This window comes from Lepisosteus platostomus, chromosome 6, assembly GCF_059453375.1.
Source record: "Lepisosteus platostomus isolate fLepPlt1 chromosome 6, fLepPlt1.hap1, whole genome shotgun sequence".
NCBI lineage: Eukaryota > Metazoa > Chordata > Actinopteri > Semionotiformes > Lepisosteidae > Lepisosteus > Lepisosteus platostomus.
Genome location: NC_142616.1, coordinates 64,112,320 through 64,217,719, shown reverse-complemented (window position 1 = coordinate 64,217,719; position 105,400 = coordinate 64,112,320). Strand labels below are relative to the sequence as shown.

At 36.7% G+C, this 105,400-nt stretch overlaps 2 protein-coding genes across 3 annotated transcripts; one reads left to right on the top strand and one right to left on the bottom strand.

The window, feature by feature from the left end:
- Positions 1 to 32,252: 32,252 nt before the first annotated feature.
- hdac11 (histone deacetylase 11) lies at positions 32,253 to 62,760 on the bottom strand. The gene is made up of 12 exons (XM_088636892.1): positions 62,555 to 62,760; positions 59,935 to 59,994; positions 59,525 to 59,673; positions 58,797 to 58,897; positions 57,052 to 57,078; positions 56,486 to 56,602; positions 52,231 to 52,273; positions 48,022 to 48,098; positions 47,667 to 47,729; positions 40,966 to 41,062; positions 37,302 to 37,480; positions 32,253 to 36,027 (listed from the first exon to the last, which is right to left on the bottom strand). The coding sequence occupies exons 2-12, from the start codon at positions 59,967 to 59,969 to the stop codon at positions 35,800 to 35,802; spliced, it is 1,116 nt and encodes a 371-aa protein (XP_088493018.1). The 5' UTR covers positions 59,970 to 59,994; positions 62,555 to 62,760; the 3' UTR covers positions 32,253 to 35,799.
- A 1,967-nt stretch (positions 62,761 to 64,727) lies between these two features.
- nup210 (nucleoporin 210) lies at positions 64,728 to 104,695 on the top strand. Of its 2 annotated transcripts, XM_088636889.1 has the most exons (40): positions 64,728 to 65,664; positions 68,327 to 68,463; positions 69,164 to 69,295; positions 70,167 to 70,263; positions 71,163 to 71,313; positions 72,203 to 72,335; positions 72,784 to 72,942; positions 73,354 to 73,422; positions 74,071 to 74,177; positions 75,039 to 75,179; positions 75,552 to 75,689; positions 76,704 to 76,859; positions 79,132 to 79,330; positions 79,793 to 79,938; positions 80,639 to 80,857; positions 81,285 to 81,458; positions 82,947 to 83,139; positions 83,364 to 83,470; positions 84,000 to 84,104; positions 84,197 to 84,298; positions 84,901 to 85,029; positions 86,023 to 86,150; positions 86,383 to 86,518; positions 86,689 to 86,751; positions 87,304 to 87,483; positions 87,642 to 87,722; positions 87,990 to 88,121; positions 89,667 to 89,825; positions 90,960 to 91,051; positions 91,143 to 91,317; positions 91,537 to 91,712; positions 93,312 to 93,532; positions 94,199 to 94,335; positions 99,011 to 99,131; positions 99,825 to 99,971; positions 100,565 to 100,815; positions 101,809 to 102,025; positions 102,362 to 102,484; positions 102,583 to 102,654; positions 103,180 to 104,695. In XM_088636889.1, the coding sequence occupies exons 1-40, from the start codon at positions 65,498 to 65,500 to the stop codon at positions 103,281 to 103,283; spliced, it is 5,676 nt and encodes a 1,891-aa protein (XP_088493015.1). In that variant the 5' UTR covers positions 64,728 to 65,497; the 3' UTR covers positions 103,284 to 104,695. The 2 variants fall into 2 exon arrangements, with proteins under 2 accessions (XP_088493015.1, XP_088493016.1); XM_088636890.1 differs by lacking the exons at positions 64,728 to 65,664; positions 68,327 to 68,463; positions 69,164 to 69,295; positions 70,167 to 70,263 and having other exon boundaries at positions 71,181 to 71,313; positions 72,304 to 72,335.
- Positions 104,696 to 105,400: the final 705 nt, after the last annotated feature.

Below are 105,400 nucleotides of genomic sequence, written 5' to 3'. Positions count from 1 at the left end.
CTCGGCGTATTTGCCCTTTTAAAGATATGCCAGGTCCATCATGCCCTGCTGATGCATTCCAGGCATCCACAATAATTGGGAAGTAACAGGCTTTTGACAAAGAAAACTGCTGCCAAATACAAAAACACACTGACCTGGAAGCTCAGATTGATTATTTCTCTTGCCATCCCATACCTTAACTTCACAGCACTTTGGATGTGGTATCTAAGTATCTGTGATTTAAGGCAGACATCTCCTGGCAAGAAAAGAGAGAGCATCATTTCTATTACAGAGGTTAGTGCTTTAGAGTAAGATTTGCCATGACCTAAGTTCCAGAAGTTTGGCACCAGAAAAGCGAGGAAACAGCTTTCCTAGCAAAGAACTGAATTGGGTAAGGCTGAATCATCTGCTTGCGCCTTTCCTTTAGCATCGGTGCTGCTATCCAACTGTTATGTTTGTGCTCATCTGCATTTTACATATCTGTTCAGTGATGGAAATATCTACATTCTACCAAGAGGTTGTATGCTAAGTATTCTAGCGCTATGATTGCCCAGAAATTGAATATTATTTGAAGTTGGATTGTTCTTATTCTAAAAGGAGTGGTATCCTTGCACTCTGCTAAAAGAAATTACACTTTTTTGTTATAGGAAGTTGGATATAAGCTATTTCCTCCTTTAGATTTATACAATAAAGAAGCATCTTTAAAAAAAGGTCAATTTCTGCATGTATAAAGAACTCTGAACTCTCTCACTCTTTTCAGTGCGAGGTATATTCAGATTTATGTGGTCCATTATATTACACAATGGGATGGATCCATCTGGCTCTATGCAATAGAGTGTATCTTTGATAGTATCCTTAGTTAGGGCATGGAGGTGTATTCTGTAGAGTGGTACAGTGGTGCAGTAGTTAGAAGTGCTAACTTGTAGAATTGGAGACCTGGGTTTCATTCTTGGGGAGCTGTCTGGGTGAATTTTTTTGTATTTTCTCCATCGGTGCCCTTGAGTTTCCTCTGGGTGCTTTGGTTTCCTCCCACAGTCCAAAACCATGCTGGTTGGTTAAGTGGCTCCTGGGGAAATCGGCCCTGGTGTGGTTGTGTGCATGTTTGTGTCTGTGTGTGCCCTGAGATGGACTGGCATCCTGTCAGGGTGCCTTCTTCCTTGAGCCTGTGGATTGCTGGGATAGGTTCTGGCTCTCCCACAACCCTGTGTTGGATAAAGAGGTTAGAAAATGGATGGGTGATTTATGATGTGAAATGCCATCCATCTGAGCCTAAGCCTTTAAGCCTCACCCAGCCTTTTCCTTTTGAGGTTCCTAAGACATTCTGATTTAGAAATCGGCAAATTACAATTTCACTATTGCCTGAAGTGACAACTGGTAGAGTTTGAAGGAAATTCTCTGATAATGACAATCATGATTGTATAACTAATGAAAGATAACGGTGTTTAAGGAGAGGCGAAAATATCAAAGGGAAGAAAATAAATGCATTTAAACTCCCCTGTTTTGTTTGTATGATCTTATTTACTTCCATGAAACTGATTTTGTGGCATACACGTTCCTTTCTATTAGATGCTGAGCTTTGAAGAAAATGAATCACATCAGCATGACATTCTGAGTAATACATACAGTGAATGCTTTGAGATTTATTTTTTAGAGTCTAACCAATTGAAACCTACTGCCGTATTTTAGATCTGAATTTTACAGACCATCTCCAGACTTTGATTTGAACCCATTTCAAAGCTGGTTGACTATAGGCTTCTATAAACCCTTTTAAGTTGTCCATACTGATCAAAAGATACATTTTGACAGCCAATAATTCACTTTTAGTGTCTATCCATTACATTAGACCAACACATAAAGGAACTAGAGTAAATAGAACTATAAACAGTAACATTTAGATGTGCACTAAAACTGTCCAAACATACTGTAGGCGAAGGTTTAAATCTACAAATAAAAAATTCACATTAGTAACACATTCCCATACAACTTTAATTTGAAACAGCCTATACATTCTTATGTATGAGTAAAATACATTTGCATAGACTGGTAATTCTTTACTAGTCAACAGAGGTGGCTAAAGAAATTTGATTTCTCAGCACTTGCACAGATATATTAGAAGACATGCTAGTGCAATAGCTATTAGTACTACTAAGATTAATAATAACATATTACTACATATCATTGGTCAGGTTCTTTCTGTGTTAAAATCAAATAAAAATAAGTCTGAAAATGTGTAAGTACAATGACCAAAAATACAGTGTCGTGGGTTACACTCGCTCAATGGTACTGTGATCACTAGTGGATGTTATGACAGACACAGACAAGAGCACCCACAGAGACAGAGTACCGTTGCCGTTTTGTATGTGTCCTGTTTCTGGCTGAATGTTCTACCTCGCTATGGGGGAGGGGTTTCAAATGAAAATTTGGATCTACGTGTTGGTCTTAACAGCAGCATGAAATCAATAACACATTTATTTCTTTCAAAAGAACATGGAATTATGGTATGTCATGCTGTGTGATATACTGTGCAGAGATGATATAAGCCAATTTACCATGAAGATCTACAGGGTAAGCATTTTAGTAATTAGTCTATAAGTTATCATCCATTTTTTAAGCCAATGATTTCCAAATCCATGCAAACATACTGTATTTTGCTTCATTACAAACCCAAAACCTATCTTGCAATATAACATATATACAGTATATATAACATACAAATAGATCTTACAATGACTAGATTTATGTTGTCATACACTTTGGAGACAAATACCATGTAAATATTCTAATAGTATCAAAAACTGATATACATTCAGTATTAAAATTAACTTTATTCTTGATGCACTACTCTTAAGAAATTTTCTGCTCTACCTCACGCTAAGCAAAAGAAAAAACCCACACAGGTATAGTATACTGTATATCATATCGTATCCTTTAAAGCACTGTTTGATTAGATTTGTTCAGCAAATATGAACATAAATATAAACAGCTTCCTTTAGTTTGCTATATTTTGCTTTTTATTCTAGATCTTTAATAGGTTAAATATGCATGACGAAAACATTTGCTGAATAGTTAATATATAATGCAGTTAGTCCATATACTATATTATATTATCTGCTGTAAAAAAGTATGTCTCTTATATACTTATAATTACATTGTATAAAAGATAGTGTTCCAATTTTTGGATAGCAGTACTCAAAAGATTTTTTACAGGGTACTTTATAATTTTCTGTAATCTACCATATAATGAGATATTTGATCTGAATGTTTCTCATGATATACTGCATTCAGGTTAGTCTTACTGTATAAGGTAATGAGTAAACATGAAAAACTCTCTACCTTGTATAATAAACTATTTACATTTCTTATTGTATTTTGTCTGAAGATTAAATAATAATAATAATAATAATAATAATTAATAATTGCTTACACTTAAATAGCGCTTTTCTGGACACTCCACTCAAAGCGCTTTACAGGTAATGGGGACTCGCCTCCACCACCACCAATGTGTAGCATCCACCTTATAATGAGAAATCCTTTCACTAATGACTTATACTGTATAAGAGTATTAAAATATTATGTCTGTTGTTCCATACTACTGTATATCTATTACTTGCTGCAGCCAACAGAAACTAGAATGTTGCACTCTGAGAAATGCACAACTTGAGAACTGAATAAAGATAATAAATATTTGATTAATATATACTTGTCCACCATGCATTAAAGGTCCTCATTACATTTTGCAAATGTATCCAAGTTGTATTTATCCAATACAGAACTACATAAGAATGCCTCCAGTTCACAAAGCAAACCAGCTTAATAAACATACTTCATAACCTAACCGTCAGACATTATGAACACAACCAAGGCGAAAGTAGTGGAACCAGCTTCTTAAGACCACCAGCTTCTTAAACTGCTGATGTACAGTATAGACATACACCAGTGAATGGCAACTCCAACTCTTAAGGCTGCTAATTTGTCTGGATTTCATTTCAGTTTTTAATCTGAATTATTTAATTGAAATATCTGAATTAATAAGCTTGAAAAAGCTGATCAGATTTGCCTGCTCATTGAGGTTTTTATTTCATGACATGCTGCAGGTTTCACAACAGGAGGTTAGCACCAGTTGGATGAGCAGTATATCCCTCCCTGCAAGTGTTTAGGTGCTGAGAGAGCCCTCACTGCCTAGTCTCCACCCCGTCCTCGGCATTGCTCTGCTCTGCCAGTTGTCTAGACTCAAGCTTTTGTGATTGAGCCACTGAGGTGCCCCTTCTTCAGCTGCCAGTTTAAATATACGTATAAAACCTGCAGGCATCCGGTCCTTAAGGACTGGGATTGACTCTCCCTTATGCATACATTCCTCAGTAATGAAAACAATATTACATTTCTGTGCATGATTCAGAATGTAACACAAGTAACTATTTGTAAGAATGCAGGAATATCCAAGAATTGGAAACATGTTTCATGTTTTTAAAGCAAAAGGTACTTTGAAACGTTTTCATAATCCAAGATACAGTTATTAGCTAAAGACTGAAGCTAAACGCATGAAGACGTTCACTGTGAACAAATAACCTGATAATGATTGACGGCCATGTGGAGCTGTCAATTTAGGAAGTAAACCTGCATCTAAAAGAAGATGATTCTCATTGCAAAAATAATCTAAAATGCAATTTGCATTCATCTGATACATGCGAGCTACGGATTATGTCTGCAAGGAAACAGTAAATTTGCATATTAAATTAAAACACGGAAAGGCTACTAGAGGAATTTATTAAAATAAGCAACATGATATAATACTGAGATTTACTTTAAATAGCATATTTCAATGTTTGATGTAGTTTAAAACTTAATATTTAAAAAAAAAATGTATTTTATCTACTCCCCATTTTCAGAGAGAAAGAATTGCCAGGAACCCTCATATTTAAAACCCATAGTATCTACCTCAAGAATGTAAATAATCAGTTCACATAATTCACTATGTACGCCTCTACCTGCTTTTAGTATTTGCATAAAACTGATTCTCTGTGGTATTTAATATTGACATCACTCTTGATATAAAAATTTAAACAGATCAAACTTTTTTGCATGGCAAATATGACCCCTAACTCTTCAAAATGACAGAAGTTTTAATTAAGGCTTTATTCCAAAAGAAACATACTGATTTTCTTTGTGAATATTACATTGGGATATAAATAATGATACTGCCATTTTTTTTATTTCAGTGCTTTTATTCACAGATTTGTTATAAATCTTAATCACTGAATCTTTTATTCTAAGGCCATCTATCAGTGCATCTGTGTTTTTCTGTATCTGATCAAAAATTATTACTGAGATATTTTTTTATCTCGGTCTATGACAGCTGTCTTTTGCCTTTCAAAGATTTTTCAACATTTTATTACTTTAAAGAGTTAAATAACAGAAGTTAACAGAATTAATAATCCTGTTCTATAAGAAGCCTTACCAATTGTGTTAGGAGAGTGGACAAAAAACATTGCCTTCATTCATCCTTTAAATAGGTGTGCTAGTCTGTGAGATAACCTAATCACTAGACATGGTGGCCCCCTGGGACAGGAAGTGGGTGTAGTGCACCAGGAGAAAGAATGACAAATACTGTTGTTTAGAGGATGTGGAGACTCAACCCTTTTGTGGAATGTTCCACTTTATCTTAAATATTATTTTACGAAGCCGAATCTGTTAACAATGGGAAATGTGCTAAAGGCGTTAAAAATAAAAAATAAAGAAAATGAATAAGAACAAATCAGATATCTGTACCATTAGGGTACCAGGACACAAAATATGTTGTAATATGGTCATTGTTCAGTACATCTCTGAAAATATATGATTAACCACTGAAAATCTTGTATGTACCTTTCACCGAAGTGCATCTGTATGAGTAACAAGAAAATGTATCACTTTCCTGGCAAATAGACTGAAATAACACAGTGTGCCAGTGTGCCAAATAACATTAAAAGATCTTATTTCAGGCGACTTTTGCAAAGGGAATCCAATTTTATGAGATTTTTCAAGGAACAGCAATGTTCGGTTTACATAATGTTTCTTGAGACAGTAAAATGGGAGAGATCAGTGATGTAGAGTTGCTTTAGTAAATTGTCCTCGTTTAAGAAAGGCTAAATTAATATAAAACAAAAACCACCAGCTGGGCTTGTCATTGAAGTGATACGGAGCATATCACATCCCTGCTTTACAACAGATATAGATCTGTCAAATATTAAACCCCTGTTGTGAATTGTAAATTGAAGAATTTAGGTTTCCAGTCATTTTAATTTGTGTGGTGTTCATTATGTTAATTTTTGCCCTTTTTCTCAAACTCTGAGCAAGCTTTCTTTATTAAGCAGAGTTCTGGTGTCCTTTGTAATAGCAATTTAATTCTTTATATTTTAATGTTAATGCAGTACAGTGAACTGTAGATGATTGAGGTTTTCTGGTACAGCTATTGGAGAATACTGGTGAAATATTATATAAATAAATATTATATAATACAAAGGGAAATAAAGGAATATCATCCAATATTTATTTTAACGTAGCGTGCAAATTAACAGGCGTAACATAATTATCTTCATTAGTTATATATTTTATTGGCTGAATAATAAAAAAATAGATTAATAGTAGGAGTAGTAGTAGTAGTACAATATAGAACACTACTAGCCTAAATAAAATATAATTATAACCACTGGGTTCTTATATTCAAAACACTTAAGAGCTGAAACCCACTTTGTTTCCAATGAGAAAGCACCAAAGCATTTTGTGCGCAGTGCCCATTGTTGTGCAAAACACTAATGAAGCCCCTGATTGGTGATTTCTTTCCTTTAGGCATTAACATTTCTCCTACAGATTGTATGAGATAAAGAATTAATTGAACTTGATGACATCACTTTTTAGAAACTTGTCAGCACTGACTACTGTTCTGCATCCTCTGTTGTTGCTATTACCCTCTGTAAACAGCATATATGATTTGACATTTAATGCATTACATGTATTTTTTCTGTTTTAGATCAGTGTCCATGTTATTACTCCCTTCTGTCTATTGTTCTGTTGAAAGTTTTTATACAAAACACCTCCCAATTAAAAAAGCCTAATCATTGGGGGAATTGAAATATTAACAAAAGACCTGCAGCAGGGAACCAAGAATTCAGAAAATAAGTTTAATTTAGAGTTTAGAACACAATGACATATTTCAATTTACTGAATGGCGCATAAAGTATTTCTTTCAAAAACATGACATGAAGTGTATTTCATTACAGTAGGAGTAGTATTTTATTGTTATCTGCTAAATGAGACTTTCTCAGAATATCTGCACTCCGTGTAAATGTGTGCTTCAATGACAAAACTTCCTACATGAAATAGGATTATTTATAAACTTATCTGATAAAGAATGTTGAAACTTAAGTACAAAAGAATGGATGTAACTGTTAGTTGCAATAGTTGTAACTTATTTCCTTAAAAGGAGCTGTCCCCTATAATTCTGCTTTACAACACGTTAAATTCACTAGGAATAACACCACCCATGAATAAAGTTTTCCTGAAATGATTACGGAGTGTTTCGTGAAAAATTTGACTGAACCCGCCTGGCTGAAGGCTTTCCGCCTGGCCAGAGGACGAGGAGGCTGGGACCCCCATCCAGAGCGAGGAGTGACCAAGGGGCAGCTGCAGAGGTGGAGATGGGGTGGAGGCGGGATGCAAAAGACATACTGTACAGTATGTGAGGGAGAGAATGCGATCACCTACGGTATTCATAGTGTTTTAGGAGAGGAAATGAGTCAGGCTTGATTGCTAATTACTGACAGCTGCATCGGATTGAACTTGGTTGTTGTCATCCCTCTAGAACTTCTGTTACAAAAATTTCCATTTCAGTTCATATTTCAATTCCCAAACTTATTATGCATTTGTTACAGACTCCATTTAAGGGGTGCCGTGCTTGCTACTTAGGTAATTAACTGCAAAAAGGGATTTACAAAACTTTAGGTTATGATGTGCACATCAACCAATGGAACTCGTATCCATGGTAAGAACAAATCCTTCAGGCTGATTCAATATAAGTGCAGAATACTGACTCTAAAACGAGAATTAGCATCATTTTAAATTGAAACCACACACTTCCAGAAAAAGCTACCTGCTGGAGTTCTTGTTACTGTTGCAATCTCTAATGACAGCTGACATCACCTTTAGCTCCTGCTGTATATCTTAGAGCAGCCTTGCCTGACAAGAGTGCTGATTTGGAGGACTACCCAAGTATCCTGATGCACTGGATAAACTGAGTGTTACAATGAGACAATACAATATTTCATTAAGTAAAGAAGCTGAGGGCTGGGGTTCTCCATCTAATAATACAGTATGTAATACCTCTGAAGTGTTAGATATGAAACCAAATGGCCTGAGTGTCCACAATTTTGTGGTAAATTTATTAATCATCCTTTCGTTAAAGCCAGTCAATTTCTCACTAATTGTAACAGTGAAGGTAAGAGAAATGTCTGAAAGGGCAAAATATATCTGCGAGACGTCTCATTTGTTTGAGGTTTTGTTCAGTTTCCTTTCACCCCATCTTTAAGATTCTTCACCACAATAAGATTTTGAGAGATCCAAACAAGTAAAGTGTTGGAATTTAAATTAAACTGAGATGTAAGGACAGGTTTTGTTTATTCCGCTCTCAAACAAACCAAAGGGTTGCTGCATTGGAGGAAGCAGTGGGGTTGATGGAAGGGAGTTTGAGAGAAGAAGATTGGGAAAGAAAGGCAGGAGCCCCATGTTTATACAGTACGCTATTGAGTTAGTGATTGGCAGGAGCTTTAGGCTCGTCTTTCCCCTGAACTTTCATTAGGAACTCCATTTACTTTGGGCAATGTATTTTGTAACTTAGTGCAGACAGAGGCACACGGATCTGTGTGTGCCAATAGAAATACAGACGACTTAAGCACGATCAGAAACCTTGTTGATGATCTTATGTTAAAAAAAAATGCTTATATTCTGAATTTCTAGTGTGACAGAGGTGGAGAGGGAGTGAGGAGCCAAGTTCTGACATTGAAACAACTGAAAGGGCAGCAGGATATGCTTTTCATTTCCTGTCATATCTTTGGGAAGTTGGCTAAATCCTACTTGACAGGTGTCAGATAATTCCTTCCGACGGGCAGTTTTAGGCATCAGAACAGACTGGCTAATTACACATCGGGTCTGTCAGCTGTGGGAGTGAACAGAAGCGGAGAGTTTTGCTCAAGCTGTGATGAAGGTCTTTCTTAGTTAAAAATAATTAAAAATAAAGTTTTAATTAAAATAAGTTGTTCCCAAAGCAAAATCAAGTGTTGGAAAGCAGGTTTCCAAATTTGGTAAATAATTGTTCAGTAAAAGTTCAAGCTTACTTTTCAGATGATAAACTTTAGTTCTATATTATTAATATACAGTAGACATATGCTCCGATATAGTGTACAGTAGTTGTCAACATACAGTACTATACAAATCAACATACTGTAGTTCAACCATATAGGTCAATAGCTTTAGAAATAACACACTAGCAAACAAGGAGAAAATAAAAATCTACAGTTTGTTTTCATAAATTGCTGTTTTCTCCATAGAGGAAAATCCAGTATGTAAAAAATATAATTATGTCTTTCCACTAGGGACTGAGAGTATGTAAATGTTTTCAAACTTAATAAAAACATAATACTCGCCTAAGAAATGTTATAGTTACCGTGGGCCCAAGAAAAAATAGTTTGCAAATGAGCTTGGCCTTTAAAATGCCCTGTTATTATCCATTCTGCTTTTGAAATTGTCTCCACATCTAATTATTGTACACAACTGAGTGCTCCTTAATTTTTCTATACTCTGTGCTCCTCTTTCACAACACTCCACATTATCTAATAAGAGCTCATTCTTTCCATCAGCAATACTAATAGTGATAAAAAACCTAAATGTTAATGAATTCAAATATTAATTAATATAAATACTAATTGATTAAAATAATAGGTGTAATGTGAAAATCATGGACCCATACAGATTGCCAGACCTCCTATAACACAAGTTATTGTTTTTTGAGAATCAGATATTCGTTACTGAATAAGGTGCCCCAGCATACGAACAGATCATGAACTGTCATCTCCACAACCAGAGAACCTCTGAAAACTTCTTTTTAGCAGTGCTATCCATACTGTAAGCCAGCTGACCGTGCCTGTAGGAGAAACCCGCAAGTGCCTGCAGACCTCCAGTTTCTTGCACTCGTAAAGGAACTTACCTGTCTTTAGATAAAAGAAACCAAGCTGACGTGTGCAGACATGCATACCTGCTTCAGAGAGTGTGTGGCTAAAGCGCACGCATGGATCTGACCTCTCATTTTGTACTGTAGCTACTCACGCGGACGTCCATGATCTTCTATCAGTCAGTGCCGACCTTTCCTTTTCAACCTCCTCAGTCTCTGAACAGTAATCATTGTTCCTTTAATTCAACTAATTCGGCCCAGCCCCTCCCCCCTCCACTGAAAATTTTATATTATCATTTTAAAATATTTAAGATGGAGTACAGGGTGAAAGTGTGACAATGGGAAAATGAGATAATAACACAAATAAGTGATTTATTTATAAATCCCTGCAAGAATGGGATTTATAAATCAAAGGCTGTGTCCCATCTCTCTATTTCCTTCTTCTGTTAAGACATTTCTGATTTCTCAGTCATGCATGTCAAAATTGTTACTTTGGGCATTATTAATTTGTCATGAAAAGAGTCAATGTTGCCTAATTATCTGTCTAATGGCTTTAACAATTATCTTTAACAATCCCAAAACTAGTAAACACTTAAACGCTGGACAGTTGGAACTGTTGATAACAATGTGTTTTGAGAGACTTCATTCTGAATTCACAATATATGCATGACCTCAATGGTATTATTCCGTGCACTGAATGTCATATCTCACAGCTACATAAATCAGTTGTCATCCAAATAATTAAGTTATCAAAATAATTTTAACCTTAAAAAGATGGTAAACGCATAAAGCTTTTAGAAAATCGAAGAACAGAGGCAGTTTGAAGCCTCTTCAAGGAATTGAGGAATATTTACTATTACATTACATGATTAAGGAATATAAAAGATTCATGTAGATAAAATGTATAATCATACCATAGCTCTAATTAAAATGATAGCCCATGTTCATTCAGCTCTGGGGTAGTGACACCTGTAATGGCTGTTTGGAAGACATTAAACATATTTGAAACCAAGTCCTTCCACAATAAAAGAAGAAGCATTCAAGTCCTTTAGTTTTAATTGTCTCATTATTTAAATCACATTTTCCGCTGCAACCTCTTTATAACTGGTAAAACATCAGTCTTTGGCCACTGTCAATACAATCTTCCTCACTGCTGACAGGCTTTTAAGATTAATTATTTTTAGAAGCACTCATCTGCAGCACAGATTGAAGACAAAGGTAAGAAGAGGAACCCAGACATTTGGCTATAACAGCAGTCAGTGGGAGATAAAAGTCCTTCTTAGTGTTTTTCTTGCAATTCATTATTGCACATGCAGGCTGAAAGCTACAGAGAGAAAAATAAATAGGACAAAGAGAGTGAAAGTGAGGTCATTTCATTGGTTGTATTATTTTAATTTCCTCAGGTTCCCAGTCACTTTAGCAACAAACAATAATTTTCTTCCAACAACATTTTAAAATCGGTATTGTTTCTACAATATATCAACTTGCCTACAATCTGTTAATGGGCTCTTGATTTAATGAATAATTCATGTGCAACCTAAAGGCTCTTAGCCTGGATCTTTTTTTTTTCAAAACAGAAAAAAACATTACAATTTATGCATAGGCTTTAATTAGTCTGCCACATCTTTCACTGTGGTACACTTCTGGATTGAAGTGAACTGCACTTGCGACACAATGACATTTCCCTAAATTACATCTGAGAAGTGCAAGTTATTTAACATTAATAAAAAAGTACCTCTCAGTAAGTTCCATAGTCCTGCAGAGGATGTGACATGGATTATATTAAGGCTATTATTCAAAGACAAGTAAAAACCCAAAGTAATTACTATAAGACCAGGAGGCTTGGTACATGCAAAGAGTGAACACTGAGTAGCAATTTTGCTGAGATAAAGGGAATTAACATTGAATTCCTCACTGGAGATACTGCGTCAACACAAATCAGGATACTTGCATCTTCTAAAGGCTTTCAGTCTCTGAAGTCAGTGTTTTCAAAGGCTTGCCTTTGAAGCTGGTGTCCATCAATCCAGAGGAACCCCAGCTGTCAATGTGGCTTTCTCACAAATAAACAGAGGTACACAAGACTGTGTGACGCTGACAGCTTATGAAGGTTCCCTGCCAGAGCCGATCTCAGACACATACCTCACTGTTTATGTAGTGCATGGCATCACTTCAAAAGGGAAACTCAAGCCAAGCTACCAAGTGATCCATATCTACAGGTCCCAGTGTACACTGTGTTCTTATATTATAGCTACAAATTACATAATCCCTCACCTGTGCATTGAAACAAAGAATAAGGGTCAGTCTTAAAAAAAACTCAAAGGTGAAAAGGGCTGACCTTCACTGGTTTGTGGGAATTTGTTTTGACTATAAAACCTATAACCTACTGTACAGTATATATGTCCTATATGTTACTATAAAACCTGTACAGTATTTGCGTGTTAAAATCGGAATCATCTTTAAAATGAACAGACCTGTATGAAGTGTCCTGTATACCCTGATAGAGACATTGCTCATAATAACCTGACCTTATAGAAGACCTTCCACTGTTTCATTCAGTAGTTCAAGATGATGGCTTGTTGTCTTGCCAGAAGACAGAGCAATTGTTGTATATCATGTATTCCACTTGGGATAAAGTTAATTAATTGTAAGGCAAATTGTCTTTTCTGGATCCATCTCCTTATGTATTTGGACAGAGAAATGTGCAATTTCTGACATGTCAATTTCTGCGCCAAGACTACTCTTCACTCAAGGGGAACTAAATTCTGGCAAAGAATTCCCTTTTATTTACCTCATGTATCTTTTTCTCATGCCTTCAGCTGCTTCCCATCTCCATGTTTATTCCCAGTACAGCATGCCTTCTTTTCAGCACACCCAGTCATCACGTATGTCTGTAATACATTCATTTCAAGACCTATACTGATTCAAGTATCTTTGTTGAAAATGTTAGCATGCCGTGCTATTATTACAACAGTCTCTCAGACAGTGAGGGAGACGTCTAATTCTGTCATTTCCAATGAATGGTCCTTTCCCTTCAGAAACGATTCAAACTTGAACGTCGGGGGGAGAAGCCTTCCCAGTCCTATGAGCACATTAATTTCCCATAAAGTGGAAAGAAGCAAAAACATTGTTCGGTTTGTATTGGCAAATATGTTCGAATGTCTAGCAAAACAAGCTTTGTCTCCCATTATTTGAGCATACGAAAATCAGACTAACGTGGTTAACAGACTCGGAAAACATAAGAGCTGCTTTTTCAACCTTGCCATTCTCTACAGCTAGTACAAGTGCCCATGTGGCAGAACTATTCTATTAAGCACTATCTCGTGCAGATAGGCAGCTAACTTTGACAGTGACACAGAACAGGTTGGCAACACAGAAGCAATCTTTAAACCAGCCCATACTGTATATTCTACTGTATGTGTGCTTGTACTGTATCTTCACCCTCCTTTAATTTTCCAGGAGCTTGTTGATGGGCCAACAAAACTTGGACCTAGGATTTATTATGTCTTGGCAGGGTTGGGGAACCAAATTGCTAAGCCCACTTCTATTTCTGTGTTTCTAGCCATTAATCCTGAACAATCTATTTCTAATTAAGTAATTGAGTACCATGTAAAGAAGCACATATAATAAAAAATATAATTGGAACCATATGGTAATGTCATTGATATACAGTATAACCAGAAAAAAGGGTTTAAGGTCCAATTTGTGCCAATTTTGGAAATACAGAGTTATGTAGACAAATAAGCATATTTGGATGGCACTGCGGTTTATTTTATTATTTTTGCTGCAGTTCAACCATATTTGTTTGTCGTTATCATTATGAATTGTAAACCTAATGACTTAAATTTCTGTCATTTCTAATGTGTTTGATTTCATGATAATGTTACAACAGTACGACATGCATCACGTGTGTGTGGGAAATGTGTTAAAGTGATTGTACTATGGACTGCCTGATTTTGAAATAACTACACTGGGCAGGTGCCCTTCACAGTATTGGACAACAAGTAAAAAATGCAGTGAATCCATCTCTACACGTTTATGTCACATAACGTAATTGAGTGGTGGCACAGTGGTGTGACTTTTGGGTCCTAGGTTCAAACTGAGGCCGCATTGCCATCCACTTGGAGTTTTGATGTCCCCCCCCCCTTGTACAGTATGAGTGGATTTTGTTTAGATACTCTGCATTTTTTCCAAGGATAGGCAGACCAGTCTCTAAATTGTCCTAACATGTATGCCCTGTGATGGACCAGCTTCCTAACTAAGGGCACAGTCTTGTGTGTGCTGGGCTGGGCTGTGGGGCTCCATGGCCCTCTTCCACATGATGGTGGCTGTGGATAATGAAAGAACACTTGAACTGAATTTAATAAAGTAAAAATAATAAAATACACAGTCAATATAATATCCATACTGTAAACAACAGAAGGCCTGGAGGCGTAATGTTTTACTCCTTGCTTTGTACCAGTTATGTGTAGTATCATTTCATGTTTTAACTTAGCAGTTTTCATCTAGGGGCCATTTCAATTCAAAACCAGGTGACTGGGGAATTTGCCACTCATGGTAATATGAGTTAAGTCTACTTCTTTTCATTACCTTTGTCATAAAAGGAAACAAAACGTTTATTAAAACTTTGGTTCACATGCAAATAGCCCTGTGCCTTTCTGTTGTAAATGGCAGCTTGTGAGAAAACAAAACCTCTGCAGATTGTATATATTATCTAGATTGCACAGTGTCCCGGTAAAGTTCCCCAGTCTCTTTCAGACACTTCACAGTCCTGTCATTAACTCTGACAAATGCAGGTAATGAGCAAAAGAATGAGACTCAATTGAGCGTGTACTTCGTTTCACACTCACTGTAGCACTGCCATTTCAATAACTCGCAACTGGCGAAAAGAAGGGAGCTAAGCCCTGAACTCCCAAGAAGGGACTTGTAAAATCGAGTCTGCGGATATTAGCCAGATCCAAACCTGTACTCGGCAATAACTCGAGTTATGATTCCATTCCTCATTCTTTTAAACAACCAGGCAGGGCTTTTCAAGGGTGATCGTGCAGTCATGTGATACAGTAGAAGCTATTCACATGCTAAGCTTCTTGACGTGGCTGACTGCTCTGAAAAACTCACTTAAAAAATGAGTCCCCTATGAAGCTTTTCCCACTCTGAGTCTGCAGTGTTAAAGACTCAACTAACACTACCAGGATCATTTGACATCTCCTGCTGTATCTCTTGCTCGCTCCTGTATCTCTCCTTCTTCTCACACAACTGACCAGACAACAGTGTGGGGAAGTGAGGATAAGCAAAAGGTGTCGACTTACAAAATGCAAGTCAACACACATCCACCTGTGGCTTTTCTCCCAGATCTTGATAAAAGATTTTTTGTGTGAAAGTAACCTCCCTAATCTGTCACGATCGTCATCCCTCCTCTTAAGGGTGCTCTGACCCCTTCGGATTTTAGTTTATTACGTGCACCTTCCCCCCGTTTTTACCTGTTATTATTTCAGCCTGGTTCTCCCGCTATTCCTGGCTCAGCATTGGGAGATGGACGCCCAGAAGCCCACCTACCAGCGGGTTCAGGAGAGACCAGACGGCACAGGCTTCACTCCGGCGTCCTGACCGTCGTGAGTTTTTAACTCCTTGTTCCTGTTCTAGATCCCGTTCCAGATTTTAACTTTGTCTGTCTTGGATGGTACTCTTGACACCTAGACCCTGGACTGCCCCTTGGACATGTTGACCTACACCACAGCCCCCACAACACCGGATCACCGTCGTCACACCCCCCCCCCTGTCTGTCATCCTGTCCTGATCCTCATTGTGTTTTCCCTGTTGTCCTTCTCCACTTACTTCCGGATTATATCGTCTGCAAAGGGTGCTAAACTACGCTTCATGGGAGCCTGGACCAGCTTCCGGTACATATTCCCTACATAAAACAATAATTTAAGATTAATTCTCCTGACCGATGATGTGTTGGTAATTCTCTGATATGGCTGTAAACCTATAATGAGTCTTTTATTAAAAAACAGGTAAAACATTAGAATATCGGTTGCAAAGTCCCGATGAATTCTATGCCGAACAGCACAGGAAAAATATTTAAACATGTCCAGCAGAAACCAGGATGAATTCTGGCCAATTGATCTACTGTGGTCTTTTAACGGCCTCTGCCTTTTCCTTAATCTCTAAAGGTGCCAAATGCATAACAGTTACAGGTCGAAATGCTTAATCAGTAAAAAAAGTTCATCTAATAATCTTAGACGACTTCTGCAAGTCAGTAGTTTGGTTGTTCAAATGAAGAAGTCACAGACTGCAAGGTAGATTTCTGCATCCTTTTAGAAACTTTAAGTCCTTCACCTTATCCAGCAGCTGTTTTAATTCAGGAAATCCGACATCCTGTCACAGTCATATCCTTCATTGCACATTAAATTCTTAACTTTAAGCTTACATTGGATTATCAGACAATTCATAAAACTCTTGGATGCCTCAGCTGACTGTTTGGATTGTCTAAAACAAATAGTCATTATTTCAGTGCTTATCTTTTGCACGGTTTTGTGTTGTCTTCTCTGTTCCTAATTATGGTTTAAATGTGATGCATCTTGCTCCCAGCCCATCTGTGTGTTTTTCCACTCTCTCTCCCACTGTTTCTCTTGAGAGTTTACAGTGGTTAAATATGCATACTCTTCATTTTGATAAAGACTACAGGTGCATTTACATCCAATCAGCTAATCAGTACAGTGACATTCTCTGCATGCTTACACAAATACCCATCTGTACTGAAATGTTAATGTGCCAATGATCTTAAGATAAAGTGCTTTACTTTGGACATGTTAATTACCTGTGTGAGACCATTGATTTTATTGTAAACAACATGTAATCCTAAGAAGACAAAAGAAACAACCCTAAGGTATTTCTTTCAAGTAACATTTGCTTTGACAATAAGCCCATGTTCAACATGTGTTTGTAGTTAACCGCACAAAACAAGAACCTAAAATTTGCATTTTTATGTTATTGTCTGAGCTTATTTAATCAAAAAAACAACATGGTCCACATAAACTTTTCATGTGCAACGTAGAGAACATAAATGTTTTTGTACTAAAGTGTTACACTGTCCTCGTGTAAAAACGTTCTCCTGTCTTTTGCCTACAATTTATTTTGTTTTGAGTACAACTATGCTTTATTTTTAAATTATCTCCAGTTGCACAAAATAAAAGGCATTCTTTTTGTAAAATGGTGGAAACTATAGTTGTATGCAAATAATAATAATAATAATAATAATAATAATAATAATAATAATAATACATTGTATATCATATGTACAGTATCTATGCTAACACAGATACTTGATTATTTCTCCTCTTAAAATCTAAATTTTATCTTGTATTTGCAAATGTAAGATGTCAACATGCAGGAAAAAGACATGAGTCCAGCTAAAAATGTTTTACAGTGGACAAGTGGGGCTTTCATACCAAGAACTGTAGTTTTCCCAAGAATCCTTGCCAGAAGTCTCCCCTTCTTCTATTTATTCCACATAATTGCAATAATAGACCGAACTATGAAATAGTATCAAATAGTTTTTTTTTCCCCAAGAAATAATTGCTTTTGGAGAAAAGAAAAGATGAAGTAATGCTAAGAATGTCACTGCCAAAGCACTCGGGGTACTTATTAGCATTGTAAATGTACCTTCTCATCTCTCTCCAATTTGCCTTATGCTTTTTTTCATTGTTCTTTTAAAGACTTATTATATTTATTCCCCTTGCAGAAATGTTTCTGACGTAACACTATTTAACAAAACAGGGGGAAAGATTTATATATTGTTGTTTCATCTCCTTCCAAAATAATTTCTTTCAATCCTTGTGTCAAATTGTGTTATTCCCATTGTGAGCAGAAAACAAATTGTCCAGGGCACTATGACAAAATCACCTGCAAGCCAATAAACTATTTTAAGTTTATTGGGTGATTTGTATCAAATAATAACACTGTAAAATTTAAAACATGAAATGATAATGTGCCATTTTTATATAGATTTTTAAAGATATTTTGAAATAAATGTACTTTGTTTTTAACCTTTGCCAGTTGTTATTAAATGAGTTAAGTAAAGTTACTCACAAAATCATTTTATACTAGACATTCTTGCAGTGCACATTTCAGGAAGATTACAATAATCTTTCATGTAGCAGTTTACATGCTTTAAAAAATTAAAATTTACAAACATTACACAAAGAGACTATGCTATGTTATGTAAAAAAATCATCTAAAAGCAATTGATTCTTGGTCATTTATGCGTAAATGACGTGTACATTAAGGAACGTGGATGTAACGTAGTCGAATAGCATAAAGCGAAATGTAGAAGTATTTTTACTTCACGAATATCAAGGGCAGTCGAAAATTGTGTGAAAGTAGAATCGTTTAATGAGTTTGTGGAAACTCGGCTTGACCCTCTCGGCTGAGGGCTATCCTCCCGGCAGGCCAGTACACCCACTATCGGTGAAAAGGCGATCAGCGGGTAGCTGCAAAGGTATAAATTGGATGTAGGAGGGATGCAGAACGAGTAAGGAGGATGAAAGATTGATGTGTGGTATATACAGTATGGTAATCTGAAGGCTGCAAAAATGAAACGTTGCGTCTCTTGTCTTTTCCGTTCAGCATGGAATAAACCTTTACCTGTTCCTTTGCAGCCTACGGATGCTGATGCAGCTCCGTACTTGAACTTTTTCAGCCTATTTGCGACCCGTTTTGGCCTCTGCTAAATCTTGATTTCCTCGTCAGTCCTCCTCCTCCTCCTCCCTGGGATACTTGCCCCATTCTCTCAACAACATTCCGTCTCTTTCTGAGAAAATAAATCAAGATTGGTTGTGGGTTACGGCAGCTGAGTTTAATTAGTCTGGCTGCCCTCATTCCTCCCGAAAGTTTTGGTAATTGTATCGTCATATGCATCCAGGTAAACGCCACTGTATGATTTGAATGGAGAATATTGAGTTTCTCCACACATTTTCTCCACAGGTAAAGGACCATCTGTCGTGCAAGCTAGTTCAGCTCCTTCACTGCAAAAAAAAAAAAATTAAATGTGTGAAACTCCTTCAGAATGACGTATCTTGAATCAATAAATTCCTCCAGTTATGCTTTTCAAATTCGACGAAAAAAGAAAACAAGTGCTATTTTTATTGGGGGAAATTCTGTAAAAATGAATCTCACACAATTACTCAAACACATCCTGACGCAGGATTCCTGTACCATATGGGTGGACATTTGTGAAATGAGGAATCGAATAAAATGTGCTTCAATGCGTGGTGGAGTGCTCGTAAATGTCAGATATTTGTTTAATCAGCTGTATCCATTATTCCTGTGAATCAGCACAATTGTGTTCTTATACTGTATGCCAAGAACATACCACAAGCTGACACTAAACAAAATGTGTGGAATTTATAAACTGCTGTTTATAAAGTTCTGTACATGAGGCTACTAATTGCTTCAACAGTAGTTTCTTATGAAGCAGTGGATTACATTAGCCACTTTTTCATATTTTTTTCTAGTAATTCAAAGAGTGAGAAGGCAGTTCTCTTAAAGCATGTGGAAGCAATCATGTAAGATAATACTAAATTTGCTTTTAATTAAGAATGCTTGTTGCTGCCATATAGAAATGCTGTATAGTGTATCTTCACCACTATCTAAAAATTCCTAAATATTTACTGTACACTTTATAAATCGGATATAACTAAATTCTAAAGCCTTATATGCTATTTTGTTTAGAAGGAAATCGTTATTATACAGGCTCCAGATCTTCTACTGGGAAGGGATGATTTGGGGTTTTTCCTTTCTTATTGCTGCTAATCCTTCAGTACCTCTAGTACTGAAGAAAAAAATTGAGTAGAAAAAAGTACTCAATTGGTAACATTTAAATCTTGAATCTATTTGTTACATATATATATAATTCTGTCTCCTAAGGCTGTAAATAAAAATGTCTCCATTTACAGGATTGTCTGTCTTGACCTCCTTGGTTTCAAATGGAACTTATAAATATTTCATACATGGAATATATTAATTCTATATTAACATAAGTGACATAAACGTGATAATATCTAACCTCTGCTGTAGATGTTAGTAACAACATCTCAATCCTGACCATAACCTGAACCCCTAACCCTAACCTTGGGTTACTTACTATGGGTAGTTTGTTCCATCTATAGTATGTTCTAGATATTTTAATAGTAGATTTATTTTCCATGAATAAAGTGCAATTTTGTAACAGCTAAAACAAAATATGACCAAATATACTGGATCTGCTAGGCAATTTAGTCTTAATGTACATTATAATGCAAGTAAAACAAAATAAATTATTTCATTCTGTCAGGATATTTGAAAACACATCTTGTGGACTGCTGGCTCTGCCATATTGACAACAGATGGTTACTGCTAACATGATGCATATTTATTTTAAAACTTTGACAAACTCAAAACAAAATTTTAATTTCTATGCACAGACTAGACCTTGGAAGACTCGTCAAATCCAATTCAAATTCTGAAATTTATGCACATCCAGACGGGGACTTATAACTGACATTTCTTCCCCACTTTTACCAAATTCCCAACTAACCAGCAAACACAATAAGATTTTAACTTCCTTTGCAAAGTTTCATCACTGAGAGCAGAGAAAACAGCTTGTTGTTTTTGCACCTGATATTTTTTCATTCCTCATTGACATTCCACACTCTTTTAGTAAAGGTGCTTTGGAAAATCCCAGAAGTGACTTCCCTAAGCTTCTTTCCATGCTACTGTACCTTGAATTAGATTACACTGAATGGGCACAGCAAGCGGGTCTTTGTATTACAAACAAAATAAAAGCCAAGTTTAAATCAAACGAATATTCCTTTTTTAACATCTTGTGAGCTATATCTGACGATGAGGTTTATGTTTAATACTACCTTGCTGTAATGGGATTTTCTATGTAAAGCTGTGCTAGAATTTTGAAAAGCTGAAAAAATCACATTTTAGCTTATGTGGCATTGTAGCTGGCTAGCTCTGAACCCATAAATATTGAAGATGTTAAAGTTGTGTGTGCAATATTTTACTTTTACTTAATATTTAGAGGAATTTTTTTCTTATATAACAGTATTCCTATAGCCTGCAATGACCTAGATTAATAATACTGTACCTTCAGAGCAGCTTTTCTGAAACAACCTAATGCAAAGTCAATTGGTGAACTGCCCTCACACCTTGGAAGTGTATTTAACACAGTAAAATCAACCAACTGAAGCACTCTGTTAGTGACGTTTTGGACAAAGGTCTCAAAATATTCAATTTTGCTTCTTAATATGGTAATCTTAGTATGGTTAATTAAGGATGAAATGGCTTCTTTTGGCACTTTGCTCTTGAAAGCTTAGCTAATGTACCAAATGTATCTAATTAAATGCTTGCTGGCATACTTTGACTAGCTTTTAATCAGTGTACTCTGTGAACACATTAGAAAAATATTAGCATTTTCTTAAGGCACACGTAGTTATGAATTTACATTAGGAGTTCTATCTACTTTCAATTTTCAATCTTAAATGAAAATAAGAATTTTCTCATGTTCCAAAAATGGCAGACTTCCCTCATTTGTCAATTTTAACACATGAAATAAACATGGCCGTGCAAGAAGCACATTGCTTTTTGAAGAAGACAATGACAATACTGTACATATGGAAAATAGACAAACAGCTGTACACCCTAGATGTAGGGTAGCTATTCTACGACCATGTTGGTTTGGAACTGTAAATCATTGTAAGCTAATTGCAACAGCTGGAACTGCAGTGCAGCATAACGGCAGATATTTTATTTCTCTTTTATATTGGAGTTGTCTTCTCGTACTTAAATAGCCATGTACAGAACATAAACGATCAAGTCAAGTATGTACTGTCAGTTTAGCACCAACTCTAAAATCTTTCTTCCACGGATTATCTACGTTTTCTTAAATTACAACATGCTGCACTCTGTGGAGGGAATCACCAAATTTCACAGTAAAGATAATGGCTGATTTTGTCCTTCAAAAGGGGGGCTTCAGATAAATGGCTTGTGCACTAACAATTACCTTCTGCATCTGTCTTTCCAGTCACACTACAGCCAAAACAGTACGCATGCGGTAACTTCCTTCAGGACCTTGTGAAAATCTGTACCACATGCTGTACAGTTAAAGAGTTCATGAAATTCCGGGATTAATTCTCATGATTAACAAGATTCATTATTTTTAAATCTATACTATTTCTTTCAGTTTTTCATGTGTTATATCACTGCCTGTGTCATATGGTACAGTACATAACCTGCAAAATTTCAAGTCTTCATTGGTAGGCTTGTTCCAAAACCATAGTACATGCTCAGTGGTGGGGGATGTACCATACGTGCGGTCACTATCATAATAAATGGTTTTAAAAAGAAGAATTGTTACAATGGCAATTTAGACACCCAAGGTACAGTACACACAGATTATTAACACCCGGGGAACTGAGAGCAGTCAACGGCAGGCATTCTTGAAAAGAAAAGTCTGATTTTCAACTCCTACATGTCTCTTGCTTATGTTCAGGCCACCACTCAAGTGCATTACAACAGTGCTTTCTTTTGTTCTCTTAGACATCAATGCCTGTCTGGCTCCAAGGGGAGCTGTTACAAGGTTAAGCTATTGTCCACCACATCTCAGTATTCCTTTCCATTTCCTTTGCAAAATGTGTCTGGCAAGATTTCTCTGAAATTGTGTATTCCCCACCGTTATCTCTATTTCTTCATTATAAATGAAAGCTCTCATATACTGTATATAAAATTCGGTAAGCTATTGAAAATTCAATTTGCTAAAAACAGTCCCCTGATTGTTTTTCCACCATGTTGTTTCAGCAAAGTGATTGTGGAACTGCAAACATTAAGCTTTGCATATGGGTCTAGAGAACCTAATGGTTTAAAATATAGCTGCTGTACTATGTCTACAATCTCCAAGCCCCAGCACTAAAAGTATTTCCTTTTTTCACATCCCAAAAGAAAGTGTAAAAGTACCATGGAAACGTGGTTCACATAGCATGGGAAATAATAAAAGTCATTTGTAATTTGTAAGGTCCATAAAAGGTAAAAAAGAAAATAATTCTACACAGGACGTAATTATTGTTTTATAATCATAGCTAATGCATTTTGATAACTAGGTGCTTTGTTAAGTTCAACATTGTATCTTTTATCAGTCTAACTTACAAACTTGGACTGCACACTGCAGTACCAAGCCAATGGTAATAATCGGGACTTAAGAATGTTTGGATATCACTGTTGAAATCTGTCATACCACTCCTAGAGGGATTAAAGACAGTTGTTGCCCACTTTACTGATTCAAAGCGAGCCATTTCTGTGCCAAACAGTTCAATGAGCAGAATGCAGCAGACAAACTGTCTGCATTGCATTGTTCTCCGATTTGGAGCATGAAAAGGTGAGACTTTCAATCATAAATTGATCGAATATCTGGCAGAATCAAAGGTAAATTCATCTCAGCAGAAAGGTGTTTTCAAAAGCCTGTCAAGCAGAGTTTAATGCAGGGTCCTGCTGATGTTTCTAATACGAGAAAAGTGCCGTTTCAAAAGATCCATGGAACTAAATCTTTGATCTTTGCAGAAAATAAGTCGTGTGTGTATATCGGCAACCTTTCCTTAAAGTGTACTGAGCACTTTATCCTTGCCTTGTCATCTATCACTTATAGGACAGTTCCATTATGTTAAGGCCTCACTGACTGAAATACAGGGAGACCACATGGCAGCAACAATGCAGTTATAACAAATGACAACAGTGAAAGAGAATTAAAAGGCTCTACTTCCTATATACATCTACCGATGCTCTCCTTAGTCAACAGTTGTATTGACTATTGCTGTTGATCAGGAATTGATGGCATCAAGTGGAAACCAGCTTTCATCAGGCATTTTGATCCTTTTCCGTTATCCCCTCCTGCCGGTGGGTCAGCAGTGATAGCCAGTCACTGCTCATCTCCTCCCAGCCGCAGTTTGACTCCTGTTCCAGAGCCATCATGAGGCTGTCTCCTCTGCCTCTCCCAGCCTTCGAACGGCAGTCTTCCTGTCCCTCCCAGTCAGCCCAACAGCTGTCAGCTCTCTCCACACTGATTGTACGGAGAATATTCTGCATCCAACCCTCCACCGAGAACAAGCACATCTGCCACTCTTTGCCTCTGCAGTCTTGTCCCAGATCTTCATATTTGGCCCTTTTCCTCTCAAAGGTCTCCTCACACCCTTCCTCTCATGGCACCGTCAGCTCAATGAGGATGATCTTTCTCACTCCTGGGACCACATCACTACATCTGGCCTTAGGGATGTTTGTACAACCTTTAGGAAGCTTCAGCCTTCTTCCAACGTCCACTCTCATGTCCCACGATGGAGCTTTATGCAAGACGGAATCTTTGACTTTCCTTGACTTTGTCCACATCTCGCCCTATTGATAAATGAATGCAACTGCACTCATAGATTTCCCATGAGCTTGCTGTTTCTTTCATCTCATCCTATTGCAACCTATTTATTAGTAGGTACCATACATTACAGTTACTGGGAATAATTACTTGCCATTTATAATTTGCTACTTGACAGATATTATCAATACAGGAACTACTGTATAACAGACCATTACTACTGTTGTTTCTAACACTAGAAAAGATGGAGTGCTTTTTCAAAAGACTTGGACCCTGAAGTACAAATATGCTTAAACTTATGTTTAAAAACAAATACACAAAGTTAATCTATATTTGACACTGGGACCCATTTTAAAATAGCTAAGTGCTTCTTATACATTTTGTTGTATATCCTATCCTCATCAGCACAAACACTTGTCATGCTTGCTCTGTTCATCTTAACAGATGGGAGGGACAAAAAATGTAGACTGGAAAATGTTCGCAGCTGTCTGAGGTGCTGTGTTGTTGTTACAATTAACCTGCTAACCTCTAGTTCCTGTATGGTTGCACTCAAGATAATTACTATGCTGTTTCTTTTTCTCTGAAGGAGGAGGGTTACAGATATTCTGTAATATAAACTGCCTGGGCAATAGTAATGCTAGAAGAAATTCCATGACATCTGACACATAAGGTTTAAAATAAGCACAATAAAACTATGACACAGCTATACATGTAAACTTGCTTTAATGTTACGGTGATTTGGATTAGTAAATGCCCAGTAAAGAAGTAAAGTTTACTTTTAGTGAAAGATAGCCTCACTTTTTAAGTGCACACATTAAACAGGCAATGGTAATCTGCCACACTTGTAATATATCTGGAACATGGCCTGATTTAGGCTGTGTAATGATGTGATCTCATAGTCTGACTAATGGTTAAGTACCTCCAAGAACTGCCCTGGCTTTTAGAAAATATATTAACCTTTCATTAATCAGAGAAAGCATATATTTTCTCTCTCCAATGCTAGAATCCCCAGCAGGATTGTACAGCGCCATGCCTGAGGAACAAGGTGACCAAACAATGATGAGAGTCAAAGGGTTATGCTGTCTAAAATGTACTTGTGTGGGCAGTGTTGTTTTTGGATATTTTTATAAAAAACATTGTCTTAGAGATTCAGTGGTGTACACTAAATGGGATCTTTTAGTTTGCTTTCATGGCTCTAAAAACATAATATTTATTTGGGCTTTACTTACACATTTCTAACAGTGACCGTATGTCTATATTTTAGATTTCAACAATTTTGAATGTCCTAACTTGCTATCAAGTGATTACAACAATGTGACATTGCCAAGATTGCAAGCTAAAAGTAGCACTGTTCCAAAAATGAAAAATTGACATCATCTGCAGGGCTGCATATAAAACTAAATTTAAGATGTTTAGCAGGACAAAGTTGTGGTTGCACAAACTTGAATTAGGCTTTACTCATATACTAACCTTTGTGGCTCTGACATTCCATCCCATCCACAGAGAAATAATGAACTAGATAGTAGTTAAATGCTAGATTGGTCTCTTTAGATGAAAATCAAGGTAAACCCCTTAAATCAGCATGTTCATGTGGACTTACAGTACATACCTTCTACAGTAGGTGGAAATTCCACATCATACCATGTCTAAATGTTTTTTTTCTCCAGCTACTCTGAGTTCCCCCAAAAATCTTGAATTTTAGATCTGAATGGCCACACAAATAAAATAGCTTGAAATGCTGTATCTGTGGCAAACATGATAGATTAAGCTACCTGTGTATCACTATGCCAAAAACAATTCTCATTCAATTGACTGAATGGTTGACAAATAGCCATCACTTCCAAATCATACATGGTTTATGTATACTGTACGTGTGTATTTATGCAGTCAATAACTAGCTATTTTGTGTGATCTTCTGATAACATTGTTTAGCTATATAAAATGAAAAAAGCCTGATTTCAAGCATTAGTCCTCTAAATAAAGGTAGTTTTTCTTATCTTTGCCACATTTCGTTAAGCTGAACCTACAGTAATGTGTATTTCAATAGAGCAATAGAACTCCTAAAACCAGTATGTTAAAATGATAGGAATTGCCTGGGTATTGCAAACACATGTAACCACTGTGTTGTTACAATTCCCAGGTGCAAGTAGTAAGAAACAAATAAGCATTTGTTTCTATTGTATGTTTTAGCCATTCCAGCAAACATGCAGCTGTAGCAATTTCCATTAATGTTGTTTTGTCTTATCTTATCTAGTGTTGTCCTCCATCACATTAAATGTTCTCTTTCCTACTGACATCCAGAGGAAGACAAATGTCTGTCAAATTGAAGATTTCTGCTCCAGTTATTTCACATTGCTTAGTCATCATAATCACGTGTCGTTGGTCATTCGAGAATGTTGGGAAGGTATCAAATTTACATTTACATAGAAGTATTTAGTGTCAATCTAAGGTTTTGTGCATTGCACAGAGGTGACAATAAGACTGGCTGTGCAATTGCTCTTCCAAGACTCCTATTGCACTAATGGGAAAATCTCTCAAGTGTTCCTCTTTTGTCAGGTGCAGACCAGCAGGTGACACACATAATTTCCTTCACGTTAGGAACCTCCTCCTGTGATCCAGCCAAAGTTGCAGGATAGTGAAATGATAAGGGTGGTCCAACAAGCATCATACCAAGTGTTACTGAATTCCTGTAGTTATGTGATTTATTCTCCTGTTTCTAAAGAACGCTTTCTCAATATTTAAGTATGGCAAGAATGCAATCCTAATGCAAGACATTTCAGGTCTTGTCACTTGACTCAGGAGTGTGCAGATTCTAATTTTTCAAGTTATTATTAGAGCTAGACGAGGGGATTAATTCAAGACTATAAAAATAGGATGTGTTCAGATTACAAAAGTGATTTATTTTAATCAGTTTTCTCAGAATAAAAGAGTTCCCTATCCAAAGCTGAGCTTGTGCACAGTGTGCAATAATTAGCATGTGTAGCCTGAATCTGTTAGCAAAAAGTATTTTCAGTGACTGCTGTTTGGAAATTGGATTAGGTCAGAATAGATTTGCGACAATATACTGTTTAAATGAAAAACAGATTTTTTTCCTTTTTTGGGGGAGCTGTAAACAGCATTTTTCTTAGCCTCAAAACCTTGATCGTGATAAATTAATATGAGAGTAATTTACAACCATGCTAAGAGCATAAGAACTTACAATATCATGGTATCTAGTATCCTGTTACAAGAACTATTGTAATCACTAAAATATTTACATAATCCTCATGTATTTACTCAAACCATTTAATAAAAATACAACTTTAAAAATGTGTGCAAATCATCAGCTGTTATTTTTAAAGTTGTTAATACTCCAAAATATTTGAAATGTCTACTTTCTGAGAATTAAACTCCCTGAAAAATAGTATTTATTCTTGTCATTGGTATTTCCAATGCCCCTTGTAATTAAATGTTTTGATTTGTCACCACAGATCTGTACACTACTTCCTGGTTAAAGAGTATAAACTTCAAGAATTCACGGCTTAAAACAGCAATAACTACAGCATCTATGAAACCTGCTTGCCTTTGAGACAAGGCAGCACAATTGTAATTCATATATCTCTATGCAACATGAAAATCAGGAAGACAGGAGCATGGCTTAGCTCTAAAACACTGATTGAAGTTGTTCCTGTAATCCTTAATTAAATAAAACTTATAAGAGTGAAAAAACACATATGTTTGTAAGACTTCAAAGCATGTTTTTCATGTCCTCTAAATTAATTTTAATTCTGAATTACAGGCTATACTCTTTGACACGTACATTTGCTCTATCCCTGGGCAACAAAGGTGCCAATTACCACCGACAGTCATTGTATTTTTAAAATTGTATTTTCTTTTATCAAGTTCCAAGTCATTTGTATTATAAAAGGATTCCCTTGGAATTTAACATCAGTGGAAAGTGATAATTATTACATTCATTTGTCAATGAGATCTAGTCTAATATGGTACTAATTAATTCACAGCAATTTTCTACACTATAGAAGCATTTACACATGGATTGTTTTTCATATGATTTATGTTTAGAGCCATCCCAGATGTATAATTCAAAGATTCAGAAAGTTACATAGAAAACAGAATAGAGAAGGCTAAATTTGCATTGTAAGTAAAAGAAAATCAAGGCACCATAAAGATTCAATATAAGTTCTGGAATGGACTGTCCAGCAATATAAAGAATAAAATTAATGAAAAATAATTTTAAAAATGCATTTTTACAAATTCATTCTGAATAGATTCACAATATATTTAATAAACTGTATATACAAATACATTAAGAAAATTTCATAGTGAGAACCAAAAAAGACACTCAATAAGAATGATCATATGTGTACAGATTTTGGATAATGATTGATAATGAAGAATTGGTCTTGTATTACTGACAGTTACTCAAGTAACGCTGAAAGTTGATTGGGCACTGGTGATGAGGTGATTTAACCTGTTTAATGTCAAGAAAGAAAAATGCAGAAATGAGCCAATATATCCTACTTATTAAGGAAACACCTTCGTACCATTGTTATATTGGAAGTCAGCATTATCTTGGTTTTGTCGATATGAAAAAGTTTAGGCGACAGTTTTGGAGGTCAGAATCTTGATACCACACCATGATCAATGAGCAGGTCCAGGTGTGCTGGTCTGGGCAGGAGTGTCTAGTGGCTACAGAATTTCACTCATAGTTATTGATAGCAACCTGATCGCATGGCACTCCGTATATCAAGTCCTCAGACCTGACTTGAATGCCTTTCTTTGGGCTCATCCTGACATGACACTGCATGACGCACAGTCCTAATGGTATAACAGTAGCTCTCTCAAGAGAGTTATATCAAGGATGCCTCATAAGACTTTAGCTCCACTGAACATTTATAGGATGAGCTGGATTGACACAAGGCTGGGAGATACATGAACAGCCACATGCTTGTCCAGGCTTTTAAAGAGAAACAGCACAGAATTCCACAAGGCAGCATCATAGACTGGAAAAATTCAAGATTACAATTTACTGCGTCCAACAAGAGATCTGGGCGATTGCATATTCATCAGCATAAGTCATTAATAATAAATAACTATTCTTCTTCTTCTTCTTCTTCTTCTTCTTCTTCTTCTTATTATTATTCATTTCACTTACATAGCGCTTTTCTGGACACTCCACTCAAAGTGCTTTACAGATAATAGGGACTCCCCTCCACCACCAATGTGCAGCCCCACCTGGATGATGCAAAAGCAGCCATGGTGGGCCAGAATGCTCACCACACATCAGCTATCAGTGGGGAGAACAGAGTGAATTCAATTCATAGATGGAGATCCTGATTGGTAAAGACCAATGGAAAATTTGTCAAGGATGCTGGGGTTATACCCCTACTCTTTTTGAGAAATGCCCTGGGATTTTTAATGACCACAGACCTCAATTTTAACATCTCATCCAGGTGCTGACCACACTCATACCTGCTTTGCTTCAGTGGGTTGCCAGTTGTGAGTTGCAGGGTGATATGGCTGCTGGCAAAACAACCGAATAGCCCGTATGGGGAATGAACCCGCAACCTTGGGGTTATTAGTACCCCACTCTAACCAACTGAGCTAACCGGTTAACTGAGCTAATATCAATGCTATGTCCGTTTAACATAGTACAAGTGTGCCTGCAAGAAGTTATCTTCCTTATAGCTATGTGAATTTTGTGCAGTTGTTAGTGATATGTTTCTTTTGATGCTGAGTATACATATATAATAGTTCAAGTAGGTGGCTGCGTCAGCATCTGTAGGCTGCAAAGGAACAGGTAATGGGTTTATTCCATGCTGAAAAGAAATGGAATGGAATATCAACATGGAATAAACCAGTTACCTGTTCCTTTACATATTTAATATACATATACATATTTAAATGTATTGCATTAAGGATTTTGAGGAAAACATTTCATATTAGATTTAACATTAAACAAATTTAAGCTGAGATATAGAATACAGACTAGAACTAGTGGAGGTCCTGAAATCACTGGGAGAAATTAAGAGAATGAATTGAATCTTAGTGGGTCAACAGGCATGAAATGGAGTCACCTTCACAAATTATTAATCATGCCTCAGGTTGTATAGAAAACTCACTTTCCCACAAATTAAAACATATGAATAAAATATTTCAGGTTTGAAAACATTTTTAAAGAAGCGTTCTTTTATTATTATTTTCTTATGTGATTATGTTAGAAGTGATTTAAGAAACTCACTGCAGAAATTGCTCTGGAATCCCGATGATCATCTCTGTGGTACAGTACATGGCTTGATGGGTTTTAGCATCAAGACTATACTTTGCAAAGACAATTCCAGCTGACCCCAACTGCTATTTACATTGTTACCTGGCTAATAATTTCTTTTTAAAAGGTTCCCTAGATCCCTTCTTCTGAAACACCTGAGGCAGAAAAAAAGCAATTACTGCTCTTGCAATTACGTTAAAAGCCTTTCTTACTGCTCTACATCCTTTGCTTTACACTCCAAATGTCTAAATTTGTGGTGCCTCAGAGTCTTTGATCCCAGCGAGATTAGACGCAGTTCACCAGCTACGTGAGAAAACACATAAGTAGGGAATGGTGAATCGGACCTTCTTCTTGCTAGTGACATGCAGACAAATTAGATAGGACTTATTCTGAAGGCAGAATAAATCTCAACAGCTGTGTGAAAGCACAGCCTACTCACACAGCTGAACAAATCGTTCATTGTGTATAGGGACTGCATTTTGAACAGCTTTTTGTGAACGCTAATTTGAACGGAAACATACAACACAACAAAAATATCTCCTCCACTCTACAAAATCTGTGGTACCCCCTCAATATTTCAAGCCTAAAAACCACCATTTCTGAGATCACACCAGAATGGTAGAAAAGTACAGTATAAGTGGACAGACAAATTGTTACTGTAAATACTGTAGTATGACTGGACAAAACGGCACTAGTTAAGTCCAATAATGTCAGGAAAGGGAATGCTAACAAAAAGCCATATTTCTTTGTAGAATCAGTTAGTTCTTAAATATATAATCATTAGACTATAAGAATGCATATTTATTTTGTTTTTCTGTTGTATTTTGTGTATATTTCTTTAAAAAAGAAAAAAATGTATTAAATCTCTGCAACAGTTGATATTCTTTGTACCTAAACAAGCTTGTTTTAACAGAGTTCTAACTCAGAAGGGTTGTGAAGTGCAAAGCAGAGCCCAACATGCATTTCTATGAAAGCAAGCCTGCATAACATATTCAGCTCCTTCCACTGCCGTTTGAAGTGAAACGAGAACGCTAAAAATCCAGCAGCAGGGTGGAAGTATAAAACCACTTAGGATTGTTTCTGTGCAAGAGAGAATGGCTGTTTTGCAAGATGTCAGGTGCACAGATGTCTGCTTGTATTAGTGTAATAACGAAGAATCGCAAATGCCTAATGATGCAGCTAAGTCAATGGTTCATGACTGCCACAAATAGACCTCTAGTGTTGTCTAGGCCACACTCAAAGTCAGGTGATGACCACTCACTGCTCTGGGCTTGGAATCCATTATAGAGCTCTCTGCCACCCCTGAAATCTGCAGTTTCTAAAACATACACAGCATTTCTCTGTAGTGCACGACATGATACAAGTAGTTCACACATGACACAGCCGGGTATTTAAGATGAGACACAATGGACTGGTTTTAAAACATTATATATTTTAATATATTAATGTAATATATTACATGTCAACCACAGAAAATGAACAACTAAGGAAACTGTCGCAAAGGTTACAAAAAGTATATTGGTTTGGCACCTCTGTTATATAATATTGATCTCAATATAAACAATATTAATTACTTTTAAAGAAATTCACATCAGTTACATACAAGTATAAAAGCTTCAAACCCCCAAATCTCAGAACCACAGTTAATTTCTCAGAAGTCCCAAACTAGGACTGCAATTAACATTTGCTGATCCTGCAATCTTTATTCAAATGGAACATTTGTACATCAGAGATAATACTAATTAACACTATCATTGTTACAAAGGGCTACTTTATTTAAAAAATGAATAATTAAATCATCATTATTGAGCCATGGTATCAACTGAAAACTTTTTTAGGATTTTAATCTCTAATTATCTCAGATACAAATATGCAGTCCAAAAATTGTATCTTTGGACAGATTATGATACTGAGTCCAATTGGGTATACAACACTATCAAGGATCAAATTAACTGGAAGACTGAATTAACTACAGTATTTTTCATTTTTTCCTTTTCTAATATTTGTTTGATTTAACTTCACATTTCACCTCCACTCTCTACGTTTCTTTTCCAAAACAAATCATTTGCAATACTTTATAAAGTACCAACATCCCAGGGTACCTGAAACTTATGTTTGAAATGCAGCATGTTTCTGTACAGGATACTAAGATGTTCTAGTGAGGAAAACTTTTTAATCTAGTAAACTACTACAAAACTCTATTTTAGAAAGCAACTATTTCAAGGAAGAGATGTTTCAAGGGGTGTCTGCTCATTTCTAAAGTTCCACAAGACAAAAATCCATTTTGAGTTTTTCTGACATATTTTCATCAGGAAGATAAAATGAGTGTTTCTGTAAGTAAATAAGATTAAGAAACAGAACTCAAATGCAATTCAACAGAGGTGTACTCATTCTCATTGGAACACAAATTTGAAAATTAAAATAAATAAAATTGGTTAAAAAGCATTATATAACTGTAAAGCTTTCATTTATAAGATAAACTACTGTACTGCAAGTTTCAAATTTACTCTATTACATTAGATGTGCATGGTTTAAAAGATACCAAGAAATTAAATGTTATTCCACTTGGCTGATATCGTCTGCTTCTATAATGAAGGCAGACATATCATTAAAATAACCCGTCATGCCCTAAAAGGTAATAATGAAGCAACAGTGGGTTTACAGAGATCACATTTACAGCCATTCAATGAAAAACCCACAAATGAGGGTCAGATTTAACAACTGAGCAGCACAGTTACAAGATCTATTCAGTATATAGACCAAATTATACTCATTTTTATGACAGTAAACTGATGGCGCAGAGGACCAAATTGATAAAATCTTTTTAGGCATCTTTTTGCAAGTCAGTAAGTAATTGGTATCGTTCCAAGAAGCTACTAAGCTTTTTTTAAGCAACTGCATTTGTGAAACAATATTGATTGTCACTTATAGTATATTTGCTCTTAAATTGATAATAGCCATTATGAACATCCTGGCTCAATCTAAAGGTTAGTTCACAAAAATGCATGTTAATAGCCTTTTAATGTACGTTTCATTTTCTTTAAAGTAATCGAGGACTTTCATTTTTACTACAAAAGGGGCTATTAAATGTAAACAGAATGAGAACGCCACTCTATATGAATAACGGTTCAGGAAAAAAATAAAGAAAAATAATTCATATAAAATCTATACAAGTTCTAGTTTTGAAAGGTACAATTTGGGGTTTTGTGTTGGAATAGTGTTCATTTAAAAAAATAAGGTAAATAAATAAGCTTCACTAGCAAAGATAGTGTTCAATACAATACTTAACCATAACATTAATTTAACAAATTGTCTTCGGTGGGAATTCAGGTTACTTTGTTCAATGCAAACTTGCTACACAAATGAGTAGCCCAGTTCACTAGGGCACAGAATATAAGACGTTGTTCCTTACAATATTTGAATTGTTGAAATACATGTCCTTTTGATAAAAGTAGACTGAAAAATGTACACCATCTTTTTTGTACCATTACAAGAAACCAGACTAAATTCACCTTTCTACAGGTGCCTTTCAAGACATGTGTAGCATATCATGGTCTTTTATCACATCATGTAAAAAGGCATATTACAAATTATATCTTTCAGAAATTGCATGTTATGAAAAACTGTTAAATATGCTCACTCTAACTGAATTTGAGGAATATTCTATGAGTGAAAGACTTAAGTTTCCAAGTCTCCTGTGGCTTTATACAGTACTTCATTGTAGTGTATTTAAAATGAGATTTTGTACCATTGCACAACATGATCTACAAGATTAATCAAGTTAATGCGGCAGCATTTTATATTATTTTCACTCATTTCCCCTTGATGATCTCCCTTCTCATGTGAGTTTTCTTGCTCTTTTTAATGTTGTCTAGTTTATTATTTCTTACTTTAAGACTTCGAAAAACATAAGACCGTGGGCAATGTCATCTAATTTATGATGTTAATATGTAATATGTGAGAGTATACACATATGGTTTTCTGCATATTGCATTAGTCACGCTAAAAAAAAAAAAAATCAAGAAGATCAAGATCAAGAATTGATTTCTTAAAATGGGAAAAATGGACTTGTTTCTAAAATACTACTCATTTGGAATCACACAATGTTAAAGGAAAAATGAATCTGCTATTACCTCAAAACTGAAAGATCACTTAACAGGTCACATAACAGTTTTCTGTAGTTTTCTTCCCAACTGGTTTGAAAATGCTAGTGATGATGTTATCATGGTTTCTCTGAGGAGGTCAGAAACATTCGTTAAACGGGGGTTGGTTAGACTGACCGACTGCACTATTATTCTCTGACATGAGTAAAACACAATGTCTGCAGTTTAGGGTGCAGTTAACAGTTATACAGTACATAAAAGTACACGTTTGTACTGTTGTATGTCCAATAAACCTATACTGCAGATATACTGTATATGAAACAAATTAAAAACATTTTTGCTGTTTGCTATACAGTCTTTATGCATTAAATGAGTGATATCACTATCTTTTCTTCCCAGTGTCTTCACACACCTATTGAAATCAAATGTAGATGTGGTAACCCATATATTTTTTTTTTTTAATGCTCAGAGCAAGCAGTTTCTTCAATCACATTTCAGGTCATCATTCACATTCAAAGTCACAACAAAGAGCACGGAGGTCAAAAGGCAGTACAAAATCCACGCCATAATTATTGTACAACTACTCATGTGAGCAGAAGTATCTAGTACCATTGAACAATACAAATAGTAAATCATTTTTGGAGAAAAAAAAAGCTCAGTCAAGAAGCTGTACAATTCTCTCCAGAACTACTATGAGTGAAATTAAAAGTGTGGATTTGACATGGAAAACTTTAAGAGGATATGCCACAATATAAATAGAAGATTTTGAACTCAGTCTAAAGTTAAGTAGCCAACATATACGTCAAGGGAAATTCAAAAGGAAAGCAGAAGGGTAGGAGCGTCAGATGCTAGAGAGCTAAGTGCCAGCAGAAACAGATTTGCTCATCATCAGGGGAACGTGTGAAGGCCCTGCTTCACGTGCAGCACAGTCGCAGTCCACCAGACCTTGATTATTCAAGTTAATTATGGAATCGGCTATTATCCGTGCTGTCCTCTTCTGATATCCCCCGGAGGTCACCATGAGGATCGGTATCTGCCTTCCACGCGCCGCCTTGAATATGATTTCATCCCTCTTAATAATGCCCTGGGTAATCGAAAAGGCAGTGGTTGGTCTTTTTTGCTTCCTCTCATTTTATCATTATTGAAAAGACACGGTTTTCAATGCATGCAATACTGGTGTGGTAATGTACATTTATGTCTGATCCTTATCCACAGAAACTAGCTGCCAACTTCTTTAAGTTAAGTGACCCGTAGGAAAAGGATGGGACTACAGGATGCAGTGTGGTTTCCACATCTGTCACTACAAAACGTTGCCTTTTACTTAAGAACACTACACTACGGAGTATGCGCATGCACAAAATCAAGGTTTCACTTGTAGTTTCCACCTTTAGGATATAATTAACACATAAGTGGCAACAAGGTGAGCTAAAATAAAGTGCAAGAACAATAAACCGTATCGTTTTTGTCCAACAGAAATAGTGTATGAAATATTGTTATATTGGTGTTAAGTGGCCAAAAAATATCTGCATTACAATAGTGCAAGTTATAGTACAGTAAAATAGAGTTACGAGTTAATGGTTTGGATAAGGGTAACATCTTGTACAGGAACAAGGAATGAAGTGACTTTAAAAACAGAGATTATGCAAACTATTAATGTTACTTCTTAAAGTGACAATGATTGCAAGGGCTTTGCTATGGCAAACAGTACAGTGAACAGATTGTCCAGGTTCAACAAGTGCAGGAGCAGGATGATGGAATACCATTGTACTGGGCTGTTGTGCTACTGGAAAAGGCAATGGGCTGGAGAAGTTTCTATTCTGACAATTGAGAATAGGATAAGAGGCTGACAGCAGAGTGATGCTGATTAATCCTGGCTAGCCTCTCAAGACAGGATGATCTAATAGGAGAGCATGTGGAATAATCAATTGCTTCATTCTCAGTATGAACTATAGCAGCTATTGCAAGCAAGCTGGATTTGCAAGTTTCAAATGGTCTCGTACTCTAGGGGCTTGTAGCACGTGTAACACAAAGTCAAATTGAAATTAAATACAGGAAAATAGTGGTAAAGATTCATTTAATCTTCATGAGAATATGTTTTTCTAAAAAAGCCTTACAGCAAATCAAGCCTCTTCCACTCTCCTGGCTATCTAGCTACTGTATATTTCTAATTATAAAACCATGTCAATTCCCAAGTTCGATTTCAAAACTTTATCACACTGATGTAATATAGAATACATAATTCCCTCTAGCAATAAGTTAATGCATGTTCAGCAATATTGATTGCAGCCCTCTAAGGGTCTATACCTCATTGCCAGCAGGCGAAGTGGTCAATAATGACAAGATTGAGTGTCTACACACCTGAGGCGAAATAGCAAGACCCCCCAGTGGATCTCCATCCAGGATATCAGTGCCTGCGTTGTAGACGACGATGTCAGGTCTCATTTCGTTCAGCGCTCCCTCCACATGAAGCTCAACCTTTTGCAGATATTCTGGGTCCTCGGTGCCCCAGTCAAGCTCAACCTTTCTCTTTATTGCTCCTGAAGTGAAATGGCATCGGCAGTTAAATCATAATTAAATCAAAACAGCCAGGCGTGCTGGGATTGGTCAAGAAGGCTTACTGAAGCTTAGAATACCCTACATACAGCCCCACTCGTTGAGACACCAGGGAAAAACAAGATTTTACAGTTCTCATGTATCACAATTATTGTTTCTTAGTAGTGTATCAGTGACATCCTGTTACAGAGCACCCTAAACCTCTAACAATATTAAAACACTACAGAGCAGACTGTTTTAATATACCAAATTAAACTTGTCAGATAGTTGTTACCCATAGACGTTTAGCAATAGTTTTTATACACTTATTTTTTCACACAACTCTGAACACAGGACCTATTTTTTTGCAATGGACCAACTAGAGCGTTCTGCTGTATCATTGAGAATCGCAGGGAAGGGCTACAGTATATGAACATCTTACAATAATTACATTTCCATATCTATCAGTGAATAAAACAATTCCTGCTCTCGTTCAGTTGACAGATGAAACCTGTAACTCTGAAGAAGTTCTGTCCACTGCATTCCCATCAGTTCACAGAAAGAAAATGACAAATTGTAATCCTTCTATAAATGTATTTGACGAATGAGTGATAGTCCTATTGCTTTTAAAAGTGGTTTACATTGTTAAATATATGCCCAATTATAGCAGCAGAATTTTAAGAAAAAATAATAGTGACATCTAGAGGTAGAAATGAGAAGATACAAATTTGGAAATCTTTATTAAACAAATGACTACACTTTCACAGACAACTTTATTGAATTATGTTTGCAGGAATATAGGTGAACCGTCAGGAACACAAATTGTACAGCAATCCTTTATAAATTATTTGATCTCTGAGCTATACTGATTCTTGTTAGTTCAGTTCCCCCCCCTCACCGGCTGAGAAATCCATACTTTTCTCTAATGTGACACAGTGCACAACACTGCCACCTGTAGGAATGTAAACGCATTACAGTTCACTTCTGAGACGACACCCTTGCGTTTCCAACTTTTCCAAATGGTGTCAGCATTTTCACAGCAGACAAAAAGCTCGTGGCATTTTGTTTTTACTAAGCCTTTAATTATGTGAAATTAAAACTGCATAGACTGATTTAGTGAATATGCATATCAGTTTACATGCATTCTTACTCTGATGAAGCACTGTAATTAAAAGTGAATGACTTTACAATCCTTACAGGTGTCCCAAAGATATAGAGCAGAACCATGCTGATGGTATGCCTGCCAGAAATGTATTATGAATGTATTTATGAAAATGCTGAACCATTTCATCAACCGATGTTTTCCATTTATATATTAAAAAAACACTGTTGTCTCGACATTTTAACTTTAAAGTAACAAAAGTCGTGTCTGTACTGCAGTGCTTGCTACTTGAGCTGCAGCAATGAAGCAATGAGATTGGTTTTACACCTGTAATGACTATCCATTTGCTTATCTATTATCACTATCCGAGCCTGCACCTGACCCATCTCAAGCTGGAACCAGGCTGATGCAGAGTTCTAACTGAATAAATACTACTGCACTGCTGTGAACTAACTGAAACTGTCCCAAACCAGTGCCCTTGCTTAAATAATACATTGCACACCCTTAACGACTAAGCCTTGAAAACACATTTGTGGAAAGAAATCAAAAGCATCGCCTGTGTAAAACTTCAGGATAGGAAACATTCTTAAATGGGTCTGGATTTAGATACTTGCGCCTCTCTGCTCTTTTGAAAATGATGCCCCAGACCACATGAAAGATATTCAAGGTCTGATGGCTAAAGAATGAAAGGCAATCTAATGAGGTGAGTCCAGGCAGCACAGGATGCACAGTATACCAACTGTATGTCATGTAAACTATTGCACAGCAATCACGGCATAATATTTAGAAATAGTACCTGTAGAAAAGAGGGAGAGTGACTCGGCCACAAGAGAAAGACAAAAAAAAAAGATTCTGACAGTGTTCTGTATCTCCTGTGAAAACAAGGGACTTTCTCAATGTTTGTCGTATACACTACAGTAGTGGAAATACTTCAGAAATTTTGGAGACATATTCGAGCTGTTGGAGAATCCATCTGCTTGGTAAACAGTTGTTGGAAGGCAGCCCATACAACAGGATAGAAGGCAATCAGCAATGGCTATAACAAAGCATGAGGGAAGTATGGGGCTGTATCACATCCACTGAAGAAGATACAGGCAGAGTCTCATCCACCATGACCACATCTCAGTGGGACTCCAGGCATTCAGCCAATACAGTGCAAACATATCTGGAAGGCAAAGAGGCTGATGGAACACTCGCAGGGAGGTCATGGCCTATACAAAATCCTGTTATGAACATCATCAACGCCATATGGGGTAGCATTGATGCTGAGAAAGTTAAACAGCAACCAGACAATTTGGATGAACACTAGCATGGGGAAAGTGGTATAGGATTTCGAAATATTTCAGTGCTCTTCACAGGATGTCATTCTCTGCAAAGAAGCAAAGGCTTAATTATAGGATATTAATGTGGCACTGATGGCAGACTCAGAAGTAGAACTACAGGAGAAAGTGTTCAAATGGCAGAGGAGTCTGGAAAAGGGTGGACTGAAAATGAATGCAGAAAAATCTGAAATAATGGTAATGGAGAGAAGAGGAGATACTATGACCAATGTTGAGGAGACAAATGGAGGAAAACTGAAACAAGTTGATGACTTTAAATACCTTGGATCAAAACTGGTAAAGGGAGGAGAAACACTGGAGGCAGTAAAACAAAGAGTGAAAGCTGGATGGAACAAGTGGAGAGAAATAACTGGAATAATCTGTGACAGGAAAATTCCCAGAAAGTTAAAGTGCAAAATGTACAAGACTGTGATTAGACCTGTACTACTATATGGAGCTGAATGCTTGGCAGTTGGAAAGAGGGAAGAGAACTTGATGAGAAGAACTGAAATGAGGATATTGAGATGGATTCTGCAGATTTCAATGAAGGATAAGATCAGAAATGAAGAAATCCGTAGACGATGTAGGGTGGTGGATGTGGTTGAGAAGATGCGAGAGGCGAGGTTACGGTGGTATGGACATATCATGAGGAGGGACTTTGAGGAAGTAACAAAGAGGGTAATGGAATTTGAGGTGGAAGGTAACAGAGGAAGAGGCAGGCCTAGAAAGAGATGGATAGATTGTGTGAGAAAAGATATGGAGGTATGTGAAGTGAGTGAGGAAGATGTGCTCGACAGAGACAAATGGAGAAGAGCAACCAAAGCAGCTGACCCCAGGACAGTCTGGGACTAAGGCTGTGAAAAAGAAGAAGAAGAAGAAGAATGTCACGAACAATTTAAAGTATTTGTTTTTTCTGTAATAATGTTTATGCATTCATGCATTCATGTAATTCACCATACTGGTACTGTATATACCCACTTTGTCCTGCATTTCAAATACCTTACACATATTTACCCTTATCAAACACCATAGACATCCTTAACATTTTATATCACAACCTATGACTTACGTTTCGCATATCCATCCCCAGGATATATGTATCTATTGTAGGCATCCATTATGTAGACCCTGTTGTCATCCAAGAAATCTCTCTCATGTCCATTGCCCTAAAATAAAAAAAAACATGGTTCCCATAAAAGCTTTAGGGTAAAAAAGCATGCACAAACCAGGAGATATTCCCTTGCAATCAGGATTGTGGGAATCTCAAACCGGCTGTTGTAGCTGAGGTTTTCTCCATTAGACAGGGTTAATATACGTCCAGGTTTTCCCAGACATGGCTCTTAAATCCCCACTCTGGAATGTATCACATACTCTCTTTCTCCAAAGGTTTTCAAAGCGAAACGGTCCTTGGGATTAATGGAGTGTTGGTCATTTGAGAGAGAGAGACTGTGCGTGATTATAGTCAGAGACTTGTCTTGTTCACTGCCCTTTGGGTCACTGTGAGAAAGTACGATTTTTCGAAAGCTTACACCCTAGGCTCAATCAAGATGTGAATTTCAGTGTCTTATCTGATGCCTTACTCACGTCCTGTCCATAGCAGTCTAGGCCCAAGCTTATAGAAAAGCTCTATAACATGTCGCATCTATGAATAAATGAATGGAAAGCATAAAACATTTTTGTATCACCACATTTTCAAATGGACTGTCATCTGCCTTCTTGTTTAAGTCAAGCTATCCGATTTCATTTTGTGTTCCCCTCTGGTTTTTTTTTCTCTCCAATCTTTTTGAGACGTCAGTGACAAAATACCAGAACATCACTTCAATCCATGCAAAGACGTGATGAGTACTGCAATTCTTTTTAAAAGTCTCCAAATCTCTTTTGTGCTAAAGGAACTGAAGTTAAAACCATCTAAAAGCAAGCTTAAGAACACTTTATTACCATTTATGTTTTCATTCAATTTGTTCTTTTAGAAACTGCACTATTTTTAAAGATAATCATCTGAGGACCATATACTTCTACTGTCACTGAATTACAGATTTGCATGTCCAATACAGTTCATAAAGATACTGCAAAAGGTACTTAGATAGTTTGTGAATCATCCTCATACATTTTGAGATAAATTAAGCCTCTTAACTGTCCACTGTTTTTAGGCAGAGGATAATGTTTCTTATCCAGTCATATTCTTGTAAAGGCAATATAATTTGCCTATTATAAATATAATTTGAACTATTATTAATTTTTTCATATGCTATCATTTTGGGCTACAACTGCAGTGTGTGCATAATCAAAACAGAGTTGAAATAGTTGCACTGTAAATCCAAATATCACATTAAAGTGAAAACAAGCTTTTTAACAAATAGAAATCACATGGGATAGCTTTACTACATTTTTTCCTTTTTAAATGAATGCATCAAAACTCGTGATATATCATTTAGAAACACCTGTACTGAAATTTCACTAAACTGTATTAACACAAGAGACAATGCAGTAGGCAAATTAGGTACAGTAATTATCTTGTAAACAAACACAGACTGAATCAACACAATCAGTACATCATTTTCAGGTACTGTAAATGTTAATGTCCATGTTAATGAGAAGCTCACATCTCCCCAGTACAACTATCATTACTAAGAAATGCAAGTTAATTACTATAGTTAACACAACTATAAAGCCATACATTCACAAAGCTTCCTTCTAGCTTGTGCTACTTGTATTTGTACAGTACCCCGTGCATGTGAAACAAATATTAAATTCAACAGTGTTTCAAAAAATAACCTCAATTATTTCCTTTCTTGAAACTGCCTTTAAACCACATCTTTGCAGTGCTAAATCTTAAATAACTAAACCATATCATTTTCACCACAATGTACCAGTAAGATAAGTTCTGAAGAGCAAAGTAATGTTAATATCCAAGCCTTTTCATCTCAGCATTAATAATGAATCCTATGGAAATGTTCAGTTTTACTTTCATTATTACAGAATCACTAACCAATGTAATATTTCAGTCCTTCTGAAACATTCTGTGTGCTACAAATGAAGGTAAATTATTAAACTGTGTGCTCTTCCTTACATATATTTCCATTTTTGATTTCAAGTGCACCCAGGCGATGGATGTATCGGTCGTGAATAAGCATAATTTATATTTTTGCACAAAAGAACAAGGCTTGAGTGTGAGCCAACAGTAGCTTTTTTGTTTTGACTTTCATCTGCTAGCTAATATGGGTCTGAAATTCATCTGAAAATAATCATACTGGTTTTGGTTTTTCAAATTAATATTTTCATTTCAAAAGTATTGATAAACATGCACTTTTTTGCATTTTAGGTATACCTATTCTCTAAGGAAGACAAAAGAATAAGTTTATAGGGCTTAGGCAAATATTGATTATTGTTTACTATGTTTTGTTATAACAAATACAGACTGGTCCTGCCGGGATTCAATAAATGTTAGAATAGAAAATATATGCTAGAAATACTAAAAAACAAAGCCCTAGAGAAGAGGACGCACATTTGCAGGTAATTACAGAGACCTGCTGGCAGAACTGATAAAATACTGTACAGTACATCATCTTCTGAGCCCTCAGATTAATAACAAATTATTAAATAAGAAATAATTTGAAAAGGAACTTTATTAATGATTTTGTAACTAGGATGCACAAGACAAGCCTGCAAGTTAACAGTAACATGGGGTCTTCCCAATTATAGTGATTGGACTAACAGATTAAGGAGGAAACAAAATCACTTCATAATTGAACACCATGTGAATTAAGCTTTGGGTACCCATAACCCTAAGAGCCCCACTGTCAAATAAATTAAATTGTATTTTTAAGGCATAGCAACCACGTCAAAATTAATCCTCTTACTTCTTTGACTAAGAGATAAAGCATGTGTTCCTCAATTTCGGAATGCCCTGAAGGAGGTATTCTTAGACTTCCTATTTAGCTACGGATTCATGCATTTATAATTAAGATAAAAACATGACTTTGTTTGGAAACTTTCTTTAGAGAGGATATGACCAATAGGAGCTTGCATTCGTGAAACTGCCTGCTCCAGAAAGATAGCAGGATTACAAAAAGGCCAGCACAACAAAATAAGATTTTCAAGTATTCCCTTTTAACAGGCCCCAGAAACCATCAATTAATTAAGAAATTCCACAACAGATTTTATAGGAACTACCCTTTAGGTATACAATGTAAGCACGCATGTATTTCAAGATGAACTTTGCTATTCAAGTATACCAAGTGGAAATAAACAAATTTGTATTTTCTTCAATTCAATAAGCTATATGTAGCTTGTAGAAGTATTTAATAATAGCAATTGCACTACAGACTTTTGAAACGTGCACAAACATGAGTGGAAGTGTTGAACACAGATCTTAAATTGAAACAATACCCAAAATAATATTAATACATAAACATAAATCTATGGCCACTAGCCAGTTACCATCTATCAACTGTAATTAAAATCTCAGAATAGTTAAGCTGGAAATATCAAGAATAAGGATTCAAGATTTTGAATAAGTTGAAGCACTAACATCATAACACAATTACCTCCATTTAAAAACTATACTACATGAGACATTGGACATGAAGTCAATATACTTTCCATATCACTGTGATTAACACCTCTGAGATTATGTAGTCCATAAATTTCAATAATTTATCAGTGTGCATAGACTGTAATACTGCTGTGTGTGAACATTTTCTGAAATTAGAGACCTTGTTCCAATGTCTGTGTGTAGTTTGTTCACGCTTGCATGAGAAAGCAGAGAGTTAACTTTTTCAATTAATAATCTTAAAACTAAATTGCAAGATTCCTTATTTTGCTATTTCAATTTTCAAATTAATGAGCTAACAAATTCAAATAGCACATCATAAAATATTTGCATATTCAAGCATAGAATTGAACCTCAAAGCTTTTTTCATAAAATGCAGTAAATGTGACACAGTACCTGACAACTGTATGAAGTCAGGCAAAATTTTGCCCTCTCCCTTTTCCTAAGTTACGCATAGGCAGCATTTTCCTTCCAGTTTTTATGCTTCTGTGCAGGTCTTTAAAGCCTTTTGTTCTTTCCACAGCACTCATGAATTATTTACCGAGTATAAGTATTGATCTGATTTCCTTGTCTTGTTCTGTCAATAGGTAAAAGCTGTAATTATAATCAAGCCAAGTTTTAAAATGAATATGACAGGGTTGGACTCCTTCCAAGAGTCCAGTGAATCATCGTTCATGGTCAATTCTAATTCAATGAAAAGGCAAAATCGCTGTGAGAGTCAAACGAGAAGTGTCATTATGGAAAATAATGAAAATAAGAACTAATCAAGACACTCGAGTACCACTAATTAAAACGCACTTCGTCTATTATAACCCACATGTAACATGGAAAAAGCATTGTTGTCTTCAACACAAATACCCCATCTACAGAGGAAGAGTTGTAGGAATATGTTACTATATTGCTGAGGTCTTGTCCCTTTCTTGTTCTTGTTTTCAGAATAAAAGAAACATTCTTAGAATTATAGACATTGCCAGAATCTCAGTACGATGCTATGTGACAATAAACTACATTTTGTGAGTTGAAACCTAGACCTGTACAAACCCAGGGCATAAAACATGACATGACTATCTTTTAAATATCAAGAAATAATTGTACGGGTATTGATACAATTTTGTTTTGTTTCAAATGATGTTCCAAAAAGTCTAGGTGATTACAAAGCACCAGCAGCAAGTAGGCTGTAAGGCGTATTTGCTGATACAAGCAAGATATGAGTCGAACCCTTCCATAGTTTGATCCAAGTGACACAATTTGCTGTGCCTGGCAAGATTCCATAGCTGTAAAATGTAACCTTAATAAAAATTAACAAATAAAAGTCAGCCTGATACCATAAAAAACTATTCAAAGATATTTAGTGCAGGACGTTTTTTTCTTTCTAATAAAAAACTTTAAGATTTCAAAACTAATCAGGAAATTACTTTTCTGTACCATACATTTAAAGTTCTTTAATCAGCCCCTTTGAATTTAATCTTTAATTTGACATAATTTATTATACAGTATTTATGCATTCCTAGAATGCTACTTTCTGTGACATCTATTCCTTATGAAAAAGCGTTCTTCCGCAACCAAAGTCTATAGAGACCTAAATCAGCACAGAAGCATTTTTAGTATGAAAACTAAGTGGTACAGTATGTTGTCTATTTTTGGGGGGATTCCCTCAATCACTTTTGAAAAGCACCTTCTTAACTTGTTTTAGATGGAATAGTTTGTCAAGACTGCATGTTACTGAAGCAGACATAGATTGTCGGAGAGCTTTCTGTACAAGTAAGAAAAGTAATAACAGCAACCCACACCTGACATGAAACTATTCTTTTAAATGAAACAGGTCAAGGAGATAAAGTACAGTAGAAAGGATATCTTCTGTGGGTCTCCACAGGTCTCAGAGATGAGATGTCAATGCTCCTGTGTGACAATTTCTACCACATGATGGAGCTGACACGCGGAAAACTCAGATTTCACTGGCAGTTCCCTAATAATGAGGCCTAAGGTCAAATTAAAAGCAAAACAGCAACATCCGATTTCTAACACCGTGCAGCTGGGGTTATCAATTGCTAGTATGTGACACGTACAGGGAGAGTTTTCTGACCACTGCAAAGCACTGAGAATAGAAAGATCCTAACATGTTTTGACATTTACTGCAACATAGTTTTAAAAAGAGTAATTGTTTTGTACCTTTCAGAGGTGTTTTTAATTTTATTTTCATATTATTTACCGTCATTGTTATCATTGTAAGAGAAATGCTGTCCACAACTCAATTCTCAAATTTCCATTTTATCCTATGGTCTAAGGTTTTTAAACAAATTTAAACAATGCATGTTTTTTGTACTGTACTTTCTGATATTATTTTTTTTACTGATATGGAAATAATTGAACAATGTGAACAGTATAAAATAAAAAAATACCTTGTGAATTAAAAACTGCATTTGCAGAGTATTTGATAATCATGCATTCTAACACATATTACAAAATTGCGAAATCTAAAATTCTTCTCTGTCTGCAACTAGTGTCAAATTATGGTACCTTCAAACAAATGGAGAAGTTCTCCACTTGACGTAAGCTAAGAAAGATGGGTTGCCATAGTTGACAGATGTTTAAGGACTCCTGTAGACACTTAAGATAAATTCTGTTCTGTTCAGACTGCTACAAATCAATTCAATGCTCTGTGCTTAAAGGCAAGTGCTGATTGCACTGAAAGCCCTTCAAGTCAAACTGCTAATTTTATGCAGGATGTTATTCATGATGTCACTTTGCGTTACTAAAGAAATTCAAAGTTTTCTCTGAAACAAAACATGTATAGGAATTTACTTTAGCACAAAAATACTTTGGAGATACATACTGCACACTTTGCTACCAATATTGTTTTGCTGAATGCGAACGGTGTCCATTATGGTTGCTACAAAGGTAACCTTTGAAAGCCTTATCATCAGACGATACTTGATTGCTAAGTACATCATGAACGTCAACTACATAAATTCAATGCCACAGAAAGAGAAAATATTAACCATGGGAATAGAGAATAAGATGCCCAGCCATATTGTTGAAGCTGATGGTCTGGCTTCTTGCAAGATCTTTAAAAGATCCTTGGATCAAGTAGGTACCAGTACCAGTAGATAGATTGAATGGCCTCCTCTCATTTGGAGATGTGACTTTTTTTGCTTGACTGCAGGTATTATCTCAAAGCTGTGTTGTTTGCAATGCGCATGGAAAGGATTTGATCTTACCTGATGTGCATCCAGATCAATAATTGTAGCCTTGGATACCCCTTCCACTCTCTCAAACAGGAACTGTGAAAAAAAGTCATTTTGAAACGTATTCTGTGGAGAATTTGATACCGCTCATATATTTAGGATGTAGCAATATTTTCTTCTTGTTTCATCTTAATATAATATAAAATATTGAAATGGATATCAGCCTCGGACTCTCTTATTAAATTTTATTCCCTCTCTCCTCATTCACATGGAATGCTAATACGTTTTTGAAAAACACAGAAGCTCAGGTTTTGATATTGACCTAAAAGATTCCACTAGGATTTATATTGACCTATATATTCTAATCAAAATACAGAAAGCAACTTACCTTAATAGCTAGGGTAATATCAGCATAGGCACAAAACCCACCGCCTTTATCACTGGAACAATGATGGAAACCTCCTCCTATAACACATGAACAGATACAGTAGGTGGGATCTGTTGAGTGTTAGTGATGATGGTAATAACATGTAAAACTAATACAGAGTCAATAACGCTAAATCAAGACTTAATCAGCCTCTTGGTTATTAAGTTTTTATTGCCATTACACTGCTAAGCCAAACTGCTTTCAAACCTATTAGTATTATATTGTATTTTCTCATAATAATCAAGCAGCACAAATATAGAATCTCATATAAACCTTTTGCGACTGATGTCGCATTCCCCACAGGTGGTTTAACATTCTCTTTTTCATTTTAGTCAGATGCGAAGTGTTTTTATCCTTTCTCACAAAAAAGTAAATTAAGCATGACTGTGACCCTCAAGCTTGAGATTAATTTTAAGTCACTCATGAATATACCTTTCAATTAATTCCAGTCCTTCTCATACATTCATACATTCAAGCAGATGACAGGAGCTCTGAATAAATCACTCTTTTATGTACTAAAGCAATGTTTATCAATGCAGAACAATGGGTTAGCTTCCCTGATTCATTAGAAGTGTTGAAGAAAAGGCTGAGCCAGCAGGAACCTTTTTTTTCTTAACTCTTACTTGACACGAGAAAAATAAAGATGTGCAAAAACAGGTTTTGATTTCCCTTAAGATACAAAGATTGGAACTAGTGAATCTATGCCACCAAGAAAATACAAATAAAGAGAGGTAACAACTGAGTGGACAGATTTATTTTCTGAATGCCAGTTAATAAATTAAAGTGCTGTTTTCACATAAAGAACAAAATAGTTACATACAGTACAGTGTTATCACACATTTCATTACTATTACCAGCAGCCATATCACCCTGCAACTCACAACTGGCAACCCACTGAAGCTAAGCAGGTGTGAGCCTGGTCAGTACCTGGATGGGAGACCTCCTGGGGAAAAACTAAGGTTGCTGCTGGAAGAAGTGTTAGTGGGGCCAGCAGGTGGCGCTCACCCTGCTGTCTATGTGGGTCCTAATGCCCCAGTATAGCGATGGGGACACTATACTGTAAACATTAAAAATCCCAGGGCATTTCTCGAAAAGAGTAGGGGTGCTACCCTGGTGTCCTGGCCAAATTTCCCATTGGCCCTTACCAATCATGGCCTCCTCTATGAATTGGCTTCATCACTCTGCTCTCCTCCCCACTGAGAGCTGGTGTGTGGGGAGCGTTCTGGCGCACTATGGCACTATGGCGCACCTATCATCCAGGTGGGGCTGCACATTGGTGGTGGAGGGGAGTCCCCATTACGTGTAAAGCGCTTTGAGTGGAGTGTCCAGAAAAGTATGGAAGGCCGTTTCCGCCAGGGAGTAAAAAATAAACGCACTATGGTATCTCAGAATTCCGACTAAGCAACTCAGAATTGCGACTTAGCAAGAATCCGTTACAATAACAAAAGGACAGACAATGAAATATGGCTATTTCGAAGTCACAAATGTGAGATATAAAGTCGGAATTCTGACTTGCTAAGTCGGAATTCTGACTTACTAAGTCGCAATTCTGAGATATCATAGCGCGTTTTTTTTTTACTCCCTGGCGGAAACGGGCTTCCATACTATACTATATTTATATATATACTTATTATTATACTACTATTTATTTTCTATGCCAAGCCACACCTGATAGACCTTCCAAACTGACAGTTATAAACCGGACAAAACTGATTTAGGAACAGATGATGAAAACATACAGTAGAGGGATTTATTTTAAATAATGATATTGTTTGTTAGTTTTTTTTTGGGGGGGGGGTGGGTATTGGGAATGTTTAAAACATTTTAGACAAATTATCAAGTAGATCAGTCACTGGAACGAATTTCCAGTTTAAATCATTTGGGTGAGATTTTTTAAAACTCTTCCATTTTCTAATTCTCACACTTACTGTACGTTTTCACACCAGTGTGTGTCTTTTAGATACAGTAACTGCTGCTACAGTACCTGCCACAGGTTCTCAGTGTCATGCAATGCTTCTCTGGGATTCGATCCATCTATCTGACATTTCACAGAAGATCAAATCATTTTTAGGTTTTAAGAAGCACATATTTAGAGGTTTTCCAAAGTATTAAGCACTCCACGCATGTTTATTAAGGTCATACTTGGCTCGGCTAATAATAACACCCGACTTGCCTATGGCACATCTGAAGCCTGGCTCTTATTCCCTTTTGCGTTTAATATGCATGATCTGTGAACCCCATCCAGAGAAATGTGTTTTTATGTTGTAGTGGTGCCATCCTTTGGCTAAAAAGATTTGTATAGATATATTTGACCTTTTTTCTAGAACAAATACTTATTATTCCCATGTAGTGTTTGATGATTGCCACACTCCATTTTTCCTTTTTTCAAAGTGAAATTCTCTTTTTTTTTTTTTGCATTTACATACTGAATCCTAAGTAAAGCCAGAGATATTCTGTCGGTGCGTTTCTTCTCTTTAAAGATGTGAATTTATGTTTGACTAAAGGCTGTTTATTTCCATTTCCTGGTTCGGCATTTCTTCCATTTGTAAAGCCATTTAAATGCTGTATCACTGCATATTAAAAATGAATTGGACAATGACTGAATAATGTACTGTAGATAGAATGACCTTAGTGTATTAGTGACATGGCCTGTCACCACAACGTTCATTTAAAGCGGGATCTCATTCTTATCCCCCTTAGATTACTGCAGAGTAATTATTTTTCAAATGAAATGTAAATTAATTCTGTATTGTTTACATAAGTTTCTAATTCAGTTTGCATGGTAAAATGCAACAGTTAGCACCTCAAAGGTACAACAACAAGTAGTAACTGATGTATTTATGAATTAATTTAATTCACAAGCAGCACATATACCGGAGGTATTTGAAAATTTGAATAATTACCAGAGCCTGAAAATAACAGCCAGAGAAACAATTTAATTTTTTTTAAGTGCAGAAACAAATTTATCCTTAGAATACAGCCAATGAAATGAAGCATGATCATAAATTATAATGGTATGTATGGTTCACCAAACATGTATGTATAAATGAAAATAGTGGAAAAGATACAAACTACATTTTAATAAGTATGCATATGTTATTATTCATTATTGGATCTCTTATTGCCAAGGCAAGTTTTATAATACAAACTATTAGCATACCCGACTGTCTTAACATTTATGACACATTAGTTAAATACGCCCTTATGTGAGAAAATCACTTTGCACAGGTCACATAAAACATACCCAAGATACAGTAGATTAGAATGATCTTTTAAAAAATATTTCAATCATACATTTAATGAGCCATTTTTAACTCTATAATAAAATGTTTCAGGTCCATTAGAAATTTCTGGATAAGCATATGAGGACCAAAGGTATAAGATGTAAACAGTCTACAAAGCAATTTAACCTTGAAAAGTAACAAACATTCATTAGACAGTATTATGGAAAGATCTGAAACTTTGACTTGATAATACTAATTTCACTGACCATGCCACAGTTTTTGTTCTTACTTCACATAGTTGCTAAAATATAAAACAGTACTTTAAAAAAAGATAACTGGCTTGTAAAGCAGAACATTCAAAGCTACAGAAAACCCACTTCCATTTCACTAGCTTCCTTTTGTGAACTGGACTAGCAATGAAGAGGGTAGGTGATCTCAATTTAATTAACAGGTTAAGAGAAACATTTTTTGTTTACATCAGTAAGTAACCAGACCATATTGTTTTAGCACAGAGGGTTCTGCATCAAACAATCACTTTTGTTAGCTTCCAGTACTTGAAACTATGAATGTCATAAAACGGTACATAATATACTCTGTTACACCTGGGAGTTGACTTGGGATTCCAAAGTTCATAGATTTATGTTCGGTTTTTTGGAGAGGAGTGTAGCATACACTTTATTATGGTTGACTTCTTAGAAAAATAAACAGACTTTAATACTGCAATAGACATAAGCTCCAATCAATTACATTTAATAGCATAGTGAAGTAAATTTAACCAGAAATCCATTTCATATCCATTTGCTTCTCTGGAGATGACATTAGGTTCCTTTGAGGCACAAAGATTTGATTGTTACACATGCTTTAAAATATTTTTCTCTACAAAGAAAAATAAATTTTCCTGGCCTCTATGTATGGAAAGTATATAGAATCTAGTATTTCTACTCACCCACATTTATTGCCCATCCTCTGTCAATAGCGAGCTTTCCTGCCTATAAATAACAGAACAAAATGAGTTCTATAAATTATAATACTTTACAATCCAATCACATGGGAATGTACTGTATATGGAAGACCATCAATAATTCACAAAGCAATCTGTATGGCAACTGCAGCTACAAATAAGAAAGGATGATGCTACTTGTTAAGTACTGGGGTCAACAACTAGTCATTGACACACAAATATAAAATCAACATTTGTAGATTTGAAACAATACATTCTCTTTAGTTTTGTTCCAGGAGCAGGAAATGTAATGGGTTCCGAAGAAAAAAATGCATCTGTTTCTTGAGGAAGTATTAGTATCCTGTGTTATAGTACATCCTTGGAGAGATAATTCCCATTTACCATAATCTCTAACATGATGGTCTGTTTATTCTTTAAAGGCCCATTGTCAAATTCAAAGCATTTTGCTCATTTACAATTATTCCAAAAGAGTAATTGAAAACCTAGATTTCATCCAGCAAAAACTGAAAATGTGTCCAAAATATACCATGCAGTCATCTAGGGAGTGCTTAAGTTTTCAATTTCAAAGCGTTCTGGGACATTTGCACCAAATTCCATTTTAAATAAAATTTAAAAGTCCTCTACTATTTTTTATATCTTATACACTGAATGCACCAAATTGTGTTGCAAAACTCTTAAAGTGGAGTCTGAACTGTTCACCCACCAGGCAATGAAAAGTTCATTCTGATCTGAATTAGCTTGCTTGGTTTGTCAGGTAAGAACTGGGGACAGAGAGGCCTTTACTTCCTGTTTAAAAGCAGTGGTAGTAACAACGGAAACTTAACAATATTGACATGCCAATATATATACATTTTAGTTAGACTAGAGAAGAGCTACAGAACTCCCCTTCTTGGCACCAGATCAATAAAACAGCATAAAATTGTGCTGCTAATACTATTGCTTTGCTCTTTATAATGCCCAGGTGACATTCTCTGTGAGGAGCCAGTGGGCCAGTGGTACAAAGGATAACTTTAGACTATTTTAGTCTGTAAGAGGGGCTATCGTCAGTCCTGATTCCTCCTTTTGTGAAGTTTATAACACCATTTGATCAATTCTCAAAGCAAAAAAAAAAATCATTTAATTACCATGCTCATGAATTTTATAATTTGCCTCCTACTGTAAGCACTTCCCACTACTAAATACAAACCTAAATAAAAATAGGTGCATCATCATAATTTGTACCTATTATATATTTTAAGCATAGTTAAAGTGAATTTTCCACATAAGGTACAGCAAGAATGAGGTATCCAAATGATGTCCACTTTGACTGAATGAATACATAAATGCCCACAAATTAGAATGCTTTTATACATTTCAGACACTGACATCCTTTCGTAGGAGCAGAGACAAAACATACTGTATAACTTTCTGTTGGATCCAGTGTAATCCATATGGCCATTTCCATGTATAAGGACAGAGTTATTAAGATATGCGAATACACTTTGCAAGTAATGCATACTGGATCTATTTATGTTACAGAGTGTACATGTTTCTCTTGAGCAATGTTCATCTGTCAAGCCTTTGTCAATATTGACATGCTCTTCTCGTACCCTGCTAGAATACATGAGTAACAGTACGTCAGGGTTCCCACTGATTTTGAGCAGTCATTGTAGTCTGTTATTGGTCACAGCTGTGAGGCAGCGGTGCTAATTGTCACACCACCATGTCACACAAAGTTAGAAATATGGGCTTTAAATAAATGACAAGCAAACAGGTGTAGCTGGGATTTTTGTCCACAGAATTAGAATTCATTAACACTTAAAAATGCAATAACATTCTTTACAAATCAGAGGCCTTTTTATATGTCTTCTAAAAATGATTTGGTGAGCAGTCTGCTTCCTCTATCTAACCACTGAAAACCCAAAAAATAAGAAACATACTTTAAATCATTTCCATCTCTCTCAACAACTGTATCCTGTGCAAAGTAATCGAAGTAGGAGGTCAGAAAAAAAAACTAGGCTGTCATTACTGCAACTAATGCTAAACTAAACTGCTACCATAACCACGCATTCAAAATGATTTTCACATCCAGTGACGTAATTATGGTGGAGGGCCTGTGTTGTAAAACCCAGCTTAATGCTCAATGAAGAGGTGCTGGATGATACATAAATGTAATAAACATCTTCAGGCTAGGAATACTTCTGACATTCTCTTGCTGAAATTGTTTTAGGTAGTATTAGTGATTTCTTCATTGCACAGCACTGGTACGTATGCTAATGCTAAGTAATTTTTAAGGCAGGCAGATTATGAATTTGCAGTGCAGTCATTCTGACAAATGGCCTTTTAAGCACAGAGAAGAGACCTTCAGCAAATTCCATTCCCAACTATTTTATAGCTTCATATGTATTCAATTCACTGGCCTAACCAATCCCTCTGGGGTCACTATTGACTTCCTAATAACCTCTTTACATAATCTGCCTTGACGCACTGGCCTTCAGTTTCTCCTTCAGCATTCGCTGAATAGGCACTAACCAATACTGAAAGGAAAAGAGCAATCAAGATTTTAATGCGTCTTGAGCTGGGAGAAGGGGGAGTGACAAACAGACAAAACAAGCATAACACCCAAAGCAGCACATTCCCCCTTAGCATATCGGTGAAAATGATGCTAGAATGAGTTTTAAAAAAGATCGATGTTTGGAGATTAATCGATGGAGTAATTCCTCTCACACATGGACCTGTGATTTGCACTGTCTGAAGGTACGTTCCACCTCCCAGGGGCATAGAGACTCCTCTTCAGCCATGCATAAACATGAACTGAAAGAAGCACTTGACACAGTTTAATGCAAGGCTGCTGCTTATTTAAGGACTGTAAAACTTTGATTGGCAATACTGACAGCCACATCTGCTCATGTGGGATGAGATACTAACTTCAGTGAATTTTAAAGATATAATAATTTGTAAACAAATTCAGTACTCTTAAAATGTGAGATTTTATCCCCTCAAGCTGCCACTCAGCAGTATAGCCAACACACGGTGAATTTAAAATGTAAACCATTTATTTTTCAATACATGGTAAAGAAGTGTTTAATAAATTCCCTCTTTGGCTCAATGCCAGACAATAGCCATTGCCATGATTCACAGGGTATAGTTCAGCAACATTTTTTAGGGAAACTGGCATTTTATAGCTAGCTATTATTTCCCCAGGTAATACCAAAGCAGAGCAGGACTTGACGTTAAACAAATGGATGGCTCACTGCTAAAATATCACTCCTTTCCCATGTCCATTTAAAAATAAAACGCTTCTCAATGGAACGAGTTTCTTTAAAGAATAGCCTTACTGTTCTGTCCATCTTAAATTGACAAAATGCACAGCAGAAATAAATGCAGAGCTATCTCAGTACAAATCTGGGAATTTCTTAAAATATTAAAACAAACACACATCATAGGACTTGCTGCTGTTTTGAATTGAATTCCAAAGCCCACACTTAAAAGTGCAACATAAGGCTTAGCTTTCTCTTTGAATACACTATACAGTTCTATGCAGCTCCAAGGCTGGTGGTCTTTCTTCTTCTTGAGAATGAGCACTAAAACCAGAATTATCAGCAAGTATTTGTTTAAAATGTAAAAAAAAACAAGTCAAAACGAGGTTGTCAAAGGGAAATAAATGTAAAAACCCAGATGTGCCATGGTCAGTGTGACAAAAAGAATCTCCAAAACTGTTTCTACTAAAATATCCTGTTATATCGTAACACTTTTGTCACCATTACCTAATTGTTTGAATTGTTCCCACAAAAATGGAAACATCTCTTGGGATGCTTATCAACAACAACTTAAGAGGAACAAGCATAAGCCTTTTTGTGTTTGATATACAGTAATACTACAATGGATGCTAATAGGGAATGTAAAGCACACGTACAGTATAACATATAAAAAACAATTAACACCCAACAAGTCTCCATCTAGCTCAACTGTAAAATGCTGCAATACCGTAACTCACTTCTTGATACAGGAGCTCAATGTGCAATCACCCATCCCTCAACACCCCCCCTTCCCTCTGCAAGCAGCACTCTGTCCAAAGTGAGCTTTCTATGAAAGTACTGCAGTGCTGCGATGCTATACTTCACATGCTGAGGCAGCAGGACAGAAAGGTGGCATCTCCAAGGGCATCAGGGCAAAGAAAAAAAATCGAGTTCTGCAAACACTCACGCGGGGAGTATTCGAGACAACTGCACTACAAAGGATGCGGCACTTCCTGTCTTACCATGATTGTTCCACCAGTCTGAGTCCTCAGAGGTCGAAGCACTTTCCTCTGCACCAGGAAGTTCGGCAGAAACAGGAGAGGCGGAATTTCTGTGATCGTAGCCACTACAATCGACCACTGAAAGGACAGGAAAAAAGAACAAAATTCATACCACAACAGGAAGCTGGTAATGAAGCAGTCCTGATGCCATGAGTAGCTGACACAGCAAATCTCTTCACACCTCCTGAGCCATCCAGAAATTGTAAACGGAACGAGGCTGGGCATTTTTAGAACCTCAATATTTCAACAAAACCATTACACATACAAAAAGAACTGTGGTCACCAATAACGCACAAAAAAAACAAGAAAAACACACAACACAGGGATATAGATAACATCCAGGGAAATTCATAAACATCAAGGTTTAAAAACAGTTTTTTAGTCTCAGTTATTCAATAGTACCGATTACTGCAGGCAAAATGTTAAGTGTACAAGAAAGGGTTATCAGATCGGCTCTGATTATAGCGTTGCAATTCTTAAATGAATATTCAATCACAGCAGAAGCATAGAATGATTTTCTGGGATACCTCTCGTGAGCCTTCCAAGATATGGTTCTGCATGCAGTAAAAAAAAAGAGAAAATATACGTATTTAAATGAAGAAATGAAGGATCGCTTGAGATACCTTTGTCCTAAATGTTTATTGCCTGAGCTAGAGAGCATTTAGCCAGAAAAAGAGCAATCCATCACCAGGGACGCTTTCACTCCAAACACCTCCCTTCCACCTCTCCACCAAGGCAAATAAATATTTTAAAAAGCATGCTGAATTAGGAATATGATGTGGACTAATAACCTCTGGGAGCTAAACTGAGACCCAGGGGTTTCTTTCAGAACTGAAGTGGGATGACCCACAAAGACAATTGCTCAATGATTTTTATTAATCACATCCACTTGGGCCCCCCTTCACCTTGCACCCCATTCTAAAAAAACAACACTTCTTTTAAAACCCAGTATAGTACAGGTCACTGTACAGATCAGGTGATCTTGCTCTCATCTCACTGTACAAATGGATTTGTAATGCACGCTCAAGGGACATGGTAAGAAACTCTCAGTTGCAAATGGTATGACCTCATTGATTTTGTTACAAGACTTTTCAATCTGGAGGTGAACCAAGGCACCTTATGGGAGTTGAGGGCGGAACACTGGAAAAACTTTAAAGTAGCTAACCATTTAGTGCATCTGCACAGAGCTGTTGCATAGCAGGTACAATACAATTGACTGTCAGTGCAGCCTATAAAACAAGCCTTACTAGCACTGTAAGTTTAACAAAGCTGTCTTCCACATACCTAAACACGTCTGAAATGCACACACTTTAAATGTCTTGAATTGCTCACGTCTGTAAACAGTAACTTTATACAGAACAGCTTCAGTTCCATAACATTATGGGAATCATTTTATAGACTGAAATATACTTTCTAATAAGACTCAACAGCAGTACAACAGATATACCTACACTACATAACATTTTCTCTGGATGTTTGAACACAATAGAAAAATGGTTTACATCAGTCAATCTCTACACAAAGAACAGCAGCCAGGTGGTAAATTTATGCATTCACTGACACAGCATTTACCACTATTTTAGACAAAGTTGTATCTAGTATGGGTTTATGGGAAAAACACCTTTTTTCTAGGTCTGTCAAGGGGGTTCATATCTAGCTTGCGTAGAAGGAAAAATTCAGATTACAGTTCAGCTGATGCCAAAGTGAAATTTTGCAAATGTGAAAAGGCAAATATTTTTCTATCGCTGTTGTGTACTTGAATTGGTAAAATTACAAATTAACTGTTACATTTATAGATTGACCTATTTCACAGTGTTTCTCTGGTACACTCACTGGTCAATGTAAATTGCTCATCATCAGTGTACTGTAGTTCTCAGCTTTGCAAGCCAAGGAATTTGAGTTTTTACATACCTTCTTATTCACTTTAGAAGGCACTATGAAAAATGATGTTATGAACTGCATGGAATACCCAAACAGCACAAGTTCAAAAGACTTCAAGAGGTAAAACCCAATAGTACTGCTTTTTTTTATTTATCGCACATTTGCTTCTGCTTTCATATGAAGATCCCAATGTAACGTTTTGCCGACAGTACTACAGCAAGCCTTGAACTCAAGTACAGAAAAAAAAGACATGTCTGGACTAAAGAATAAGAAGTAGGCAGCACTAGTTATTGCCGTTCAACATGCTCAATGAGAACCTGTACATCCCACTTTTGTGTGATTGACATGGCTTTCTTCAGTGGAGGGGGTTCGAAAAGAGAAATCAAGTTACCTTGAGTTTGTTTAGGTAACGTCTCGTGTGGACAACCAGAAGATCTTCCTCCGCAGCCTCTCGTGCTGCCACAATGTTTCCATCTGTGATCAACTGTTCCTCTATCACATAAACACAGAGTGCATTATGAGCAGAACGTTCACTGCTTCAACTGAAAACGCAATACACACAATTCTCGGAAAATGTCTCGTGTCTGAATTATACACGGGACGCATTGCGGTGAATAAAATTAATGGCATCCGAATCATTTTTATGTTAGTAAAATGATTTTTTAATTGATAAGAGCTTTAAAGATGTTCGCATAGGCTACGCCGTGAACACATCCTTTCACACACTGTGTATTTAAACATTCAAGATCTAGCAAGAATCAGAAGAGCATTTGCAAGAGAAGGTAATTGGTTAGATAAAAGGACAACATGCACCTGAGGTATAACTGACATCATGCCAGACGTCTATGGCTATTCTGACCTTCAGTTCAAACACAGCATGCCTGGAGTGTGAAGCAGGGAATTTTTAACTTTCTTAATTATCTCCGACTCGGTGCACTGCTTCACTACTTCGATGAATGTGCCAAAACTATTTCTATCCAACTCAAAAATTGCATTTTTTGTTTAGAAAAATGACATTGATTTCATTTATCACAGGAGAGCTTTATCCATGTACTAAATTCCTTCACAAACAAGAGTCCCTTTGATTGCACATTAACACTGTTTAATCATCCAGTGTACCTTTCAAAAAACGAATAACCTTCCCCCATTTCCCAGCATCAAAAGGGTGAAGCTTCTCAAATCCCATAAAGGTAATGTTGTAGTCTGGAGAGTACACAATAGGCAGGCACGTTGAAGGGACTTCGGTGTAAAGCTCGGTGCTGTGCGAGCTGAAAAGCATACAAAATGCAAAGGATTCCTTATGGTAAAATCAAGATAACAAACCACATCTCCAGTCCTAAACCTTGGCCAGGGGTCTCATATTCAATCCCTGGAAATCCTACCCTAGGAATTTTGACATGTCATCGTTTGCAGGAAACGTTTATAACATTATTAATAAACACCTTAATAGCATTTTATAAATAGTTATAAAAAAGATTTCAAGTGTGACCACATTCTTTATACTATTTTTAAGGTAATATAGTGTATACCTTGTTTTTTCTTGCCTGCTTCCTTTTTGAGACATTTTTCATTCACATTTTCATTTTAACCTGAAAAACAAACGGGTGTTTACCAAAAAATGTACTCAATATAGTAGAATGCACAATACTCTTAATAACACATGAAATGTCCTTGGCTATGATTTTAGCTAGTGGTACCATATCATACTATGTTCTTTCCTGTAGTACATTGCTCTTTGTGATCAAATGCGAGAACATGTTTTGCATACTTTTAAACAATACTTGTACTTAATGATCAAGGATAATCAAGTCGTAACAAGGATTCCTACCTAAATTCCTGCGGTGCACAAGCTTGTAATAAAACCAGTTTGTTTCCATTTCTTTAAACTACATCTGGTTAGATTTTAATTCTTAACATAAAACCTCCAAAATTCAAATTCACTAGAGGTTAATATATATATATATATTAAGAGTTTCTGGAACAATTAAAAAATTCAAAAGCAATCTATTCTGCATGCACTATAAAAACTTTCTCCAAAAACATCCCTGCCAATCAATAAGCATATTGGAGATGAAAACATCACATTAATAAAGGAAGAGGTTCCAATTCTAAAATCCAAATGGCAGTGAATAAACAACACACTTCAGTGCAGGCAATCAATCAGAGCAATGTCGACTACGTGGCTGTTTCTTGTCTAAATTCACGATGGAGCTCCCAGGCTTTTTCCCCACTCACAGCTTGTGCATTGATTCATCTCTTCAAACCCTTGAAAATGATCAGATCTATAACTTATGCTAATTTAGGAAACGGCACAAAAGTTGAGGGGTTCTGAAGTCACACTGTCAAATCCAAACCATTTTTACAAGACTGTAAAATACCCCTCTGAATTCCACTCCATTAACAGAGGTTTATTACACTTGGTGATTTTAACCCATACCAATAAAATACAGAAATGAATGATTTGCAACTATTCATATATTTTAAACATACCATCACATTACTTTAAAAAGCTAAAAGTTATTTGTCATTCAAAATGACAATCACCGATCTGAACGTATTACTGAACATATGAAATTTTACACAAGTAACAGCAAGCAGTAAGACAACTCAAGAGATTAGGCCTCATAAACCCAGTTTACTTCATAATGTTTATGCAGCAAATTCCGGAATGTTATGTTTTTGTGCATTTTTGAAGGACCGATCTTAAAAACATGCAATTGCAAATATCAGCCTTGACGTTGAATGTCCTATTTACAACATACTTCTCTTTTAAAATATTTAATATCTACAGCGGCTGGTTCCATAGAGACATACATACATTTGATGTGCACGTGCTGTCTTTTCAAAAGTGTGACACACCACATTACTCAGCTTAACCTAGCATACAAATAAATACCTAAGAGCGAGCTTTTAATTTTGACAACTGTCAGACTATGACGAGAAACTCAGTACCACAAAAATTAACATCGCAAAATAAAAAAGTGACATTGCATCAGCTAATAAAATAATTAAAAACCTGTTAGTGTATTTCTCAGCTTACAGATTCATACAGAATTCAAATCTTTGTATTTACAGAATTATACTGAAAGCCTCAAAGTCTCCTCTACCCCTTCTTTGAATACAAAATGTTTGTTCATTGTTGTGAGAAGTATTACAGTGCTTCATAAGAAAAAGCTCACTGTCATCTGTTCCTCAGACACGCTCCATACTCTACACCTGCCCTATTTCTCTGACCTTGAGGAGAAAAAAATCAATTTCCATAATAGATTCATGATATTAAAATTTAATCTGCCTAGAGATGTTTCAGAAGACAAGCCAACATCAAGACTATGCTCATATACTTCATTCTATGAATCTGTTCAAGAGGAACGTGACCAACTATTCCATTCAAAATGCTTTCTGATACGATAGCAGTTGTGCAGAAAACATTTGGTTATGTGAAAGAGTGAGGAATTAAATGACAAGAATAGCATTAATGGTAAACTGCAGAACTTTATTTCAAAAGCAATCAACACCACAAGGTAGTAAAATGTAATGTACAATGTAAACAATCTGCAGTCTTAGGTTTTCACAGGTACTGGGGTTTTAAAGAATTTTTGGCTGATACTGGTTAAATTTGTCAAGAAGTTTATTATTCCTAGTATTTTCACTCTGTGGCTGAAAATAAATCTGAGCGGTTGTGATTGTGTGCAAAAAATAGAAAAAGATGGTGATCTAGTTTAGGTGTCATTATAAAAGCAAAGGCATTTGCCCTATTCTTTCTACTCTTAACAAGCACCCTTACTCATATTTGCTTTTGTAAATATGCCATCCTTTTATTAAATATAAGAACATGGCGATGTATTAAACAGTTTACTGAGGCACTGAATCCACTCAAATCTCTAGGGGGGGAAAAACAAATGGACTACAGTACCCGGAGGGCTTTGCAATTCACACGCATCACACGCATGCGTATCAATCTAAATAAGAAAAGGGGCTTCTGCAAATATATTATTCGATTTATTCAATGTTATCGTGGTGTTCTGTATATTTATTAATTATTACAATTTTCCGTTAAAAGCTCTACACCACAAGCAAATGCCATACCTTATTGCATATTCGGCCTTCTCACCTGCTTCGTGTGCGAATACGAAACACAGTTCAACTCACCTGTCCACATTTTTTCATTATTGGTGCTGAGTATAGCAAGTCGACTTAGTGTTGCCACACGCTATGTTAGCCCCCCGAAACAGGATTAACGTGCGTGGCCTATGTAAATCGTTTAAATTAGCGTGTATCACTTAACCGAGGAATGATGCCCAACCAACTCCCTTTCCCAAATTCATCAGTGTTGTGATGAGCTAGTACGCAGAACGCTCCTACGTCACCTGTGATCCTCCACAGGGAGCGGAAGAAACAAGGAACACTTCCAAGTGTTAAGTGCTGTCCGGTTGAATTTGTTGGCTTTTACGCAAAAACCGCACATACTCTTACCTGCAGCCGTTTGATTTGTACAATGCGTATCCCTGCTCAGCACAGAGCATTGCAGCCGTTTTGTTTTTTTTTTCTACGCAGATATATTTCCAGGAGGTGTTCTGTGTTCCGTTGTTGTGTCATGTGCAATTGACATTGGTTTACATCAGCGGATGTTATATGATTTTTAAATTACTAAAAATTAGTTACACAACCTGGGGTTTGTAAAGAGTTATATTTCAGGTAATGCAGTAATAAAGCTCATGCCACTGTAGTGTTTTTGTGTTCCATTACTTCAAAGGCAGAATGTCTTTTTTTGTCACGATCATATAGTCCTTGAATTATATAACGCCCGAGTACCGAGTCGCGTAATTTGTGCAAATAGATCATTTATGATGATTCCGAATAAAACAGTAAGTGAAGTTTCTTATGCAATACAGTAATTTATAAGCGAGATAAAGAGCAAGCGATTACATATTTGGTTGTTCATGATGCCTCTTGTAAATACTTACATTATGAATACCTGAATGTTCCCACTCAGAATATAAAAACATTTAAATAGCTCTTCATCCAGCCTTTTCCCGAATGATCCCAAAGGTATCATCTTCACCAATAATTTATTCCAGACACCCACTACCCTATGTGCAATGTAGAGATTCCTATCCACGGGCAAAGTCCTTGCTCTTAATTTGAAGTTAAAATTATTTTTTTTCACTAATGATGTTGGAGTTGTTAATTGAAAAAATATATATTGTCAGGGGTGTTTTCAATACAACCTCTTTTGCTCAAGAGTAAGAACTGGAAAATTATGTTTTTTCAACCTGACTATAATACGCCTTTAATACCACCAATTAATGTAGTAGTTCTTTTCCGAGCTCTTTCCACACCAGCAATATCAGTTTTGTAACGTACCGATCACAATTGTACACAATATTCTAAATTACTTAATTTAATGTCCATAATTTAATCGTTACATCTTTGGACTTATATTTAGCAGTGGTCCTTAATAATTCGTTCAGTTCAGTTTTTGTCAGATGCACAAGTGCAATGACAGAAAGACATAAAGGAAACACCAAAAAATACAAACACAGAACAGCAGCAGCAACAAGTGAAATGCCCATACCACTTAAAAAAAACAGTGTGAGCCAATGGTACTGTAGGGGTAGAGTTCAGTAATCTGGAGATTCGTGTCTTTATGCCCCTATAACGCTTACCAGAGGGAAGGAGGGAGAAAAATGACAACCCAGGATGGCTGGTTCCACTGATTGTGTAGAGAGGACAACGACAAGGCATAAAAAAAATCCTTTTCACTGGCTGTTTCTTCAAGATCAGTATCTAACAGTCAGTACCTGTAGTACGTACCAGGTAAAACGTGCACGTTTTAGATCTAGATTAAAAATATCTAAACAAACGAATAAATAGAGTGAAATGCTTCCTACAGGCCGTGTATTCGAAGTTTTTCAAAGGGCAGGCTATTTCTTTATGAAGGAAACTTGCTTAGAATAACTAAGAAACCTTAGAATAATTTTACACGAGACGCAACTCCATGGGTTAATCTAAAAACAATCCCCGAAGCTTCCGTATCTACATTTATATCTAATTTTAATTGTCCAGTAATGGATTTTAGCGGAGAATTACGCACACTCCAACATACAGTCTTAAGCCTAATTATCTGTACAGGGTAACAGTATGGGAGACCTGCAGGGTCTTTAAAGACAATGTGACAGATTGTGGGGTGGGCAAAAAACGGAGAGCACAAACTAACATCTAAGGACAAGGAGAACTGGATTTAATTGGGTAGCTCCGGTGGAAACCAGATAGCGGCAAATTGCTTGGTGAACTTCACGGGGCTCTCGTCTTCCAAATTGAATTCAAAGGCGGATGTCGCGAATTCGACGGGTTCACTTCAATCCCGTATTGGAATGGAAACAGTACACTGAACAGAACAGAAATGCGAAAAAAATGTCATTAGTGCGCAAGGATCCAAAGCCTCCTGCGCCTTTAAGGCGCAGTTTCTTGTAACACGACCTTTCCTCCTCCCTCTTGCGTGTAAAACGACCGCCGTCTGCCGTCGTTCATGACGTTGCTCGAATAGCTGCGAATGGCGGGTGTTTCTTATGTTATATGTTTAAAAATTAATAATGCAGTTATTTAAAATACCTTTTTGTGTATGCAGTAGCATCGGGTGGACATTTCTTTAGAAGATAGGAAGATAAATCTCGCTGCATTTCCTGTGTGTGGGTGCATGCACATTGAAACACCTGAAACGGACACCAACTGAGTCATGCAGTAGCTCTCCATGCTGTTTCTCTATATTGAAAGTTTGTAGCCTATTGAACTGGACTTGTATCTTTAAAAAGGGATTACGCGCTTGAAAGAACTTTGTGCGCTTAGCTCACCTTTTCTGTAATCGTGGAACATGTGCAGTATTTTGCACAGGACAGCACCATGAATTTAACATAAAGTATAGGGCAATGGCCTCGAACTAGATTTTGGAATTGGGTACTTTGATTTGTGTTTTTTTTTATATAGTTTAGCTTTTAAACTTCTTTTTATGTATAAAGATCATATCGCGCCGCGTGGTCCGTTAACGTTGTGCTTTTATTTAAAGCAAAAAAGCACTTTAGAAAAAAAAAGGAAATGGCGAGTGCAACGGTACTTTCATTGATTGTGTTAATGGTTTTATTTTATGATCCGATATTTTGTTCGAGTGCCTCTAAATTGAATATCCCAAAGGTCTTGTTGCCTTTAGCCAGAAGCACCAAAATAAATTTTACCTTGGAAGCAACTGAAGGATGTTACAGATGGTAAGTTTGAATTTTTGAAAAGAAAATCGAAAATGAAGTCTAAAGCTGTTCTTTGGGGACAGGAAACACGTGGGACGTTACTGTATGAACCCAGGCAGAGACTGGTGTTCACTGCTATTTATGGTCAACAGCAAGTAATGTAAAGGTTTAAGACATTTTGTAGAAAAAGTACCCTGAAAAATGCCGGTTGAAATTCTATTTAGTAATTTTCATTTCCAGGTGCGGTAATATTCTTGAATCAACTTTTTAATGGGCTTTTTTTTGTGACAAGGTTTTATTTAAGTACCATAGGCGCCTTTCTTTGAGCCACAGACAATACAGATAAACCAAGGTCGAAAGCAGTCATTCAGTGTACACTCTAATTTAATGATAATATTTCCATTACTGCCCTCCCCTACTACTGCTCAGCTGTCTCTTTTGTCATAAGCTGTATAGACTTACACTTATGAAACCATTAAGTTTTAATGTCATTCTGTTTACTGTAGTTTATTAATAGACTTGCAATATATATAAGGTGAGCACCACACCTCCACAGACTGCTGAGTGTTGTCCTTAACCTTTTAGTAAAAAGTAGAGTGGAAAAAATGTTGTCCTTCAGTTGTATTTGAATTGAGACAGTTTGTGTGGCAGAGTGAGGTTCTAAATGTATAAGCATCTGCGAGAGGCGCTTTTGTTGTTTCCTGGAGAGTATGCCTGTGCTGTATGGATATGCTCCAATTGATACAGAAGTTAATTAAATCCAAGCTGATAATGTTTCACAGCACATGTGGTGCAGCAAACCTGAATGAACCCAGGCTGACAACATCGTGTTTGTCTGATAAAGTCTTCAAGACATTTTTTTAAGGAGAACAGCTCTGGTTTTAAACATTATGCCTGCAGCATTTATGAGCTACTGATGTCTTTTTTTTGTGCTGCATTTGTAGCTACCTTATGACAGTCATATAATTTACAGCAACCTACTGTAGATCCTAAAATCATTTTTCCTTATTGGCAACACACAGATTAACTTCCATATTCTTACACTCTGCAAAGACCCAATTTATAAATTGAAATTGGCTAGCTGCACAGGGAAGACAGAGTTCCAGATTATGTCTGCAAATGACGTACATCTGGTAAAAGAAAAGGCTGAGGCAATTATGGAAATCATTCTAAGTCACAAATTTAATTTGTGGGACATAAAGCAGTTAATGTACCAAATTTACAGTCGATAAGTTTTTCAAGAAAGCACATTAGAGAAACCTTCTCTTTGGGGAAGAAAGGGGTGAGTTTTGTTATTTCTTTGACGCAGACTGTATTAAAACCCAGAGGGTACATTAAGCAACAAAGAGCATTTTCAGGTTTCCTTTAAGATTTATTGGGATTCTTGCAGTTTCTGTCATTTGCATTACTAAAAGCACATTGTTCCTATACATTGATTTTCAAATTGACCCACAAATTTTGAACATGATAGTTGTCATGTCTTAAGGTTGTAGTTTTAACAAAATGCCTTATGTGAACATTTGTATGAGCGCAGGCCATTTGGCCCAACTAGACCATTTGCTAGTTAGTAGCTAATTGCTGCACGGATATTTTCCAGCCTTTTTTCTTGAAAGAAGCCAGAATATTGTCTTCACTGTTGTGGATGGGTAGCTTGTTCCTTACTCCCACAATGCTTTGCATAAAGAAGTGCATCCTGTTCCGAGTTTTAAATGCATTTCCACAGAGTTTCGTCTTGCGTCCTCTGGTGTGTGTTTCACTTTTTTGGAGTAAGTCAATGCTATTTCCTGCTTTTCCTTTTTGAGTTCATCCTGTATATGCCCAAAAACCAAGATGAACGTATTTTATAGGTAGACTAGTTTAGGTCATTTTGTCATCTTTGGTGCATGTGGTTATATGGCAAACTCGAATTACTATTTTCAATAAATGTCTAATTACAATTGCAATTTTCTCATAGTCTGTACTGTATTTCACCATATGTCTTTATGCTTTGCTCTGTTTTTACCATTTAATCAGATATCTTTGCATAAACAACTAGCTTTATTAGTCAAAGCTTTCAGAATCATGCATATTGGACAAATGTCGGTGGCTCTGAGCCCCTCAGTCATTGATTTTAATTTCTGTTTGTTATGGTCTCACGGCTGTTTAACCGAAAATGACTTGTGAACAGCCTCTATAAACAAGAGCCGGTCATCACCGTTTGAAGAGCTACCTTTCTAATCTGATTTGCAAAAAGCTACCGTAATCACTTTCTTTTCATGTTCAATTTGCAGTCTAATTCATTTAAACTCAGTCTTGGCGTCACAGGTAATTAAAATGCCGTTCCATCCAGCACTGGGTATGGATGATTTTAAATTGAAAGCTGCATTAATAATGGCTAATCTGCATTCATTTTTGCTGGAGCAGCTAGGCAAGTTTTTTGGGAAGATGGTTCTTTTTCTAGGTAAATTAGGTCAATTAATTTAAGACGATACTCCAGGGATACATGCCCATGCCTCTGATGTCTGCAGTGACACATTAAAGTACCAGTTGCACAAATGCATTAACAATAACAAGTTGAGTCTATTCTTAGGCTAAGAATTCACCTTGAATTTTGCAGGAAGGATCCTACAGGGCACTTCAGAGCTGATCAGCTTTCGGCCAGCTTTGTTTGTGCTTGGTCGTGATTTAGATGTTCTTCATGCAGGTCTTCCACCAGACCGGAGGTAGCCAGTATTGATGCTGTTGATCTCGATGAACGCCAGTGTTCCCAAAGAGCCATCCTGCAGGCACGCTCCTCCCAGCTTACCAGACTCACCAGTATTATTATCGCGGAGGATGTTTGTAAGTTAAGGGTGAATTAAATGCTAAGATTCCAGTGTACAGGCAGTCCTCGACTTACGACCACTCACACTTCCGACGGCTATCCCCTTAATTGTCTTACTGTAAAGTAATGTATCTTATTTTCGCGCCCCGGCGTTTTGTCGTAACGTCTAACATTGATGACACCATCAGCCTGCGCGACCCCGTGCTGCCACATGTTATTGTTTGGGTGGTTAGCAAGCAAATGGCTAGCAAGCAAAAAAAGTGAGTGTTCTGATGGTGCCGATTGGGGGAAAAAAAACTAAAGCAAATGCACGTTAATTCTGTATGCATCCCTATGGAGCAGTTTTACTGAAGACGGTTAACTTGGCAGTAAGTCTTTGGACTGACAGAGGAAATAGGAGCCCCCAGGGGAATCCTGTGTGAACATGGGAAGAGCATACAAATTTCCACTCACAATCACTCTTATTTTATTCAAATGTATGTAACTTTTGTACTCCCACCAAGTTGAATAGGACTGTATTTAGTCACCTCTACTCACCACGGCCACCCTCTTATTAGCAAAGATGAGGCAGAATTGCCTTGTGTTTTGCTGGGCATATACCTTCAGGCCATCTGCTGTTTGTCACACCATGACACAAAACCCAGTGCAAACAGCAGATCTGCAGTATCAAAGTAGGTAAACTTTTAATAATAACGTTTTACTCCTTCCATCTTTAAGTGACTGGTCAAGTCCTACGCTGTGACGCTATTGTGGATGTTATTAGTGAAATTCAGATTGTCTCAACCACTCGAGAACTACACTTGGAAGATTCTCCCTTAGAACTGAGGATTCATGCACTGGACTCTGAAGGTCAGTATCTACTGCTTAAAGAAAACAAAGTTGATTGTATTTTCTGAACAGAATCCAATCCTTGCCCTTTCCAAGTACTACGTATTTTAAAATGTGAAGGTGAAAATACGAGCATGTTAACCCAAAGTTCATTAGTCAGAGTCTGAGGATCTTGGTTAAAACACTTAATACAGTTTTGAGCTCCCTTATTTTGTCATTTTATACTAATTAGGATTTAACTTTTATGTAGTGCCTTTGATGTTGCTTAACAGGTCTTGACAATACTTTAATATATTTACTGTTGGGTTCTGTGTTCAGTATTTGAAGTGTAGAATAGGAAATGCATCATAAAATGTAGAATGCATTAGAGGATATTTTCAGCCTTTGACTGACTTTAAGAAACCATAGCTGAAGGCAAGAAGAATCCCTTATTCATATAGTAAAAACTACCTGTGGCTTTTTGGTTAATCCATTTGTTGTTTTAATCTTAAGTATTTTAGAGCTTCCAGACCCTAAGATAATATCCAGAATCACTTGTTTGCGTAATTCGATAATAACCATGTGGTTCTGTGTTTAGTTATGTATTGGCTCATGGTTTATATTGGACGTTCACCAAACCAGTTAAGCTAGTAAAGAATGCATGGAAATAAATTACACTTGGAAGTCCAAATCTATTAAAAACACATTTTTGGCAGTTAAATGCCGAATAAATAAGTTCAGATGTGGAACAGTTTTTTATTGCAAAATGACATTGCATTTGTGTTGCTAATACATAGAGCAGCATAATGTTTCTGTGACTAAGCACGTTTAGCTGTTGTAGTTCTGCATTTGTTTTTCCTGATCACTGACTACAAAAAATTGAAAATACTGTTGTTCTTGTATGTTTTTTCAGGAAATACTTTCAGTACATTGGCAGGGCTGGTTTTTGACTGGTCCATCGTGAAAGATGCAGACACTGCTAGCTTCTCAGATTCCTATAATGCATTACGGTGAGTCCCACAAGCTCTGTAATTTATTAAGTCAACTTATTGCTCCTGGTGCTCCAGAACAGTTATCCAGAAAACATAAACTATAAAAAAAGTCTTAAGTGTTCATTGACTTTAACTGTCCATGACCCACGTGTCATTCAATGACATTTCATGACGGTCTGTTTTCTAGGTATGTTTCTTTGTTTTAAAATTGGATTTTTGCAATAAATATTGATTATTTGATAAGCAGTTCAATTGCAAACATTTTAAAGCAGACATGATTGTTCATTTTTAAAAACTTAATTTGTTATATATTGGGACATTTTAGAAATGCAACAGTAATACTTATTCAAGTGATGTCTGCACAAGATTAATTGAAAGTTGTTTTACTTTAAAAATATAAGCAGACCAACCACAAACTTGACAAACAAGATGCAATTGAGCGTCTCCTTTTTGCATGATACATGTTGTACAACAGTGTCTGTACCCACTTAGCTAATAGAATGCATCTATCCTTGGAATTCTAATGCTTGAAATTTGCAAGGATTGCACAAATAGGTGCTTCAGATTTATAACTGAATTTATTTGGCCTCAGAAAAAATTAATGTTGAAAACTGTAATGTGTGACAAAAAACCGCTGACCGTGTGTATCGACTGAACTTTCTAATGTGTTTGGGGAAAATGAGAAAAACTGTTTGCAGAGTCTCTTCATCTGTAACTTCATTCATAAAAAAAGTATTCTACATTATATCTGATGGTAGTTACATTGCGGTGCTTCAGTTATGTGCCATTCCTGAAGATTCCTGAAGTCCATACTGTACTTTAACCGACACCTAATCTCTTATGCCAGTATTTTATTTTAAAGAGGTATTCTAAGGTTTAAAAAGTAAACTGTATTATACATTCATTTCTTTTCCTAGGGTACTCAAGTTCTCAGAATCTACATATACTCCCCCAGCCTACATTTCAGAGATGGAGAAAGTGGGCAAGCAAGGAGATATTATTTTGGTGTCGGGAATAAAAACTGGAAATTCCAAAATAAAAGCGAAAATACAGGAGTCATTGTACAAGGTATGTCATTGGGGTGTGTGGCGTATGTCATCATAAAATCCACATAATTGTTTTGCTGTGTGATACAATGTACAATATAATTGATGTACTGTAGCATCTGCATGCAAAATTGTCACTCAGTCATAAATCCCCCAGGGGACAATTTGAATATGAGGACCATACTTTAATCTGTTTTCAATTCTTAATGAATGTTAGATAAGGACCTATAAATCTGGGGGCTTTTGTCTTTTGCATTAAGATCTTCTGCAAGGTTGTTACAATGACATGGTTAGATTGACACACTTTAAGAGGTACCCCAGGAATTGAGAGCCTTCACTTTTGTCCCTTGACCTGTATAGTTTGGTGCTTCAAATGCTTACTCATCACATCTGCTTTTCTTTGTTTTAGCTGTTATAACCCTTGTCAGCTCGTCAAACACCATAATGTACCCTGATGTTTGCTATTTCATGTAGCTTTGCTATTTCGTGTAGATAAAGATGTGGCTGTCTGGGTGGTTAAGGTAGCAGACTGCTACCCTGCCTAATCGTATTTCTAATTTCTAGGCAGGATTCTCCAGAAACCATGATGGTAACAAAAACACTTACATCAACTGCAAAATAGTTCTGGCACCTCACCTGCTAGGTCTGTGATGCCGAAGAACTGAAGACTTAAATGGCATTCTGTTCTGGATCATGAATGCCTTTCATGCACAGTAAAAGGGAATGACTGAGCTCAGCTTCTGTTACCTTTGATGTTAATATAAGTTTGAAGTAGCATGTCACTGTTTAGGTACTATATTCGATTTACAGTGAAATTCTGTAGAACTACAGAATGCTGCAATACACTGCTCATTACTCTTCAAGTAAGAAAATGTACCCGTTTTTACTTGCGATACATATTTCTCTTGCAGAATGTGCCAGCTGCAGAAGTCAGACTCTTAATCCTAGAAAACATACTTTTGAACCCGGCATACGATATTTACTTACTTGTGGGTACTTCTATTCAATATAGGGTACAGAAGATTCGTCAGGGAAAGATTACAGGTCAGTTTGCTGCTTTTTGTATCTTTAGGATACTGGTTAAATGAAGCTAAGGATTAATCCTTAATTAGGAGATTAGATCCTTTTATCTCTGCAGGTTAACATGTATAATGAGTGTCAAGAATCTGTTGCAAAAAAAACTTTCCCAATAAAACTTTTATGAAATTGTTGAAGATGTAAGTGGTTTGTTGTGATTCACAGATTTTACTTATTTTAAATAATTTTGACGGTCTACAGCTATGGAAATTGTACTTATTGTAACCTATATAGGTGTATTTCGTCTTAATGCACTTTGTCATGGTTAATTGGATTTAGAATCATCAGTTGGTTGCAGTTTTAATAGTCTTGCATTGTTGGGAGATCAATTGTTCACGACCAATTTAGTCTGAATTTTTTTTCTGGGGAAATACAACAGCCTTTTCTTACTGTGTGGTTGTCATCTTCTTGACAGAGTTAGTGATGCCATGTGATCAGTATGAACTGCAGCTGCAGAACAGCATCTTAGGACCAGATGGAGATGTGAGGATCCCTGTGGCAAAACTGGACAGAGCAACATCGACTGTAACAGCGCTCCAGCGTGGACAGACCAACATAGTTCTTGACCACAAGAGTATCCTTCAGACAGTGGTCGCCGCCTTTCTTTTTAAATGACTTCCCACCTTGTGCTTCCCCGTCAGGTCCTGCATGCTTAGAGAATCTCTGGATCCTGCAGAATCGGTGGCAGTGCTGATGATATTTTAAACTTTACAGCATCGACTAACATTTTTATTAAAGTTGACAGCAGCATCCATCAACAAGTTTAACTGTGAGCGGTGAGCTGGCAGTGAATCATAGCAATTTTAAAAGCATAAAACTTTGGTTCCAGAAATGTGTAGTTTTGGGGATGGGGGTGCCATACAGTGCATTGAAATTAGAGTTGACATTTTAATTTTAAAAGAATCCAGCTGAAAATATGAACCATATGGCATTTTCTTTTTCTTCCATCTCATTTGAATTTGTCCTTGACAGAGGGTTTGAACAGGTCTTCGTATGCAGGGAGCATCTAGATTGCCAAACAGCACGTTGTATGTTGTGGAGCCAGGATATTTAGGTTCGTAACTGATTTCTTTTAGATTTAGAGGGGCTTTCAATAGCCTGTTATAAACATTTATGTACCTTCAGGGCATCAGTGCGAATGTGGACTATTTCCCAGGTGGCCCTACTGTGAGTAGTGTTTTCAAAAATATAAAAAAACTCAATTCAAATCAATACATTTTCAAATAATCTTCTAAATATTTGAACAATGTTTTATTTTTCTTTCTCAGATGGGCTGATATCTGGTGAAAACTCTCACATTCAGTTTTCTGGGTTGCAGCTTGAATGCAGTAATGCAGTTTTGATGCTGCTGTTACAGAGCTCCATGTTAAATTGAGCTGGCACTATTTTCCAACAGTTAAACTAAAATCACTCGCTGACAGTTTTGGAAGTGCATTAAAGAATACTCTGTGGAGGTTTTACTTTGTTGTTTGCCTTTGAGCTCAGTTTTAATGATATTGACCTAAGTGCTAATCATTTGATCAGACCGTCCCTTCAATAATAGTTTCTTTTAATGAGTTGGGATTTTAGCTGATTACCGCTATAGGGATCACCATTTAAATAGCAATGAAAGAGTAAGGTAGGCTGAATGCCCTTCTAATTTACCGAAGTGTTTCTTCATGCATTATCAGTGATTTGGCTTTGTTTTTTTAACTTTTAACAGGGTTTAAAATCCATCCAGGAGACAGATGGGTCCTTGAAACAGGAAGAACGTATGAAATTCTCATTGAAGTATTTGACAAATCAAGCAATAAGGTCCATTTGTCAGATGTGAGTTGCTTTTTATTCGTAACAGGGGTGCCCAGCTACAGTGCAAGAGGTGCTGTTTTGTCAACAACCTTTCATTCCAGCTTGGCTCTTGGTGATCCTGTCAAACTAATCATTGGCTCAATTTGAGCAGCTTAACAGCTCTCACCCAGCTCTTATAGTGGTGATGACTGGATGATCTGTAAAACATGCAGAATTTGGGAGTCCTGTGACTGGAGTTGTGAATCTCTGATTTGAAGATAAGCAGTTTTTAAAAACAACTATTTTTTCCAAACTGAAACATGCCAGTAACAATTTAGTGGCATCATTTTCCTCCAAAATTGATACTAAACACAGCACCGTGATCTTTATTTTTCAGTACAAAAAAGGTAAACAGCTCTAGATTTTAAAAAGAAAGAAAAATTTAAGTAAGGCTATGTAGTGCATTAGATTAGTGAGTCAGTGACATTCTAGATGGAATTGGAGAGAATCTGGTTTGTAACTATAAGGAGCTACAAAATCTATTTGTGGTCAAAATGTGCTGTTTATTGCCTCTAACGTGCAGAGTTAAAGGTTTTTGCAGTTGTATTTAAAGGTTAATTTTTTCAAATTTGTCAGGCAATGGGTGTGTAGTTCTTAAATTATTCACAGCTTCACAGATACAGTTGAAGAAGACCCTGTTGTTAGTTCTAGCTGTATTATTATCCTATTCATCAAGGAACCTCAAAACGGAAACTCTTTATAGATTTGTTCAGGAAACACAATTATTTCTTTCTATAAGTGCTTGGAATATCTAAATTGGAATTTTAAACTTTTTTTTTCATGGGGATGTAAATAATCTTTTGCGGTAAGACCCACACATTTGATTGATCTCATTGTTTCTAGAACATCCGGATTGAGGCAGTCTTTCCAAAGGCGTATTTTAAGATTTTAGAGTCCTCCTTCAATGGTTCATATCATCGTGTGAAGGCTTTGCAAAATGGCCAAACTGTAATAGATGCTGCACTTACATCTGTTGTGGATCAGGTGAGTCAACCTGCAATCATTGTGGACCATTGTAGTAATGAAATAAAGGAGCCGCCAGGAATCTTAGGCCTGCTCAAGTCATTTTTCATTAAAGGCTCAGACTAGCAGTTTTCAAAATCATACTACATATTTAAAGAAATTTAAAACCATATGTTGTTCAATAAACTTGTGTTTATTAAAGTGGTTGAATGTCCAATTAGAACGTTTTGATATGGTAAATAAGTAGAACATTATTTTGAGATGTCCTTATTGCCAGTGTTTTTAAATTACTCTTTTAGTCTCTGTATATTGGGGGGGAAAATAAGGAATTGAAAGTTAAACCAGAACGTTTCTTGTATTTGTTTCAATAACATGACTGATTTTCTCTTTCAGGATGGTGGTGTTCATGTTTTTTCCATTCCAGTCCGTAACCAACAGGATGTCGAAATTTATAATCCCATAGTTCTTACTCCAAGAATTTTAACATTCCCATGGCAACCCAAAATAGGAGCGTACCAGTACACAATAAAGGTATTTATTAAATGTCGACGTTAATGCAATTAAAGTCTTCTGGGTCTTATGAATGCATTGATATCATTTATAAGATTACCCAGGTGGCTAGATTACATGATGCACAGCATCATAAATGAGCAAAAATAAATACTCCTTTATAATGAGTTATGCCACAGCTATGATTTACAAAGTGTTTGGAAGCCATTATAGGAGGGCTCTCAGGCTGTATATCCTAAAATTGAAGAAATAAATGTTGCAGAAAGATTTAGGATTATCACTTAATGTGCTTTAGGGCAGGAGACTGTAAAAATAAAGTAACACTGGATATTTACTGACTGACATGAGAATAACAAACATCCCCTGTTTGAGTGACAGTGAAGTTTTAATCTATAAACTGCTATAAACAAATCCTCCACTAAGATGAGTTCTATTGTATATGTATTGTCTCTGTCTTAATCCTTTTTCAACAACACAGGACATGGCTGTAAGCCATTCGATCAGATTTACAGTCTTTTTAAATGCAAAACAAAAGGAATAGGACAGGAAAGTGTGCGATTTCGTAAATATCTCCAGTGCAGACTGCTGAATCCTTTACATTTCATATTCAAAATCTAAAATTCAACTTTTGTCATTTGTTGGGAGGCATTCACAATTTTTTGTTTCAGTCTTTTGTAAAAGCAGATCTTTTTCCCTCACTGCAATTAAAAAAGGGGTAAAATTAACGTATTAAGTAAAAACGGGGAAATGTTTGAACACCCCACACTCTGCATTGGAAGTATTTAATGTGTCCTCTCCTTGAAGGGCTGGTTCTATAACTCTGAATTAATAATGATCAGCAGCACTGCTCCCTTTATTACGTACTTACTGTATGTGGTTTATATTATGTAGTATATTCTTGTCATCCTATGGTCTTGCTTTGCTGCACAAGAACAGTACTGCTTTTACATCCATCTGTCTCTATATGCTGTTTGTAGCAGAACACATTATTGTAGTGACATCTTTTGTGTTCTGTTTTAATCCCGTGTGCAAAAGGCAGATGGAGGGAGTGGAAATTTTACCTGGTCCTCATCCAACCAAGACGTTGCAACAGTGACTGTCAAAGGAGCTATGACGACTGTCAGCGATGTGGGAGTCAGTGTTGTTCAGGCACATGATGTACAGAATCCTCTACATTATGGAAAGATGAAGGTGAGTCCCGTGCATATTCCATAGGTGCCTTCCGTTTAATCCTTTTAATAACAAGTTACAAGTGCAAGGAGGCCATTGGAACCATCTTGTCAGCCTGCAAGGGACTTACCCCTGTTGGAGTATGGAATAAGGGAAACACACTTGTTGAAGCTGATCCCTTGGCCTCCATCATGAAACAACTGGATGAGACAATTGGCTCAGCTAGCTACAAACTACCAAATGGGCTGGATGGGCCACCTCCCCTCATTGGTAACTGCTCTTGTGTTTGTAACGCGTGAATTCTTGGAGTTATACTAGTGCATTCAATACAAAGAAGTAAAAAAAAAAATCCTGTGATGGGGCTTCTAGCTTTAATGATCTAGAAGTCTCATAAAGTTGTGTCTTGGAAGAAGCCCAGTGCTTCAATGGCATTCATAGGGCAGCTTGTTACTGGGTTGTCTGTGGGTTCTGGTGCCTATCGCCTAAAACAAATATTTTCCAGTCTGTGTAATATTCTATATGGATGAAGTTTGGATTTGTTTTACTCCGGGAAAGTATGAAATGTCCGAGAGCTACAGCAGTGCTATGTGTTGGATGTTAGGGTCTTCTGTGTACTGGAAAATTTGAGGAAATAGCCTTGTTACCATTTTTGAAAGTCCTTCGTTAAATCAAAAGAAACATGCACGCAGAGACAGGATCGGTTACAGACAGGAACACAAAGTAACTTGCAGTCTATTATTATTCCTGGACTTCTGCCTTTTCAGGAAAGTTCAGTTTTCATTGCTGGCCGAGGAACATTCAAGGATGGCCAAGGATGATAGGAGATGAGCTCAGGTTTTTTTTCTGTTAAGGGAAGTAAATCCAAGGATGGGAATGTCCTGGACAGTTCATTCTAACGGTTAATGAGTGGGCTTAGTAGCCTGGACTCAGCCACGTGTCAGTGTTAGAGAAAGAGAACTTTTGGGATTTACCTCAGTCGGACACATTGACCCCTTGCTGGTATCATAGTTCCTTGCTAGAAAATGAAAAGAGAAAAGATTTCCAAAATTCTAATAAAAAATGTATTGAAACATCCTTACATTGTATCATTTTTGCAACAGGAAGCTTTTCTCTAAAAACTCTGTTTTGTCTGTTTTTAGCAAGGGTGTTTTTATAAGTTAAAAAAATTGTTTAAAATAATACAGGTTTTTTTTCTTGGACTATAACCCTGATGCAGCACCATATGGTCAAATTGTGTGTCCTGTGGCTGTTTTACAGATGGTTAAAAGTATTTTTTATTATCTAGAGAAAGTTTTCAATTACTGCCTGTTTTGTGAAAATGCTATGATCCATCTGTTCTGCTGCAGAGAGAAGCAATTACCTAATGCAAAATGTATGTGAAAATATTTCATTAAAACTGATCAGTATAATAATTACTGTGAATCTTGTTTTAAGTAAGATTTCATTTATGGATTACTATAGTAATTCATATTCTCACATTTCAATACCTGATTATGGAGGTGGTTTGCTTAAGATTTAATGTTAAATTAAGTTGCAACTGGATTGCCCAGACATAATAAATTCAGTTTTATTTGACCCTTGGAATAGCTAAGAAAGAATGCTATACTAACTGTGGTGGCAAAAAATTGAATTTGTTTTAGTAAGTGGGAAAACACAGCACAGATGTAGTGAGACATTAACTGTGAGTGACAGGATTGATAGCAAACATACTCATTTTCTACCACAGGCCTAAACTGTGGACTGCATAATTGGGTCCAGAATGCTGACTTTGTCTGCTCTTAAGAGCAAGTTTCCTGCATGCTTGAGCAAAGTTGTTTTAAAACTGTAAAATCATCAATACTTCACATGGCATTTCTCCATATTGTCAAAACACTTTATTAACCTTTTTATTACTTTTAATATTGGTTTTAAAGTTGTAGTCTCTAGTTGTAAAGTGAAAGTTTAGCAGGGACCTTGGAGACTATTTAAATCTGAATGACAAATAGCTGGATACAATGAAATACTGCCATCTCAAAATGCTCATATCAATAAAGGCCAGATCAACAGTGTTCTGAACCTAAGAATAAAACATGACTTAAAGGTGTGCTTCTTTAAAGCCATCAACAAAACATATGCTAAACCAAATATTATTTCCACTTTGTGAATAGAGAGATTTACAATTTAACCAAAATTTTTAAGAGGCCGTTCAACAATAATTGCACTTTGGGTTTTTGGTATGGGGTATGCACAGTGTGTATTTGTGACTGTATTGTGCAGTTTTCCTAAACATTTTCTGCTTTCCTTTTTTTTAAAGGTCTATGTGATAGAACCAGTGGGAATGGATTTTATTCCATGTCAAGTTGAGGCTCGTGTGGGTCAAACCCTGGACCTGCCTCTCAGGATATTTGGGCTTCTCAGCGTGGAGACAGGGGAGAAGGTAACACTCAGTGACTGCTCCCATTTTGATCTGGTTGTAGAAGTGGAGAACAAAGGTATCTTCAAGTTCCTGGAAGGTAAGAAAGCATTGTTGTAACTTAAAAAAAATCCTTCTAATCCTCCATTTTGTTTTCCATGGCAGGCTGTATTTATCATCTTTCTAAAGGGATATGCTGTTCATTTTGTCTTGCATACATCACAATCTTTTTAGGAATGTTCATACCTATATACAGGGATCTTTTTCCACATTTGTCCTTCCCAGATAAATGAAATAGATTATCCTTATCTTAACTAAATTAATGCTGTAAGCTTTACATTTATTGTATTTGGTCTTTACTCCACGTATATTAAGTTCATGAGTTGTTTAAAGATCTTTAAAGTAAATGAAAGCAGGTGGACAATTGCACCATTTCCAAACACTGAAAGTACTCTGCAGGATTTTACTTAGCAAACAAATATTTAGCTGGATGTTCCTTAAGAAATGTTTGGGATCCTTCACTTTGATATGCTCTGATTATCATTTCCCTCTTCCTCTGCAGGGAGGTTGAAACCAGGCCAGGATTACTGCAGTGGAGTGAGAGTACAGGCTTTGGCAACTGGTGACACAGTGCTCCTGGTCAGTTACACGCATGGCCACCTTCACTTAAGTGCTAGAATTACCATTGCGGCCTATCAACCTCTTAAAGTAAGTAAATCACATCTACACGCACAAGAATCTTTTTTTCAGAACTTCTTTTGATGTTTTTTTTCTCCCTTTCACACTCTGTCCCATTGCTTTGTATTTATTTTTTTAACAAGAAGTCAGGATCGGTACTTTGAAGCTAAACATTATCCCACAGGGATCAATTATGTGTCTTGTCTCCTACCACTGTATTAAGCAATGTGCGGAAAGAAAAAATTCAATTAGAGTGTAAAGGAATTGATGAGCTACAGTTTAATTAGCTGCAACTACTACAATTGGAAAAGGATGCCCTTTCATTTGAACCTACTTAACATGCCTGTATTTTCCCCTTTTCTCCCCAAATGAATGAATTATCCACAGTAAGCATTGTGACTTCATCGCTCATTATAAATGAGTGCTGAAGGCGCAGTTCACAATATTGTACGAGAATGTCTCTTTTAGAAAACTCATGACAAAATACAAATGTTCTTGATGGTAGTGAAAATGAAATACATGAAGTACAAATTTTAATCCTCTCTTAATCATGTTTGGAAATAGAAATGCAAAGTGTTTTAAATACATGTAGTGTAATATAGAGTAAAGTAGGAGTTTTTGTGTTGCTCAGGTAACTGCTTTGTAATCTGCAGTGCATCCTTTCTCTGTTTAGACAGTCAGCTCAGAAAGGTCATGCACCTTGAAGAGTGTTCTCTATTTAACTTTTCAGGCAATTGATCCAGTGTCTGTTGCGCTGGTCACACTTGGCTCCTCTAAAGACATGCTCTTTGAAGGAGGACCGAAGCCCTGGGTGCTGGAGCCCTCCAAGTTTTTCAGGAACCTCACAGCTGAAGACCCAGGGAGTGTGGGCCTGGCTCTCTTTGGCCCTGCGTCGAGGAACTACTTCCAGCACTGGGTCAGAGCAACGTGCAGGGCGTTCGGCGAACAGGTGAGAGGCAAGCCTAATGAAATTTGTGTCGCGAAAAGGTCTGTGTCTTATAACACCAGTTTATCAAACTAACCTTTGGTTCATTTACTAAAGTAGACCGTTAATAACTACACGTTCTTTGTTTGCTATTCAGTTTCTGGGAAGAAAAAATAAAATAAGTAGAAGCTAAAGGTTTATTCCATGCTGAAAGGAAAAGAAAAGGCACGCAATGTTTCGACTGTGGAGCCTTCTTCAGGTGTGACACAGGTGTCTCTCAGCATGGAATAAACCTTTGCCTGTTAATTCCAGCCTAGGCGTGCTGACGCAGCTCCCTACCTCTGTAAAATAAGTAGTTAGGTTCCTCGCTTGTAAGCGGTCGCTGTGCCTTCACTTATGAGTAAAGGGCTAAATTTCACATCTCTGTCTTGTCGTTGTTTTTCCCCATCAGGTCCTCGCCGTGACCGTTGGGAACCAGCCCAGTTTGACGAACCCCTTTCCTGCAGTGGAGCCCGCAGTTGTGAAGCTCGTGTGCGCTCCCCCTTCCCGGCTCACTTTAGTTCCCGTCTACACCAACCCCCAGCTCGACTTGTCCTGTCCGTTGCTACAGCAGAACAAGCAACTGGTGAGTCTGACGCGGACCCAGCAGAGGACGTGGGCACTGAAGAGTTGTATTTAGGTTGGGCAGCAGGCGTCCTGGTTGAACATTAACAGTGGTGGATAGGAAGAGTATGTCTTCCTGATGGTTGTTTAAGCATGAGCACAGAAAAGTAAGTTTTAAGAATTCCGGTTTTGGTTTAGATGACCATGTTTTTAATGGAGTAAATCTCAATTAAAGAAACCCGATATATTTCCCAGTATGAATATTCAGTCAGAGGCTGTTTAATACCCAAAAAAGGTCATTAGTAGTTAGCTAGGGCTTTCTCGGCTCCCAGTGAAACGGCAACCTCTTGAGTACCTGGGGTGCCTGCAGACGTCAGTGAGGGTCTCTTGTCCATCACCAGGGAGCCTGCAGCTTGAGAAGGTCGGTGACTCAGGCAAGCCTGTCTGTCCTCCCTTGTTCTCCCCTTGCCGGTACAGAGGTGGCTGTCGTGAGCCGAGACGTAGTCACATTTTAATTCCAAATGTAGTGGGTCCTGTATATACTGTAATAACAATAATAGATGACTGCTAATGTTGTCCTGAAGTGGACACTGTGTAAAACCCCAGCCTTGCATTAGCTAGATTTATTTTATATGGAGAGGTGGTGTCTATGATGCGCTGTTCTTGTTTTTAAAGCAAAAGCATTTATTCTGTACTGTATCATTTTGTTGCATCGCCTACAAGGTAATATCTGGCAAAGACAGCATAGACAATTTATTGTGTAAATCCCTGTAAGCTCTGAAATTATTAACTTGGACAGCTGACAGCCCTTTATTCACCTGAGAATGCACATGCATAATTTGTGGATTCCATATCATAATTGTCTTCATAATAGAATAATTTGTCTTGTGGCTAAATTCCTATATAAATTCCTACGTTTCTTGATTTTCACCAAAAAGATTCAGACTGGCTGTGTTATTGAGTCGTTTTTTTGAGAGATTAAATAAGGTAAAGTAATTCAAAGGTAGGACAGAGCTGAGTCTGACTATTAAGTTTACTAGTTTTTATTAATTTTTAGAGAGAATAAGCTGTTTTATAGCAGTTTATATCTTTGTATTAAGTGTCAAGACGTACTGACAAATTTTAATTTTTGTTTCTTCTCCAAGCCATATTCATTGATGCTGTGTTCCTATTTATAAGACTTGGGTATATGCCTGTATTTTCCCTTTTCTCCCCAAATGATTCAATTATCCACAGTAAGCATTGTGACTTCATCGCTCATTGTAAATGAGCACTGAAGACACAGTTCACAATATTATTCAAAAATGTCTTTTTTAGAAAACCCAGGACAAAATACTAAATGAAGACTAAATGATTTTCAGTAAGGAAAATGTCTCCTAATACGTCACCTTGAGAATCACCATAGATTTAGTTTTTAATTTGGTGAGTGCAATGTTAATACAGCAAACCCTTTTTTCTAATTCCCTGTTTTTTTTTCCCTCGTTTGGGATACGTCTTTACTTTCTTGTAGGTACCCGTTTCCAATTACCGGAATCCTGTGTTGGATTTGGCGGTCTACGATCAGCAAGGGAGAAAATTTGACAACTTCAGTTCATTAAGTATTATCTGGGAGTCAACGAAGGTTTCTTTAGCGAGTATAGAACCAACCATGCCCATGGAACAGCACATTAAGGAAGATGGAAACGGACAGAAAAAACTTCACGGTATGAAGACTTCTGAAACTACCAAACAATTTAAATCTAATTTCAGTTGAAACCCAAATAGGAGATTGAACTGCACTTCAGCTGTCCTGATTTTCTGGTTGAAATATTTTCTGTTTGGCTTTATTGTAAGAAAGACTGTAAGGTGTAGCTTAGAAAATGTGTTTTGGCCAAACCTCTTTTTATCTTATTTTGCTTCTTAACAGTAAAAACCTTGCTTGTTTCAGGTCGTCAAACGGTGCTTGTCCATCGGAAATCTGGGGTCACTGCTATTACAGTAACCGCCATTGGATACCAGGCCTCACACCTCAGTGCGGCCAGGGTGCAGAGTCTGGTATGAAATTGCATGTTATGAAATGTTTGGGTTTTATAAAGGAGGTAAAAATGGCTCCTTCCCTCTTAATTTGCTTTCTGGCAAGATGAGCGTTGCACTAATTTCCTACGGAAATAACCAAAACAAGCTGTCAGGATATTGTGGGTTTCAAAAGCTTAGGCCCCTGTAAACCTTCACTTCAACTAGCAGCTACTGATAGGTCTCCACAGCAACCAAAGACCAAATAGCAATCAACAATGCTTTTTTTCTCAGTTTTGTTTTAGTTAGTGCATCATGGGGTGATGGTAACATTTTTTTTACACCTCACTAATACCAGATGCCAATGGTTTGATCAGTATGATTATTAATATTCTTTCAATGCCAGTGAAATAATTTTTAAATGATCCAGGTCCGAGAATCTTTGCTCCCTGCCAAAGCAAATGAGAAAATGATCTATAGTATCTGCTTCATGCGATAAAAAATAACACTAATGTGTCCTTGAGCTGTCCATTAAAAGATTTCTCTTTTTCCTGTTTCATGTTAATTGCAGTATGATCCTCTCACAGCAGTATCAGCCACTCTTGAGCTCTTGCTGGTGAAAGATGTACAAGTTAGTCCTGAAGCCATCACTATATATAACCATCCTGATGTGCGGGTATGATATTCTTTTGCACCTTTTTAATCCCTTTGCATTTTTCCAAACAATTTCGTAAATCAGATTCACAGATTTTCACCATTGTTTTGCAGGCAGAGCTTGCCCTCCGTGAAGGATCTGGCTATTTTTTTGTTAACACAAGCATTGGCGGTATTGCGAACATAGCCTACCAAGAATCAAGAGGAACTGCAGAGGTAAGTAAATAAATGTTGCCGTCTCAATGTGTGAGGTGCATGTTAATGCCAGAAGAGTATTCTGGGCCAGCAGATTAAGCTACACTTCCTTAAGGTCAAAGATGTATAGAAATTGATTTTCTGTATTAAGTCAAAATGATAGAAATGGTTTGAATGTGGAATGTTTATCCCGTCTGCACATTAATGATTTTATTAACATTTATATAGAAGTGGAAGAATTTTATGCATTAGAATCAGTGTGGGTTAAATTTTGGGGGGTTTAAGTTCTATTAAGACCTTTTGATTTTTTTTAATTTCTGGTAAGTCTGATACTTTAGTATTATTCCTTTAACATATTGTACTGTCTTAATTTTGAATATGCAGTGCTGTATATTTCAGTTGTAAAATAGCTGTGTATTTAATGTGGATGTTCATTAATTTATTTTATATGCCCAGCTGGACTTCTGTATTACATAATGCTAGTTTATTTTTGTCTCATAATGCAGATAGTTTAGCTTCAGCACCGACTCTTTGCCCTTTGAGTGGAGAAGAATGTCATTCATTCTTTAAATAAGGTAATGCTTTAAAATAAGTAACAGTGCCAACACGTTTTTTTGTTTAAGGTGCTGCCCATTCGCCCAGGGATTCTTCAGGCCATGGTTCATGATCTGTGCTTGGCTTTCCCAGCTCCTGCTAAAGCCTCCATCCACATCTCGGATATCTTTGAAGTGTACGTCCGAGTGGTTGACAAGGTCTGTGACCATCACTTACTGTCACTACGTTCTAAGAGAGAATCAAAAGGTCTAGATGCATTTTAATTGCATGTTCTTTTCCATATGCTTCTTGCTCCGTTGATCTTCTTGATCTGGTTCAGTACCGGATGTTATTAAAATTACACGCAATGCCCTCAGGATATTTACAAGAGTTGTATAATGAGCGAAAAAAATATGCAAGTGCAACTTACACATTTATTTAAGGTAATCTGCAGAAACAGTGTATACCGGGGCATTTTGCATAAAACTATCCAGTGACCATGTTATTGCTGTTCCACGAAGGTGCTGTTCCATATCTTTCCAATTGTAATGTTCCAATTTGCTGGTAGGAGCAGACAGAAACAGACTGATCACACTGGCTAATAAGACCATAGGCCCATGCAGTGCTTCATTGCTAGGTACCAATAAAAGGAACACTGAGTTATTCATGTCACATCCTCTCCACCTGGACTGGAGGGTATAAAATTGATGTCTGGTTATGCAATAAATTGTTGCCTACCCATGCTGCTCGTTCATATGCAGTTCCACTCTCTTAATGGGATCCCAGAAATAAAAAATATTGCCCAGTCACATTGAGCATCGGAACAACAGAGCAGTCCTGTTTTACAGCCAATAGATATGACCGGTCGGCTACGATTCATGGGTTTTGCCATTTAAAAACACATGAAACATGTCAAGACTTTGGGAAAAGCCACTGATCCTTTAAATATCTTGGTGAATGTCCACAATATAACTGTCGCTGTTCTCCCCATGTGTCAGACTGAAACGGCTTCTTTTTTCAATATTTGTTTTAGTGATTTAGAAAACCCAATTGCCCACTGGCTCTTACCATTATTGGGTTTCCATTTGCAAACTACCATAAACTGTATTTTAAATCTTCTGTATTGATTTCCTTCATGGTTATTTTATATGGCACAGGGCTCTGAGCTTAGCGTGTTTGATTGAGGTTCATGTGGATTTGTCTCACTGCAGGTAGAGATTGGAAAGTCGGTGAAAGCTTATGTTCGAGTCTTGGATGATAACAAGAAACCCTTCTTGGCTAAATATTTTCATTTCATGGATTTAAAACTAAAAGCTGCATCTCCGATAGTTTCTTTGTTGTAAGTATTTTCAAAAATTGCAAGATCTCTCACTTGAATATCCTCTTCGTATATACATGTTATATCTGTTGCTTTGTGCTGTTACTTGATATATTATAACTATACTACCTACATAATTGTAAAGAAATGTAGATATACAAATATTCTGATTATAAAGCAAATAGATAATGTTCATAGTCGCAGGTCAGTTTTTAGTAAAAAGAGGTTTCAGTGGGTACATCTTTTTTCCTAGGCCCCTTTCTGAATCTTCTGAAAACGACACGGCAACCTTTCTAGTCCAGGGCTTAACAATAGGACAGACGAGTCTGGCTGCTGTAGTCTTGGACAAAAGTGGAAAACGAATCAGTTCTGCACCACAGCAAATCGAAGTAAGTTTATTGCTTCTAATGAATCATGTAAGTACGCAGAGGGTCATGAAAAAGAGGTCAGTAAGTGAATGAGGTTAATCTGTTGGGGTATTACTAAATATAGTGTATATGGCTTTGCGTTTGTTGTGGATTTTTAATCCCAAAACATCTCGTGCTCTTCTGGGTTTTAGGTATTTCCACCTTTCAGACTGATACCAAGGAAAGTTACCCTGATTATTGGTGGAATGATGCAGGTAAGCTGTACTTAAATACTTATGGTATTTAAAGGTGGCAAGTAGCCTCCTGCTAGGCTGTGAATTTCTAGTGGTGGAGCTTGTATTTTACTTATGAACTGAATCTTTTGTCATAGTCATTCATCCATTTCTAATAGCTTTGCATGTTGCACAGGAACATTTCCTTCAGAGGCAAATGTTTTTAAAAGAGTGCATCGCTGAAATGCGATTCTTCAGTCCATCTTCACAGGCGTTATAGGCACTTATCTGTGAAGCCTTCAAAGTTCAATGAATCAGTTGTCTCAAGCTGTTTTAGTATTTCATGTTCTTTCTCCTGTTCTGAGACTCAAGCTTGGCTGATTTTACAGATGTGCATTAGAGCACTTTTCCTGGAAAGAACTTAACCTTTGTGATGTTACAGGACTTTCATACTACAGAGAAAAGGCAGATTAGTCGCAAATCAGTGTAGATGCTTTTTATTTTCAGGCGCTGTTTTTTTTCTATCCCTTTCATATCGATTTGTTTTACATTTATCTGCAACAGCTTGAAGGGGTGAATTTCTTTAATTTTCAGATTACATCTGAAGGAGGACCTCAGCCTCAGTCCCATATAATTTTTTCCATCGGGAATGAGAAGATTGCTTCAGTAAATAGCAATGGTCTCATCAGGGGGATTACTGTTGGAAATGTGACCGTGACTGGAGTGGTGCAAGCTGTAGATGCAGAAACTGGGAAGCTTGTTATTGTGTCTCAGGTAATTAACTATTTGCACACAAAGCCTCAGATATCTACGGTTGTCCACAATTTTTTTTAATTTGAATTTTTCGATTGTATCACATTTTAAAAAACACATTTTGTTTGAAATGTTGCTTTTTCTATGTGCGCTGTCTGAAGCTCGTGTTTTACCAACAGGATCAAGTACACGTGGAGGTTGTGCAGTTGAAGGCAGTTAGAATCCGTGCACCGATCACAAGAATGAAGACTGGTACCCAGGTAAATATTTGTCGGGAACATATGCAAAAGTCCAATTTCATTTTCAGTTGGTCCATTTTCCTCTTATTCATTGTTAACAAGTAATAATTGTGACTTCAAAACATCTATTGAACAATAGAAAAATATATTGTTTTAAAAATTCCTGTTTTATTTATTTAAATTGCTCTGATTTAAGCAGGTACGCGAAACTTGCTGTAATCTGAGGTGTTAGCCTGCTAATTTTGTCTCCTTTGGATTAAATGTTTTTTTAACATTGCTTATTTTTAGATGCCCGTGTATGTAATGGGAATAACCAGTAGCCAGACTCCATTTTCATTTGGGAATGCCCTTCCTGGCTTGACATTCCACTGGTCTGTCACAAAGAGGGACATTCTGGATATTCAGACTCGGCATTCTGAGGTATGTAGGTAGTTAGTTTGCACACTGAATGCTTCCCTCTAACATCTTTCATCCTTATAAGGATTAAGTAAACTTGGATTAAGGAAACCATGATTTTGAGATCCCCCTAAATTCCTCTGTCAAAAGTGTTCAATCAAGCTTTAATTTCTATTGAGGAAACATCCTGGTCCTTCAGGTAGAAATTGATTGCATGAAAGCTGAAGGTAAGAAGGTTTTCCTCCTGGGCAATAATTAATAAATGCTTGCAGGACTCAAAAGGGAGCACTCAAAGGTATGTTAACTGAAAGAAAGCAAAAACCACAGCTGTTACCTTTCAGCCTGCTCTTTTTTTGCATTTAAATGACCTGTAATTAGTTTTTGTTCATCATTTAAAAGCATGTCTGCGTGGTGGTGGATGACCAATGTGACACACTTTTCTGGACATGAAGCCAGGTCCTCTTTAACTACATTTAAATGATAGGTGGGCACCACTGTGTGTGGTTCATGATCTAATCAGATCATTTTCTTTGATGCCCGTTCAAATCAATGCAAATTAGATTTTGTTTGTACACATTTTAGAAGCACATGAAATCCATGACAAAGACTTGCATCAGCTGCTGTAAAAATGGGTTTATTTTGTCCCTTCATTACAACCCAGAACCTAGAAAAAAAACTTTCCTGCAAAAACCTATACACAGCTTCTCATTTAGCATCACAGCTTTTGTGTAAACTCTTTAAGTTCTTAAAGTTGACAATATTACCAGTGTTCTCTCTGGGTGTGATCTTTTTATACTGACAACTGATGTTTTCCTAACAGTGTTGGGCTTCCATCTCAATCCAGGGTATTCCAAAGCAGAATGATAGTAAAATATGGTCAGGAACAGCATTTTCCAAGAAGGCGTTTATCAAAACCTTTTGAGAGCGGCAAAAAGGATGACTTTCACAATGATGATTCATTTTTGTCAGTGTGTTTTGTTCTTTAAAGGAAGTAAGCTTGTTCTTTACAGTAAAATTTAAAGTGACATAGGAGCCAATGGTTGTCATATGGAGGCCGGATGAGAAATGTCTTTTTTAGTATGGAAATTTTGATGATGTCATTCTAGCCAAAGAGCATAGCTGTCAAGAGAAAATATGGTTTATATACTGTAGCTTTCTGTGCCTGAAACCTGAGGAAAAAAACACTTTTCGAAGGGTGGAAAAACATTGGGGAAAGATGATTGTATTTGCTTTAGAGCTTATTGGTCCATATTTATGAAGATGAATTGTAACAAACGAAAGTGCTGGAAGCTTTATTTAGCTTCATATGTTAATTAACCCTGGATTACAGTGGAATGTTTATGGATATTGTTTGCATAGATTTCCTTAGTACCTTGAAGAAGAATTGTTTAGAACAGATTTTTTTTTAACTTTCAGGTATAAGTTTCATTTTTGATTTTCAATTAATTTCAGGGAAACTGGCTTGGCTCCAAAAATTCTTTCTCAGACAGCTGTGAAAAGAGTTCATGATGCAACAAATGTGCATTTACCTCTCGGTTCTTATTTTTAATGTTTTCTGTTTTCTGGCAGGCATCTTTGCAGCTCCCAGCAGAAAACAATTTTGCTATGAATGTATATGGGAGGACAAAGGGAAGAACGGGCTTGAAAGTTGTGGTGAAAGCTGTCAGTCCTGCTTCTGGGCATTTGGAGGGCAATGTACCGGAGCTCTCTGACGAAATACAGATTCAGGTACTGATGTGTAGTTTTTACTTAAAAAAATATTTAGTAAAATATTTTTACTACATTTACTATTTACATTTTGCATAGTAAAGTGTTATGCAGCCAGCTATTGGTATTGTAGACTTATATGTGAGTGGGGAACGTTTTGGGCTAAAACAAAGACTCTCCTCTCCTGTAAGTTTTGAAATGTATGTGCCTGTGTGGTACAGTATGTCATAACTTTGAAGTACTTTTTTTAGTTCCCTCTGATAATATCAATCTGAAGTTTTATGGTTTTGTATCATTAAAAGACTATTCTTGAGAAGATAATTTTTTATACTATTGGTCTAGCAAAAGACACTGCACCTTAAAGTGTGTAATATGGAGAGGTCGTTAGTGGGGTTATCTTTTCTTTGTCTATGTTCATTTCTATTTTGCCTTTCTTTCTGTAGTTTATGGTCTTGTTTTTTTTTAAAGAGAATATAAGGCTCGTCTCTGTCCCAGAGGTATTCCTTCTCTAGATAAAAGGCGTTTTAGAAGGGTGAGGTTAAAGCCGATTCCAAATGAGTAGTCATGTACATCTACTTTGAGTTTATTTTAGACAGTGACCAATTACCTTGTGCCTTCATCAAAACTTTGCTTTAAAAAAGATTAGGCAGCGAGTCAAATTTTTCTGCAAAGTGAGATAACAGTCCTGCGTTTGAGTATTTGCAGACCTTATTAAACTGATGTTTTCTGCTCTGCTCAGCTCAATAATAAATCTTGGTCACTTTAAATAGCTATTTTTATGCAACCAGCATTAAAACTTTAGTAAAGAATTAAATGTACTCTTTCATTCATGAAGCTGTTTATCATTTGTGAGCTGTAAATAATAGAGTAGGCACATTTATTTTTGTTTTTAAAGCTGATGGTGGTGACAGCTAAATGTAAGGGACAATAACTCATTTTTTATTGTTAATATGCATCGGAGGATGATGGTTACTAGGGTTAGTGAACTGGAGCAGCAGTTATAATGTCTTGTTCAAGAATGTGCCGATTTGTTTTTACTTTCCCGAAACCTTTTATTTAAATTGCTCTAAGCTTGTTTTTTTAGTTGGAATCATCCTTCCAACCAATAGAGACATTAGTACTTTTAATTAGCGTCATTGTATTTTCTGCTTCAAGGTTTATGAAAAATTGCACTTGCTGAATCCAGAGCTTGAGGCTGAGGAGATACTGATGTCCCCAAACTCTGTACTAAAACTTCAGACTAACAGGTAACGAAAGTCTTAAATTTCAGTTTCCTGAAGGCTGACATTTGGAGAATTAAGATGCCTCTTTCACATCTTTCTTGTGGCTTGTTTCCAGGGATGGTGTCGGTGTTCTTACTTACCGTGTGCTGGACTGTCCCGACAAGGCAGTCTTAGTCCAGGTGGATGAGAAGGGCCTGCTCTCTTCGGGCTCGCTTACTGGCACGGCTTCACTAGAAGTGAATTCCCAGGAGACCTTTGGAGTCAATCAAACTATTATTGTTGCTGTGAAAGTAAGTCTTGTCATTTTTCAGATATACATCGGATTACTTTTGTGCAGAAAGTCAAGCCTTTGTATTAAACTACTTAGCTGCTCTTGTGTTCAGAAAGTACCAGCTTTGTGTGCTTTGATTTTAAGATTAGCCTGGAAAGCATACAGATCGTATTTACCATAATGAATTAAGTAGTATGGAAATGGTACAAATGTTCTGAATGAGATGCTTTTTTTGCAGGTGGTTCCTGTCTCATTCCTGAGGCTCAGTACCAGCCCAGTCTTGTACACTGCAAACAAAGAAACTCTCTCTGCCCTACCTTTGGGAACAACGCTTACTTTTACTGTTCACTTCCATGACAGCAGTGGGGATGTCTTCCATGCACAAAACTCTCTCCTTACATTTGCAACAAACAGGTACTGTAACTGTAACCCCCTGAAGATGTTCATCTGTGTTCTATAGCCTGTTCTCTTTATTGCTTCGGTGAACAGTGCATATAAGGGCACAGAGACGTCTCCCACTCAGTTCATTAAATTGGAATGATTTAGATCCGTTCAGCCTCTTGTTTTTCTACAGCTGAATGGATGGCGATTTGTGCACCCAAGATAACCTTTTAATTAGTTAGTCTTTTAAAATAGAAAAGGGAAAATTTAGCATTTCCCCCCAAGAGAAGGTTCCTCTTATGAATTTCTCCTTCTCTTGTGAAGGGAAAGGGAGGATTTCTCTCCCTATGATTTGAATTAAAATGAAGAGAATGTGAGCTTATCCACTCACCTGAGTTTTCCTTTTGTTCCATTTTTTATGTTTATATATATTATTTTTTAAAATATATTTTTTATTTTTAATGTTTATTAAAAGAAGGGCCCAGATGTGCGAAGAAGAATAAAATGAATGATCTTGATGGTACTCATTTATACAAGGCGTATAAGGGCTTCACTCTCGCTAATGGTTGCACTTTATTAGACAAAGATAGAACTCCTATAAATAAGTAAGTTAGAGATTGTTAAACTTGTAGCTAATCGGGTTTATAGGGTTCATGCAATAATTTGTAAGATGGTGCTTTCCTCATGATTTCGCACAGCAAGTGCCTTTCCACCTGAACGAACTAAATTAATGAAAGTAAGTGAAACACAGAAACATTATAGCATTTCTGTCCAGGGTACTAACTAGGAAACCTTTGATTCAGCCACAGACTAAATTGTTTCTATTACTTTGCTTGCAAGCAGCTGGCAGACCATTTGAAAGCTAATGGGGACTAAATAAGTGAGCTTGGGACACAGCAAGCAGCAGGGGAACACTTTAAAACTAGATTTTGAAAGTTGCAGGCCATGTATGACATTACTTTGCCCTTAACATTTACAGAGTGAAATTCCCACATACCGATTTGGTGTCTGTAAATGTGAAGAAAGTTAGACCACAGGAGATAACATGAACCCACCAGAGGGAGTTTTTAGCAATAACTGGACTATACAGTACATCTGCTGTTCCAGATGTAAAAGTTTATAGTCTGTTAGTTTTTTTTTAATGTACACTTTTGGCAACCAAAGGCAATGTTTTTGAGAGAAGCACATAGTGTAAACTCGCAGTTGTCCACGATTATTCATTGTGTAATCTCAGTTTAGAGGAGAGGTAGCTGCGTCATGGTGCCCTCCTTTGCCTTTAAGTTTATATAAAGAGGCAAGTGAATTCTGATTACGTTCATTGGGAATTCAGTTTGCATTAGGTTTTGGTGCACATGTACAATGTCATATATCACCTTTTCTTGTAAAGTGTTTATTAAGAATGCTGCTGCAGATGGTAAACTGGAAGTTCAGTCAACAGCTGTACAGAATCGTTATTGTACTTGTTTACCAGCCTTGTAAATTCTAAATTGCCTTCCAAGTGCTTTTATTTCAGTGTAGATCGTTGGCATTTTCCCGTTTACTGAGTGAAACAAAGCACATAAAGAAATCCACTTGGTCAGTGTGGATCGGCATTGACAGGTTATTGGTTGTTTTTTTTTTGCCCCCCTGTAGGGATGATCTTGTGCTGGTTGGGAAAGGACCAAGTAACAACACCTTTATTGTTCGAACTGTGAATGTGGGACTCACTTTGCTGGCTGTATGGGATACCGAGCAAACTGGAATAGCCGACTTCGTGGCTTTACCTGTCAGACACGTCATTCACCCTGAGGAGGCTGAAAGTCTGGTCGTCGGTGATGTTATCTGCTTTCACACTCCTCTTGTGAGTCAAGAAGGTGGGTAATCGCAGCCTCCAATGCTCAGAAATTAAGTCGAAACTTGAAACTTTAAAAATTTTAGAAGGCTTCTTTTAATTGGACTTCATTGAAATCCGACTTCATATGTTTGTCAGCAAAATGCGTTTTATTGAGTGCTTTCAGATTTTCCGGAATAAGTGTTTGAGGTTCTAGAGAGCATTTATATACTTGATTGGTTTACCTCTGCCCCACTGCCTCGTGTAATTCTCTGAAAGAATTGGTTTCTGTGAACCCCATTAATCCAAAGCAAGATACTCTTAAACGTCTACTGCGTAAATGTTCTCAAATAATAAATCCAAGTAGACAAGCTATTTATCTTTGTTAGGTAACATAATAGCAGAACAAGACGCTCTTTAAGGTGTTTAGTCTTTTGTGGGTTGCCATCCTAATTAAAACATTGAGAGTCATCTCCTAATACTATATAATACATTTATGTGAATTAGTAGCTTTTAGGACACATTTTGTTGAAAACGATCATGCTAATGAATAGAACTCAATAGCTGTATATATGTTAAGTGTTCTTAAATTTTACATTTAAACATTGGTTGATAAGCATTTTAAGATGCTGATTTTTTTTTTGGACTAGACAGTTTGATAATTGTCTAGCTTTACTTATTGTACTCATTGAAACATCTTTGATCTTAGGAGTTTCTGGCACATGGAGTTCCTCATCTGGAAGTATCCTCCAAGTTGATGCAAAGACAGGCACAGCAGTTGCAAGAGATTCAGGATCTGTCACTGTGTATTATGAAATTCCTGGCCAGCTGAAAACCTATAGAGAGGTAATTCTCTACTCTTCCTTCTCATCTGGTAATATAAAGAACAAAGGTACTGTAACAAAGCTTTTTAATCCCAAGAAGCAAACTTGTATTGACCATAAGATACTCTGGTACTATGTGATACAATGTGGATTACTAGCATTTAGTGCCTTAGTGAACCTTCTGCGGGTGCAGAACATTTCTTTCATGTGTAAAACTTTTGTCAGTCTTTAATTTGAAATAAAGACCCTGAGCCAATGAGGAAATGAGAACTGCAGCCAATAACTTCATTTGTTTTAAAAGAGGCAGGCAAGGTATTCCAACATTCCTAACTCACTAAAGAGCTGCAGTGTGGTGCTCCAAGTTTTCAAAGTTTATGGTTCATATCCAGAAACATTCCTGAAAGGTTCGGGAAGATTTTATTTTCATGAAACTCAGATCAGTAGCATTTTAAGGTCATCCTGTTCCAGTTATTAAATTTTCTCCAAGTCCTTTTTTTTAACCGGTTAAAACAGATTATTTAAATGTGTTAGTTAACTCCTGTATATATATCTGAATTGGGTTGATTATGTGCAAGTCCACTGGCCAAAAACAGCATGGAACGTTTTACTTTTTCTGATGGTATGCAATGTTTACTATTTAGCCATGCATCTTCATATTGGATGCTCTGTAATAGCAGCCAGATCCGTTATATTTCTTCCTTTAAAATGTAGAAAAATACTGTTCCAAAGCTTAGCCATCTTATACAGCGGTAAGGTAGTGGATCACTATTTTGATTCGTGTCTGAGTAGCTCTTGAAACTGTTATTTAATGCCTTGGCGCAGTTTTGGTTCGTTAGATACATAACCTTGCCCTGACTCTTTTGCACAGAGAGCTTCATGGTCAATTATGCCATGGAAGGACGTCCCAGGTTGTTTTCTAAAATGTTTACAAACCCATTGCGTACACCAGCAGGACTGAGTACTCCAACTGTCTATGCTTTCGTCAGAATGCTTCACACATCTCATGACTGGTTTCGTACAGTTGCATGCATCTCCTCTTTTGCCTTCAACAAAATATTGCACTATCAACTGCTATAGAAAATACATTAGCTGCTTTGTAGTCTTACATCTGCTAATCGTAGCACTCTGTGCCATCAAGAAAATGCAGTCTTTCATATGTCGTTGGAAAGTGGACATTCTTTCACATGGGGAATCATTTTGTCTTTGTTGGGAAACCGTTGAACGTGTTTTCAGCTGCTTTCATCTAAAATTCTTTTAAATACATCAGCCAGTGGCTTACTGAAAGGAAACCTAGTAAGTAGACAAGGCTATTACTTGCAAATAACAAATGAAATAAAGGCCAGCGATTTGCATTATTTAATTTTTCATAGCCTGCATTAGTATTTTCTTTTCTGTCAGTGTTTTGTGGGTTGTGTTGTCAAAGTGATGCTTAATATTTGTGAAACCACACTCTTTGCAACGTACAATGCATAGCTCTGTTAATCTGCCTGGCTGCTTGAATATCTTATCAATTATATATATTTTGCTTTGAAACTTTTGGCAAGAACCCTGTCTGGGTGCAGTCCAAGTTTTGATCTTTCAGAGACCTATCAAGCTAAAACAAATATTTTGACCTCTCTAAAGATGGCAGAAGAGGTGCACAACTCACCAGTGGTTCTCATTAGTTTTTTCTTACTTTCACACCCATGATACTCAGAATGCTAATATGGGTGATCATAAGTGGTTAATAGAAGGTGGATCAAAAACCTTGGCTATTACTGGTATAAACTAAAATATGCAAATATGCAAATGAAAAGAACTCCAGCTGAGGTATTCATTGATTCAATAATGCTGTTTAATTTTAGCAAGAGAATATACACACTTGCTCATCCATGTTGTTAATTAAGATAAATCTTAAAATACACGAATAACATGTTATTTTCTTCCATTAAATCATTTTTTCTAACAGTGGAAGAGTCTTTATGAGATATCCACACACCTTAAAATTAAAGGATTAAGTTCTCCATTTACAACTGTAAACAGCTACCATTTATTATTTTTGCTGACTTCTTCGTACATTTTTCAAACAGACTGTGCTGATGTCTGAGGCTGCTACTGGATCAGTAAGAAATGAGTGGTGACAATAAGAAACATATTGGTGGTCTCATTTTCTTTACCTTCCTCATTTTAGAGAGCAAATGTACTGAATGTACTCACTTATTGAACACCTTATTGAACACTAGTCAATTTTTCTAGCAGGTTTTTTTCCCCACTGTCACTTTTATTTAGTGGTCCTTCAATGCAAGTTTGTCTTTAGATCTTTCAGTTGTTTCTGTTTATTCTGAGTTTAGTACTTAAACAAGTATGTCACTTGCGTGAATAATGACGCTGCATGTTTTCAACAAAAATAGGATACCTACTACTATTGACTTTGGTATGGATACCATATCTGTTCCAGCCTGAAGCTAGTTTGAGCAAAAGAGTACAACATTTCCTGAATATACTGCAAGTGAATTATTCCTGCATTGTTTTCAGAAGAGGTCATTGATGGGAGGTAAAATGTTTAGCAGACTGTTCTAGTGACAGAACAATTACATGGCTATAGGAATTTAATTTCTGTATTTAGTGATAACAGAACTAAATTGTATATATTGTTCAATAATGGAGTTTATCAAAATAAATACCACATAAGCAATGAGCAAAGGATCCCTGTAAAAATACAATGTTAAAATGTTTAAAGTGTAAAAGACTCAGAAATCCTCTTATATGGAAGTGTGCCTCACCGTACAAGTCATCATTGATTCTTTGAAGCTTTAAATCCCATTCTTGAGGATAGCCAATCCTTGGCATTCTCTTTAAAAAATAACTCTAGCTGCTCAGTGATAGGAGTGCGAGTTAAACAGATTTATCAACCGATCTGCTTTTTCTGGGGGAGAGGGGTGTTTACTTTAAAGCTTATGAAATCTTTATGATTTGCAGTACTGGACAGAATTATTTCTTTTGCTATTCATGGAACAGCTGTTGTGCTCTGAGCCACTGCACTGTTCCCCAATCCTCTCATGAGCAGTGCCACAGCAGTCTCTGCTCATACAAAGCTGTTTCTTTTATTTAACTGAGAGCTTTATGCCAAGAAAATGATCCAGATTTGAGCACAAAAATTGTAGATTTGATGACTCATGCTCAAATGTACAAATTTGTCTTTAGCATTCAACCCTTCTCGCGCTAAAATGCTTTTTATTTGGTTGGGCCTGCAATTTGATTTTATTCCTCAATGTGAATTAAAAAAGTGCTAGTTTTGTGTCAGTTTTAATTAGTTTGGTATTACTGTTTAATTACAGTATTATTACAGTTTTATACATTATGAATATCGAATACTGATATACATTAGCCCTCACTTTCTGTAGTGCCTGTAGTGCATCTTTTGGCATTGGTCGTTCTACACCATGTACCAGGACAATCTTTGTATTGCGGCAGGACATTGGTACACATCTTAATCAGGCATGAACAACAGGCTAAGGACTGTTTTAAGGGGATGGCTGTATATATACAGTAGGGAATTTACATCTGAAATAAAAAGATTCCCAACTGTGCAGAGGGTTGTGACAAGGGCGCCTGAACTGTGAAGACAAAATGTGCATTTTTGCACACCAATAACATGTAAAATACAGTGTAATGGGTTTTTATGCCATTGGTCTCGTGAACTTTTAGCTGAACTCAACCATGAAAAATACATTAACAGTTAGTACTAGTTTGAGTTTAGTTTTCTTAATGGACTCATAAACATGAAGAACCATAATTCATTTTACGTCCGACTCAATGGACAGCTTTCTAAACAGGCATTGAACAGACATAATTTCATCAGTAAATGATCACGTTGCTGTCTGTACTAACCTTTCTAATAATTCTATGTGAGGACTTAAAACGGTAAGATTGATAATCAGTAGCTTTGTTTTCTTTTTCTTTTTTTTTTTAGAAATTAGATTTTGACTCTTGTGCAGTAATTCTTCCAGGAAGCTAAAGTAAATACCGCTAACATCAATGTACTGTATTACTGCATTTCAAAAAAGTTTCCACTAGCCATTCTTGGGAAAAAATAATTTAAATTATCACAGTACTTGGAGTATTAAATGTACCTCGGTGCATGAGACAAATACAGAGTTTTCAATACAGAAATGACCCAGACTTCTTGATAAGTCACATATCACCATCTGGTTTGTCTTAGGCTCTATAGATTTACCATATTGGTGCAGTAGAATCCCAAATTTCAAACAAGGTCCTGATGGATAAATTAAAATAAATTACGATGGAGGTGATGTTCATGAATGCCCTAATGTACATTACTGAAAACATTGTAATGGGAAAGTTTAGAGATTTAAGATTTAAATAACTTAGCTAGGTTTGTACCTGTTATATACCAAATGAATTGCTACTTCTTGCTTACTAGGCCTGAAATCTAAAAGCTACAGATCTCAAGTTATTACCATACAGATTTATGAACCTGTTTGAATCTTGTCAATTACACTCATTTCAGAACAGGCGTGTCATTAAAACATTAACTGAAACAGAAGCCCGACCTTTTTTTTTAATCCTATGGGCTGTGTTTCCTACATTTTCCCTTGAATATATTGAATATTGAGCCTATTTCAGGCTCCGTTTCCCTGTGTAAAAGCCCCCCGATCATGCTGTTCTTATACAGTCCTTGTTGCTCTGATTTTAAGGTGGTGATTACCAGTGCCAGAAGGACAACTATAATGACACACACTGGAGTAAAGAACACTGGAGGAGAGATGGATTCCAGGGTACTAGTTACCACACGAGAAACTGGCACCAATCTAATAGGTAGGATATTATGAAATTAATCATTTGTTGAAGCATGTGTAAAGAGCACTTACATTATGTGGAGAACATGATTATAGCTCTGCAGTCTAATAAATGTGATGTATACAGAGTTCTTAATTTTCACTTATTGCAATGTTTTCACTACATGGTTATTTTTCATGATCTGCCTGTATTAAAATGACTTCTGAGTGCATCTAGTCAAAGCGTTAAGTGTTACGTTTTCAACCAAATTCAACTTGTATCTTTTAAGATTTATTAATGCAAATATGCATTTGTGATGTGTTGTATGAATTGGCATTGCTTTTTATAGGATTATTTTTTTTATCAAATTCAGTTTTTTTTTTCATATTACCTACCGTTTGTAACGAGTGCCTGTTTTCTGTAATGGGATCTGAAGCAGGTTGGAAACCATCTCTTACTTTGTTTTAGTCCATTGAGTTAAAATCTAGAAGACATTGAGGACTAGAAAGTATTGAACAGATTTAGTCTTATCAGATCACCTAGGAATGCTTTCCACTTGCATGGCACTCAGTAGTGTCAGTATCGGCAGTGTGTGCTGAAATGTCCTCATTTGAAAAATCAACGCTGGCTATTAATGTGTTGCAATCAAAAGAAAGCGAAGCGCACCTTGATTTTTTTGTTAGATACATGTTCATTGATTCTTTACAATTGTTTTTTTTTTTTCCCGTTTAGGGCTCTGTTCATCGACTCAGCTTGAAGCTATCAGCGAGTTACACCCAGAGTCAAGCATCAGCTGTCAGCTCCAGTTCAGCAGTGATGCAGTTGACTTCCCTGCACATGACGTGTTTGTCATAAGAACAGGATTTGATCCAAATACAGGTACGGATGTCTGGAATAACTGTGGGAGGAGTAATGTGCAAAGAGATGTATGGGCAATATCTGAAGAGCTGTATTCGCGTATATATGGGTGTAAGGACTGATTCACAATGTCATTACAGGTCTTTTCAATAAGTTTCATTTTGATCTTTGATCAATCGAGATTTATTGTTGAGGCGATAAGATTTTGCATTGAGTAAAGTTTTGTGATACTTATGAATGTATTGAAACATTGTATGCTTTTCTTCTTGGCTAGTGATCTAATTTGCTTATGTACTTTATACTTATAATAACAGTTATAGTGAAGTGTTTGTAGGTATCTAGTTCTTCACTCCATTTGTTAATAAAAAAAAAAGCTGCCTGAGACTGCTGACTGGTGAAGTAAAACCCATTTGGATCTTGAAAGTTTTGTGAGAAGGCATTAAAAATCAGGAGGGGTGAGAATGGGGGGGGGGGGGAATATGAGTAATTATTGTGCAGCTTGTGAATGTATTTTAATTAAAAGTAGATGAGGCACTTGAGTAAATTATACACTAACTATTAAAGGCTTAAATGATTTTTAACTGAACCTTATATAACTGTTTTGAACGTTCTAGGTTTTTACTCGTGCTCAATGAACGTGCAGCACTTGAATGACCAGCAGTTGAAGGTCCTGAGTACCACAAGAACAGGAGTGGTGGTGAAAGTGGGCATTCAGGGAAGCCATTTCTCAGGGGAACAAGATAGCGCGGAGTTACCCATTAATCCTGGCTTCTATGCTGATCAGAATGAGATCCTCTTGAGCGACCAGCACTTCTCCACCGATCTGACGGTTTACGGAGCCCTGGACATCCTGAGCCACCTGGAGGTGAGGCATTAGCACTCAGGAACGGTTGAATTATCTGGCAACCTCTTTCGCTTTTCACCATAGGATGAGAAGGCGTTGCATAATTACAGCTGATCAAGAAACATTCCCTTGTAACAGAATCCTCCTCAGAATCATTTGTGTTCCACCAAATCGTGTAGATACTGATGGGTTTGTCTAGGTTTTAGAATTATTTCTCTACAGATACAGTATGGTCACACAGTTCTACAGAAAACTCCACATCTGCCAAATTCCCAAGGAGGGGAAGTAGCCTCTGTCAGTATTTCAGACACACTAAAGATTTTAGACTTAACAGAATGTTTTTCTATTGTTCCAGAAGCTGTGAGGACAAATACCAGTATTTAAGATACTAATGCAACTGGCTAACTGAATATGAAAAGGCAACTGATTGTATGAATGTCAAGGCATTCAATACAAAACCATAGAGAACTGAATTATAGCAGCTTCCTCAATATATAATAGTCATGATTACTTTGAAATCCTCGATACAGAAGTGGTTTGATGTTTAGCATGAGAATTATTTGTTTTTGGTTCTTGTTTCTTTTCTGTTTACTGACCTTTAAAGCTGTAATCAGCCATCATTTAGCCATCTGCATTTCCTGTCTAAAGCTGTGATTTCTATTAATAGTAAAGTACTGAAGTATTCTTGTGACTCACGTCTTGTCACATTTTTGCGTAATTTCAATTGATTAAAATGTGCGAAATTTGTTTCCTTCTATTTGAACTGTTAAAAATAAACCCACAAAGAGACTGGTAGAACTCATGGCTTTTTTATTTCCTAATTTTTTGCTGTTTTGTGTACTTCTTTGCCAACAGTAATAGGCTGATTCAAGCTGTGATGTGAACAGATATATACTTGACTATAATTGATAACTGTGTAGATCTATTTGAAGGTGGGCAGATCAGAAAACATCCTAAAGCAAAGAGCCTTGTGTAATGTTAGAAAAGTGTAATGAAGGTGTGCATCCTCTTCAGGTAACATCTAGCACCCCTGTCATCGTTATCAACAAGAAGGAGGTCTCGGATGGGTTTCCCAGCTTTGTGAAGTTCACCGTCAGCATTTCTGACCCAAGGCTAATCACTCAGGGAGCCATGTCAGCAAGAATCTCCATATCTAGCCCACTTAATGACCAGTCCATCATTATTCCTGTAACTGCAATCCATGTAACTGATAGAAGCACTGCAATGCAAGGTAGGTTTTAATTTAATTAGTCGTAGGTGCTGTTCGCATATTTCAGATCAATTGTATTTTAAAATGCTTGCAAAGAGCTGATAATGAACACCATGAATACTGTAAAGTAATTGTTCTAATACCATACGTAAATGTTAATGTGGGGGAAATACTGGGGGTTTTGTTTAGCTAGTCACTTCCAACAGTTGACCGTTAAAACGTTCATTAAATTAAAACCAGATATCGGACTGCACCTTAATTGGGAGTACTGCACAGAAAATGTGTAAGTTTAAAGTGCAAACAAGTCTAGGTAGTCTGAACTCCTTTTCATCAGCGATGCCTTGTCCTGTGTTGCAGCTGGATCCACTGTGTCCAGTTCCTGGGAGGGAGCTGGGTTCTTCCAGTGGCTCATCAACTCCTATCAAGTGATGTTCTTCACTCTTTTTGCACTTTTGGCCGGCACTGCTATAATTATCATTGGTAAGTGCTTGTTTATTGCAATGTATTTATCACTTATATCCGTTACAGTGATTGCTATGGGGCTGCTCATCTAAAGTATCCATTTATTCTTTGTACAGCCTGCCATGCATTCCTGTCACCAAAGGAGCAGGTTTATCATCCAGCATTTATAAGGACCCCTACATCACCAGGTATGGTATAGAAGACATTGATTATTTCGTTCATGGATTCTGAAATGTAGGGTGCATTTTCATACTATTGTTTTTGTAAAAGATACCCTAAAGGAGAGCAGTGTGTAATACATCCATTGCAGTTGATTTTCTTTTTAAGCATAGAATAGGTGAGTGACTGTTTTCATACATCCAGGGTTTTGCTCTCTCAGTCCCGTTTTGTGATGTTAAATCACAGTTGTGGAAACGGAAGGTTACTAAGCCAGCCTTTCGAAAATAGGGCTTCTATAAGACACTTGTGCTGAGGCACAAAACAGGTTCTTCATCACAAAAGGACACTGTACCTGCTTTCTGAGTTAAGTGAAGGATCGAGCACCAGTGTAATCGGGCAACTGCCACTTCGACAAATGTGTTCAAATAACAGACTTTCAGCTTGAGTGGAGTTATTGTTGTCCACCTTTTCATCTGTGCACACAAATTGCTTTACACCAAATAGTTACGCCTCCCAGTATTTTGTATTAACACTTGTTGCATGTGTCTTTTTAGGGTATGCCTCTCCTCCGCTAAGCCCTTTCAGTGGCAAAGTACCAGCTGACTTGAGGGGCAGTCCTAAACTCCGACTCTTTTCTCCTGACTATAATTCCCGTTAGGATTTAGAACAATGCAATGCAAAGCACAGAGGACATTAAACCACCACCTAAAATAACGTGCCTTTCCTATACAATTTGAGACATCGGGATATTACTTTAAGGATGATTTTGTATTTCTTTCCACATTTTAAGATCAAAATAGGGTGTTGGGGATGTGAAAAAAATGGTATGTTTTGTGTTGTACATGCTTGAAATCCCGTCCTGTTTTTTTTTTTAATTTTACAGTATATATCGTGTTTATTTGATTTTATTTGTATTTTCTTGTTGCTTGTTTGCAGTGTTAGACTTTTAAAAAAACACTTTGACTTAAAACTGAGGTACCTGGATTTCGCGATAATGTAATTCTTGCTTTGTGTGTTTTTGAAGCTACTGCATTCTGACCTGTGATTCTAACAGAAAAAGGAAAATTCACCTTGTGAAAAAGTTTTAAATTGAAGAAAATGTTAGTTGTGGTAAAGCTCAGGAATGTGATACGCTGATGTCCAGCATGGCACAGTAAGTGCAGGCTTTAGATACAGGCACTCCAGGAAAAAGTAGTATGAAATTTGACTTGGTGTGTTTTGTTTTTGCAATGCTGTTAATTTCTATAGCAATACAGCAATTTAAATGTGAATGCTTAATTCCTTCATTTGAGCAGCTCACCTTAATCTATTTAATCTTTTCTTATTGACGTAAAATATCAGTTGAGATAAAAGCAAAGACTGAATTATTTTGTGTGTTAAAAATCAAGACAAAATCAAAGTACTATTTTTATGTCGGTGTTTAATGCACCATAACCTATAAGAGAGTTGCCTGACGAAAGTACAGTAAATGTATTGAATGCCTTAATACCTCGTTAATGTATGAGCCTAAAGCTTTAGCTGTCTGTCCTGTGAAATCTGGTAATGTGAAAAGGTTTTACTGTGAGTCCTTCCTATGCAGCTTACCTTTCTGTGTTAAAGTCATCCACTGGATATAACTAATAAAGGTGAATGATTAGTGTGAAAGACACTGTTCTTGAAAAAAGTATGAAGAAACCAGTTGGCTGTTCATATGATTATTTTTGGTGAAGTTCAAACTGAGTCTGTTTTAATTAAGCTTAAAAGTACCTGCCAAGACTGCAATGCCAATTTTAAGTATTTAGAGATCTAGGAAAGAATTTCTATTTTTGTTATCTGCAGAGTTTAAAAAGTTTGTAACTTGTCTTCATTTTGCATTTTTAGGAGTGTTGACTTATATGATGCCTTATGAACAGCTCTGTGTGTAAAGCATGTTAAAGTTTGACCGCTTTTTTTTGCTAGACGAATTGTTTTGAAGGTCATGACTTATTTTCCATTTTAAATAAAAGCTGTTGAGAAAGTTGTAAACCCATAAAGCTAAAAGTAAATTGTCAAGCTTTTGTATTTCTCATGTAATAAATTTGTTTTTGTAAACTTGATGTCTTGGACATTTATTCATACAGGGATGTTTCATTGTGGTGTAGCAGAGTTGAAGTATTTACTGGACTCTTTACCAAGCAAAAATATTACTGTAGACATCCATGCAGGCACCCTTGCAGTCAAAAGTTAGACTATTTTAGAGTCCATGTGCAGTCTTTTTCCAAAACATCCTTTTTATCAGTTTCTGCAGTGTCAGACATTTTAATAAGGATTTGTTCCCTGTGCAGATTACAGTATTTAGCACGTCTTTCTTTTTGCATCAAAGACACTTTCAATGTGAACTTTGTGGTTAAAATTAAATTGTCCGAAAAACCACTAGAGGATCATGAACAAAACCAGCTGCACAGACCGTAGAAATATGCCGACTGAATGCTTTGCCTTTCTTTAAGAGCTTCAGATTATTTTCACTGGTAGGGGATCTTTCTCAGAGCAAAATTCAAGCTTGATTTATGCTATCAGCCAGCTGTGAGTGGGATTCTTACTGAGTGAGTGAGTGGGATGCCAGCATCACCCTGCAACTCACAACTGGCAGCCCACTGAAGCTCAGCAGGTGTGAACCCGGCCAGTACCTGGATGGGAGACCTCCTGGGAAATCAAAGGTTGCTGCTGGAAGTGTTAGTGGGGCCAGTAAGGGGCGCTCACCCTGCAGTCAGTGTGGGTCCGAATACTCCCAGTATAGTGAGGAGGACACTATACTGC

Coding starts and splice junctions, on each gene's coding strand:
- hdac11 (XM_088636892.1), bottom strand. CDS start 59,969: ATGTCTCAAAAAGGAAGCAGGCAAGAAAAAACAAG. Junction 57,079..58,796: donor GTTACCTAAACAAACTCAAG/GTAACTTGATTT, acceptor TACTGCATGCAG/AACCATATCTTGGAAGGCTC. Junction 48,099..52,230: donor AGGATGGGCAATAAATGTGG/GTGAGTAGAAAT, acceptor CATGTGTTATAG/GAGGAGGTTTCCATCATTGT.
- nup210 (XM_088636889.1), top strand. CDS start 65,498: ATGGCGAGTGCAACGGTACTTTCATTGATTGTGTTAATGGTTTTATTT. Junction 69,296..70,166: donor TCATGCACTGGACTCTGAAG/GTCAGTATCTAC, acceptor ATGTTTTTTCAG/GAAATACTTTCAGTACATTG. Junction 71,314..72,202: donor TACAGGAGTCATTGTACAAG/GTATGTCATTGG, acceptor TTTCTCTTGCAG/AATGTGCCAGCTGCAGAAGT.